Raw genomic sequence first — 144,179 nt, forward strand, 5'->3', positions numbered from 1 at the left:
TTACCATGTGAGATCCATTGATGAGCTCGCGCCAGCACAAGCAACGAACTAGTAGTTATCATACGACAGCGTTTTTATTAACAGTAGATTTTATACCGCCGCCATAACAAGTACATTTATCCGTAGCGAACCAGTTTATGTATTTATCAAGTCAAGTTCTCTACAATGTAGTGTCTCAGTGAAATAAAAAGTTTGTGATTCAAAGTGCATTCCACGAGTGTCATCAATTATTTACAGAAAATTGTTCATTATTATCCCAAATCCATCACTGTGTGTGCAGCAACAGCAGGAAAAAGGGCTATATTACGTGAGTATCAGCGTATTAATGCAACAAGAGGATATAATCGGAGTTAACGCTGAAAATTTCGAACAAACGCCGGATTATACAACTGACAGAAGAAGCCAGGTACTGTGCCACATTAATTATAGTTCAACTCGATGTGGTGGCTTTTCAGTACATTATCAACGTAAAAACTCATTCAGTGTCATTAGATCAAAATGATTCTAAAGTAATGTTTTTAACATTCTTCTAACCATCAGTTCTATAGTGTTCATTGATATTCAGTTAAAGAATTTATTGCCACCACAGTACTCATTGTACCTTCAGTACATGCAAATTCAGTAACATTAAAATCATTACTGATAGTTGGTGTAGATCAATCTAACTTACAGCAAGTTCAAGTGTTTATCATATGTGTGGGTATATTGTGTTACGTAAATGTTGTTCGCCTGCTAGTCGTGATTAACGTACACCAGTTAGTGCATTCTGTTCAGAATTCATTTAACAATCGATTTCTTGTACGCCATCGCCAATATTTATTCAGTAATTCCGTGTAGTAGTCTGAACCACATAGCAAAGTTATTCAGGCTTATTACACGCGATAGCCACTTTCCAGACGTCCGATGCCGCGCTGCTGCTACGGTCGCAGGTTCGAATCCTGCCTCGGGCATGGATGTGTGTGATGTCCTTATGTTAGTTAGGTTTAAGTAGTTCTAAGTCTAGGGGACTGTCGACCGCAGATGTTAAGTCCCATACTGTTCAGAGCCATTTGAACTGAATGGCTCTAGTGAAGACGGAACAGGCTGTAAGCGGCAGAAGAAGTAGATTATGACCACCTTCTATGTCTGTTTCATCGTGTGACGTCCTTAATGAAGTATGCTGCACCCGGTAACTTAGTGATCTGGTGATGAATCCACTTAATGACCCAAGAAAGTTTCCAGAAATAATGCACTTAACTTGTTATGCGAGTGACAGAAGTACAGTACTTCCCGATGCACTGCCTGGGCCCGTCGCCAAAGGGCATGTAGGTGTAGTTGGGCCGCCCCTTGGAGTTGTCCTCGCTGAACCTGTCGGGCATGAAGCGGTGCGGCTGCTGCCAGTACTTGGGGTCGTAGTGCAGGCCCAGCACCGAGACCACCACCCCAGTGTCCTTGGGCAGCACCACGGACGTGCCGGGGATCTGGTAGTCGCGCGTCGAGCGCCGGTCCAGGAAGTTGACCACGGGGTACATGCGGAGGGCCTCTGCGTGCAGCACACGGGAGGGAGTTCATCAGCACAACTGTGGTACAACTCCGTCCAATCCCGCCTTCTTTTCGTAGATATGTTCATATGTAATCTAGCAGACACAGCGTGCTTCAACATACACTACTGGCCATTAAAATTGCTACATCAAGAAGAAATGCAGATGATAAACGGGTATTCATTGGACAAATATATTATACTAAAACTGACATGTGATTACATTTTCACGCAATTTGGGTGCATAGATCCTGAGAATCAGTACCCAGAACAACCACCTCTGGCCGTAATAACGGCCTTGATACGCATGGTCATTGAGTCAAACAGAGTTTGGATGGCGTGTACAGGTACAGCTGCCCATGCAGCTTCAACACGAGACCACAGTTCATCAAGAGTAGTGATTGGCGTCTTCTGACGAGCCAGTTGCTCGGCCACCATTGGCCAGACGTATTTAGTTGGTGAGAGATCTGTTGAATGTGCTGGCCAGGGCAGCAGTCGAACATTTTCTGTATCCAGAAAGGTCCGTACAGGACCTGCAATATGCGGTCGTGCGTTATCCTGCTGAAATGTAGGTTTCGCAGGGATCGAATGAAGGGAGAGCCACGGATTGTAACACATCTGAAATGAAATGTCCACTGTTCAAAGTGCCGTCAATGCGAAAAAGAGGTGACCGAGACGTGTAACCAATGGCACCCCATACCATCACGCCAGGTGATATGCCAGTATGGCGATGACGAATACACGCTTCCACTGTGCGTTCACGGCGATGTCGCCAAACACGGATGCGACCATCACGATGCCGTAAACAGAACCTGGGTTCATCCGAAAAATTGACGTTTTGCCGTTCGTGCACCCAGGTTCGTCGTTGAGTACACCATCGCAGGCGCTTCTGTCTGTGATTCAGCGTCAAGGGTAACCGCAGTCATGGTCTCCGAACTGACAGTCCATGCTGCTGCAAACGTCACGAGAGAGGCAATTCTGACTTTGAAGTTAATAATGGAAGCAAGACTAAAGAAAAATCAAGACACATTCATAGGATTTGTCGACCTAGAAACGGCGTTTGAGAATGTGAAATGGTGCAAGGTGTTCGAAATTCTGAGAAAAATTGGGATAAGCTATAGGGAAAGACGAGTCATATACAATATGCACAACAGCCAAGAGGGAATAATAAGAGTGGACGACCAAGAACGAAGAGCTCGTACTGAAAAGGGTGTGAGACAAGGATGTAGCCTTTCGCCCCTACTGTTCAATCTGTACATCTAGGAATCAATTATGCAAATAAAAGAAAGGTTCAGGAGTGGAACTACAATTCAATGTGAAAGTATATCAATGATACAATTCGCAGATGAGATTGCTATCCTGAGTGAAAGTGAAGAAGGATTACATAATCTGCCGAACAGAATGTACAGTCTGATGAGTGCAGAGTATGGATTGAGAGTAAATCGTAGAAAGACGAAGATAATGAGAACAGCGAGAAACTTAACATCAGGATTGATGGTCACGAAGTAGGTGAAGTTAAAGAATTCTGCTACATAGGCAGTAAAATAACCAATGACGGACGGAACAAGGAGACATCAAAAGCAGACTAGTAATGGCAGAAAGGGGATTCCTGGCCAAGAGAAGACTACTAATATCAAATATCGGCATTAATTTGAGGAAGTAATTTCTGAGAATGTACGTCTGGAGTACAGCATTCTATGGTAGTGAAACATGGACTGTGGGAAAACCGGAACAGAAGATAATCGAAGCGTTTGAGATGTGGTGCTACAGACGAATGTTGAAAATTAAGTGGACTGGTAAGGTAAGGAGTGGCGAGGGTCTGTGCAGAATCGAAGAGGAAAGGAATATGTGTAAAACACTGATAAGGAGAAGGGACAGGATGATAGGACATCTGTTACGACATGAGGGTATGTCTTCTATGGTACTGGTGGGCGACATTCAGGCTGGTATCCCACCACTGTCCATTGCAACTCTGGAGGTGTCTTCGTTTGTCATCTATACTCAGTTCGAAATGGGACTCATCACTCAAGATGGTTCTACTCCAGTCAATGAAATACAAAGTTGAAGACGTGTCCGGGGACACTCGTGACAATTGTGGAAAACGAACATGCCTTTCGCTTGCAATGTGGCCCGATAGCCAGGAGTGATGAAGGTCTGGGGTGTTATTTCTTTTCACCTCTAAGTACAGTTTGTTTTGTCTCAGCACTATGGCATCTACCAGCAGAACAATGCAACACGTCACGCGGCTCGCAATGTACGTGCGTGGTTCGAAGAGCACCAGGATGAGTTTGCCGTACTCCCCTGGCCACCAAACTCCCCGGTTTTAAGCCCTGTCGATCGGGGTGTTCGGCGCTATGGATCCTCAACCCATAAATCTATCACAGCTGGCCACGGCACTCTAGTCGGCATGGCTCCATATCCCTGTCGGTACCTTGCAGAACCTCAATGACTTCCTTCCTGCACGTCTCGCAGTGATCTGCGCTGCAAAACTTTGTTATTCAGTCTTTTGATGGTGTTTGGATTGTCGGGGGATCACCTGTGTGGTTTTCAGCGCCCGTACAAATTGCCAACCTTTGCCCAGTCCAATGTCGCCACTTGCATGAATGATGATGAAATGATGAGGACAACACAAACATCCATTCATCTCTAGGCAGGTGAAAATCCCTGAATTCGCCGGGAATCGAACCCGGACCCCGTGCTCGGGAAGCGAGAACGCGACCGCGAGACCACGAGCTGCGGACCAGGCTTTTGACAGGTGGTCACATTAACGAAACCGGACAGTGTAATTACATAATTACTATGAGCCCAACTTCTTCCATGAAGCTGAGAGTCTAGTTGCATCACAATTTAACATGAATTTTTTCGTTGCGGTCGTGAAAGCATTACGTTATTCAATCTGCAGACGTATCGGAACCCTAACGAAGACCAACTGGTGAGCTATTCCCATGACTGTAATAAGACAATTACTATTAAAAACAGTCTTGATCACGATTTATTTTACAAGGTGACCGGTTTCGACTACTACTGTGGTCATCTTCAGACCATTGAGTAGGAACCCCTTTCTGTTGGAGAATCACAATGCATTCGAAAGTAATGTAATAAGACAGTTTACGGCATTTTGTTGCTTGGTAATATTAGAAAAAATTCGGACCAGGTGAGTCAGACCCTCTTTGTTGAACAGGTCACGATGTTTTGAGACACAGTTGTATGTTACACGGGGTATGTTGCCCAGGAAGTATAAGTTGGTAAAATATGATGGAACATTGGTCTCTTTATGACCATGGAGTTCAACGATTCTGGAATAATCGTAATGAGAGTGATTGAGAAATGGGAAGACATCAGAAAGATAGGGCGCAACAAGGTGATTATCTCTGCTAAAGTTGTCAGATATACAATAATTTTTTGGAGAAGCGGTTAGGAAGCTATGGAATCGCTGCCAGTGAATCGCTGGGATGTTTTCCAATACTACGTTCTGGTGCATGCTCGGCGCCAGTTGTGGCGTTTCTTTAATGTTTATTACCTCTCTGATGTGTTTCTGTGTGTGTGTGTGTGTACCTAGGTAATGAGTCTGGAGAAAGGAATTTGTGGATGGCAAAGGGGTGGGGGGGTGGGGGGGAGGTGAGGATGAGGTATTTTGTAAGATGTGCCATTCTCTTAGTGCTGTTGGAGGAGGAGTAGACAGTACCGGCAATGTGTTTCCCAGAGTTTACCATCCTTCCATTCAATACTCACCTCCACAGGCAGAAGTTGAAACATTCGTCTCAAAACCGTCCATATTATGCAGGTACATATTTCACATAGTTTAAAAGTCTGGATGAAGGCAACACCGAACCACCCTCTTCTTGGACTTCGCCTAAAACTGGAAACGATTCACACCACTCATTGACATTTACTGGATTTTCTTTCGTTTCGGTTATATTCCCTCGCCTTCTTGTACGGGTGAAACACATCTACGCCGTTTCGTGCCGAATGGAGATACCTACAGCAAACAGATTTGAGATCTTCTCAGCAAGACGAAATGTAATCAGTCCAGCAGCCAGAGACAGTTACAATAAAATATATTTGTTTCTGACTTCATTCTCTTTTAGGCCAATGTACGTTATCCAGCATCGTTGATTCCGCACCTGACGTGCTGATTTGGAACATTAGAGAATATCTATAAATTTTTGCCAATATCCTTTCATTTGTTGATGAACATCATATCAGAATGCAGTGTGAATAGAGTTACCAAAGTGGGAGTAATTTTAACACATATGAATAACTACACTCCCCAGTCAGATCAATGTGACCACCTGTCAAAAACGTGAATAATCAACTACTGCAGCGCGTACCACAGCGAGACGTGTAGTAAGAGAGTCAGTGTCGTTCTGGAAGCTAACGGTAGGAATGTGGAGATATGACGACTCAGGGCCGTGGCGGCCTATGTTTGGTTTCTCAGTTAAGGATCCATGGTCCGAACTGCTCGATCGAAACGATCCCACAGATTCTCGACTGGGTTTAAATCCGGGGAGTTTTGTGGCCAGGGGAGTACGGTGAAGTCGTCTTGGTGCTCTTTGAATCACTCTGGTATACAGCGAGCTGTGCGACACGTTGCATTCCGCTGCTGGTAGATGCCATGGTGCCGAGGGAAAACAAACTGCATATACAGGTGAATGTGGTCCCCAAAGATAGGGTGAGACCTGTTCTGGTCCACTGTAGCTTCCAGAATGATGTGAACACCCGCGGAATGCCTCGAGGACATTTCGCAGGCCGTAACGCTCCCTCGTCCTGTCTCGGCTCTACCGACGATGGTTGCAGTGTGCTTGCTTTCAGAGTTTTACGCTGATGGAGCATAAAACATGATTTGTCTAAGAAGGCCATCTGTCCACACTCAGCGGACGTCCACTTCCGGTACTGGCACGGATTCGTGCCGGGCGGGAAGTCGCGTCAGTCCACAGCACGAATCCGCCCGGCGGATTAGTGTCGAGGTCCGGTGTGCCGGCCAGTCTGTGGGTATTTTTAAGGCGGTTTTCCATCTGCCTCGGCGAAAGGGAGCTGGTTCTGCTTGTTCCGCCTCAGATACACTATGTCGGCGATTGCTGTGCAAACATTTTCTCCACGTACGCGCACACCACAATTACTCTACCATGCAAACATTGGGGTTACACTCGTCTGGTGTGAGAAGTTACCGTGTGGGTCCACTGGGGGCCGAAGCGCACAATAACCCTAGGCTCGGTGTGGGGCGGCGGTATGGTGAGTGGAGAGCTGTAGCCTCTTGTGGGGTCGTGAACCACTGTGGGCTATGGCGGAGACGAAGCCTCTCCGTCGTTTCTAGGTCCCCAGTTCCATAGAATACAATACTAGCCATTACGAAAACGCTTCCACCCTTGGCCCAAAAGCCAATGATAGTGCCCTTTTGGGCGTCAGATCAGTCGCTCTGTTTCACCATTGCGTCAACGGCTGCACTGATATGCGAGTCCCCTAGACACCCTTTACATACCCTCTACTGCTAGAACGGTGTCGCGTGTGAGTGGTTATTGCGCACTGATGTCGAAAACAGACCGTGGTCGCATTAATGTGACTGTCCGATCTTAACTTGAAGACGAGCGTTGGTGTAGACGTGGCGCCAGGAACGACTAACAGCAAAGGAACATAAGATTTTTTTGTTTAAAGTTCCTCGAAGTGCGTGTTGTCTGCCATCTCACTTTCGTTTGGAATTTGCTAGGGTGATGCCATGAACTTTACTCTTCCCGCTCGGACACAGAAGACGGCATAACGACCGTGTCTCCAGAGACGCTTGTAGTCTGCGAGATGCAGGAGAACATAGCATGACGGTCTCAACTGCAAACCTGCCGAAGACAGTTGTTTTTACAGTTCTATAGACTGGTCTTCGTATTTCTTGATTACGCTGATAAATTCGCTTGAAACTGCACCCCAAAGAGTCACTTTTGTCGTAATACGAGTATGAAGAGCTTGATTTACTACATCAAAGATAGATGCATGCATACTAGAAAAAGTAGTGACTGAATGTAAAACTTCCAGTGCTTTTGGGAGTATTACTCAATAATACACTCCTGGAAATTGAAATAAGAACACCGTGAATTCATTGTCCCAGGAAGGGGAAACTTTATTGACACATTCCTGGGGTCAGATACATCACATGATCACACTGCAGAACCACAGGCACATAGACACAGGCAACAGAGCATGCACAATGTCGGCACTAGTTCAGTGTATATCCACCTTTCGCAGCAATGCAGGCTGCTATTCTCCCATGGAGACGATCGTAGAGATGCTGGATGTAGTCCTGCGGAACGGCTGGCCGTGCCATTTCCACCTGGCGCCTCAGTTGGACCAGCGTTCGTGCTGGACGTGCAGACCGCGTGAGACGACGCTTCATCCAGTCCCAAACATGCTCAATGGGGGACAGATCTGGAGATCTTGCTGGCCAGGGTAGTTGACTTACACCTTCTAGAGCACGTTGGGTGGCACGGGATACATGCGGACGTGCATTGTCCTGTTGGAACAGCAAGTTCCCTTGCCGGTCTAGGAATGGTAGAACGATGGGTTCGATGACGGTTTGGATGTACCGTGCACTATTCAGTGTCCCCTCGAAGATCACCAGTGGTGTACGGCCAGTGTAGGAGATCGCTCCCCACACCATGATGCCGGGTGTTGGCCCTGTGTGCCTCGGTCGTATGCAGTCCTGATTGTGGAGCTCACCCGCACGTCGCCAAACACGCATACGACCATCATTGGCACCAAGGCATAAGCGACTCTCATCGCTGAAGACGACACGTCTCCATTCGTCCCTCCATTCACGCCTGTCGCGACACCACTGGAGGCGGGCTGCACGATGTTGGGGTGTGAGAGGAAGACGGCCTAACGGTGTGCGGGACCGTAGCCCAGCTTCATGGAGACGGTTGCGAATGGTCCTCGCCGATACCCCAGGAGCAACAGTGTCCCTAATTTGCTGGGAAGTGGCGGTGCGGTCCCCTACGGCACTGCGTAGGATCCTACGGTCTTGGCGTGCATCCGTGCGTCGCTGCGGTCCGGTCCCAGGTCGACGGGCACGTGCACCTTCCGCCGACCACTGGCGACAACATCGATGTACTGTGGAGACCTCACGCCCCACGTGTTGAGCAATTCGGCGGTACGTCCACCCGGCCTCCCGCATGCCCACTATACGCCCTCGCTCAAAGTCCGTCAACTGCACATACGGTTCACGTCCACGCTGTCGCGGCATGCTACCAGTGTTAAAGACTGCGATGGAGCTCCGTATGCCACGGCAAACTGGCTGACACTGACAACGGCGGTGCACAAATGCTGCGCAGCTAGCGCCATTCGACGGCCAACACGGCGGTTCCTGGTGTGTCCGTTGTGCCGTGCGTGTGATCGTTGCTTGTACAGCCCTCTCGCAGTGTCCGGTGCAAGTATGGTGGGTCTGACACACCGGTGTCAATGTGTTCTTTTTTCCATTTCCAGGAGTGTAAATGCCTGTATGTAAATAGTGCATCTGTGTAGAGAGAACAAAGTCTGAACTTCATCTCCAATACAGCGTACCGTATACCACAAGACAGCGCGAATATCATTTCAAAGCAGTTACCAATCCGCAGTTCAACTACGAGGCATGTGCAAAATTTAAAGAAATGTGTCTCATCTGGTGATCTTTCTAGTTAAACTTCTTGGTACTGTATTCTCTCTCCCGAAGGAAATTCGCAGAAATATTTGTGGAATTTCCTACATTTTCAGACGAAATAAAACTCTCCAAATTATACAACAACCTTTCGTGTGACGATATGCAGTAACAATAAAAATTTTAAAATGAGCAACTCTCGAACATGCATGTCACAGGACATTCCCAAAACTCAAATGGAAAAAAAAACAGTTTTAGAAAATTTTTGCAATCATTTTTATGTTTATTTCGCATGATATGTCTTTTGTTGCAGGGACTGATAACAGGGAAGAATTCGCGTGGCACCTTTGTTCATTAATCGAAAGTTCGCATGACATGGCGATTTTATAACAACGGAATCATCGTGACAGGCACCTGTGCGTTAACAACACGTTTGCTGCTTCATGATGATTAACGTAGAACAGCAGTCATTGTTTGACGTGCACGCCAGAGTGCAAAACAAATTTTCGCTGATAACAGTTGTGTTCGGGGAATCGAATTTGACAACAACTGGATCATAGTGAGTCGACACATTTCAGAAGCGTTCCGGCAATCGCCACAAGGGGACTACTCGATAAACCGAGCGTTTCCGATAACCACCAATTGCGTTCAGTTCTTATCACGTTTCTGGCCGAATCAGTCTCTTCTTCTAAGCCGTCTGTTTTTAGCCGATTATGAGACAGCGCAAACGATTCCGTATAGTCTGCCAGGAGAAAGATTACGTAACGGACTTTGGGCCTTTCTGAGGCGTGTCAGATAGATCAGTATTTATTACAAAAGTAATGGAGTATGAACTTCAACCTGCACGTTTGACAGAGCACAGAAAGACCTAAGTCGAAACAAGGCCCCGGGAGTAGACAACATTCCATTAGAACTACTGCTAGCCTTGGGAGAGCCAGCCCTGACAGAATTCTACCATCTGCTGAGCAAGATATATGAGACAGGCGAAATACCCTCCGACTTCAAGAAGAATATAATAATTCCAATTCCAAAGAAAGTAGGTGTTGACAGATGTGAAAATAACCGAATTATCAGTTTAATAAGCCATGGCTGCAAAATACTAACACGAATTCTTTACAGACGAATGGAAAAACTGGTAGAAGCCGACCTCGGGGAAGATCAGTTTGGATTCCGTAGAAATGATGGAATACGTGAGGCAATACTGACCCTACGACTTATCTTAGAAAATAGATTAAGGAAAGGCAAACCTACGTTTCTAGCATTTGTAGACTTAGAAAAAGCTTTTAACAATGTTGACTGGAATACTCTCTTTCAACTTCTGAAGGTGGCAGGGGTAAAATACAGGGAGTGAAAGGCTATTTACAATTTCTACAGAAACCAGATGGTCGTTATAAGAGTCGAGGGGCATGAAAGGGAAGCAGTGGTTGGGAAAGGAGTGAGATGGAGTTGTAGCCTATCCCCGACGTTATTCAATCTCCATATTGAGCAAGAAGTAAAGGAAACAAGAGAAAAATTCGGAGTAGGAATTAAAATCCATGGAGAAGAAATAAAAACTTTGAGTTTCGCCGATGACATTGTAATTCTGTCAGAGACAGCAAAGGATCTGGTAGAGCAGCTGAACGGAATGGACGGTGTCTTGAAAGGAGGATATAAGATGAACGTCAACAAAAGCAAAACGAGGATAATGGAATGTAGTCAAATTAGATCGGGTGATGCGGACAGAATTAGATTAGGAAATGAGACGCTTAGCTGGCCGCTGTGGCCGAGCGGTTCTAGGCGCATCGGTAAGGAGTCGCGCTGCTGCTACGGTCGCAGGTTCGAATCCTGTGTGTGATGTCCTTAGGGTAGTTAGGTTTAAGTAGTTCTAAGTCTAGGGGACTGATGGCGTCAGATGTAAAGTCCCATAGTGCTTAGAGCCATTTGAACCATTATTTTGAGACGCTTAAAGTAGTAAATGAGTTTTGCAATTTGGAGAGCAGAATAACTGATGATGGTCGAAGTAGAGAAGATATAAAATGTAGACTTGTAATGGCAAAAAAAAAGCGTTTCTGAAGAAGACAAATTTGTTAACATCGAGGAAGTCGTTTCTGAAAGTATTTGTACGGAGTGTAGCCATGTATGGAAGTGAAACATGGGCGATAAATGGTTTGGACAAGAAGAGAATAGAAGCTTTGGAAATGTGGTGGTACAGAAGAATGCTGAAGAATAGATGGGTAGATCACATAACTAATGAGGAGGTATTGAACAGAATTGGGGAGAGGAGAAATTTGTGGCACAACTTGACTAGAAGAAGGGATCGCTTGGTAGGACATATTCTGAGGCATCAAAGGATCATCAATTTAGTATTGGAGGGAAGCGTGGAGGGAAAAAATCGTAGAGGGAGACCAAGAGATGAATACACTTAACAGATTCAGAAGGATGTAGGTTGCAGTAGGTACTGGGAGATGAAGAAGCTTGCACAGAATAGAGTAGCATGGAGACCTGCATCAAACCAGTATCTGGACTGAAGACCACAATAACAAACAATAAAACAAGATAAGTAAAGCAGTCATCTATGTGAGGATTCTTCTGTACACCACAATGACTTTCTTCGAATCGTCCTGTTTCAGGTGATACGTCGTAGCTTCCCTCGGACTTTGAACTGACTTATCCAGCCATTTATAGGGAAACCTACATATGGATTCCGAATCAAGCTGCATCACGCCATCTTTCACATTGCGAGAGGTGAAAGGAGAGATATGGAACAGATAGAAATCCTCGGATTGACCGGAGTCGAACGCACGACCTTCGGAGTTGCGGTCTGGCACTCAACCCATTTCTTTATAAGCCAACTACGGACACCTTATAGGACTTTGTGGTCCGTCGCTCAGTCCGAGTGTTAAGACTCCTTTTTCTCAGGAACAGTTGGAGGTATGATGTTGAAATTTCTGCCACGTACTGAGGTTTACGGCCCCTTGAGGATACGAAAAATTTAAGTTTCCAACTCAATGGAATCAGAAAATACGGTCATGTATGTCACACATTTCGATATTCGCAAACTCACACATCAAAATCTACACCATTGGCCATTAAAATTGCTACACCACGAAGATGACGTGTTACAGACGCGAAATTTAACCGACAGGTAGAAGATGCTGTGATATGCAAATTATTAGCTTTTCAGAGCATTCACACAAGTTGGCTCCGGTGGCGACACCTACAACGTGCTGACATGAGGAAAGTTTCCAACCGATTTCTCATACACAAACAACAGTTGACCGTCGTTGCCTGGTGAAACGTTGTTGCGATGCCTCGTGTAAGGAGGAAAAATACGTACCATCACGTTTGCGACGTTGATAAAGGTCGGATTCTAGAATATTGCGATTGCGGTTTATCGTATCGCGACATTGCTGCTCGCGTTGGTCGAGATCCAATGGCTGTTAGCAGAATATGGAATCGGTGGGTTCAGGAGGGTAATACGGAACGCCGTGCTGGATCCCAACGGCCTCGTAACACTAGCAGTGGAGATGACAGGCACCATATCCGCATGGCTGTAACGGATCGTGCAGCCACGTCTCGATCCCTGAGTCAACAGATGGGGACGTTTGCAAGACAACAACCATCTGCACGAACAGTTCGACGACGTTTGCAGCAACATGTACTATCACCTCGGAGACCATGGCTGCGGTTACCCTTGACGCTTCATCACAGACAGGAGCGCCTGCGATGGTGTACTCAATGACGAATCTGGTTGCACGAATGGCAAAACGTCACTTTTTCGGATGAATGCGGGTTCTGCTTACAGCATCATGATGGTCGCATCCGTGTTTGGCGACATCGTGGTGAACGCACATTGGAAGCGTGTATCCGTCATCGCCATACTGGCGTATCACCCGGCGTGATGGTATGGGGTGCCATTGGTTACACGTCTCGGTCACCTCTTGTTCGCATTGACGGCACTTTGAACAGTGGACGTTACAATTCAGATGTGTTATGACCCGTGGCTCTACCCTTCATTCGATCCCTGCGAAGCCCTACATTTCAGCAGGATACTGCACGGGCCTTTCTGGATACAGAAAATGTTCGACTGTTGCCCTGGCCAGCACATTCTCCAGATCTCTCACCAACTGAAAACGTCTGGTCAATGGTGACCGACCAACTGGCTTGTCGCAATACGCCAATCACTACTCTTGATGAACTGAGGTATCTGTTGAAGCTGCATGGGCAGCTGTACCTGTACACGCCATCCATGCTCTGTTTGACTCAATGCCCAGGCGTATCAAGGCCGTTATTACGGCCAGAGGTGGTTGTTCTGGGTACTGATTTCTCAGGATCTATGCACCCAAACTGCGTGAAATTGTAATCACATGTCAGTTCTAGTATAATATATTTGTCCAATGAATACCCGTTTATCATCTGCATTTCTTCTCGGTGTAGCAATTTTAATGGCCAGTAGTGTATAATGTGACATTTCCCATTAAAAAATTTCATTCTCCTTGTGCAAAAGAATTAAAATATTAGAGACGACCTTGTAAAACATTTTGAACGCCCTTTGTACGTATTCAATAATTAATGTCATTTGAAGCCTAAATTGTTATTCACAATTAATTTAAAGACATAAATATGGCGTTCTTTTATGTATGTAGACCGTAGACGAAATGCGACCTGTGAGACAAAGAGAGTTCTAGACCACTTTTGATATAAAATTTATAACAAATTAATTAGGCAAATTAATTAATTGATCAATTAATTACCCAAAACCCCTGGCTTTTCCGCCAGCCGGCACATGTCTCCCCCTCAGAGAACTCACAGCCCCCTCCCCGCTTCCCTCCACTCCTCCCTTCCCACTCACACCGACACCTGGAAATGATGCGAAATTTAAAAATGGCGGGAAATTCAAATTCATTGGTGGGAATTTCAAATTTTGTGTGTTTACCTTGAGTTTCAGAGACCAACTGATCCAGTTCACTAGACCACCACCAGAGGTTGCTGTTTGCCCTCCCCTCATCCGTCATCCCTCCCTCCCTCCCTTCCGCATCCCTCCGGTCCCTACCGCTACCCTCACTTATCTGTAAATTGGTAGGAAAAGGTCCCAGTCCATGGTGGGCTGTTGGATGAGACTGTCGTGAGTGAGGCTCTATTTTGTATGCAGTGTGGTACACTGCTTATTTAAACAATTTGATTTGCCACTGGTCGAGCACTAGACAGTAGCTACGTCCAGTTTCGTCAATAACTGCTGGACGTGGGGTGGATATTTTCGCTATTAGTCTAGTACTAGAGAGTGGCCCCAGACAGTCTAGCCACTAGCCCTATATGGGAAGGATGGGTGGTGGTAATAATAATAGGAACGTAGGCTTTCACTGAAGTACAGGGCAGTGGCCACCTACCGATCTAAAAATGAGCAGCTTCTGCTGCGAGGAACATAAAAAGTGGGTAATAAAATAGTGGAACAGCAATGCACTGTCTCGCTGCGCCCATACCATCCTGCCCCTGTGTACAGGTGTCTACAGCAACATCATATGGGAATATTACACACATGTATCTATTTAGGGCTCTCAAGCCGCATCCTAGCCAACAGAAACATGAGAAATACATCTTTCGATATTTTTTTATGAATGTTCTTTTTAACTTACCTCAACAGGAAAAAGACGAAAAAGAAAACTGACCAGCGACCTCCAGTCTAGTCCAGCGACATGTGCCAAGTGTATTGTTCAGCTGAAGAGCCGGCCAGCCGAGAAACCACGGCACATGGCAGCCTTCTTCAGCTCTAATTCTGGCTGCCAGCTGCGGCACAACGCGGCGAGACCCGGACTGACTGCAGTTCCACTTTCGACGTAGACACTTCAGTCTAAAAATCCCGAACGGGGTTGTTGATTTGTCAACACACCTTGAATTTCTCACGTGAAGTGTAGATTCCTCACATTTATGCGAGTTATTTTCCGAGACAGAAGAAACCAGACCATACATGCGTTTTCACATTACTTGTGAAAATCTTGCACAACACTATGTCAAAGGCTATATTTCCTCTAAGCATTCTCTCAACAGGTCGAAAAATTTGTTCTCATCTGCCACGTTTTGCATCACAGGACAGATTATTAAACTAAATTTTATCTGTTGACAGAGTGCTAAGAGCATTCGTTACCTCTATCACAGGATGCCTCCTGACTTTCAAACTCTCTTAAAGTAAACATACACTATGTGATCAAAAGTATCCGGATACCCCGCAAAACACGTTTTTCATATTAGTTGCACTGTGCTGCCACCTGCTGCCAGGTACTCCATATCAGCGACCTCAGTAGTCATTAGACATCGTGAGAGGGCAGAATGGGGCGCTCCACGGAACTCAACGGACTTCGAACGTGGTCAGCTGATTGGATGTTACTTGTGTTATACGTCTGTAGGCGTGATTACCACACTCCTAAACATCCCTAGATCCACTGTTTCCGATGCGATAGTGAAGTTGAAACGTAAAAGCACACGTATAGCACAAAAGCGTACAGGCCGACCTCGACTGTTGACTGAGACCGGCGACCGCCGCAGTTGAAGAGGGTCGTTATGTGTAATAGGCAGACATTTATCCAGACCGTCACTCAGGAATTCCAAACTGCATCAGGATCCACTACAGGCACTATGACAGTTAGGCGGACGGTGAGAAACTTGGATTTCGTGGCCGAGCGGCTGCTCAAAAGCCACACATCACACCAGTAAGTGCCAAACGACGCCGCGCTTGGCGTAAGGAACGTAAACATTGGACGATTGAACAGTGGAAAAACCTTGTGTGGAGTGACGAATCACGGTACACAATGTGACGATCCGATGGCAGGGTGTGGGTATGGCGAATTCCCGGTGAATGTCAACTGCCAGCGTGTGAAATACCGACAATAAAATCCGGAGGCGGTGTTGTTATGCTACGGTCGTGATTTTCACGGAGGGGGATCGCACCCCGTGTTGTTTTGCGTGGCACTATCACAGCACAGGGCTACACTGATGTTTTCAGCACCCTCTTGCTTCCCCTGTTGAAGAGCAATTCGAAGATGGCGATTGCATCTTTCAACACGATCGAGCACCTGTTTATAATGCACGGCCTCTGGTGGAGTGGTTACACGGCAATAACATCCCTGTAATGGACTAGCCTGCACAGAGTCCTGACCTGAATCCTATAGAACAACTTTGAGATGTTTCGGAACGCCCACTTCGTGCCAAGCCTCTCTGACATCAATACCTCTCCTCAGTGCAACACTCCGTGAAGAATGGACTGCAGTTCCCCAAGAAACCTTCCCGCACCTGACAGAACGTATGCCTGCGAGAGTGGAAACTGTCACCAAGGCTAAAGGTTGGGCCAACACCATGCTGAACTCCAACATTAGCGATGGAGGGCGCCACAAACTTGTAAGTAATTTTCAGCCAGGTGTCCAGATACTTTTGATCATATAGTGTATGTCTCGTCACATACGAAGTCTCTCAAGGTAACAGCAAAGAGAAGTTGTAAACTTCAGGTTTATACTACGTAAAACTTTATAAATTCGATAATATAACTGCTTTTCTTATGATGATCATCTCTCCCTGTGTGGGAGAATGAAATTCCATTAAAAGATTTCGCCGCAACGAAAAAACGTCTGATTACCGCCACAACTCTTGAATCACATCCGTGGTACTCTCGCCCTCGCTTCCATCAACCTGGTGGAACGTTATTGTTATTGAACTGACATTCTTAACTAATTAAATTGATCATGAGAGTCCCTTTGCATGGTGATTTTACTTTCCAGCAGTCGGATTACACTCGCCAGGTAACCGTTACAGGCACTTCCATGACGTCTCCCCTGATACCAAAATGGACGTAACTGTCAAACAGCTGAAGACACCGAACGCTTATTGTCTTGTCATGATGGTGGAAGTAAGTCTGGTATACCGTTGCTGAACTAATCCCGCTGAGACCTGTAGGTCTATGAGACCAGTAGGGCGCTTCACTCTCTTCTCCACCCCCACGACGCGTCCGCCACCGGATTGCATGTCAACAGCTGCCACCGGGTCGCGAACCTCTGCCTCGCGCGTCAGGGCTGTACCGCTCACGGCCGACAACCCACCACTCGCGGCGCTGGACAGCTGTCGATAATTCCAGAGTCGCAAAAGTTGTCATATGCTTCTCCGAAGGACTGGGCGCTTAAATGCTACTGGGGTAAATACCAGGGTGTTGAACAATATGCTTCCCATCATCACTCCTGCAAACTCAAAGGTTTTGAGGTGTGATTCGAGATATCGCTGAATGGCTGATGAGGTGAGCAATAAAAATATACGGATCTACTGACTGCCACGTCCCCAACGTGTACTTGTCTGCAGCCCTAGGTTTCCCTCAGAATACAGCCCTATCGAAGCATTACTATTGGCTCCCGCCATATTAGTGGGCAGATGCTTCGAGAACTCAAGTGGGAATCCCTGGAGGGGAATCTCTGCGCCGACAGCAGGCCACCAGTCGTGCTTCCTGCAGTCGGTAAACAACTGCCTGCCTACGACTGGCCCTGGATTCCAGCAGATGAAACAGTGATGCCACGACGCCAGAGGACAGCATGGGGTAAGATGGGTTAAGTAATAGAACCCAGTACATTGTCCTCGATAGTGAGTGTTCATCGGAGGTGAGGGTATCATCTGGAGTGCACCAGGGAAGTGTGGTAGGTTTGCTGTTGCTTTCTATCTAGATAAATGATCTTTTGGATAGGGTGGATAGCAATGTGCGGCTGTTTGCTGATGATGCTGTGGTGTACGGGAAGGTGTCGTCGTCGAGTGACTGTAGGAGGATACAAGATGACTTGGACAGGATTTGTGATAGGTGTAAAGAATGGCAGCTAACTCTAAATATAGATAAATGTAAATTAATACAGATGAATAGGAAAAAGAATCCTGTAATGTTTGAATACTCCATTAGTAGTGTAGCGCTTGACACAGTCACATCGATTAAATATTTGGGTGTAACATTGCAGAGCGATATGAAGTGGGACAAGCATGTAACGGCAGTTGTGAGGAAGGTGGATGGTCGTCTTCGGTTCATTGGTAGAATTTTGGGAAGATGTGGTTCATCTGTAAAGGAGACCGCTTATAAAACACTGATACGACCTATTCTTAAGTTCTCCTCGAGCGTTTGGGATCCCTATCAGGTCGAATTAAGGGAGGACATAGAATCAATTCAGATTTGTTACTGGTAGATTTGATCATCATGCGAGTGTTACGGAAATGCTTCAGGAACTCGGGTGGGAGTCTCTAGAGGAAAGGAGGCATTCTTTTCGTGAATCGCTATTGAGGAAATTTAGAGAACCAGCATTTGAGGCTGACTGCAGTACAATTTTACTGCCGCCAACTTATATTTCACGGAAATACCACAAAGATAATATAAGAGAGATTAGGGTTCGTACAGAGGCACATAGGCAGTCATTTTTCCCTCGTTCTGTTTGGGAGTGGAACAGGGAAAGAAGATGCTAGTTGTGGTACGAGGTATCCTCCGCCATGCACCGTATGGTGGACTGCGGAGTATGCATGTAGATGTAGATGTAGAAGACGCTAGCTCAAGCCATCAACGCCATACCCGGAATGGAACACATGGAGGAAGAACTCGTGGTTATGTCCCCCAGTCAAAACATAGCAGCCATAGACAAAATACTAAATGAAGTAGGAGTACTTGTGGTGCCACCGCCAGACACCACACTTGCTAGGTGGTAGCCTTTAAATCGGCCGCGGTCCGTTAGTATACGTCGGACCCGCGTGTCGCCACTATCAGCGATTGCAGACCGAGCGCCGCCACACGGCAGGTCTAGAGACACTTCCTAGCACTCGCCCCAGTTGTACAGCCGACTTTGCTAGCGATGGTTCACTGACGAATTACGCTCTTATTTGCCGAGACGATAGTTAGCATAGCCTTCAGCTACGTCATTTGCTACGACCTAGCAAGGCGCCATTAGCAGTTACTATTGATGCTGTAAAACATGTACCGTCAAGAGCGATGTTCACCAATTGCGGATTAAAGTTAAGTATTCCAGCAGCTACGTACGTTCTTTGCTACTATAAAGTCCTTGTCCTGTTCCAGACCTCACGCCAGCCTGCGTGAGCTTAAACGCGTGCCTTTCAGCTTCCTCATAGTGGCTTGGCTGTCTTGCCAAGCCACAACAGTACTTCATTGCTCTGTTAACTGTCATTAGATGGTACCCCATTTAGCTTTCCATATAACTAGCCTTGAAGCTAAAGTGTACCTCGTAAATTATGAAAATAGACTTGCAGAGAGCATCTAATCCAGTTAAGGACTTGCAAATACGAACTCTCCAAGAGAAGGCCGAGAAATTGAAGGATGAAAATAGTGAACTCAGCGTAGCGAACCAAGACTTGCAAAAACAAATTACAGAATTACTTTATAAAGTTACACAACAAGCCCAGACAGAAGCACAGACACTGACGTAGGCTGCCGCCTCAACAATAGAGCCCAAAACCAAAGAGGCGTGCGGAACAGAACTGGCTAAAACAAAACACGCCACAACATCATGTTTCAGATCGAAAGCAAATCAAGACGCCAAAGCTGTGCGACAGATTACCACCAAGAACATGAACCCGAGGAAAGGAAATCTGCATATCAAGTCAATCAGAACCCACCAGACTGCAGTTATAATAGAAACGGCAATACAGAAGGATTGTCGAAAAATAGTACAGAACTCGAAGGACCTGCACACCATTGTCTATGAAGGGCTGCGAAGACACAAGCCACTCGTGGCGGTACATTACTTGCCCAATATACTTACCGACGAGGAATTTCCAGAAAGCCGTTATGAGCAGAATGTTAGTGGTGACATCACGAAAGTTGACTTCGACAGAGAACAAAGGAAGGTTTAAAAAAGGGCCTAATGGATGGGATTTCAATCATCACGTACTGGATGTCAGCCATCACGTGTACAGAGCTCTAACACAAAACCAAAGAGTCTACATAGACTTCGAATCACTGTCTGTGAAAGACTGTACAGTAGTAAATTAGTGTTTTAAGTATTGTGACCTTGGACATACGACTAAAATCTGCAGAAAGGCCTACTTTACGTGTGCAAAGTGTGGCAGCCAAGGAGACAAGTGCACTGAGTACACGTCCACCGAGGCTTGAGTCTGCATACCCTGCAAATACAGAGGCCGTGTCTGCCAAGACAAAAGGAGGTGACTGTCAAACCAATAAACAGTTATATCACATACAACACGTAAATACAAATCACCACCAACAGTACAAAGAAGCTACCAAAGAGCAGTTTCCTGGGGAAGGCAAATGAGTCTTCTGCCAGAGAATTAACACACTCAACGACGTTACAGGATGGCTGTATTAACACGACAGAATATATAGACGACAAGACAGTCGTGGCTCCATCCACTACGAGTTGGCAAGGATATCAGCATACAATTATACTACTGGATAAACTTCCAAATAAAATTAACCCAGAGGACAGATTAGTTGGAAGTTGAACTTACATATATCGCACACAAGAAAATGTACAAACAGAACTGACACACTCGTACACAACTGAAACCAACTGAACTACATCACATCACACATACACAAGACGCACACAAACCGGAATCACCATCACATCGAAAACCATACGACACACACAAATGTGAATAAAACATCAAACCAGTCAAATCTGTCCCCGGAGAAAAGAAACAAGAAATAGATAGATACACAGAGCCTGAATCAATAGAATCCGAAACAACCATACGAAACCCAGAACTACTGAACCCAGAGTTATAATCGTTGACAAATTAGATACAGACAAATTTGAAGGAGACACATGTGAAATTTGGAACGATGTCGACGTGCATCTAGAAACTACCATCACTCCAAACATCAACGAAGACATCATAAGTCATGCAGTCAGTCCAACACAAATCACCACCATCGCTGACACCACACCAGCAAGCACCACCAACATCAGTGAAAAACGTGTGAAGGAAAAAAGTGTTGAAGAAGCGTGTAACCGTGTTACATTCTAAATAGATCTTAGAATCTCGTCCGATGAACGACCAACACCAAACAATAATCCATCTATTAACACCACAGAAACCGCAACAGCAAACAGTACCAACAAGAAGCCAGCTATACATAATTATGATAATTCAGAATTTAATTTACTTTTAAGCAGACTACAAAGAAAAGAGACATTGCGGACAGTGCAGTGGATGCTACTTAAATTGTGCAATCCAAAAAAGGATTCTCTCTGTTTTCCTGTAACAGAGCAGACAGACACAATCATCCTAAGGACAGAGACTATCCCTACAGCAGCAGAGCACTGCTCGAACTCAGGCTCCAGGTCTGCCTGTGCAGGTCAGAATTATTCGGCTTGGGTAAAATATATACAGGTCATGTAAGAACACACAGACGAACATAGTTCTCTTACTCACAGTGAAAGGTACCTGGTACCTGGTACCTGGTACCTGGAGGAAGCAGACGTGTGGTGACAGCTGTAAGGTAGGTCGCACTCGCTGCCCCAGACCAAACCTTAGCACGTAAATGAGAGAAGATGTATAATGATTTCAAATTGGTTTTGTTAGATAATATTCAGAGTTAGGATTTGTATATCCAAAGTTTGACACAGTAAGCATTTGGTAAAATTTTTGCAAGAGTGTTTTCTTGCTACAGTAGGTTTTGTGTATCACTTAAAATTTTAACAACATATATATATATATATATATATATATATATATATATATATATATTGAGATTAACATTGTGCTTCTAACAGCCTGAATCATAATCCAAATCCTTTGCTTAAATTGAATATGAAAATGAGTAGTAGAGTAAAGTTATCCACCAATGAAAGAACCAAGTAAACATCGGGGCTGAAAGTTAATTTTCCAGTACCATCTTAATGCCATTGCACAAACGGCATTATTCTCTTAAATTTTATTGCTGAGTCAAATACATGTTGCATTTCTGGCAAAATGGAGGAGTGCAAGAAACAAGTTCACAGACGCAATCAGATGCAGGTTGCTGAATAATTAATTTAGAACAAGCTTAACAATGATACTTTCAACAGATAGGCAGTAAATATTTTGTATATGTAAAACACACAGATGTGAAATGAATGTATTACAACGTAATACAAAAAATAGTACTGAAGTCAGCGCCGAAATACCGAAAATAGCACAATATTTGCAGGCAGACATCGTATGCTCACAAGAACCTTGAAATAGCGAAGGACAACTCACATGTCTATGAAAACTTGTCATCATATTGACAAGCAGCAATTACTGTAAGGCTGCAATAGTAATTTTCAATAGCACTTATAGTTAAGGTACTGCAGTTATGCAATCAACATTTACTTACCATAGATATAACTAATGGGAATGTTATATGATTTACAGCATCGAATACAGCCATCAAGTACGACCTTACACAGGCCACGTCAGAGACCTAGCAATGTATGCTATAGGCAAAAATTTAGTGACGTCTGCTGACATTAATTCAAGGTCCACCCTCTGGAACTCAGACAGAACACGACACAATCACCGACCTAATGCAAGAAAGACAACTATATGTAATGGACACAGAGGGACCTATACCAACATACGCAGGTTTCGATGGTACAACCAATATTATAGACTTTACGCTAGCAAGAAATGCAGCAATGACATGCATAACAAACTGGACAGTACACATCAATATAACCAGTAGTGACCTCAGTGTCATGACATACATACCAACACAGTCAGAACATAACTACCAAATCAACACCAGACGAGGTATTGTTCCAAAAGTATACGGGAACACAGTAACGGAATTATCCAGTAAAATGATCTAGGAGATATCAGTGGAGGTATCAGAATGAGATTTTCACTCTCCAGCGGAGTGTACGCTGATATGAAACTTCCTGGTAGATTAAAACTGTGTGCCAGACCGAGACTCGAACTCGGGACCTTTGCCTTTCGCGGGCAAGTGCCCTATCAACTGAGCTACCCGAGAACGACACACGCCCCGCCCTCACAGCTTTACTTCTGCCAGTATCTCGTCTCCTACCTTCCAAATTTTACAGAAGCTCTCCTGAGAACCCTGCAGAACTAGCACTCCTGAAAGAAAAGATATTGCGGAGACATGGCTTAGCCACAGCCTGGGGGATGTTTCCATAATGAGATTTTCACTCTGCAGGGTTCGCAGGAGACCTTCTGTAGAGTTTGGAAGGTAGGAGACGAGATACTGGCAGAAGTAAAGCTGTGAGGAGGGGGCGTGAGTCGTTCTCGGGTAGCTCAGTTGGTAGAGCACTTGCCGGCGAAAGGCAAAGGTCCCGAGTTCGAGTCTCGGTCCGGCACACAGTTTTAATCTGCCAGGAAGTTTCAATGGAGGTATCGATTACAGAGCACACAAACTAACACGGGTAATACAACATTCACGAAACACATCAGTACCGAGAGCATAGAACACAAAACGCTCACCAATACCATGGACCAACAAACTGATGACACTCAAACGAGATGCCAAACGCAAATGAAAATTATATTAAAGGGCGATGCTAGATAGAGACGGATGCATAAGGCTTGAAGCATGTGGATGTGCACAAGACAGCTCTGAATGGCCAGAGCTTTATGACCACCTGCCTAATAGCCGGTAAGTCCATCTTTGGCATGGATAACACCGGCGACGTGGCGTGTAGGCAATGAGGCCCTGGTAACTCGCAGGAGGGAGATGTCACTACATCCATACACACAAGTCACAAGCTTCCCAAAAATTTTAGGGGAGGGGGCAATGGGCACTGATGCAATGTTCAATCACATGTACCAACATAATGTAAACAAAATTTTATTTATTTACACGCTGCCTTTGTGTCAGCCAGGGAAATTTGTCCTGTACTTTTATATCTGTTGTTTATTCATATCCTTATGCTTCATTTAGAACGTGTGTTGAAGGAGAACTGATGAGCACGGTGCATGCAGTACATGTTTTCCCAAGTTGTTCCTTGTATTTCTTTAATACTTAGGTTGGAACTTAAATAGTGGCAACACTGCTGTGGGGCCACTACGCAATGGAACCTACTATTGTCGCTGACAGCACACGTTGTTGACATACCTACCTTTCCTCCGAGAAATGGACTCGCCCGTCCCACGTCACCGGGGTGTAAACAGTCGAGGGAAACAGTCACTTGTGAGTGAGCGGTGTAACGTAACGGTGTCACTATTCGAAACAGGAACAACGGAGCTGGATCAAGATTGAACGTGCCAGAGGTCGTATAGAACGACGGTGTCGTCAAGGTCTTCGAGAGGCGTGCGGGGAGTCGGCACTGCCTTACAGAACAGTGGCACGTTGGGTAAAAGCCGTCAACGAAGGTCGGCAAACTGTGGCAGACATGCATCGGACGCTAGTCCCTGAAGAAGTGCATGCTGTTACCGCGTCAGTGGACAGTGATCGACGCCATACGATTCGTGAGGTCGCCCACCAAACCGGATTAGCGCATTCGGCTGTGCTTCGCATCCTGAAGGAACGCCTGGGCATGCGAGAAATTGCATCACAATGGCTTCCGCATGACTTGACGGAAATGCTGAAATGGATGCGTTACGACGCTGCTCAGACGCACTTGGAGCGCTATGAGCGCGAAGGAGAGGCTTTCTTACGCCATATTGTAACACTGGACGAGACATGGACTACATCGTACGAGCCAAAACTGAAACGCCAATCCAACGAATGGCGTCATTAAGGGTCGCCGCGAAAGTCGAAAGTTCGTCAGAGGCCCAGTATGGTAAAAGTTATCGTGATTCTCGTGCACGACTGTGATGGTGTTATCCTAACGCATTACATTCCTCCATGGTAGACCGTCAATGCACAGTATTACTGTTCGTTTTTGGAGCACCACCTGCGACCAGCTTTGCTGCGCAGCCCACCCGTCATTTTGCACGGCAATGGGCGGGCGCATACAGCGCAAGCTGTGGCTGCTCTGTTCGGTCGATGGGACTGGTAAGTACTGTGCCATCCACCATACTCCCCTGACTTAAGTCCTTGTGACTTTGATTTGATTCCGAAGATGAAGTAACCACTTCGTGGCATTCGCTTCAGAACTGTTCCAGAGATTCGATAGCCAGTAGACTGCTCCATTCACGCCATTAACAGAACAGGCTCTGCTAACGGTATATTACGCCTTCCACGTCGCTGACAACGGGTTCTACACAACGCTGGTGACTACTTTGGAGGGCAGTAACAGGCGCAAACATGTAACTCTTCTGCATCGGTTGTGAATAAATAGTTGTCACTATTTAAGTTCCAACCCTCATATTTAAGTGTACCAGACAAAGAATCAGAATTACAATGCGTTGAACAATACACATAAATTTTATAATAAATTGCTTTAATTCAGTTTTCAGTTTTTTCGTTACTCGCATCAAAGAGATTTACAAAAATTATATCATTTATGTGTTAAAAATTACATTATTTTCTTATTTTAATTGTTGTGCTATGACTGAATATAGCTACGTATACAGTACTCCATGTGATTCATAAAAATGCAATTAGTCGATGTAGGTGTGACGTACGAGGTTCCCATTTTGTAACAAGATTCTCCTATGAAAAATATCGGAGCAATGTCTCCAAACCTCTCTACCATCATCAACATTCTGGAGAGTAGACCCGCAGCAAAGGGTTTTCATTCCTTCAAGACAACCTGTTTATAGTAGTTGGCTGATCAAATATAGTTTACAATTTACAAAATTTACATGAGTCTCGCAGAGAGATAAACATAGACAGAAACTTAATTTTAAGCAGTCACATACATACAGAATATAAACCTAGTAGTACTTCACGAGTAAATCAAGTTACCAACACAAAGTTTACGGCATGTGATGGTGCACAAAGAAACGAGTATTTTGTTGTGTCGTTAATACTTTTACTATCTGGTTTAAGAACAGACTTACGTACTCTTAACGGCATTCGAGAGCCCTTGGAAAGCGAAACAGTGCAGTGAAACGGTCTACAGGAAAAAAATGGGAGTTACGTTCAACTTATAATTTTAGACTGTCAGTCTTGTGTAATTTCCGCCCTATAATGTAATGTTTACATAGCAGTGGCAGTGTAACAGAGCTATTCTAGCAACGATTACTAATACTGCGGGATTCCCGCACTATTTACGACATCTTATACATTAAAGAAAGAAGCAAATGAGTACACGACTTACACATACGCATGCACAGCAGAATCAAGTATATTTAAAGATTATACAGATATACTGAAATTATGCTAATGTGGCATGGTTCCTACAGACATTTACCTGTTTCATGAGATATGTGTAACAGGCACAAATAATGTCCTGTGTTGGAAACATTGCCATGACAATAACTTATATAGTTGCAAATGAAGCAGCACCTGTGACTTGCATAACAGTACGTAACTTAGTTCCTGGCTCCCGTGAGACGCATTTCTGGACGTTCCTCGCACTTCTTTGCAACTCTTCCCAGTACACAGCTCTAAAAAAGTCATACATAGAGCGAGCTGAAAAATAAAAAGTAATGCACGACGTGTGAGCTGTAACGGTGGCGGTCCATTTTTGCAGGTGCTGCACGTGGAACACTGGCTACACACGACGTGTCACTGCGCCGTCAGAGGTTGGAAGCTGAGCACCAGCGACCCTTCTGGTCTTCGGATGAAGTTCCTGGGGTCCAGAGGCAGCGGGACTGGCGTGTACGCCGTGGGGCCGACGACGAAGTTGCTGAGGATGTGCGCCAGGCCGAGACGCACCTGCATCTGACCCGCCCTCATCCCTGAAAAAAAAAAAAAAGGTGTGTTTGTAAGACTATGGAGAAATTTACGGTTGGTGTATAAGTTCATGATGATTTTCCACAAGATTAATAAACATAACAGGCGCACATCAGCAACATATTCTCATTCACTGTTTACAACAGTTTGCCACCGCTGGGGTAATTTTCGATTCCCACGACTATAGAAATCACGACTACACTGACATGAACCATTGTGTATTAATGCATTGAAATGATTTTCATCAAACGCCGAAGATCTTTCTGATCATGGAGAGTCTCTAATGTCAAAACGGTTCTACTTTAAAAGGAGAAATCCATTTTCTGTCAGTGCTGTGGCCCCCACAAGAATACGTCGGAAATGGGGGATAATGCCATTGGACAGGGCGTGAAAAGAAAATGATTTTCTCCTTTTAAGGACGATCATTTGATGTTAGCGACTCAATATTGAAGAAGACTTTCGCGGTTTGATGAATATCGTTTAAACGCAATAATCTACAATGATCCACATCGGCGTGCTCGAGATATGGCGAATGTGATGAACTCTCTCCACCTGGCACTCCATTTTCTAGCACCTACAGCTCCACTCACTATCTTCAAGTGATAAAATGACAATCTGTAAGCTAAAATAGTAACAGTCATCTACAAACTGACAATCGGTAAATGAATCTGTACCAACGTCCAAAAGAAAAACCCTACCAACTTATCCAACAAACCTAATATAAGATAATAACGTAAGATAGATGGTGACTTTGCCGAAAGGGAACAAAGTGTATGAAACGATCCTTTAGAGGAAAAGGAGCGAGAAAGGTCATACAGCACTCCTACATGAAGGTACAGATAACAGATCTTTGACAGCGTAGGTTTTAGTGATTCAAATGCCCTTGAGAACATGCTAGGTAAGGGGAATTTTCTGCCTCTACCGTTGTTTTAGCTCCATACTCAAGAGAGCAGTCAGCTGGAGCAGCGTAATATAGCAGCCACATAGTCCTTTGTACCTTCACCGGCACGTCATCCAGCAGGGGAAGCAGTGTCATCTACATCTACATCTACATCCATACTCCGCAAGCCACCTGACGGTGTGCGGCGGAGGGTACCTTGAGTACCTCTATCGGTTCTCCCTTCTATTCTAGTCTCGTATTGTTAGTGGAAAGAAGGATTGCCGGTACGCCTCTGTGTGGGCTCTGATCTCTCTGATTTTATCCTCATGGTCTCTTCGCGAGATATACGTAGGAGGGAGCAATATACTGCTTGACTCCTCGGTGAAGGTATGTTCTCGAAACTTCAACAAAAGCTCGTACCGAGCTACTGAGCGTCTCTCCTGCAGAGTCTTCCACTGGAGTTTATCTATCATCTGCGTAACGCTTTCGCGATTACTAAATGATCCTGTAACGAAGCGCGCTGCTCTCCGTTGGATCTTCTCTATCTCTTCTATCAACCCTATCTGGTACGGATCCCACACTGCTGAGCAGTACTCAAGCAGTGGGCGAACAAGCGTACAGTAACCTACTTCCTTTGTTTTCGGACTGCATTTCCTTAGGATTCTTCCAATGAATCTCAGTCTGGCATCTGCTTTACCGACGATCAACTTTATATGATCATTCCATTTTAAATCACTCCTAATGCGTACTCCAAGATAATTTATGGAATTAACTGCTTCCAGTTGCTGACCTGCTATATTGTAGCTAAATGATATGGGATCTTTCTTTCTATGTATTTGCAACACATTACACTTGTCTACATTGAGATTCAATTACCATTCCCTGCACCATGCGTCAATTCGCTGCAGATCCTCCTGCATTTCAGTACAATTTTCCATTGTTACAACCTCGCGATATACTACAGCATCATCCGCAAAAAGCCTCAGTGAATTTCCGATGCCATCCACAAGGTCATATATGTATATTGTGAATAGCAACGGTCCTACGACACTCCCTTGCGGCACACCTGAAATCACTCGTACTTCGGAAGACTTCTCTTCACTGAGAATGACATGCTGCGTTCTGTTATCTAGGAGCTCTTCAATCCAATCACACAACTGGTATGATAGTCCATATGCTCTTACTTTGTTCATTAAACGACTGTGAGGAACTGTATCGAACGCCTTGCGGAAGTCAAGAAACACGGCACCTACCTGGGAACCCGTGTCTATGGCCCTCTGAGTCTCGTGGACAAATAGCGCGAGCTGGGTTACACCTGATCGTCTTTTTCGAAACCCATACTGATTCCTACAGATTAGATTTCTAGTTTCCAGAAAAGTCATTATACCCGAACATAATACGTGTTCCAAAATTCTACAACTGATCGTCGTTCGAGATATAGGTCTATAGTTGTGCACATCTGTAGGAAGTGCAGACATGCCTCGTCTGTGAGGCGTTGTGGGAGGATAACTGGTCCCACGAGAGGGGGAGGATAATACCACTGGACAGGGCGTAGAAAGAAAATGATTTTCTCGTTTTAAGGAGGATCATTTGACGTTAGTGAGTCTATATTCAAGAAGACCTTCGCGGTTTGATGAAGATCGTTTAAACGCAATAATCTACAACGTTCCATATCGGCGTGCCCGAGATCTGGCGAATGTGATGAACTGGGACCATTCCACCAACGTGCGACAGTTGCGTGCAGTGGGGAAGGTTCGAAAGTCTGGTGTATGGGCACTGCATTCTGTAAGCGAAAATCACAGAAATCAGCGGGAGGCTATATGAGAATCTCTGCTTGCTCGTCATCAATTGGCTAGTGAACAACACAGACCATTCCTATCCCGTATCGTTACCGGTGGCTAGAAATGGTGGCTTTATGCTAACGGAAGGAAAGGAATGGTTGAGCTCCCCCCCCCCCCCCCAAAAAAAACCAACTCTCTGTACAAAGACCTGTACACATCCACAAAAGATAATGTATGCATCTGGTAGGACAGCGACGGTGTGGTGTTCTACGAACTGGTTCCGTCCAAGCTGTAACTTCACTACTGACGTTTATTGCCAACAACTGAGACGCCCTGCAGACGCAGTCCAACAACAACAAAGACCAGCAAAACAGCGGGAAGCCGGCCGAAGTGGCGGAGCGGTTCTAGGCGCTACAGTCTGGAACCGCGCGACCGCTACGGTCGCAGGTTCGAATCCTGCCTCGGGCATGGATGTGTGTGATGTGCTTAGGTTAGTTAGGTTTAAGTAGTTCTAAGTTCTAGGGGACTGATGACAACAGCAATTAAGTTCCATAGTGCTCAGAGCCATTTTTTGAAACAGCGGGAAGTGCTGCTACTCCATGATAACGCCCGCCCGCATTGTAATAGACCGACAGAAAACCGTAGAGAGCAGTTGGGTTGGGAAGTCGTTTCCCACGCCCCTTAGTCAGATGGTTCAAATGGCTCTGAGCACTATGGGACTTAACATCTGAGGTCATCAGTCCCCTAGAACTTAGAACTACTTAAACCTATCTAACCTAAGGACATCACACACATCCATGCCCGTGACAGGATTCGAACCTGCGACCGTAGCGGTCGCGCGGTTTCAGACTGAAGCCCCTAGAACCGCTCGACCACACCGTCTGGCGCCCCTTAGTCACTTCATCTGATACCTATCTGTCGTGTTTATTAAACTTATGGAAAAACGGTACGAACATATGAACAAAACTAGAGTAATGAAGCATAAAATTGATACAGCATAGCAACATAGTGGAGGAAGACAAACTAGTGAAACAAGTAGTCAGTACAACAGGAAAGAGAGATGTAGGACGACTGAGGACTGAATGGCTCTGCTGGCCGCTGTGGCCGAGCGGTTGTAGGCGCTTCAGTCCGGAACCGCGCTGCTGCTACGGTCGCAGGTTCGAATCCTGCCTCGGGCATGGATGTGTGTGATGTCCTTATGTTAGTTAGGTTTAAGTAGTTCTAAGTCTAGGGGACTGTCGACCGCAGATGTTAAATCCCATACTGTTCAGAGCCATCTGAACTGAATGGCTCTAGTGAAGACGGAACAGGCTGTAAGCAGCAGAAGAAGTAGATTATGACGACCTTCTATGTCTGTTTCATCGTGTGACGTCCTTAATGTAGTATGCTGCACCCGGTAACTTAGTGATCTGGTGATGAATCCACTTAATGATCCAAGAAAGTTTCCAGAAATAACTCATATAATGCACGTAACTTGTTATGCGAGTGACGGAAGTACAGTACTTACCGATGCACTGCCTGGGCCCGTCGCCAAAGGGCATGTAGGTGTAGTTGGGCCGCCCCTTGGAGTTCTCCTCGCTGAACCTGTCTGGCATGAAGCGGTGCGGCTGCTGCCAGAACTTGGGGTCGTAGTGCAGGCCCAGCACCGAGACCACCACCCCAGTGTCCTTGGGCAGCACCACGGACGTGCCGGGGATCTGGTAGTCACGCGTCGAGCGCCGGTCCAGGAAGTTGACCACGGGGTACATGCGGAGGGCCTCTGCGAGCAGCACACGTAAGGGAGTCCGTCAGCAGAGCTGTCGTACTATTCTGTCCAATCCTCCGCCATTTTTGTAGATCTGTTCACGTGTAATTTAACAGACACAGTGTGCTTCAACATATAATTGCTTCAAATTATCTTCCTCTTTTCGTATCAGTTATTTCACTTTTAGCGTACCTTGTTAAGTCCTCTAGTGAGATTAAAGTTTTCGCATCGAGTTTCCTTTTTTCGAAATTATCACCAACATTACTAACATTTGTCGGAAGTCACAATCAGCTCTCATTCACAGTGACGTAACAAATTTTTGTGGAGGATAGCTAAAAGCAACTAATACCATCTAACTCGGTACGAAAGCACTGCATAACTTAATTTTTGACACTTTCTTTAAAAAAGGAGCAGTTAGGGTAGCCCAGTCGAAGGAAAAACTTGTTGCATCGTAAAAATTATGTTATATTATTATTATTATTATTATTATACTTTCCTTTCTCAGACATTATGTCTGGTTCAAAATCGAAGGTGACGCGGACCTTGATGAAGCGTGACTTTCTTTTAACTGTACGGTATATGTTACATTGCATTTAGCAACTTTCGGGTAATTGAACATGTGTCAATAATTACAGATTTCTATAGTTGTATATATACGTTTGGATGTAGCTGTATTGCGTTGATGTTCTGGTGGATATTGTGTGGTATGACTCCTGTAGTTGATAGTATAATTGGTATAATGTCAACTTTATCCTGATGCCACATGTCCTTGACTTCCTCAGCCAGTTGGATGTATTTTTCAATTTTTTCTCCTGTTATATTCTGTATATTTGTTATATTGGGTATGGATATTTCGATTAGTTGTGTTAATTTCTTCTTTTTATTGGTGAGTATGATGTCAGGTTTGTTATGTGGCGTTTTTTTTATCTATTGTAGTGGTTCTGTTCCAGTATAATTTGTATTCATCATTCTCCAGTACATTTTGTGGTGCATACTTGTATGTGGGAACGTGTTGTTTTATTAGTTTATATTGTATGGCAAGTTGTTGATGTATTATTTTTGCTACATTGTCATGTCTTCTGGTGTATTCTGTATTTGCTAGTATTGTACATCCGCTTGTGATGTGATCTACTGTTTCTATTTGTTGTCTGCAAAGTCTCCATTTATCTATTGTGCTATTGGGATCTTTAATGATATGCTTGCTGTAATATCTGGTGTTTATTGCTTGATCTTGTATTGCAATCATGAATCCTTATTATTATTATTGTCTTCACTTTCTCAGACGTTAAGTCCGGTTAAAAATGGAGTGACGCGGACCTTGATCAAGCGTCACTTCCTTTTAAATGTACGGTATGTGTTATATTGCATTTAGGAACTTTCGGGTAATTGAACATGTATCAATAATTACGGATTTCTGTAGCTGTATATATATGTTTGGATGTAGCTGTATTGCATTGATGTACTGGTGGATATTGTGTGGTATGACTCCTGTAGTTGATAGTATAATTGGTATGATGTCAACTTTATCCTGATGCCACATGTCTTTGACTTCCTCAGCCAGTTGGATGTATTTTTCAATTTTTTCTCCTGTTTTCTTTTGTATATTTGTTGTATTGGGTATGGATATTTCGATTAGTTGTGTTAATTTCTTCTTTTTATTGGTGAGTATGATGTCAGGTTTGTTATGTGGCGTTGTTTTATCTGTTATAATGGTTCTGTTCCAGTATAATTTGTATTCATCATTCTCCAGTACATTTTGTGGTGTATACTTGTATGTAGGAACGTGTTGTTTTAAAAGTTTATGTTGTAAGGCAAGCTGTTGATGTATTATTTTTGCGACATTGTCATGTCTTCTGGGGTATTCTGTATTTGCTAGTATTGTACATCCGCTTGTGATGTGATCTACTGTTTCTATTTGTTGTTTACAAAGTCTGCATTTATCCGTTGTGGTATTGGGATCTTTAATAATATGCTTGCTGTAATACCTAGTGTTTATTGTTTGATCCTGTATTATTATTATTATTATTATTATTATTATTGGTATAAATATTATTATTATTCACGTTTGGGTGCTACTGGACAACAGGAGCATTACCGAGGGGTTTCCTTTTAGCTTTTCTTCTCTCCTATATTACTGTCATTTTGTCAGAATGTAATCTTTTCCGCTCGCCAGACCAAGCTTTCCGCTCGTCTTAGGTCCTACTGCCAGGCCAACGACCCAAACGTTGAATTTATTCTTGAATTTTTTTTTCTATCTGCTATAGCCAGTTGTGTTGCTTCTGATTGCTTTAGGTTTTCTCTAATTTCACCAAAACTTTATTGTTACAATTTTAGCTTTACTGCAGCTTTTATAGAATTCCACAACCTATCTAGTTAATCTTGTTGGTTCCATTCATTTGATATGCCCCTGCAATTTTAGCCTTTCTTTATATCGAAATTAATGCTGGTATGCTTTTCAATATTTTTATTTGGTCTTGACATGTATGTTCTCTTTTCAGTATAATTTGCACCTAAAATTTCCTTGATTAATATTCTTTCTCTTTTATCGATTTCTTCAATGTTTTCTGTTTAAAACTAGTATTTCAGTCCCACAAAGACACTCTCATTTGATGACTCAGTTTGGCGTATTTTGCGATGCATTTTTTGTTATAGATGTCTTTCGTAACCCTGAAAGTTGTTTACACTAAGTGATCACAAATTTCCTAACCAATCTTTTCCACGTTTCTTTCCAGACTGGTTTCGTCTAAATATTTGAAGTGAGAAATTCTCTCGATTTTTACGTATTTAGTTTTTATATCTATGGTCCCCAGGCAGCTGCATGTACTTTTTTCAGTTGATATTTGGAGTCCTAATATCCGTGCTGTTTATTTCAGAGTTTCTGTTGTTTTTACACTACTTGCACTGACATAGAATCACCAGACAGTCTGCAAAAGCTAAGCGTCCTAATACCAGGTCTTTTATTTTGGTTTGTTCGTCAATTTTAAACTTTTATTTTAGGTTTCGGCACTGTTAGATTACTTTTTCTAACACACTGTTGAAATGTAATGGTAGAGTCCATCACCTACTCTCACTCCTGTTGAACTTTCAAAATTTTCCGAAATTTCTCTCCTGAATTCTAACTTAGTGTTTGAATCATTTAGTGTTTCACTAACAACTGCAACGGTTTTCAGGTTAACACCTTCTTTCTCAGAATTTGGGAGAGAGAGTTACAGGCTATTGTTCCTTCCCAGATTTTACAAAACTTTTGACTCGATCTACTTTCTTATTATAAATACGTTGATGCCAGAGAATTAGTTTCAGAACTAAAGGTTGTTCTAGGCAAAACCTATTTGGTATGAAACCTGCTCGATATTCGCCAATTTTGCAGCCAGGTAGCAGCTATACTCATTCCTGGAGACGTTGACGCAGAATGATGTGCGTGACAGGGAGAATGTAAATCCTCCTATAAATCGTAACATTCATTCTGTCTTCCTCTTCATATAGCAACTATATCAAAGGGGTTCTTCATTCTTCTGGAATTTTCTCAATTTGCCAAATTTCTTTTAAGGAATGCGGGTTATCTGGTTATGGAAGACATGCAACAGTTGTCTTCTGGGTTTTAGGGCTACTTGTGGACTACACCTTTCTGTGGGATGAGGGCAATTGAGAAGTTTCATAAATATAATTGTGAAGTTTCTGTAGTTTTCTTGGCTTGTCCGCTTTCCTTCTTGAAGCAGCGATCTTGGGATGGTATCCAGTTAGCTTTGTTCTAAAAGTTTTTATAAACAGACCTGGTATTGTTTGTTTGGAGGTCTTCTTTCGTTTCACGGAGTTGACTACTCTCATATGTCTTTTTTTTTTTTTTGTCTATTTAACTCTGAAGCTTCTTTTCATCTATCCAGGAGCATGCCATGTTCTGATTTGTTAGTTTTCCATGTTTTGAATTTCTCATGTCACGATTATTACTGCCTGCTCACAATCCCCATTCCAACGAAGGATGCTTTCTTCGCCTTGTAAACGATTTTTTTTTTTTTTTAGTTATTTTGAGTCACGGATTGTCCGTTGCGTGTAAAGATATAAATGGTTCAACTTTCTTTCAGAGCCTTGTTTAAATTTGCGGCAGCTGTCTGAGTCTTTATAACCTCTGGTTATGGCTTCAGCATTAGATGACGAAACGCCAGGCACAGAAATGTGCCCTTAAAATGAAATTCATCAAGGACACTACGTACCCGTCACCAACATCATATGGTGGCATGTGAGGCGTAAAGGTAGATGTACCGCTTAGTTGGAATTAAACTGACGTTGTTCTAAGGGCTGCAGTGGAGGCTGTGCATTGCACGCTGCTGACACGACGTAGATACATTCATGCACTCGCGAAGTATGCTGAAAAAAATATAGTTCCACTTTCTACAAACTGGTGAAAATGTAGCGCTGGAAACAGTCAGAAAAATACGGTGTGGGTGCAGGAAAAGGTGAGGAAGGGTCAAACACATGATAACGGTGGTTCTAGCACGTTTATTAGGATGTGGTTGTAAGTTGTTACATGTGTTCAATATGTTTTCCCGACTCAGCAACATACTGCATCCGTAACATGGCATGGTCGACAGTTGCTCACAGCATTCCAGTGTAATTACAACGATATGTCGTCGTATGCTATCCTTCAGATCAGAAAGAATCCGAATGCATCCCTGATAGAGACGATCTTTCAGGTATTCCAACAACCACTAGTGACGAGGATTTAGGTCGGGGGAATTGGGAGGCCACACGTTTTCAAATCGCCTAGAGATGAGGCGGTCGTCACCAAAAGTTTCTCGAAGCCAATTTTTCACCTAGCAAGAGAAATGAGGTGTCATCCTATCTTGTATGAAAATAATTGTGTGGACACAGTTGCGTTTATGCAAAGCTGGAATCACGTATTGTACAAGGAGGTCCTTATAATGTGCAGATGTCACTGTACACCAAACAGGGACCTGAGATACCTTCTCCTCGAAGAAAAACGGACCCAAAGTGAAGGAGCTTAAGAAACCACGCCACACAGTCACATAACTTTAGTGCACTGGATTCTCCTGCACAACATGCGGGGGAGAAGAACCTCATATGCGACCATTCTGTGCATTCACGTTAGAGTTCAGAGTAAAATGTGCCTCGTCCGTCCAAAGAATTTTCCCCAGCCACGTGACATCCATTTCCATGAGTGCCAAAAAACGAAAGGTGGAGTCTTTGTAGACTGTCTGGGGGCTGCATTTGGCGCACATCCTGAATCCTGTAGTGATATCGGTGTAAAATGCGTCGCAAAATTTTTCGAACAGCTGATTGCTGGAGAGACAATTTCCGTGATGCAGCTTGAGCACTGGCTGCAGAATCTGAGGCATCAACAACTTCATCAACATCTGTCATGGGAATGGGCCGCCTCTCTCTTCCTGCTGCACTACCTAACTCACTTGTTTCTACAGATTTCTTGATCACATTCTTTGGCCCATTTATTGACATGGAGCCTCTTCGCAGCTGTCTCTGTCGGCGATATTCCAGAAATGTAGCGCTGCTATTGCCAGCTTTCTGATTAAACAACTTTACCAGAAGTGCAGTGTCTTTCTTCTCAACAGTCACTGCGTTTTATATAGTAAACCTCAACCTTCCTAACACTTTACACCAACAGTCACTCCACAAAAGAAATCAACACATGTCGCCAAGAGACAAACAGTGTACGGTCTCCAAAACAGGAAAGATTTCACATTTACAGCGCCGTGTTTTCACCTGGTGGCAGGAAGTGGAACTACTATTTCTTCAGCGTACTCTGGCAGTGCATCGATTAACGAGCATACCTACGATGCCTCAAGCATCCTGCGACGTACAGTATACATCCTGCACTGCAGCAGTCGGAACAATGTCAATTTAATTATAATTACCCAGTGGGTGTTGTGTGGTGATTTGTAAGTATTATTTGTAGCTACAGATTTGTGTGTTTCCTTAAAGCTCTAGAGGATAAAAGAATAAATGACGAGACACTCACCGTTGACGGTGTTTATGAGGTCGGTCATCTCCGCGACCGCTTCATACGTGATGCCGCCATGCTTGGCGGCCACCTCCTTCACTTGCTGTCGGATGCGCTGCTGCAGTTCCTGGTTCAGGGCCAACTCGTACAGTGTGAACATCATGGTCGAGGCGGAGGTCTCGAAGGCGGCCGACAGGAAGGTCAGCACTTGCGCCACAACGTCCTTCTGGTCGAATTCTGGTCACAAAAAGAAACAAAGGTTCTACGTCTCCACTGTCTCTCACTGAACAAATTATTTCACCTGCTTCATTTGTAATGACATTTCGTAATGGCCAATAACACTCCTTCATTAACGTCACCGAAACGTCCGACGTGCCGAGCAAAGTGGCACAGCGGTTAGCACACTGGAGTCACATCTGGAAAGATGTCAGTTAAAATCCCCATAGAGCCGCCACAGTTCGTTTTTCCGTGATTTTTCTAAACAAGTCGAGGTAAATGCCAGGGTGGTTCCTTCATAAAGGATGGCCGCCTTCTTTTCTCATCAAGCAGGGTGACACACAGGAGTTAGTATACTTTCATTTGGCTGTTATGAGTTTTTACGTATAGTACACCAATATAACAAATAACCTAAACTAATATTTCGTTGTTTAATCGACATAAACTTCAAAATGTCTACCGACGATCTCCTATATTAATTAATGAGTGAATAAAATTTTCCCACCGTCTCACTGTAACACTTGTTGTCTGTTGAACAGAAGGGCGTGAAGCTAGGACCCCACCATCAAATTCCTCTTCCGAGCTTACAGGGGTTTCGTGTAACAACGGTTTGAAGTAACCCCTCCGTAATACGTAGTGTTGCACAGCTAATGAAGTGGAACGATCACGTAATGTCGATGGTTGGGAAGGTTTATTTGGAGAATTCTAGAAGAGCCAAGGCAGTGTGAAAGCAACAAGATGCTTCATCGTCAATATGTACCGCCTGGTAATGAAATACAGTGACAGGAACATACATGAGTAAATGTTAGCCAGCCACTGTTCCATTCGCCTCGTTGTGAAAAGTAATACTCAGGAAAGCGAAACTGAGATTATCAAAACATCCATTAGAGCTGTTGAACTTCTGAAAGCTTAGTTTGTGGATGAGGGACATTACATATTTTTTGTCCAAGAACTTCACGGTAAGATATTATGTAACTTTTAAAACGTAACTGTCGTCACAGACCAAAGCAGATTATTTATGCGTAAGAAAAAGCAGCTACGAGGTACATTAATTATGTTCTTGCTGCTACCACACCTAATCTATTTGTCTTTCAGCTGACTGAAAATATCACACTGAGGTGCATTATTCCAATTCGTGTAATCGCAACTTGATGTATAAAAGTCTTATATTTAATTATTGTATATAAGATCTCCAGTTTAGAAAGCATAACAAATTTATGATCCCAAATGATTTAGGTATAGTGCTATTAACGGAGGACACCAGATTAAATAACTTGCCAGATTGGGGCTGAAAAATTGTTCAAAGCTATATACCAGCAAACTGATAGGTCACCAAAAGATAAAGAATGGCAAGGTCAACGCATACCTGTACATTAGTTTTCCTACACATTAGAATTTCAAGGCGCTAAACAGGAATTTCCAACATTGTTTTCCGCATATAGCAGAAGTGGCATACTGTGGTGTGTCAGGAGAGTACGTACTGAATTCCTGACCAGTCTCGTCCACCATGCGCTTCGACTCGTCAAGGACGCGCATCAGCAGGTCGATGCTGTCCTCTCGCACAACGCCGTTTTTCTTGCGGTAGTCCATTGTCTGCAAACAGAGACAGAAAAAGCTCAGAAAGCGGACATGGTAACGTCACACCATACAGTGGCTATAAACGAAACAGCACCTGTCTGAAATCTCTCTGCTTTTATCAGTTCACACCTGGGGAGTCAGCTGTTCAAGAAAAGATATATGAAATTTCGATGCGAAGCTAAATTGAAATCGGCAAAATTTTTGGAGCGTTTCAGTTGTTATGCAGTTAAGCTCAAATATGCGTATTAAGAACCCTTTGACACGGTGGGTCTAAATCAGTTCATTTATTAAAAATAACTTTGTGTAAATCGATTTCTACTCCTTTCATTTGATATGAATTGAACAACGTTGTACTTAATTAAGGAAAAGCATAAATGTTAATTTTGTAAAGTTATTTGCAACAGAGTTTTCACTAAATTTTGTAATAGTTATGCACATCTGCGTAAAGTGTATTTCAATAATTTCGAATCTAGTTATCTAAATGCTCAGACTCTTTGCTTATAACTGTAATGTTTCTCTATCTCTTACTTGGCAGGACGAGAAGTTTATCAGTTGTAACAGAAATGTTTTTGCATTTCTAGGAAGTTGTATTAATGTGAAAGTTGGTTAATTACTGTGGAAGAGTTTGCTTGTTTACTGTGGAATAATGCAGAAGGAAAGAGCTTAAAAAATCCCTCGTTATTTAGGAACAGGCGCTACATTTATAAACCAAACTGAACTTTGTAGATTGTCTATATAAAATTACAAAGCCTGTGCCAACAATCATAAGGGGAGGATAACAACAAAGACAAGTACCAGATTTTAGAGTCTACCAATTACACAAAATGACAAACATCTGTATGGTTAATATGTCATTGGAGATACCATCACTATTGAAATAGCATGTCAAACAGTGTAACTATGAAATTCGTATGCTGATTACGTAATACTTTCACTTCAGGCATAACATTATATAATAGAATTTAGATGCTGGGCAATCGAAGACTTGTAATAACTCATTTTTTGAAGTCATACCTCTTGAGTGGTCTTGGAAAGGAAATCCTCGAGTTCCTTATTGAAGACGTTGACGTTCAGTTTCTCGAACAGCTTGGGCGCCAGCAAGCTCATAGACTGGGCCAGACGGCCCACGAGGTCGTCCCGAAAGATCTTGCTTATGCTCTGCCGCATGGGGGCTTCAGGGTCCTGCAGAGCGCCGCCCTTCACACCCAGAATCGTCGAACAAACCACGTCAATGGAGTAGCACACCATCAGGTCCTGCACATCCACGTTGCTGTCTGCAACAACAAGTTTTAATCTTCAGTCTGAAGGCTGGTCTGATGCGGTCTCCACACAATTGTATCCTGTGCAAGCACCTCTGTACAACTACTGCTACCGACAACGACTTGTACCTTCTTACTGTAATCGGCCCTTGGTCTTCGTCACAGTTTTTCTTCACACACTTTCCTTAATTACTGAATTCACTTCTCCTTTACGCCTCAGGATGTGTCCTATCAAATGATACGTTCTTTTAAGTTTTGTTATTTCTTCACATTCGAATCAGTATCTTTTCATTAGTTACTAGAGTTGCACCCTACCTAAATTACGATTCCATTGTTCAGTTACACAACATAAATGACGTAGTGAGTCGTAGGATTACCGGTCGTATTGGTATCATTAGTAGGAAAAGAAATATCAATGTGAATGAACATGTAAAAGAGAAATTGGAAGTCGACGATATCTCTTTGATTTTTGTTTGTTTGGTTGTGTGTTTTGCACAAAATCAGAACCACATCTCATTCATTGTTAGTCTATAGCGTATTTCATACACTTATCGAATATAAATTGCCTTTTACAAGTAACAAAAATTATTTGACCCCCTAACTTCTGCACTTTCACGTAACCAAAGCAATTACTTTTGATGCAAGTACAGTTTACGTTCACTAACATGTATAATTTGTTATTCTATACTCAATAAAACTTTCTTCATCTTGATCAAAGCAGGAGATTGCTCGTATTAATGATAAATGTGAAATATATTTATGAATAACAGGAAGATACATTCGACGAATTATTGAAGCAACGTGTAATATATCTTTGTTTTTCGTATTTTTTTTTTTTTTTTACTTTTATCTTTTTGTTGAGGAAATAGCATTTTCTAGTGCTATATGATAAATCCATGTTGCATTGCTTTCTTTATTTTTACCACAACATCCCTTTGTTTCAACGTACAAAGCAACAGTTTTCGAATGAGACCTGAATTAAACAGCGAATATTTTAGTTTTGTTATAAATACTGTTTACTTTTAAGTAACAGACAGGAGGATGATTATGTAGAACAAAAATGTTTCGCAGATACCTGACCCTTTATACACTCCTGGAAATTGAAATAAGAACACCGTGAATTCATTGTCCCAGGAAGGGGAAACTTTATTGACACATTCCTGGGGTCAGATACATCACATGATCACACTGGCAGAACCACAGGCACATAGACACAGGCAACAGAGCATGCACAATGTCGGCACTAGTACAGCGTATATCCACCTTTCGCAGCAATGCAGGCTGCTATTCTCCCATGGAGACGATCGTAGAGATGCTGGATGTAGTCCTGTGGAACGGCTTGCCATGCCATTTCCACCTGGCGCCTCAGTTGGACCAGCGTTCGTGTTGGGCGTGCAGACCGCGTGAGACGACGCTTCATCCAGTCCCAAACATGCTCAATGGGGGACAGATCCGGAGATCTTGCTGGCCAGGGTAGTTGACTTACACCTTCTAGAGCACGTTGGGTGGCACGGGATACATGCGGACGTGCATTGTCCTGTTGGAACAGCAAGTTCCCTTGCCGGTCTAGGAATGGTAGAACGATGGGTTCGATGACGGTTTGGATGTTCCGTGCACTATTCAGTGTCCCCTCGACGATCACCAGTGGTGTACTGCCAGTGTAGGAGATCGCTCCCCACACCATGATGCCGGGTGTTAGCCCTGTGTGCCTCGGTCGTATGCAGTCCTGATTGTGGTGCTCACCTGCACGGCGCCAAACACGCATACGACCATCATTGGCACCAAGGCAGAAGCGACTCTCATCGCTGAAGACGACACGTCTCCATTCGTCCCTCCATTCACGCCTGTCGCGACACCACTGGAGGCGGGCTGCACGATGTTGGGGCGTGAGCGGAAGACGGCCTAACGGTGTGCGGGACCGTAGAACAGCTTCATGGAGACGGTTGCGAATGGTCCTCGCCGATACCCCAGGAGCAGCAGTGTCCCTAATTTGCTGGGAAGTGGCGGTGCGGTCCCCTACGGCACTGCGTAGGATCCTACGGTCTTGGCGTGCATCCGTGCGTCGCTGCGGTCCGGTCCCAGGTCGACGGGCACGTGCACCTTCCGCCGACCACTGGCGACAACATCGATGTACTGTGGAGACCTCACGCCCCACGTGTTGAGCAATTCGGCGGTACGTCCACCCGGCCTCCCGCATGCCCACTATAAGCCCTCGCTCAAAGTCCGTCAACTGCACATACGGTTCACGTCCACGCTGTCGCGGCATGCTACCAGTGTTAAAGACTGCGATGGAGCTCCGTATGCCACGGCAAACTGGCTGACACTGACGGCGGCGGTGCACAAATGCTGCGCAGCTAGCGCCATTCGACGGCCAACACCGCGGTTCCTGGTGTGTCCGCTGTGGCGTGCGTGTGATCATTGCTTGTACAGCCCTCTCGCAGTGTCCGGAGCAAGTATGGTGGGTCTGACACACCGGTGTCAATGTGTTCTTTTTTCCATTTCCAGGAGTGTATATCTTCACTCCCTTTCTAGACAGTTCACCGCTTTCGGGTTTTAGGGGAATTTAGTAAGACATTGATTCCGCATGCGAAGAAGGCAATCGTTTATGAGGTAACGCCCGATATTTATGCAACACACAGAACGTTCAGGAATTGCGGGTATGATATTTACTGATCAAAGCTACCAGGAACAGGTTGACGCTCCTTTTTTCGTTTTCCTTACGTTTTATTTTCTTATACAGCATTTTGCATCTTTTCACGCTTTCTTTGCGTGTATGCTTCCATTTTACTAAATTTGTCGACATTCGTTTCTTTTAATGTGTGTCAGGGCGCTGATGACCTCGACGTTGAGCGCCCATAAGCCCCAACACACACACACACACACACACACACACACACACACACACGCACACACACGCACACACACACTACGCTTACTAATGATAGCCTACGTTGGCCTACGATAGTTTTACAACTCTATTAGTTACCCTTCTAATCTTCAACTTTCTTCTGTTCTATAACATAATAAATGCTTACTTCTCTTCTTGACTGAACTCTTTCTCATTGCAACAAGATAATAAAGCAATATCCGGTAAGTACACTTCTAAAACGTCAATTCACACGTTCCTCTTGCCACACAATAAGAGTCCGCAGTGTTGCTTAGGCTGCGTAAACTCGCTAGCCCCTCTTCGGTGCTTCAAGTTTTACAGAAGCGAAGACGTTCCATATCTGAGCGTGAAAGTGCGTACGTTGTTACACGAATCCTCCAGATAAAAGCCGAAGCGCTCACTCACAAGTATCCTTTCATACTGGGAATATAATCTGTACGTGAGTTCTTCATAGATTCAGTGCCTCACCGACAAAGTGATTTAAAGGAGAAAAGTCTGGGAAAGGCAACATTGAAAAAACGTTATTCTAAAAATTTGTCATCAGTGTTTAGGAAGGTTCCTTGCTTTTTAAAAAACCTCATTATTAATAGCGAAATCGTGTTCAATCAGAGAATTGCATTACCCACAGGCATAGAAGTTATAAGTATTACGCTGGGGTCTCATGTACGTGCCAGGATGTAATCAACTCGATTGCATAACAACACAATTTCGATAACAATAGACGACATGGTTTTTAATGTGTAAGTATCACATTTTGCAAACATGGGTTCAGTACAAGAAATACACTCTGAGTTAAACTCATAGAATAGCGACATGCACAAATACATATGGCGATAGTATCACGTCCGCAACATATGAAAGGACAGTGCATTGGCGGAGCTCTCATTTCCACTCAGAGGATTCACGCAAAAAGATTTCCGACATGATTATGGCCGCACGACGAGAATTAGCAGACTTTGAATGCGGAATGGTAGATGGAGCCAGACGCACGGGACATTCCATTACGTAAATCGTTGTGGAATCCAGCACCCCGAGATCCACAGTGTCACGCGTGTGCCGAGAATACCAAATTTCAGGCACTGCCTCTTACCACGGACAGCGCAGAAGCCAACAGCCTTCGCTTAACGACCGAGAACCGTGCGTTTGCGTAGAGTTGTCAGTGCTACCGGACATTTTTCGAGCAAAACCTAAATTAATAACCCCAGAAATCGATGTGGGACATACTACTGACGTATCCGTTAGGACAGTGCGGCGAAATGTCGCTTTAATGGGCGATGTCAGTAGACGACCGACGGAAGTGCCTTTGCTAACAGCAAGACATCGCCTACAGCGCCTCTTCCAGGTTGCTGACTATATTGGTTGGACTCTAGACGCCTGGTAATGGTGGCCCGTGTGATGACCTCAACCCACGGGAAAAATAATCATCAAAATCTGAACTGTGAAGTTATCCAAAATTCTAGTTGGAAAACCACACTCTCTGTTATACTTCTCAATTGGTCACGATCCCACTTTGTTTACGAACTGAAAACTCTAATATTTACGAGAAACTGCTCTGAAATTAACCTGAACCAACTAAATTGTGTATATATTCTCTGAAACTTCAAAGACATCTAACACAATATCTGAAAGAAATTAGAAAAAGTGACAAAATTTCGTGAATCACACACAATACTGTTAATAATTGCATGAACACTGGGGGGGTTCACCATACATCTACCCACTTTTGAGTATAACCAGTGTCTCTTAATACTACGACTCCTAGCAATACAATATCAAAAACTTTTATTACTGGGTAAACAGTCCCTACGTGATTTGACAGCTGACATTTATAATTCACGCTCACGTCAGAAAATGCGGTAATAGCAGCTTTTACGTTATTGGTCAGAACGCAAGCAATTATGGCGGTCGCCGTAATTTTCGCGCGAAGCCATATTTCGCGACAAAATACTCTTATTAGTCACTGTCATATATCTAGTCCCACAACAATACATAAAACTACATAAAATAATTACAATAATTTTAACATGCAAGGAGAATTAGTTCTAATGACAGGAATAAGTTTATATTTACTGGTGTTTCAACAATGACTACCAGGCAACTTTTAATTCACTGATTGTAATTTTATTTTCGTTAGCAGAAAGCAAACATAAACTACACAAAGAATTTATTGGAATAGAGTCTGTAATTCTTATACTTTTAATAGAGAAAGGAAGTTTCTAGGTCAGGGGATCGCGTTCGGCGAAATCTCTTTAAGTTTTTGTTGCATACGAAGCGTTGCGTTGGGCAGCACGATGTCGGCGGGTTACGATGATGAGAGAAGGATACAGACAGTTCCGCTCGTTAATCTTCTCCGGCGAAACGCAAATAAAGTAATAAAGTTCCGGCACAGCTGTATCATTAACCCCGTGGTGATTAACAAACCACAAGACGACAGGATACGACCGTTGTTGAAAAGTCCTCTCTTTCAAAGTACATTACGTAGACATCGCTCGTTTTACACTTTATGCCCTGTCCGTGACGCTATCGTCCATAATTACACAGTTCGTCACATTCATATAGTCTTAGCCACGAATACACAGTTCATAGAATTGTTCTTGTGTGTGAAGCACACCGTAAACGATGTCCACTCTGTTCTCGCATTTCAAACTTCGACAACGTCACTGAAAGTCATATATATTGCACAGTTAATTAAAGTCTTCACTTTGACGGCTTGATAGAATGTGATAGACAACAGTTTCACCACCCAAACCAGTACCAGCAAAGTTAATTCGCATAAAAGCACTGTTCGTGTCGCCCACAACAAAGTATCGTTAGCGGCACTTTCACAGTCCGGTTTATTTGCTCTCAAAGTTCGCTGGCGATGGCATTACATGCCGCAGTGGTAATGAGAATTAACAATCTGATAGTTCGGTATCACTGTCCACACCATTGCGTATGCTTTTCATAAAACACAGTACTATTTTTCCGCGCATGCTTCACAGACACACCATGCACCATCCCCTCTAATACTCAACAACCTTTCGACTATCGATATCACTATCGCTGTCCCCTGTCTATAGATGTTATATCGTTATCGTAAATTACGTAGATCATTATAAATGTTATTGACTGCATTTTTCACAATTAATAATATTCCAAAAGAGAACTTTGCAAACTTTACCACAGGTACAAAGCAAGACACATATTTATCCATTGGCAAACGAAATAATCACAATTACATCTTCACATTTAAAAATTACAGAAGAATGTTATAACAATTAGAAATGCCCATATGAACAAAAGAAAAAGAATAGAAATCTAAAGACAATCACGAAAAAAAATTTTATATGCGTAATTAGCAATGCCTTCACATCCGGTCAGACAGTCCCAATTTCAGTTGGTGAGTGCTGATGCTAAAGCTCATGTATGGTGCAGACCTCACAGTGCCACGAATCCAGGTTGTCAGCAAGGCAGTGAGCCAGCTAGTGGTGGCTCCATAAGGACGTGGGCTCCAAGACGCCTCAGTTGTTGACAATAAATGTCAGCAGTGACGCTTAGACCTTTGCAAAGAACTTCGCAGTACACCACACCGTCGCTGCTCCATGAGATATATAAAATTATCTTTCGTGTATACGCGAATGTCTTTGTACAGGAAATTGCTACTTTGTCTGGGCTTAACCATACCCTTCTTTCTCTGATATTAGCATAAAGACACCATTTCTGATAAACAGTAACGATGTGAGATAGTAATGGTCAGTGTTGTTCACGAGCCAATGGACAACGAGCAAGCAGAGACAGGTATAAGGTCACCCGCAGATTTTTGTGATTTTGGTTTAGAGCGCGCGGCACACGCTCTCCCGGTTTTTGAACCTTCCTCATCGCATGCAAATGTCGCACGACAGGAATGATCACAATTCATTACATTTGCCAGTTCTCGAGTACACTCATATCGATCAATGTGGGCTATTACGTCGAAACGTTCTTTGTCAAACTCTAAGGTCTTCCAGAATATGGGGGTCACTAATGTCAAAATGGCAAGGCAAGAAGGCAAGAAAACCATTTTATTGCCGTGTTCTGTCCAGTGGCGTGATCACCATACAAGACGCTAATGTTTCTGGCTGCCTCCTATTGTACTCAAACAGCAGAATGTCTAGGAAATTGTCCGATTTCTCCACTTGGTACTACATTTTCTTGCGCTCACAGTTCCACTGACTATTCCCAAATAACAAAATTACAATATGTGAACCCAGATAGCAAAGGTGAACTACAAATGAAAGATGACAGTCGACAAATAAACCCTTGGCAACCGGAATACCAACATACAAAAGAAAAAAAGTTGTGCTCCAACCTAATAATGACGCCGAAAGAGTGATTACCTAATATATGCATACTACAACGAAGAATAAATCGTTAATGAACCCTCAAATATTCCATGATTGTAAAGGTTTGCAACAGTTACTCATTCACATCATCATGTTTGCGTCGTCCGCCACCGGTAGCTGAGTGGTTAGCTGGCACGGTATCTCATCGTGTTGGGTCAGAGGGTTAGCTGCCCTCCGTAATACAAGAAACTAAGTAAAAGGACCAACAGCGAACTTGAACGGGTGTCATGGGACGTCCGCCCCGAACAAATGCAACGAACAATGTCGAACAAAATGAGATTAAAAAAAAACAGTGGTTAGAGCGACCGAATGTCAATCCTAAGGGCCCGGGTTCGATTCCCGGCTGCGTCGGAGATTTTGTCCGCTCTGGGAGTGGGTGTTGTGTTGCCCTAATAATCATCATTTCATCCCCATCGACGCGCAAGTCGCCGAAGTGGCGTCAAACCGAAAGATTATTTTTATTTCTACGTCTTGAAATCAGTTTGCCTAAACTCACATAGTCTCATTAAACCCTGCAAGTCGTTGAGTAGAAGGCAGTGTGTCCCATGATCTGCTGCTGACTGTGCCTGGTGGGGAAGAAGTCCTTCCACGTTGTCCACCGGAGAAGTGTCGACTCACCTTCTGCCAAGGAAGATATGATCCCTGTTTGTTGTTGTCTTACCTCTGAGACTGCACAACTTCCTGCGAGCCAGTGAAATTGCTTTTTCAATATTCCGACAAGTGGTACAGTAGTAAATAAACGGACAATTTCTGAGTTAGTAACAGCTTTGCAATATTATCCTGCAGAAGAACGCAATTCTTAACAATTCTGTCTGATATCCCTTCTCTGCAGTCGTGTTTGCTCAACAGCCAATGCACTGGACTCCACGTTAGGAACCGAGCGAGGTGGCGCAGTGGTTAGCACACTGGACTCGCATTCGGGAGGACGACGGTTCAATCCCGCGTCCGGCCATCCTGATTTAGGTTTTCCGTGATTTCCCTAAATCGCTCCAGGCAAATGCCGGGATGCTTCCTTTGAAAGGGCACGGCCGACTTCCTTCCCCGTCCTTCCCTAATCCGATGAGACCGATGACCTCGCTGTTTGGTCTCTTCCCCCAAACAACCCATCCACGTTTGGATTTTATGGAAAGTAGCGTTCACAGTCCCTCAGTTAAATGACTACTGTAGATGAAGAGCTGCGCTACCTCGTTTCTCACGGTAGAGCATTGTAACTGCAGTCCCAATCTACTCTCTTATGGGAAGGACTTTCCATCACGAGAACAAAGTTCTTTCGTCAACACCTACGGTCGGCTGGCTCGGCTTGTTAAATCTGCAAGTTGGGCCAAACTTGGGTGTTCGTCACCACGTTATCCGATTTTCTCAAGAAGACGGCCACGCCTCACATAGTGTGAGGTGTACTTAGTGAATTTTTATGCAGCGAGCAGCAGGATGGACGCAAGGCCCAGATATTGCCCTGTCTCCATGGTTAAGCGGTCAGCCACACGGGTTACCTTCTGGTTCCTAAGCGAAAATGGTTCTCGTCCCAACGGACCGTATGAGACCTCAGCCTCGCCGTTCACCTGGGATTCTCTAACTCCAAGAAAATTACAGAACGAATTGCTTGCAGCTTCCACAAGTTTACAGAGAGAGAAGTAAGAAGAATTTACAGCCTAATCGCCAAAATCACAGAGGTTGCTTGCTATAAACATGAGCATAAATCAACTGACATCGCTCGAACTCGAACCAAGTGAACTTAAATAAATTATGGAAATATACATGAGACACGTCAGGCCAACAATTGATTGTTACGTATCAAACGGTTCAAACGGCTCTGAGCACTATGGGACTTAACATCTATGGTCATCAGTCCCCTAGAACTTAGAACTACTTAAACCTAACTAACCTAAGGACATCACACAACACGAGGCAGAGAAAGTCCCTGACCCCACCGGGAATCGAACCCGGGAACCCGGGCGTGGTGTCACGTATCAGCTGATACTATCGTTGGTTTGCACTTTGTATGTAAATCATCCATTTTGGGAAACTACAGCTCACGTTCACATTATATTCCATATCTTTCTGTTGATTCATTTATATCGTAGCAACTTTCCGATATAGTAATATAACAGAAACAACAATTACTATAACAAAACAGCCATACCTTTTTTCGTAGCGGCTGTCAGGTGCTCAACCAGTTCCTGTCCACACTCTTCGACCAGGTGGAACATGCGCTTCATCTTGCCGGAAGTGAAACCTGGCGTCAACACATTACGTAACATCTTCCACCTGTCGGAGGATACACATTTTTACTACACCTTCATACATACCTCACCAGATTTTACTTCTAAACAAATAACAAGGGATAGATGTCGAAGAAATTCGCCAGCTTTCTATCCTAAGTGACGCATATTCATTTCAGTCTTAAAAATTGGGCGGAAACACTACGTGTACTCCTGTTTTTTGCTTACTTCATATAGTAAGGTATATACTGCCTAACAAAAAAAGTGCAGCACCCACCGTGGGTGCCCCATTTTTTTTATGCGTCGATCAGTGTAGGAAACAATCTACTCGAATAATGAGGTCAGGAACATAACGCACATATTATCGTTATTTTTACATAGGATAAACGGGCTATTTCCATTATCTTAGATGTCTTTTGGCCGTGATCAAAATGGCTATGTGGATGGGTCGATGAGGATTAAATCTGGCAATAGTTCAGACTGCAGAAGCACAGATACTATATCAGGAACACAGAGCATCAATGATGTGTTGGAGTTCATCCTAACAGTTCTATCAGAACACAGAAAAAATAAGTACTGTACGCACAAGTTGCACAATTGTAGAGTCTGTAATGTGGACCATAGGCAAAGATGCATAAGTTGTGGAAAAACTTAAAATTACGAGTACGTACTGCTTTTATTTCATTGTTTCAGTAGACTATTTTTAAAACCTGTGGATTTCTATGACCAATATTAAACTGTGTAAATCTAACGATTATCTTTTTACCTTCACACATTTTATTATGTTTGAAACATTTAATTACATTCCCTAACTCTAAGCCGACCTTCCAATATCTACAAAAAGGACAAAATTTACAGTTTCTGATAATTGAAACGGAAGGTCGTTTATGTATGGTAAATCAGAAACAGAATAGGAGGCAAAATATTTAACCTGTGGCACACCATGTCCGATTACTTCTAATTTCGATTTCCCCTTGCTCTGTGATCGACACTTAACCAGTACACACTGAAATGAATACAACGTATATCAAAGCTCTGTTAATAGGTTACGGGGCGAAAATCTGCATGTATTATTTCAATTCTTCTGTACTCCTGTGGCAAATTGGATTTCGAACAGTTTGGAAGCTCGTATGAGCCTAAATGGCATTATCGTATCTCAGCAAAACATTTCAGCATTAGGGTGATATAAGCTTTCTTTATCTTATCTCAACAAAACATTTTAGCGATTGGAGTGATATAACTTTCGGATGACGTAACTTATTCAAGTCACCTTAAGAACAGAGAATTAAAAATTTAGATGAATTTACATTAAAATCGTTCCACTACTGAATTTATCTCAGTGTAAACCGTTTATGGCTACAGATATCCGTACAAAAACAACTAGATTTATGTTTATGCCGGTGTTTAACACTGCAGAAACGTATTGGTCCTTACTTTGTACGTTACTTGTGTCTATTCATCTGGTTGTAAGCACTTCATCAACATGTTTAATGTGATAAAAGATGCTTCCAGAGAAAGTATTATGCGGTAGATGACTTCATGTACGGTGTTTGTTCTAACTTGGGACAACTAAATACCTCGAAACTGGCGCATGGTATGAAAACAATGTTTTACGTGAAAATTCAATATTAGCAAAGGGAACATCAGTCTGTGCTACAACTGGCCACCTCCTAACCACAGCTCGTGCTTGGCGGGCAGGGTCAGCTTTGTATTTTCAAATGGGAACCACCAATTTTTATCGCATATTCGGATTCTGCCTCAAAGTATACGTACGGTTTACTCAGACCGTTGGTTCCCATTTGCGCTAGGTGGAACCGTAATCGACAGATATCAAGTATGCTGATTTTGAAAAAGAGAACCGTTACGTTTAATTCTACATTTCATTTGCGGTGTAAATATAAACGTTTGTGTTACAACGGTTGATATTGATACTCGAAATTTACTTTAGCATCTCAAATGTGATTCTACAGTACAATATGGTTAGTCGTTTCAATGTCTGGTTACAAACTACATTTCCCTTGATCCAGGAACACCGATGTCAATGTAATGGTTTTGTTGCCAGCAGAGTGCTTGATATCCGTGAGACCCCTAGCCTCTCACCGTTGGACTGCTTAATTCTGGCCAGTCCCCTTTCCTCTCACCACTGAATGCTTGAATTTGGTGAGTGCCCTTGCCTATCACCATTGAGGTGACTATCCATGACAGTTGCGCCTGTCACTGAATTTATGGACATTTTACCTTATTACAATGGTTGTTGTTTCATTCCGCCGGTTAGCCGAGCGGTCTAAGGCGCTGCAGTCATGGACTGTGCGGCTAATCCCGGCGGAGGTTCGAGACCTCCCCCGGGTATGGGTGTGTATGTTTGTCCTTAGGATAATTTAGGTTAAGTAGTGTGTAAGCTTAGGGACTGATGACCTTAGCAGTTAAGTCCCATAAGATTTCACACGCATTTGAACATTTTATTCCACCGATAGTCGCATAGCGGCAAGTACAAGAGTTACGGCGTTGGATGGAAACACATACGGAAATCAGTCAATCTGATGGTGGGGTTCGAGGGCGGCCACCGAAATCAAGCATTCCGACGGTTTCGGTAGTCACCACTGTCAACTTCGCAGGGAACAGAAAACTACGTTACCATACATGTAGCTTATTTGCCATAAACGTCAATCTCAGCCCATATTATTAACTACTGTACAATAGCGTTTGTGACACTCAAGTAACGTTTGAACACAAATATCAGCCGTTAGAACACAAAGGTTTACATTTATTAGGTTGGTACACAAGTTCGTAGGTTTCCCATTAGTTAAATACACACAATACATACAAATAACACAGACTTTAGTCGTCAATGATATCTTCTCCTTCACTATTTGCAACAATCTGCCAGTGCTGGGTAACTTTCCGATTCCACTGCTGTAGAAATCACCTGGTTTTGAAGAGAAGAACCTGTCAAGCCATGTTCGGAGCGCCTTTTCGTCCGGAAAGGAAATTCCTTGAAGGCTGCTTGGTAGAGAGCGGAAAAGATGACAATCTGAGATCGCATGATCACGTGGATAACGTGGGTGCGGAATGACTTTCCAACCTACCTCTTCTATAATGTTTATGTCAGTTTAACACAATGTAGGCGGGCGTCACCACAGAGTAGCATCACTTCAGCAGTCTTCCTGGCCGTTGTTCTTGGATTACGTCGCAAGTCGTCTCAATTGTTAAAATGGATGTCAGGGGTGATGATTACACCTTGGGGAAGTTCACTGTGGCTCAAATGGCTCTGAGCACTGTGGAACTTAACGTCTGAGGTCATCAGTCCCCTAGAACTTAGAACTATTTAAACGTAACTAACCTATACACCATTTCTCGTCACCAGTAACGATACAGGGTAGGAATAATAGGTGTTGTTCACGAAGCAATTGATTACGAGTAAGCAGAGATGCACATATGGCCACCCGCCAATTTTTTCTGATTTTGGCTTAGAGCATGCGGTGCCGATTTTTTAATCTTCCTCGTCGCCTGAATATGCCGCACGAAGGTGAAATTGTCACAGTTCATCACATATGCCACTTCTCGAGTACAATGACGTGGGTAATTGTGGACTAAGGCGATGGAACGACCTTCATCAAACGCCCAAGGGCTTCCTGAATGTGTAGAGTTACTAAAGTCAAAACGAACCTCCTAGAAACGAGAAAATCATTTTCTTTCCACGTACTGTCCAATGGCGTTATCCCCACACACGTCGAAAATGTGTCTGGCTGCCTCCATTGCTGTCGCCGAAGAAGATGTCGGAAATGTTCCGATTTATCCACTTGGCATACTATTTTATAGCGTACACAGCCCCCACTCACTATTTCCAAATGATAAAATGACAATATGTAAACTGAAATAGAAGCAGTGACCTACAAATAACAAAGGACAATCGATAAATGAACCCTTAGCAACCGGGATACCAAGATGCAAAACAGAAGCGCTACCAACTTATGCACCAACATAATACGTCGTAAATGAAACGTAGACTCAAATGCCTCGGTTGGCCTGGGTGGCCAAGCGGTTCTAGGCGCTACAGTCTGGAACAGCGCGACTGCTGCGGTCGCAGGTTCGAATCCTGCGTCGGGCATGGATGTGTGTGATGTCCTAGTTAGGTTTAAATAGTTCTAAGTTCTAGGGGACTGATGACCTCAGAAGTTAAGTCCCATAGTGCTCAGAGCCATCTGAACCTCGGTTGTCAATTGCAAAAACAGGCACACTTGATATGTGTCGATTACAGCGGCATCTGCTACGAGTGAGAAATAAAGGGTTGAGTAAGCAATGCATATATTTTGGCGTATAATCTGAATGTGAAGAAAATATGGGCTGTATACCGTTTGAAAATACAAAGTTGACCCCACCCATGCTGGAGGGGCGGTTATGAAGTGGTTGGTTGTAGCACAGACACATGTCTTTAATGCGTATTAGCTTTACACCTAGAATGTTTCTTCAAACCATCTGTCGTTTTCGAGATTTTGGGTTGTCTCAAGTTAAAACAAACTCCCTGTATGCATTTAGGACGAAAATAAATAATCTTTCCTAATTTTAGATTACTAATATACACGTGTAAGTCTTCCATTTAGAATACTCAAGTAGACTGTAATTTTTCCATTTAAAGTATGCTTATAAATAAATAGCATTCTGGGCAAAACTTTTGCTCGGCATCGTTTTGATGCTGTGACTTGTGCAAACTAACTGAAATAATTGTACTTCTTAACTTGGACCGTTGACAGCGAAGATTGACCGCCCGCCCACGGAGTAGTCAGTTTCCGGTATGGTAAAATTCAGCCGGTAGAAGGAGGAAAAATCTGAGGCCAAGACACGGCCCACGAGCTCGGGGTCCTTGACCATCAGGAGCGGCTGATCGAAGGCGAACATTCCCATGAAGGGCTCGTCCCCTGCCCGCAGGTAGCACTCGTATATGGGCTCCCCCATGTGCTGGCGGCCCGTCACGACGCCGCCCATGTTGCCGACGACCAGCGTCGGCTTCATGTAGGGCACCCCGAGCTTCCTCCAGAGAGAGTAGTGGCGCGTCGTGTACCAGTAGAGCAGCGGCAGCAGCACGAGCAGGCCGTCCAGCACCCAGCTCCCAGTCACCAGCGCCATGGTTGTCCCGCGGTCCGGCTGCTGCTGCAGACAAGAGAACGCACACAGTCAGCGCTGTAGGCCGTTACGATGCACAAACCCTCTCCTCCCCTCCCCTCCCCACCCACCCTTCAGGTTGTTGACCACTCCGCTTCTGTAGATACGCCGGCATGCTTTGACACAATAGCGTGTATAGACAAAGAGCAAAACGTACACTACTGGCCATTAAAATTGCAACACCAAGAAGAAATACAGATGATAAACGGGTATTCATTGGACAAATATATTATACTAGAACTGACATGTGATAAATTTTCACGCAATTTGGATACATAGATGCTGAGAAATCAGTACCCAGAACAACCACCTATGGCTGTAATAACGGCCTTGATACACCTGGGCATTGAGTCAAATAGAGCTTGGATGGCGTGTACAGGTACAGCTGCCCGTGCAGCTTCAACACGATGCCACAGTTCATCAATAGTAGTGACTGGCGTATTGTGACGAACCAGTTGCTCGGCCACCATTGACCACACGTTTTCAATTAGTCAGAGATCAGGAGAATGTGCTGGCCAGGGCAAAGTCGAACATTTTCTGTATCCAGAAAGGCCCCTTCAGGACCTGCAACATGCGGTCGTGCATTATCCTGCTGAAATGTAGGGTTTCGCAGGGATCGAATGAAGGGTAGAGCCGCGGGTGGTAACACATCTGAAATGTAACGTCAACAGTTCAAAGTGCCGTCAATGCGAACAAGAGGTGACCGAGACGTGTAACCAATGGCACACAATACCATCACGCCGGGTAATACGCCAGTATGGCGATGACGAATACAAGCTTCCAATGTGCGTTCACAGCGATGTCGCCAAACAAGGATGCGACCATCGTGATGCTGTAATCAGAATCTGGATTCATCCGAAAAAATGTCGTTTTGCCATTCGTACACCCAGGTTCGTCGTTGAGTACACCGTCGCAGGCGCTCCTGTCTGTGATGCAGCGTCAAGGGTAACCGTAGCCACGGTCTCCGAGCTGATAGTCCATGCTGCTGCAAACGTCGTCGAACTGTTCGTGCAGATGGTTGTTGTCTCGACTGCTAGTGATACGATGCCGTTGGGATCCAGCACGGCGTTCCGTAGTACCCTCCTGAAGCCACCGATTCCATATTCTGCTAACAGTCATTGGATCTCGACCAACGCGAGCAGCAATGTCGCGATACGATAAACCGCAATCGCGATAGGCTACAATCCGACCTTTATCAAAGTCGGAAACGTGACATTACGCATTTCTCTTCCTTATACGAGGCATCACAACAACGTTTCACCAGGCAACGTTGTGTATGAGAAATCGGTTGGAAACTGTCCTCATGTCAGCACGTTGTAGGTGTCGCCACCGGCGCCAACCTTGTGTGAATGCTCTGAAAAGCTAATCATTTGCATATCACAGCATCTTCTTCCTGACGGTTTAATTTCGCGTGTGTAGCACGTCGTCTTCGTGGTGTAGCAATTTTAATGGCCAGTAGTGTATAATCACCGTTACATCTCCATCTATATACATACTCCACAAGCCGCTGTACGGTGCATTTCGGAGGTTACCCTGCACCACTACTACTGCACTAAAGTGACCGTCTCGGAAATAGGCACCTCAAGGTCGTCTCACAGTCCTACATCATTGGCAATACACTGCAAAGTTGCGTCGATCTTTATACTACCTCAAGTGTTGCTTAGATTGACCACCCTCTGTAATGCTCGACCATCCCTGTCCATCACTGTATGAGATCTGTCGTGTCGTGGTTTAGCTGTGGCTGTTCCCTCGCGTTTACACTTCACAATTACATCACAAACAGTCGACTTGGGTGGCATCAGAAGGGCTGAAATGCCGCTGTTTGGTTTGTTAATCAGGTGTCATCCAATGGCTGGCCCACATTCCAAGTTCCTGAGTTCTCTTGACAGCTCCACTCTGCTGCCACTGGTTCTTTACTATCAACAGAACACTTCGTACCTCCTTTCGTATTGGCAGACCCGCATCTTGTGATATCTGGTGTTGAATTCGACGGTACACGGGAGTACCGGGATACTTTTGATCAGATAATGTGTGCGTACGGAACTATTTAAAACGGAACGGCCGCGCGGGATTAGCCGAGCGGTCTAGGCGGTGCAGTCATAGACTGTGCGGCTGCTCCCGGCAGAGGTTCGAGTCCTCCCACGGGGATGGGTGTGTGTGTTTGGTTCAAAGGGTTCAAATGGCTCTGAGCACTATGCGACTTAACTTCTGAGGGCATCAGTCGCCTATAACTTAGAACTAATTAAGGACATCACACACATCCATGCCCGAGGCAGGGTGCGAACCTGCGACCGTAGCGGTCACTCGGTTCCAGACTGTAGCGCCTAGAACCGCACGGCCACTCCGGCCGGCGGTGTGTGTGTGTTTGTCCTTAGGCTAATTTAGGTTAAATAGAGTGTAAGCGTAGGCACTGATGACCTTAGCAGTTTAGTCCCATAAGATCTGACACACATTTGATCATTTGAAAACGGAACGACGACAAAAAACAAATCACAGGAAAGCGAGATGCCAGAAGGATATCCGTTAGAAGAATCCTCAGAATTCCACTCGCGAATGACGTAGCATACCAAAACCCTCGCTCTACCGGTACTTGAATAGTGTTCGGTAGTCTGGCACCCATGCCTCAAAGGACTGATAGATGAAATGGAGAAGATCCAAAGAAGAGCAGCACGTTTCGTGACAGGTTCGTTTAGTTTGTGCGAAAGCGTCACAGAGATGCTGATACAACTCTAGTGGAAGACGATACACGAGAAGCGTTGCGGGTGACGCCGTCGTTTACTGTTAATATTTCGAGAGCGAACGTTTCTAGATGAGTCAGTCACTACAGACAAGAGCTCTCACGGATGCTCACCAACAATGGGAAGTGGGGAGGTGATAGCGTTAGGCTAAGTACCCTTCGTCGTATGCCTTAAAGTTCCTAGCGGAGTTAGATGCAGTTTCAGTGAGCCGCTCGTCCGCTTGTCGATATGATTAATCGCGTAAGGCCACAGTTCAAGGTCGGAACACAGTTGCGAATCACCAACCTGCAGTAAATATTAGTCTATGTTAGGTTGGTGCATACGTTCGTGGCCTTTTTGTTTTGCATGTTGGTATTTCGTTTGGTGTGTGTTTATTTATTGAATCCCATTCTTTATTTGTAGTTTACTGTTCCCATTTGAGTACCTATATTGTCATTTTGCCATTTGGAGATAGTGTGTGGAGCCGTGGACGTAGAAAATGGAGTGCCAAGTGTCGGAATATTTCCGAGGCATTCCTCTGATTGAATTCGGTAGAGGGGTAACAGCAGCAGAAGCAACAAGCAGTATTTGCGCCATATATGGTGATAATGCCACTGCACAGAGCACGGCAAGAAAATGGATCTCTTTTTTTAAGGAGGATCGTTTGACAGTAGTGACTCTGCACGACCCTCAGGGCTTGATATCGCTAGACGCATTAGTCCGCAATGATTCACGTCAGTGTACTCCAGGTCTGGCAGATGTGACGAACTGTGATCGTACCACCGTCGTGCGACATTTGCATGCGATGAGGAGGTTTCTAAAACTGTAGTGTGGTTACTGCATGCTCTAAGAGAAAATCACGAAAAACGGTGGGTGGCCATATGTGTGTTCCTGATTGTTCATCATCAATTGGCTTGTGAACAACACCGTTACTGGTGACGAGAAATGGTGTCTTTATGCTAACATAATGGAAATAAAGGAATGAATGAGCCCAAACAAAGCAGCAACTCCCTGTACAAACATCAGAGGGCATCTGGTGAAACTGCGGCGGTGTGGTGTACTACGAAATACTTCCCCGACGTGTAACCACCATCGCTGACATTTATTCTCAACAAGCGAGACGATTTTCAGACGTAATGCAAGAACAACGACCAGGAAGACTGCGTGAAGTTATGCTATTCTACGACAACGCCCGCCCGCATTCTGCTAGACTGATAAACACTACACACGAGATGCTTTGGGAAGTCATTCCGCACCAGCCTTATTCACCTGATCTTGCGCCCTCAGATTTTCACCTTTTCCTCTCTCTACCGAACAGCACTCAAGGAACTTCCTTTCTGTATGAAAATGCCCTCCGAACCTGGCTCGACGACTTCTTCGCCTCAAGACCAGGTGATTTCTACAACAGCGGAATAGGGAAGATACCCCAGCATTGGCACACTGTTGTAAATAGTGAAGGAGAATATATTATTGATGACTAAAGTATCTGAGACGTGTATCTGTTGTGTTTATTAAACTTATGGAAAAACGCTGACTGTGCGACTGGTCTCGGCGGAGGTTCGAGTCCTAAAAAAAAATGGCTCTGAGCACTATGGGACTTAACATCTATGGTCATCAGTCCCCTAGAACTACTTAAACCTAACTAACCTAAGGACAGCACACAACACCCAGTCATCACGAGGCAGAGAAAATCCCTGACCCCGCCGGGAATCGAACCCGGGAACCCGAGCGCGGGAAGCGAGAACGCTACCGCACGACCACGAGCTGCGGACTTCGAGTCCTCCCTCGGGCATGGGTGTTTGTGTTTGTCCTTAGGGTAATTTAGGTTAAGTAGTGTGTAAGCTTAGGGACTGATGACCTTAGCAGTTAAGTCCCATAAGATTTCACACACATTTGAACATTTTTTTTTTTTTTTGAAAAACGCTGCGAAGATATGCACAAACCCAATAATCCCTTAGAAGTGCGCAGTGTCTCACTTTATGGATTGGATTGGATTCGATTGTTTTGGGGGAAGAGACCAAACAGCGAGGTCATCGGTCTCATTGGATTAGGGTAGGACGGGGAAGGAAGTAGGCCGTGTCCTTTTAAAGGAACCATCCCGGCATTTGCCTGGAGCGATTTAGGAAAATCACGGAAAACCTAAATCAGGATGGCCGGACGCGGGATTGAACCGTCGTCCTCCCAAGTCTCACTTTATATCGTGCTGCTGTGTCTTCACATACCGATTAAGCTTGCGCACTGGTAAGACGCTGAACACGTCCGTGATTTTCCTAAATTTCTTAAGCCGAATGCTTGCTGGGTTGCGCCCATTGAAAGTGCATGCTGGATTTTTTTCCCATCCTTCCCGAATCCGACCTTCATCTCGAATGACCCCAACGTCGACGGCACGTTGAAGTTCAATCTTCCGCCCTTTCTCATGTACGTAGCTTCTTATGTAGGTAGCTACCAACCCCTGTCCATCGGGGGCATACAATGTTAAGGAGAAAATTGCACCATAGAAATGAGTGAAAGTAGAGTACCATAACCGGCAACAGATACCACAACAAAAGGGAGTGGGAGAGGCTCGTTTTCTGAGATAGTGGCGCAGACTTAACGTCAGTATTGACTTAACATCAGTATTGGAAGTACGTGAAGTGAAGTGAAGAACATCGTGCGGACAATAGTTGTTCAATCTGAAATTTCTTGTCTAGCAGACTTTACTGGTGAAGACTTTAGAGCTCACAGGGACGTGACAAATTACCTGGAGAGAAAATGCCCAGATTTTTTTGCATACATATACTGACGGATGTAAAACAAACGAGGGAGTTGGTTGTGCATATTATTTCTTTAGGTCACAGATAGCTAAGCAGTTTTTTATTGGCAGCATTTAGTACTATTTATTCACTAGAAGTAACAGCAATAAAAAAAACAGCTAAGTTTCAAACTGGAAAAGTGAACGGAATACTAAATTCGACTGACTCCAAAAGTGCTTTTGAGCAGTTGGAGCGTCGAAAGTGGAAGCCTGGTAACAGCTATGTTTTTGATGTGGTACAATTAATAACAAAGGCCAACAAAGAAAATAAATCTGTTCATCTAATGTGGGTAAAGGGACACTCAGGTATGCGGCATAACGAAATAGTAGATACTCTTGCTAAAAGAAAAGGTATCAAAGAAGGGGACCCGCTGTTTATAAAGCTTCCACACTGTGACTTTGTATATGTGTCAAAGAAAGAGGCATACGAGCAATGGGAGGCCCAGTGGCAGACACTGGAGCAGAAAAATGGTTTTTCGTTCGCTTCAATACAGCGTACTATACTAACGAAACCGTGGAACGCCAAAAAAAATCTCCCAAGAAGATATGTAACATTAGTTATCAGAATAAGGTTGGGACACGAATGTTTCCCTGTTAGAGTCACAGATTCTCCCACTTGTAGTGAACATGCAGAAGCGAAGAAGATCATCATGTAATATTGGGATGTTACAAATATATACCACATCAAATAAACTGCGAGAAAAGCTTCTAAAAATGAAGATGCTCTAACAATACCACAACATGCAAAGTAGGTTAGAAATCAGATTAATAATGTTGCTCACGCAGCATATGTTCGCTTTATCGGGCAACAACAAAGTTATTGACTGTTGATGGTATCGTCAGAATGGAAATAATGGAGTCACTGTAACAAAGTCATTAATTTTGGCACTTATCTTGAATGGATTCCCATGTAGATTTCGTCGATGTTGTTATGGCTCATCTTGTTGATTCTAGGGTGATTCCACTTTGACTGCTAGAAGGTCCATACCTGTATTTTAGCAATATTTGAAGACCTAACAAATGCGTTTTTCAGGAAATTCTTAATGATCAAACAATCCCAGATCAGAACAATGGCACGGTAGAAATAATTTTTGACTTGGTGTTCACGATCCACATTTTTATTTAACTTCTTGTAAATTCACATATACTTCTTCTTAATTGTCACATCATCAAGAAAACAGTTTTGTATCAATCTTCATGTATTTAATTTCCACTTTAACCAAACACAAGACTTGACTGTTCTTTCACAAAGCGAAATAACAACTTAACTTCTGCAAAGTGAAACAAAGACTGCTCTGTGCGCATTCCCACCAAAACGGTTACAAGTAAGTCAAAGATTATGACAGTCTCAAACAAATGAATACATACAAGAACCATATCACTGTAATATATCGATACATCGGAGTACCTATACATTAATAAAACCAAATGTGAATATTGTCACAAAAATATGTCTGTTACATCGCAGAAAAGTAGTACGATATTACTGTTTGGAGCGCCGTAATGGTCACGTAAATAAAGAACCATTACAATGCCAACAAATATTGAAACACTGACGAGTGAGAACAACCTCAAAATTGAGAGTTCAATAGTACGTTATGTACAAGAGGTAGATATAGATCTCGGACATATTAACTGCTGAATTTGTGATCTTTTTGTACAAAATAGTTGTGTTTTTGAAATTTAGTTGTTGTCCCTAACATAAGCAGTTGTAATGGCTGTACTGGTTGCTGTAAAAACCATTGAATTTAATTAATTAATCCTGGGAGGAAGGCTCTTGCAACGACAGACTTTAGAAGGAGTAGCTGAACACTCACTGAATGTTTTCCGTTTTTTTTCATGACGGAACCTGACAGTAATATTAAATACTAAACACTTTCATGATGTTTGTTTGATAACTAACAGTTTCTCAGGTTCTTAGATAATAGTCATTTGACAACTAAACACCCCTACCACAGATAAGAAAATGCAACCTACGCAGATACCACTGATACAGATAAGGAAAAAACTTTTTTTTACTGTTTCCTGTCTGCGTGTTATGGCCTGAAGAGGTTTTGCTAGCCTGGTCAAATATCGGGTTCCCGATGTTGTCGGTTGTTTTACACAAATGTTTTACACCATCAGTTGTTTTACAGCTGTTTGGAAATCAGCTCCTCTGGTTTCTAATTTAGTCAGCACGACGACCATTTCTGATCGATTAAAAATGCTGAGTATAAAGTTTCAACTTCTCCGTCACTGCACAAAAGTAGCTTCATGTAGATCAGCGGACTTTTTTTGAAAAAAACAAGGAGTAACCTGATAAATCGGTCACGTGTCAGAAACGGTTGTGAGTCCATATAAGGGCGAAACTCGACTGTGGAAGAGGAAATCCGGTACCTAGAACCGAAATTCCATTATCGTTATTGTATTTTTTACATGTCTAACCAGAAGTGGTATAGGAAAATCGTTTCATGATGAAGCATTTTGGGAACTACACGTAAACATAGCGACAGAGCATCTGCTAAGGAAAGTGCTACGTCTTATATATGTTATATTTAACAAGAAAATAAACATTTTTGTGTTTTGTGAAAATCGGTACATTTTAACAAAATGTTTTAGATAGAGTTGAATTTATAATCCCAATCTCAAATTTGCATAATAAATTTAATATAATAGAGGGGAAAGACAAAACTGTCTTTTATCATTTAACCCCAAGCTGGCCATTATGTATCACACGTTTTCTGATTTCAAATGTTTTGTAAGAAAAGTATTAACTCATAAGAAACTTTGGGATTAGAATGCATAAAGAAACCACTTTGTGATGTGTGTGAAACGAAAGTTGTGTGGTAAAATAAAACAGCAAGAAGTAGACAATTACAGGAGAAAGCCACAAACGAACTAAAATCATCAGCTACCACAGGACATTGATTTATATCACTGGGACAAATGGGAAATCTGTGCTGAGCTGGGCTTCGAACCTGGTCTCCTGCTTGCTAGACAGTTGCGCAGACCAGTATGCCATCCAGACCCAGTGGTCACCACAACCACAACACGGACTACCCTAGCACACTTCCAGTCAGACCCAAATTCTCGACTTATACCACACACTACTGATATAGTAATCCTGCTCATTAGTCTCTCTACACGCATCATCCCGCAATTACCGTAAGAGTTCTAGCCTGGAGTTCATCTGCACTGAGGGATGTTTGGCTGTAATCTCCTTAATTATGTATGTAATGTATGTTCTTTCAGACACGTTCGAATGAACAGACATCACATACATATAATTACAAGTAACCTCCAGGACGAGACATTTAGCTCCGTTTCACTCTAGCCCTTACTGTTGTTCAATCTGACGTCGCCGTTACAATGCATTGCGCCAGTCCGGCGTGAACACTCACCGTTGTTGTCTACGAGTGGAGTCTGGGCACTGAAGCGATGGACCACTGTGTCTTATGGATGCACAGCTCTCGCCTTATATACTGTAAGAGCGAGCGCGTGCAGATAACCGAGTTCACCATGACGCATCAGTTGTCAGCTGTCCACTATCAGCGACGTAAGTGGCTGGCGGCAGAGCTTGCGTACGTTCCACCACGTGTCGATAACAGGAAATAAGTCCCACATGTTTTACTGTAACACAGCGCTCTAGCTATACCGGCAGAAGGTCCTTGAACTAATTTCGCGATCTATTAAATCCTGGAGGAATCTCGCAAGCGGTAGCTACTGTTTCCTTTGGTTATAAGAGTGCTGCAACAAAATTTGCTGATTTGAAAAGTCAATAAAACAATGCATGTTTATCGTGTTAAATTATTATTTGGTGTTGAAATTTAATATGCAGAGTCCGCCCCGATACCTACGTGGTCTGCGCGACGGAATGCTGTGCAAGGGGGCCATGGTTCGATTCCCGGCTGGATCGGAGATTTTCTCCTCTCAGGGTCTGGGTGTTGTGTTGTCCTCATTATCATTATATGCCCATCGACGAGCAAGTCGCCAACTTGCACCGGGCGACCAACCTACCCAACGGGAGGCCTTAACCACGCGACATTTCGTTTTTTCGTAACAAGCAGCAATATCTGGCAAATGACGCCTCTTATTATCAAGACGGTGATTTCATTCTCCAAGGACTTTCATACGAAAGTGTATGCGGTTGAAATTGGCGATGAATGGTTGTGTATGATACCTTTGCAACGTTTGCTTTTTCGGTCATATGACACCAGCCTGCGAGCAAATATCGCTGCTACATGCTGATAAGCATAGAGACTATCACACACTGCGTTTGCTGTATCGTCTGTTCAATCATTGCATCTTCTCTTATTTGTCTTCACCTCTTATTCTACTATCTGAACAGCAGAAATACTCGTTGTCAACAAAGTAAAGTTCTCTCTGTACCATAATAGTGTAGAACTACATCCATACTCCGCAAGCCACCTGACGATGTGTGGCGGAGGGTACCTTGTGTACCTCTATCGGTTCTCCCTTCTATTCCAGTCTCGTATTGTTCGTGGAAAGAAGGATTGTCGGTATGCTTCTGTGTGGGCTCTAATCTCTCTGATTTTATACTTATGGTCTCTTCGCGAGATATACGTAGGAGGGAGTAATATACAAAGTGTGACAAAGTCTGTGACACCCCATTCTGCATTGTTGCCACATTTATTCAACATTGTGGACCTAAGGTGGCGGCTATAGATAAGGCTATGTCGCAATGACGTCATTGCAGTAAGCTGAAATTTTGGCGGGAAAATAGGTCTATTCGGCTGTCTCCACTAACCTAACCCGCCCATTCCCCTCACCACACCCCTCCCCTGCCCCCTCCCCTCCCCCTCTCACACCCCCCTACCTTCCCCCATCCATCAATTGGCACCAAAAGGGCTCAGTCTGTGCTGGGCTGCTGGATGTATAGACATAAGTATGGAGTGTTTATTTAAACGATTTGAGTTGTCATAGACGTTAGCTCCCTCCAGTGTGTTCACCATGAGGTGCAGAGTCCAACTGACCTGGTTCACAACTACTGAGGGTGCTGTCGGCCTGTGAAACGCAATAGGTCCTGAGTTCGAGTCTTGGCCTGAGACACAGTTTTTATCTGCCAGGAAGTTTCAGGGATGAATTTAATATGTGTATTACAGGCTGAGGGCTGTATCCATAGCCTCTTACACAATGAGTGGAAAGAAAAAGTAATGGACGAGCATGTGGTGAATACTTTTCGACAAATAAAGGCAGTGCAGTGGAATGGTATGATCATGCTTTTCACTACTCATGCAGATAGATGCTTGTGCTGGAACAGCATACCTTTTTTGAAAATGCCTAACACCCCACATCAACTTCGCCCTATTCCACAATGAAACATAGTTGTTCACCTTGAGGTTTGGAGACCAGCTGACCTAGTTCACAACACTGCCACCAGAGTGCACTGTCGATCTTTCATCACTTCCTCCTGTGACAGTCCAAGATGGCGGACCAGAAAAAAGGGTGCGAACCAATAGGAACCCTGAATATGGTCACATGATAGGCTTCAGCCAATAGGATGGCAGTATCTGGTGATGTCATTGTGGGCATATAGGGCAGATTCAGCAGCTCTGTGACCTCTATCTCACTCAGTTAGCCAGCAGCGGCAGAAGAGGAAGAAGAAGAAGAAGAACCATGAAGCATCAGTAACAGTTGTTATCCAGCCCAGCCTTGCAGAACAGGAAGTAATGGAAAAGTAAGTATCCCATATAACATCCTTGTCTACAGTTATTATTATTATTATTATTATTGGTTGTTTTCATGTCTTGGTCCATTTGTAAAGCTTCCTCTTGTTTGTTCGGCAGCAACATTCGACACGTCCAAGCCTGCAGGGGCGAGTGCCAACATATTGATCTCTTCCGTGTCTGGACCTGCAGCAACCTCAGCCACAATCTTGTCGAGACCTGCACTGGCCTCTCTACCTGCGGCAGCAACAACCTCCAGCATGTCTGAACCTGCACCAGCCACCTGGGATCCTATAGCGCACATAGCCCACTTGCTAGAGCAGGACACAGAGCTGTTATTGTCAGTCCCACTAATCTATTTGTATGATGACACACGGTCTGCTCCCAACACATTGAATGCTGCTGGTGGTCCTAAACAACAGCAAGATGAAGGATAATACTGGTCACCGTGTAATGCCACAATGAAGCGTAGCCAAGGCGCAGCTGTTGAATAAGTGAACGCTCATGCCATCTGCTGGATAGTTGCACAAATAAAAGCACAGGTGCGTCTGCCTGGCGGCAGTCAAATGAAATAGCGCTACAAGTGAGACAGTATTTGTCTGCTTGTGTCTGTGTATGTGCAGATGGATATGTGTGTGTGTGCGAGTGTATACCTGTCCTTTTTTCCCCCTAAGGTAAGTCTTTCCGCTCCCGGGATTGGAATGACTCCTTACCGTCTCCCTTAAAACCCACATCCTTTCGTCTTTCCCTCTCCTTCCCTCTTTCCTGACGAAGCAACGGTTGGTTGCGGAAGCTTGAATTTTGTGTGTATGTTTGTGTTTGTTTGTGTGTCTATCGACCTGCCAGCACTTTCGTCTGGTAAGTCGCATCATCTTTGTTTATATATATATATATAATAACTGTAATTGAATATGGTAATGTTATGGTATGTCCATTTCTAAATAGAGAACTTGGCGTAGTGTAAATTAATATTTAAAAATGTGTAAAAGTGAGGGAAATCCCCGAGAACGCGGACAATGCAGGTTGGCGCGTGAATTTGGCAGTAGAGAGCGATGTGTTCTGGAACTGATCAGATGCAGAACAGAGATTATGCGGCGCCAAAGTGACGGTTTAAGTACGGTACGGTAACGTTGCTTATAGACAGTTAAAAGTGAGCTTACAACAAACACGAACTGGATTTATGGTGCGTTGGATAGTCAAATGGACAATAAGGCTTGCAGGATGCAACATTTCGATGGAGACCGCTTGTGAGCGATATAGTTGCTGTTCCCGCTCAAAAAGCACATGGCACGCCTTGTGGAAGTCTGCGTAATTTACGACGGACTGCAGCGACCAGCAGCAAGGTATGAAGTGACCAGTGTCTGCAGCTAATGTTGCAATGTGATCTTACTATCATATGAGATCCATTGATGAGCCCACGCCAGCACAAGCAACGAACTAGTAGTTATCGTACGACAGCGTTTTTATGAACAGTAGATTTTATACCGCCGTCATAACAAGCACATTTATCCGTAGCGAACCAGTTTATGTATTTATCAAGTCAAGTTCTCTACAGTGTAATGTCTGAGTGAATTAATAAGTTCGTGATTCAAAGTGCATTCCACGAGTGTCATCAATTATTTACAGAAAATAGTTCATTATTATCCCAAATCCATCACTGTGTGTGCAGCAATACCAGGAAAAAGGGCTATATTACGTATCAGCGTATTAATGCAACAAGAGGATTTCCAACAAACGCCGGATTATACAACTGACAGAAGACGCCAGGTACTGTGCCACATTAATTATAGTTCAACTCGATGTGGTGGCTTTTCAGTAAATTATCAACTTAAAAACCCATTCAGTGTCATTAGAACAAAATGATTCTAAAGTAATGTTTTTAACATCTCTAGTAACCATCAGTTCTATAGTGTTCATTGATATTCAGTTAAAGAATTTATTGCCACCACAGCACTCATTGTACCTTCAGTACAATGCAAATTCAGTAACATTAAAATCATTACTGATAGTTGGTGTAGATCAATCTAACTACTTACAGCAAGTTCAAGTGTTTATCATATGTGTGGGTATATTGTGTTACGTAAATGTTGTACGCCTGTTAGGCGTGATTAACCTACACCAGTTAGTGCATTCTGTTCAGTCACTTCAAAGAGGTTATTTTTGTTAATGAAAATCAGAATTCGTTTAACAATCGATTTCTGGTACGCCATCGCCAATATTTATTCAGTAATTCCGTGTGGTAGTCTGAACTACATAGCAAAGCTATTCAGGCTTATTACACGCGATAGTCACTTTCCAGACATCCGATGCCGCATGGTCTAAAAATATTACAGTACATTCGGATAGTGGCATCGCAACCGACATACAACCCATCCCAGCAGAACATCCCTGTGCTAGTGCATAGTGCAGGCACAGAATGCGGATGTTGTGGATAAGAAGGTATGAAGTGTAACTGTGCTTTTCAATTCCATATACAATTTAATTCGTAGTGGACTGAAACGTGTGAATGTGGCTATAGAAGCGCACTATGACTGGGGCTTGCAAGTAAGAATAGAAATTGATAAATCGTCGAAGAGGGTTAAAGTGACTATTTATGAGTTCGACTGAAACGAAATATGTCGGGCCGAGCGCTACAGCAATCAGCAGATGACTACAGAGCATTATCCCACTCGTACTCCCCCGGCCCCCGGACATTCGTCCTACTGGTGTGACACTATCTATTCCAACGGCGTATGATAACTCTCCATGTGTGAAATCGGGTTACAAGTGCGTTTATCTATGGTAAGCCTCAGTTATGAATTTATACAATGTGGATACTGTGCCACACCTTGCATTGGAGAGACCGAGTCGTTGGTTGCCGAGTATAGACTCCACAATGATGTAACCTTTCTATGTGTGCATAGTGTACATGTTGAGGATTTGGAGCAGTACCTTTGTTTGCACATGGACACAGAACCAAACGAGAAACAAGTTAAACTCGCCCGTGACACACCCGTGTATTGCGAGGTACCCGTTGGTTTGAAGGGGATGTGCGCGGAGTTTATTGCATATCAAAAAGCTTTGTTTAGGAAATACAGCTGAGGTGCAAAGAAGAAGATAAAGGAATAGTGAAGAATTTTTTAAATACTGCATCCAATGTGTGATATTTAAATAGTAATGTGTGTATATACATTGAACCGCCAAAGAAACTGGTATACGCATGCGTATTCAAATACAGAGATATGTAAACAGGCAGAATACGGCGCTGTGGTCGGCAACGCCTATATGAGACACCAAGTGCCTGGCGCAGTTGTTATATCGGTTACTGCCGCTGCAATGGCAAGTTATCAAGATTTGAGTGAGGTTGAACGTGATATTACAGCCGGCGCACGAGCGATGGGACACAGCATCTCCGAGGTAAAGATGAAGTGGGGACTTTTCCGTACAGACATTTCGAGAGTGTACCGTGAATATCAGGAATCCGGTAAAAGATTAAATCTCCGACATCGCTGCGGCCGGAAAAAGATCCTGCAAGAACGGGATCAACGACGACTGAAGAGAATCGTTCAACGTGGCAAAAGTGCAACCCTTTCGCAAATTGCTGCAGATTTAAATGCTGGGCAATCAAAAAGTGTCAGCGTGTGAATCATTCAACTAAACATCATCGATATGGGCTTTCGGAGCCGAAGGCCCACTCGTGTACCCTTGATGACTGCACGACACAGAGCTTTACGCCTTGCCTGGGCGCATCAACACCGACATTGGACTGTAGAGACAGCAAACATGTTGCCTGGTCGGACGAGTCTCGTTTCAAATTTTATCGAGCGGATGGACGTATACGGGTATGGAGACAACTTCATGAATCCATGGACCCTGCATGTCAGCAGGGGACTGTTCAAGCCGGTGTGCACTTTGTAATGGTGTGGTGCGTGTGCATTTGGAGTGATAAGGGACCCCTGATTGGTACAGATACGACTCTGACAGGTAACACGTACGTAAGCATCCTGTCTGATCACCTGCATCCAATCGTGTCCATTGGGCAATTCCAGCAGGACAATGCGACACCCCACATGACCAGAATTGCTACAGAGCGGCTCTAGGGACACTCTTCTGAGTTCAAACACTTCCGCTGGCCAGTAAACTCCCCAGACATGAAAATTATTGAGCATATCTGGGATGCCTTGCAACGTGCTGTTCAGAAGAGATCTCCACCTCCGCGTACTCTTGCGGATTTATGAACAGCCCTGCAGGGTTCATGGTGTCAGTTTCCTCCAGTACTGGTGCAGAGTCCATGCCGCGTCGTGTTGTGTGTGTTGTGGCATCTCTGCGTGCTCGCGGGGCCCTACACGATATTAGACAGGTGTACCAGTTTCTTTTGCTCTTGAGTGTGTATTCTGACTACCCCAATGAGCTAACAGATCGACTATGGCTGCCCATGGCATCAACTGCTGCAGGTAATACAGAACATTCGAGTGAGATTGTTTCAGTAATCTCTGAGCTAAGGGAAAGAGGTATCATCGAATACGTATGGAGACAGTAGTTCCAGAACTGCACAAACCAGCACGCAAAACACACCTTCGTAGGAACATTATGATTAATGTTTTGGATGACTTATGGCAGGCTGGAGTTATAGATATGACTGAATATTCTCATGAGAATAATGGATTCAAATATATTTGAATGATTATTGACACATATTCTAAATTTTCCTGGGCATTACCTGTTAAAACAAAAACGGGAAGAAATGTTTCGGACGTGTTTGAGCGTTTGCTACAGACAGGGACAAATCGATGCTCAGACAACCCCCAAATCGATCACGGTGGAGAGTTTTACAATAAGTATTTCAAGACCGTGATGCAGCGCTATGGAATACATCACTACTCAATATTCATCCATCTGAAGGCAAGTATCATAGAGCGTCTGAACAGAACAATAAAAGGTCAAATGTGGATGCGTTTTCATCTTCGTGGCCCGTACATATGGACACATATCCTCCCAGAAATAATTGCTCAATATAATCGAACCAAACAAAGCACAATAAAAATGAAACCAATCGAATTTCATGATAATGGACTCATGGATACGGTGTACTATTGCATTAAAATGTTGGATCCACACAAACTGAAATTTAATGTAGGTGGTTTGGTACCTATCTCAAAACACAAGGCAACATTTGAGAAATCAAACCTACCAAACTGGTCAACAGAGATATTTACAGTTTCAGAGGTGCAAAGAACGAATCCTAGAACTTAAATCTTGAAGGACAATGAAGGTGGAGAAATTGCAGGCTGCTTCTAGGCCAAGAAGTCGCAGAAGAGATCAGGCTAGGATGTGTTTCTCGAAGAGAGAATCATAAGACGGCGGGGAAACAGAGCGCTAGTCAAATTTCTTGGTTTTCCTGCAGCACAAAACACTTGGATTGATGCTACGATTTGCTACATAATGGGGTGCGCAGTCCACAACCACCGCAGTAGCAAGACATGCGTGCCAGGAGACGCATTGGCGCAGGTGGTGGTTTGTTGTTGTTGTGGTCTTCAGTCCTGAGACTGGTTTGATGCAGCTCTCCATGCCACTTTATCCTGTGCAAGCTTCTTCATCTCCCAGTACCTACTGCAACCTACATCCTTCTGAATCTGCTTAGTGTATTGATCTCTTGGTCTCCCTCTACGATTTTTACCCTCCACACTGCCCTCCAATGCTAAATTTGTGATCCCTTGATGCCTCAAAACATTTCCTACCAACCGATCCCTTCTTCTAGTCAAGTTGTGCCACAAACTTCTCTTCTCCCCAATCCTATTCAATACCTCCTCATTAGTTACGTGATCTACCCACCTTATCTTCAGCATTCTTCTGTAGCACCACATTTCGAAAGCTTCTATTCTCTTGTCCAAACTGGTTATCGTCCATGTTTCACTTACATACATGGCTACACTCCATACAAATACTTTCAGAAACGACTTCCTGACACTTAAATCTATACTCGATGTTAACAAATTTCTCTTCTTCAGAAACGATTTCCTTGCCATTGCCAGTTTACATTTTATATCCTCTCTACCTCGACCATCATCAGTTATTTTACTCCCTAAATAGCAAAACTCCTTTACTACTTTAAGTGTCTCATTTCCTAATCTAATCCCCTCAGCATCACCCGATTTAATTTGACTACATTCCATTATCCTCGTTTTGCTTTTGTTGATGTTCATCTTATATCCTCCTTTCAAGACACTGTCCATTCCGTTCAACTGCTCTTCCAAGTCGTTTGCTATCTCTGACAGAATTACAATGTCATCGGCGAACCTCAAAGTTTTTACTTCTTCTCCATGAATTTTAATACCTACTCCGAATTTTTCTTTTGTTTCCTTTACTGCTTGCTCAATATACAGATTGAATAACATCGGGGAGAGGCTACAACCCTGTCTCACTCCTTTCCCAACCACTGCTTCCCTTTCCTGCCCCTCGACTCTTATAACTGCCATCTGGTTTCTGTACAAATTGTAAATAGCCTTTCGCTCCCTGTATTTTACCCCTGCCACCTTCAGAATTCGAAAGAGAGTATTCCACTTAACGTTGTCAAAAGCTTTCTCTAAGTCTACAAATGCTAGAAACGTAGGTTTGCCTTTTCTTAAACTTTCTTCTAAGATAAGTAGTAAGGTTAGTATTGCCTCACGTGTTCCAAAATTTCTACGGAATCCAAACTGATCTTCCCCGAGGTCCGCTTCTACCAGTTTTTCCATTCGCCTGTAAAGAATTCGCGTTAGTACTTTGCAGCTGTGACTTATTAAATTGATAGTTTGGTAATTTTCACATCTGTCAACACCTGCTTTCTTTGGGATTGGAATTATTATATTCTTCTTGAAGTCTGAGTGTATTTCGCCTGTCTCATACATCTTGCTCACCAGATGGTAGAGTTTTGTCATGACTGGCTCTCCCAAGGCCATCAGTAGTTCTAATGGAATGTTGTCTACTCCGGGGGCCTTGTTTCGACTCAGGTCTTTCAGCGCTCTGTCAAACTCTTCACGCAGTATGTTATCTCCCATTTCTTCTTCATCTACATCCTCTTCCATTTCCATAATATTGTCCTCAAGTACGTCGCCCTTGTATAAACCCTCTATATACTCCTTCCACCTTTCTGCCTTCCCTTCTTTGCTTAGAACTGGTTTGCCATCTGAGCTCTTGATATTCATACAAGTGGTTCTCTTCTCTCCAAAGGTCTCTTTAATTTTCCTGTAGGCAGTATCTATCTTACCCCTAGTGAGATAAGCCTCTACATCCTACTCTAGACTCTAGACAAATTGCCAGTGGAATTACACATTCCGGGATATAACTACTGTGGACCCAGAACAAAGCTTCACAAAAACTTGGCACGAGGTGCTAAGGGGGTAATCTCCTCGACGAAGCGTGTATGGAATACGACACTGCGTATGCTACAAATAAAGATCTCTCAAGTCGTCACATTGCGGATAGGATTCTAGCTGATAAGGCTAAAGCGATCCGCAGAAGAAATGATATTGGTATAGGTCAATGTATTGCAGCATTTGCAGTTGATGAAACCAAGCGAGGAAAATTAAATTGGGTTAAGGAGTGATGAATTTCAAGGGCGTTATGAATGCTGCACGTTGTGCTCTAAACAAGAAGAAGAAGGAGGAAGGTGAGGAGCAGAGCTGTTTGAAGAACTGAATCCTAACATCTATGTATGCAGTCAAAAACTCTCTGAAGCGGAAAGGTGCTGGAAGAAGAAGAGGAGGGTCAGTTAGAGCACATCGAGTTCTTCGAATACCCAAGACGTCTGGTGGTTTTCTTCCATTTCTTATCCCAGCCCTCTCCGCGCTCTCAGCGACATGATCCCTTGCTGATGGTGCTGCAGTTATTGTTCGAACAGTCAAGTACGCGCAAAACTCCTAAGCGCAGTTAGAAGAGGCAAGGAATCATAACCGCATGATGGAAGCCGCAGCCATCGGAAAAGGACTATACTTGAAACAGTAAAGGAAAGGGGTTGCCTATTCATAAATTTTTAAAAAAGCCCATTAGCAATCCTACCAGATCAATCACTCACAAATATTGATATTCTTAAGTTTGTTAGAAAATGCTAAAACCGTCTATTATTTCGACTCATTTTGTGACCTGCAACCGCCGGAAGAATTACAACAATACTTCACTCGCAGAATACGTGTGTTCTACAATTTTCGGGGCTATCAGGACTTTAATACACACCTCTGCGGACATCTACGCATCATGTTTCTCTTGACGTTCATCAGTTTAGGTTCAGAAGCAATGTCGTAAACTTTGATTTTAAAAGAACGACCATCTGTATTACGTGCAAATTGATTTGAGCATTGGTGAATGGAGTGTTACGTTGACTCTACTGGAGACGTACAACAGCATCCCAAATACGAAGGTTGTCCAGAAAGTAAGTTCCGATCGGTCGCGAAATGGAAACCACTGGGAAAATCCAGTAAAGCTTTTCACATACATGTTGGGCAGTGTCTCCAGTATGCCCGTCCATCGTGACGCGTCGCTGTTTTCAGTTTTGAGTGAATAGTGAGCACGTCAAGATGCGTAGGGAATAGTGTCTCCCGCCAAGTATGAGGGCCTGGCTAGAGATTTCGCCTGTGTCATTCAGCCCACATAACACAACAGTCGGGCAGTTCCTTCTTCAAGCCAATTCTCTGCTGCACACGGCAGGGGCAATGAAGACGCTCCTGCAGCGTTTGAGAAGTGTTTGATCACCCACAATACAGTCCTTAATTGGCTCCCCCTGAGTCTCATCTCTGTTCACAAGAACCGTTGGATATGAAGACAAAATTTTTCCACTGACAACGAGCTGCAGACCAGTGCAGATAACTGGCCGAAAGCACAGGCGGCTGCTTCCTATGACGAGGATATTGGAAAGTTGATACAACACTACGACAACACTCGAAGTCGGAGCGGCGACTATGTAGAGAAGTAGATGGAAGTGTACCTAACTGTTGCAAATAAAACGTTTCTGGTTTTCACTGTGGTTTCCATTTCGCGACCGATCGGAACTTACTTTCTGGACACCCTCGTATCACCGAGACTAACAACAAACTGCATCTGGTTACTAATGGTGAAAAAGGCATTGTGGAAATAGAATCTGCTGCGTACGATATTGACGACTTAAACGAAGTCTTAAAACAGTCTGGAAAAGGTATTGAGCTACATGCAAACGTAAATAAGCTCAAATCTGAAATAAGGACTGTGACTGCAATGATTGACTGTAACCATAAAGATTCAATAGGACGCTTACTGGGTTTCACAAAAGGATAAGTTCTGAAGAGGGATCCTAGTAAGTTTACAAGTCAGAACAGACTGTGGACATACTGCCCATCAGCACAATCCGACTGGAGTGTAACGAACTCCTGTCTCAACGACTGATTCAAACTATTCACGGATTCTTCCCCACAGTTGCAATGGGGTATGAGATTGTTGAGACTCCCGCCAGTGCAACCTACCTCCCAGTGACAGTTCAGACAGTGGACTATTTGGAGTTGAGTATTGTGCGGAGTGAGGAAGTCATTGTCCGATTACATCTAAGGCAAGATGGGCGTATGGTATAAAACCAGTGCACATAATCCGCAGCATGTCACTTCGCTGATGAAGCGCAAAATGATAACACATGTGAACTACGAATTTATTAAATCAGTTGATTTGAAACCTCCCAATGACGTCCTCACTCAGTATAACCAGTCCAGTGGAGTATGATGAGCGAATTGTACGCCAGGAATACTTCTCACATAAACCTTATGCTTCAACCACATTTAACAAGAATGATGAAATTAGAATTGACATCCAGTACCAATATACGCTGATGTTCCCTGCAAGAGTTTCATATATTTGGAGGGATGATTCAACAAAACCGACGGCAGTGTCACAGTGGGATCCAAGCTCACATGTAACGCTTTAGCATTCCTGTTTAAAGAGACACACTTTGAATTCAATGGGTCTGAGATCGACTGTACACGCAATGTCGGCATAATATCAACCATTAAAACATACATCTCTGCATAATCCACGGTGATGGTTTCGAAAATGCGGGATGGTTCATAGACGATCCGGCGGATAGAGCAGGAGAAGAGCACAAGTGCCTTACTGCATGCATACCTCTAAAAATGATAATGGGCGGCAGATTTCTATGAATGCTGAAAAGGAACTCATTCTGGTATGGGGTGTGATGCATTATAGCTTGATCACAATCAGCAAGATAATATGGAAAATGCCTCACGTCAGTGTATCAGACAAGGAGCGTTTGAATCTTTTAAAAGTCCTGAACTCCGGTGCATATCTATCACTAACATTTCGCTCTTCGGAGGTTTGGCCATGTGGAGTGGCCGCACAGTTAGAGGCGCCATGTCACTGACTGTGCAGCCCCTCCCGCCAGAGGTTCGTGTCCTCCCTTGAGCATGGGAGTGAGTGTTGTTCTTAGTATAAGCTAGTTTAAGTAGTGTGTAAGTCCAGGGACCGATGAACTAAGCAGTTTGATCCCTTAGAAATTCACACACATTTGAACATTTTTCTTTGGAGGCTTTCGAGTACCCATTGCCACTGACTGCAAGTAGACTAACATGGGCTATTAGAACCTCTTTGCAGCTAGAGATGCCTAGATTCATCATACTTGCGTTTCAGACTAATAGTAGAGGGAATATAACAAATGATTCCACCGTATCCATCAACTGCAAGTTAACAAATGTCGGAGTCTACCTGAATTCAGAACTCTATCCATATGAAAATTCACAGCTGCAGAAGAATGAAAATGTATACAGTCTAGCATATGACGTGTATGCGAGCTTTCGTGTTTCTTACTAAGAAAGTGCTGAAGAAGAAGGGGAAGGGCGTCTACTCAGTCCATGGAAATGCAAGAACATATACCAATCATCATGATAGACTGCTTGAAACAGAGCGAGATAATTAAGGCTGGACCTGTAGATGTACAAAGTGAATTTGAATCTTCGACAAATTTCCCAGGCTACACTGCAGCTTATGCTCTAGTTCTACATGACTTGTGATCAACTACTGCCCACTCACCGGTGTTCAGCAATGAGCTGTATAAATGAACAGGTGCTGCACCATACCCAGAGCATTCCGCAATGGCATCTCAAGGTGTGAACATCATTACAGACGCTCAGGGTTTCTATGATGATGAGCATATACAGTTCATATTTAAAGATGTCGCATTTGTAGCGTACACAGAAGATGAAGGAGTGATACAGACATTCCCAGCAAACAGCGCATAACCAAGGTCTTTCAAGGATGTGAAGTGCGCTAAGACATGAAATGGTGCAAAGTGGTTAACACATTTCTGCCATGGAATACACTGGGATGATCCATGCATACCCTATAGATGTATGGTGACGTCGCTTCGATTATTCGACCACTCAGATACCATCATCTATGTGAATGGAAAGGAGAAGATCTCATGGATGCTTCAAATCTTTAAGTTTGCTCCTATTCAAGACCCAGAATTCTACGGGTGTCCTGCTCTCCATCGACTCAAGAAGAAGAAGGTGTGTGAAAGTAGTGTTGATGTGTCTGCTTATGAAAATGTAAAATTACTTTTTAGTTGGATGAGATATAAATGAGTTTTTTTAACTCATAATATGTGTATGATTTCTCTTCACCCCGTTCCCACGTTGACTGTGTACAGTTTCGTCCAGATACTATGTCTGTGGTGTTCTTCAAGCACAGGAGATATTATTTTGGATATCTCTGCTATGTATCTTTGGAAGCAGATGGGGTCCCGTGCCTCCTGCTCCCATAAACCGATTCGTGCTGCACGATAGGCGTAATTCTATGCAACCATTTTATATATTTTGTTATTCTCTGTCTTAAACGTCACCTCTTTAAATACCACTCATCTTCAGAAAAACTAATGTCATTTGTGACCTGTACAGCCTATATAAAGCAACTGGGGATAGGTTGTTTTGTAAATAGCAACAAAGACGTATGGTGGCGAACTTTTTCGTCTACTCAGTTCTTTTCTTGAGATTACAATTCAGTTCTTGAAATTAGAGTTCAGTTCTTGAGAATTCAATATAGTTCTTGAGGTACAATTTGACACTGCTATTCCCATGTAGAGATATGTTTAACTTACATGCTACAACAGTAACACTGGCTGAGAATAATTTTTAATTTTTTTTTTATTTCCAGTAGCACTGCATGAGAATGTTTACAATTTTTCCAGATATACATACTAATGTGGAGATACTTTTACTACAACTAAATTCCACAGTTCCAGTAGCGTAGCTTTCATAATAATTGTCATGGACAGTGCACACTTAGAATAGAATTTTAGCAGCCCCAGTAGCAAAAGTTTTTGCAGTAATAATAATTCTGGTGGACTGTGAGTTATTATATATACTGATCTGACTTGGATGGCTAGTGGCAGATGGAAAACTTAAAAACTATTCTATTTACAAGACGCACATGGTGCTTAGATATATATTTACAGAGCACAAATATGTTACGTGTGAATAAATAAATGAATGTAATTTCAACAGACCCAGCTGCAAAAGTTTTAACAAGAATAATAATTCTGACGAAATACGTTACATGTGAATAAATAAATATATAAATGTTTTGGTTGGTTGGTTGGTTTGGGGAAGGAGACCAGACAGCGTGGTCATCGGTCTCATCGGATTAGGGAAGGATGGGGAAGGAAGTCGGCCGTGCCCTTTCAGAGGAACCATCCCGGCATTTGCCTGGAGCGATTTAGGGAAATCACGGAAAACCTAAATCAGGATGGCCGGACGCGGGATTGAACCGTCGTCCTTCCGAATGCGAGTCCAGTGTGTAACCACTGCGCCACCTCGCTCGGTATAAATGTTTTCTGTTCATGGTTTTTTAATAAATACATTTTTTGTTTCCAGTTTTTTAACTTTTTAAACTTTTTTCTTTCACACATATGGTGTGCATATACATATACATACATACATTTTTATCTTTTTTCCACACATGGTCTACGTGTGTATATACACGTGTGCATAGTACACATAAATATTTACACCACACACACACACACACACACACACACAAATTACTTACATTATGATAAAAAGGTCATACTACTACTTTGCAGACTCTCTTTCTCTCTCTCTCTCTCTCTCTCTCTCTCTCTCTCTCATTCACTCACCCGCTCATTCTCTCCCTCTCTTGGACCGAGCGAGGTGGCGCAGTGGTTAGACACTGGACTCGCATTCGGGAGGACGACGGTTCAATCCCGCGTCCAGCCATCCTGATTTAGGTTTTCCGTGATTTCCCTAAATCACTCCAGGTAAATGCCGGGATGGTTCCTCTGAAAGGGCACGGCCGACTTCCTTCCCTAATCCGATGAGACCGATGACCTCGCTGTCTGGTCTCCTTCCCCAAAAACAACCCAACCCTCTCTCCCTCTCACTCAATCAGAGTTCCCCATCCCTCCCCTCGCTTTAAGTGAGTGGTGTGAGTACGGGAAAGTTTCAGTTGCATCATCACAAATGACCCTTTTATCGTCATACTAGCCTGCCTTACCATATGCACCACGAGCGCCGCTATACAGGCACTGCAACTAATCTTCGATAGAGAGGGCTCTCGATGCCATATGACGCACACTCTTAGGCCGCCTCTGGGTGGCACCTTCCAATATGCGATACACATACACTTTTGATCGCAGACCTACAAACTCCACAACCGGCAATCCGTTCACTTCGTCCTTCATAAGGCCAATAACCTTCTTGTTCTGCGGAACAATACCATAAGGGTTATCGGTTGTGTCACATTCGTTACCGTGGTACCTCATTACTTCATATGGATCGTAGTTCGTCACCCAATAGATGAAGCTATCTGTATCCACATAAAGTAATTTAGCATCTGCGAAATTAGTTTTCGCAAAGTCGTAATGAAAGCGGTAGATGTGGAGTTTGGATAGGTCTAGTATGCACGTCCCGGCATAAATAGGTTTTGTAAGCTCTACTGCAGTCTTTGCTATCTCCACAGCAACAAAGTTCTAGTTGAATGTGGTGACCCTCTTAAAATTTGGTCTGGCAAGCATTTCCTTACGCCATAACGCCCATTCCTTTCGGTTCTAATCAAAATTTCACGTCGTTCCCCCAAATTCTCCATTGTTTTACCGAAAATTGAATTATTCATTAATTTATAAAAATCTTTCTCAAAGTCACACCTCACGGAAGATCTCTGTCTCGTATTCAAATCAATACACGCCTTCAACCAAGGGAACTGCATGAAGGAGATAGCCTGGGTGATACTAACTAGCTCCATCCCCAAGATGAGATACTACTGGAGATTACGATAGTGAATAATGTATCTCCGCTTATTCCCCAGCGATGTCATCAGTTTTGGGGTGGAGCATCCTTGCTGAACAAGTTGATCTAGACACAGCGGCAAATCAACATGCACATTACAGAAACTAATAGGGTATGTGAGTTCTGCCTCCACCACACACACTACATCAGATTCAGCTGCCATAACCCTTATGGTTTCGTCTTCAGGCACCCATCACTGTCGGCCGTGACTGCTGCGTGGCGTGCTCGTATAGGTTATTTACATCCCGTTACATTATGTAACTCCAATTAAAACATGACAGCCAACCATGTTATTGTACAAATATTCATTCTCCTTCGATTTGGTCATGGGAACGTTGTCGCTGTGAAGCTTATCAACCTCCCATGGAAGTTTTTCGAGCTCATTGAGCAGCCAAATTGCAGGATTATCCCCGACATAAGATTTGTAGCGGTTAAGACTCGAATCACAAGACTATACAATTTTGTACGCTGCCACATATGGCGGTATGTGAATTCGTGGGGTCACCTACAGAGCGGGTCACAGGAGCGAGAAGGCATTCAGATTCGACGTACACTATAAACAGGCATCGCTCCTAGTGGTGAGCATTTTTAAGCTTTAAGGATTTCTTTTCCTCAGTAGGCATAACAAGTACCGGATCCTTGGAACCGCAATCTTCTAGATGTGCCGCTAATAAATTGTCTGAGAAAAAATAACGCAAGCACCTCAAGCAAATGTGCTTTACGCGATGGTCGGTTGATAGCTGGACTGAAGGAGTTCAAATGGTTCAAATGGCTCTGAGCACTATGGGACTTAACGTCTGCGGTCGTCAGTACCCTAGAACTTAGAACTACTTAAACCTAACTAACCTAAGGACATCACACACATCCATGCCCGAGGCAGGATTCGAACCTGTGGCCGTAGCGACTGCGCGGTTCCAGACTGTAGCGCGTAGAACCGCTCGGCCACTCCGGCCGGCTCGGGACATGTCTTTGATCCAAACATAATTATCATCTTCAGTGAAGAGTAGCATGTTTACATCAAAGTCACGCTCACCGTCAGATTTTGAGAAATGGAGGGTGCCTGCTCATCTGGCTTGCTTTTCTTCTCCAGGCTATAAACATTTACCGATATTCCGGTATTCTGTGCCTGAAATTCAGGTATGTTCTGAATCTTGACTTTGAACTCGTTAGCATCAAAGTTATAACACCCACCAGTACTGTCACTTGTCACCTGCATGGTACATACTGGGACGCTCAGGATGATCTCTGTAATTCTAATTGCTCTCGCGAGCCGAGATTGACCATGCAAAACAAGCCTGATCCTTTCTATTTTCAACATTAATGCATGCCCAATTATTAGCTATATCTTTATGGAGCTTGATCTTTCTAGACCCTCCATTTACCGGCTCATAGACTCGCATATGGATGTCCAGGTGCAGTATTCGTCTGAGTGCTGACCTTCTCACTTCCATCTCGGAAAACCGGGCCAATATAGCACTCATGGTTAATTTACGAAATCACTCGGCGATTGACGTGCTCCGCGTTATCACGCCATCCCCCCCTCTCCCCCCCCCCCCCGCCAAAGATAATAATCCCAGAACCAACTTGGGGAGGTGAAGGGGGGGGAGGGGGAGAATGTGGCAGTTTGACGCAGAGCTCAAATGGCTCTGAGCACTATGGGACTCAACTGCTGTGGTCATTAGTCCCCTAGAACTTAGAACTACTTAAACCTAACTAACCTAAGTACATCACGTAGCAGTCGCATGGTTCCGGACTGCGCGCCTAGAACCGCGAGACCACCGCGGCCGGCCGACGCAGAGCACCGCACTGGATTTAATGGGGGTATACCAAGGATCATTGACTAACTTGAGGAGCTCCTTTTCCACTACAGGAATGCCCGTCCTTAGAAAACCAATAGGATCGCGATACCCTTCTGCCGGATCTCGAACCTCATGAAAGAGATTCGCTCCTCAAAGGCATCTGCAATCACTGAGTATTCTAATTGAGGTATGGTGTCACTGACCTGACGTCCTTCGCTAAAAGTATGGGAGGGGGAACTGCCACTAGCCACAGGTCCTGTGGACGATGGGGTCTGTGAGGTGGTGAGTGGTACCTGCCGTAGCAAACACTCCCTTTTCGAGCTACGATTCTGACGAAGATGAGAAAAAGGATGAGGAAGCGCTACCAGGTCAGACCAGTTGGAGCAACCTGGTTGTGGCGATAGTTCCCAATGCTGATGCTGCTGCACCTGGCCCACGGACGCCACAGTGGCAATGCTGGGGCAGCAGCAGCGGCGGCGGCCTCTCACGCTACGTGTAGCAGCGCTGATGTGTGCCTTAGCGGACACCACTTTGGCGAGAAAGAAGGTTTAGCCACCATCGGTATGCGTGCCACGTTGTGCTGCGGATGTGGACACGCGTCCACTGCAGAATAACGAAAAAAATTAAGTACAACGGTTGCTGTAAGGAAAGAAAGAAAGAAAGCAGCAGCTGGCCGAGACACACGCAGCAACAGGGAAGTAACCGATTTTGAGACTTTTACGAGTCGCTAACCAGGAGCGAATTCTATAATATCATCTGTGTGCCTTAATAGTTTAGTTTCTTGAGTAATTTAATATGTAATAGCCACAGTTCTTGCTTTTTCGTTTGCGTCGGAAAGTAAACCGATTTTGTGACATATTGCAAATTCCAAATCAGGGGCGAATTATTTAGTTTCACCTGAGTGCTTTGGTAGTTAGGTTTTTGAATCTCTGTGTATTAATCTAATTTGTTAGACACAGCTCCCGTGTTTTCGTCAGTGTCTACAGCAGAGTTGCACAGCACGTGCCGATAGTCCATTTATCTGCATAGTTTAGTTTTCCGCGGTCTTTAGTATGGACAAGGACTGCTATTCTTGTGTGCAGATGTGAGCCGAGTTGGTGGCACGTCGCTCTCAGATCCAGGCTGTGACGGCTTCGGTTACATTTCTTGAGGCTGCAGTGGATGGCCACCACCATTGTGGGCTGGCCATGGGGATCCAACGGACGTCCAGCACGTTCGAGTCCTCCGATCTGTCCTCACCAGCGGCCAGCCCAGTTAGTGCTCGCATTGAGGTCGAGTGGGAGGTCGCCCCAGAGCGTAGCAGGCCGCTAAACTCTTCCCAGGGAGCTGCAAGTAAGGCCTCCCCGTTTTGTCTGACAAACAGGTTCCAGGTGCTGTCTGTGGCTGACTCTGTCGCTGAGCCAGATGCTGTCGCCTGTCCCGCTTCAGAGGAAACCTCCCAGCCTGCAAGATCCAGACAACCACAGAGGGTGTGATTATTGATAGTTGGGAGCTCCAACTCTAGGCGTGTTATGGGGCCCCTTAGGGACTTGGCTGCCAAGATGGGAAAGAAAACCAAAACTCAGTGTGCATACCGGGTGGAGTCATTCCAGAAGCGAAACAAGTCCTTCCAGATGCCATGAAGAGCACAGGGTGCAGCCAACTGCAGGTGGTGGCTCACGTCGGTACCAATGATGTGTGTCACTTTGGATCAGAAGAGATTCTCCCTGGTTTCGAGCAGCTGACAGAAGTGGTAAAGGCTGCCAGGCTTGTTCGGAAGATGAAAGCAGAGCTACCCATTTGCAGCATAGTCGTCAGGAACGATTGTGGACCTATGATACAGAGCCTAATGGAGGGTCTGAATGATAGGCTAAGATGGTTCTGCGATCGCTTAGGCCGCAGATTCCTCGATTTGCGTCAAAGGGTGGTTGGGTTTCCCGTTCCACTGAATAGGTCAGGTATCCACTATACGCAGGAGGCAGCTACACGGGTAACAGGGGGTGTGTTGCGTGGACTGGGCGGTTTTTTGGGTTAGAGGGTCTCGGGGAAACACAAGAACGGCTTCAGTCACGATGGGTGCAGGCCGAACACAGGAAAAACGTAGATACAGTAACCATCGGTATAACAGTTGAAATTGTCGTAGTTGTGTTGGAAAAGTACCAGAGCTAAAAGCGCTAATAGAAAGCACTGATGCTCAAATCGTTATAGGCACTTAAAGCTGGCTAAAGCCGAAGATAAGCTCAGCCGAAATTTTTGCGAAGAACCTAACGGTGTTCCGAATGAAGAGGCTAAACACGGTTGGCGATGGCGTGTTTGTTAGAAATGGTTTATCTTGTCGTGAAATTGAACTGGATAGTTCCTGTGAGTTAGTATGGGCACAGGTCATTGTTGGCAACCGGAATAAAATAATAATTGGATCCTTTTACCGACCTCCCAATTCAGATGATACAGTTTCTTAAAGGTTCAAAGACGTACCCGACTCATACGACTATAGTTGCTGGTGACTTTAATTTACCCTCGGTATGTTGGCGAAAATACATGTTTAATACCGGGGGTACGCATAAAACATCATCCGAAATTGAGCTAAGCACATTCTCTGAAAATTATTTCGAGTAGTTAGCTCATGAGCCCACACGAATAGTAAACGTATGTGAAAACACACTTGACCTCTTAGCAGCAAATAATCCTGAGCTAATAACGAGCATCAGAACAGATAAAGGGATTAGTGAAATGGTTCAAATGGCTCTAGGAACTATGGGACTTTACATCTGAGGTCATCAGTCCCCTAGACTTAGAACTACTTAAACCTTACTAACCTAAGGACATCAGACACATCCATGCCCAAGCCAGGATTCGAACCTGCGATCGTAGCAGCAGTGCGATTCTGGACTGAAGCGCCTAGAACCGCTCGGCCACAGCGGTCGGTGGATTAGTGAACACAGGGTTGTCGTAGCGAGACTGAATATTGTAACGCCAAATCCTCCAAAAATAAACGAAAATATACCTATTAAAAAAAATCACTTAACGTCTCCCTGAGAGACATATTGTAACCCCAAATCCTCCAAAAATAAACGAAAATATACCTATTCAAAAAGCTCACTTAACGTCTTCCTGAGAGACAATCACCATTCCTTCCAAATTAATAATGTAAGTGTAGACCAGATGTGGCTTGAATGCAAAGAAATAGTATCGGCAGCAATTGAGAGATTTGTACCAAATAAATTAACAAACGACGGAGATGATCCTCCTTGGTACACAAAACGGGTCAGAACACTGTTTCAGAATAAACGAAACAAACATGACAAATTTAAACAGACGCAAAATCCCCAAGATTGACGATCTTTTACAGAAGCTCGAAATTCAGGGTGTACTTCAATGAGAGATGCTTATAATAGTTTCCATAATGAAACTTTGTCTCGAAACCTGGCAGATAATCCAAAGAGCTTCTGGTCGTATGTGAAGTATGTTAGCGGTAAGAAACAATCAATGCATTCTCTGCGCGATAGCAATGGAGATGCTATCGAAGGCAGTGCTGCCAAAGCAGGATTGCTAAACACAGCCTTCCGAAATGCCTTCATAAAAGAAGACGAAGTAAATATTCCAGAATTCGAATCAAGAACAGCTGCCAATGTGAGTAACGTAGAAGTAAATATCCTCAGAGTAGTGAAGCAACTTAAATCACTTAACAAAAGCAAGTCTTCTGGTCCAGACTGTATACCAATTAGGTTCCTTTCGGAGTACGCTGATGCATTAGCTCCATACTTAACAATCATATACAACCGTTCACTCGACGAAAGATCCATACCCAAAGACTGGAAAGTTGTACAGGTAACACCAATACTCATGAAAGGTAGTAGGAGTAATCCACTAAATTACAGGCCCATATCATTAACGTCGATCTGCAGCAAGATTCTGGAACACCTGTTGTGTTCGAACATTATGAATTACCTCGAAGAAAACGGTCTATTGACACACAGTCAACATGTATTTAGAAAACATAGTTCTTGTGACACACAACTAGCTCTTTTTCCGCATGAAGTGTTTAGTGCTATTGAGAAAGGATTTCAGATTGATTTCGTATTTCTGGATTTCCGAAAGGCTTTTGACGCTGTACCACACAAGGGGCTTGTAGTGAAACCGCGTGCTTATGGACTATCGTCTCAGTTATGTGACTGGATTTGTGATTTCCTGTCAGAGAGGTCAGAGTTAGTAGTAACTGACGGAAAGTCATCGAGTAAAACAGAAGTGATTTCTGGCGTTCCCCAAGGTAGTGTTATAGGCCCTTTGCTGTTCCTTTTCTATATAAACGATTTGGAAGACAATCTGAGCAACCGCGTTAGTTTGTTTGCAGATGAAGCTGTCGTTTATCGACTAATAAAGCCATCAGAAGATAAAAACAAATTGCAAAAGATAATTGGAAGTTGACCCTAAATAACGAAAAGTGTGAGGTCATCCACATGAGTACTAAAAGGAATCCATTAAATTTCACTTACACGATAAATCAGTCAAATCTAAAGGCCGTAAATTCAACTAAATACCCAGGTATTACAATTGCGAACAACTGAAATTGAAAGGAACACATAGAAAATGTTGTGGGGAAGGCTAACCAAAGACTGCTTTTTATTGGCAGGACACTTAGAAAATGCAACAGATCTACTAAGGAGATTGCCAACACTACACTTGTCCGTCCTCTTTTAGAATACTGTTGCGCGGTGTGGGATCCTTACCAGATATGATTGACGGAGTACGGCGAGAAACTTCAAAGGAGGGCAGCACATTTTGTATTATCGCGAAATATAGGAGAGAGTGTCACAGAAATGATACAGGATTTGGGCTGGGCATCATTAAAACAAAGGCGTTTTACGTTGCGACGGAATCTCAGCAACTTTCTCCTCCGAATGCGAAAATATTTTGTTGACCCCGACCTACCTAGGGAGAAACGATCACCATGATAAAATAAGGGAAATCAGAGCTCGTACGTAAAGATATAGGTGTTCGTTCTTTCCACGCTCTATACGAGATTGGAATAACAAAGAATTGTGAACGTGGTGCGATGAACCCTCTGCCAGGCACTTAAATGTGATTTGCAGAGTATCGATGTTGATGTAGATGACTACAGACGATTGCATGGTTCTAAGCGGAGTGAGTGCTTACCTTTCCCACTCTGGGCCTCAGCCTGAGCAACTCATCAACATTGACCGGTATTGTTCAAATGTGTGTGAAATCTCATGGGACTTGACAGCTGAGGTCATCAGTCCCTAAGCTTACACACTACTTAACATAAATTATTCTAAGGACAAACACACACACTCACACTCATGCCCGAGGGAGGACTCGAACCTCCGCCGGGAGTTTGATCGGTATTACTACCACCTCTTCAGGTAAGTCATTCTCCTCAAAAAGGGCCAGGTCACACTGTCTTTGTACCTCTTCGTCTGGAGCCATTTCCCTGACCCAACCAAGTGTTTCATCCTCCTCAGAAGCGATATGCTGCTGATCCATCTCACCTACAACAATAACAAGATATGTATATAAATATACATACTTGTTTTAGTGCTGGAACGCTGTGCCATCTCATCCGGCGCTGGATATATACACTCCTGGAAATTGAAATAAGAACACCGTGAATTCATTGTCCCAGGAAGGGGAAACTTTATTGACACATTCCTGGGGTCAGATACATCACATGATCACACTGACAGAACCACAGGCACATAGACACAGGCAACAGAGCATGCACAATGTCGGCACTAGTACAGTGTATATCCACCTTTCGCAGCAATGCAGGCTGCTATTCTCCCATGGAGACGATCGTAGAGATGCTGGATGTAGTCCTGTGGAACGGCTTGCCATGCCATTTCCACCTGGCGCCTCAGTTGGACCAGCGTTCGTGCTGGACGTGCAGACCGCGTGAGACGACGCTTCATCCAGTCCCAAACATGCTCAATGGGGGACAGATCCGGAGATCTTGCTGGCCAGGGTAGTTGACTTACACCTTCTAGAGCACGTTGGGTGGCACGGGATACATGCGGACGTGCATTGTCCTGTTGGAACAGCAAGTTCCCTTGCCGGTCTAGGAATGGTAGAACGATGGGTTCGATGACGGTTTGGATGTACCGTGTACTATTCAATGTCCCCTCGACGATCACCAGTGGTGTACGGCCAGTGTAGGAGATCGCTCCCCACACCATGATGCCGGGTGTTGGCCCTGTGTGCCTCGGTCGTATGCAGTCCTGATTGTGGCGCTCACCTGCACGGCGCCAAACACGCATACGACCATCATTGGCACCAAGGCAGATGCGACTCTCATCGCTGAAGACGACACGTCTCCATTCGTCCCTCCATTCACGCCTGTCGCGACACCACTGGAGGTGGGCTGCACGATGTCGGGGCGTGAGCGGAAGACGGCCTAACGGTGTGCGGGACCGTAGCCCAGCTTCATGGAGACGGTTGCGAGTGGTCCTTGCCGATACCCCAGGAGCAACAGTGTCCCTAATTTGCTGGGAAGTGGCGGTGCGGTCCCCTACGGCACTGCGTAGGATCCTACGGTCTTGGCGTGCATCCGTGCGTCGCTGCGGTCCGGTCCCAGGTCGACGGGCACGTGCATCTTCCGCCAACCACTGGCGACAACATCGATGTACTGTGGAGACCTCACGCCCCACGTGTTGAGCAATTCGGTGGTACGTCCACCCGGCCACCCGCATGCCCACTATACGCCCTCGCTCAAAGTCCGTCAACTGCACATACGGTTCACGTCCACGCTGTCGCGGCATGCTACCAGTGTTAAAGACTGCGATGGAGCTCCGTATGCCACGGCAAACTGGCTAACACTGACGGCGGCGGTGCACAAATGCTGCGCAGCTAGCGCCATTCGACGGCCAACACCGCGGTTCCTGGTGTGTCCGCTGTGCCGTGCGTGTGATCATTGCTTGTACAGCCCTCTCGCAGTGTCCGGAGCAAGTATGGTGGGTCTGACACACCGGTGTCAATGTGTTCTTTTTTCCATTTCCAGGAGTATATATATATATATATATATATATATATATATATATATATATATATATATATATTGTTAGTCCTCACATGCATGGCTACAGCTAACATACTCCTCCTTCTCCAACGGAAACGTCACATCCACACAGTAAAAAATTACGTCCTTCATGACAGTCCAGCAGTTAGACACAGACTGAATTCTTTTCCCGTCGTGTTTCACCCAGACCGCCATCTTGGATTACGTCACAGGAGGGGAGAGGGGGTGGGCCAACACCACCCTCTGGTCATTGTGTTGTGAACTAGGTCAGCTGGACTTCATGGTGAACACACTGGATGGATCTGCTGTCTATGACAAATTGTTTAAATAAACAATGCATACTTATGTCTATCCTATCTGGTAGCCCAGCACAGACTGAGTCATTTATCTTCCAATTTCCAGATGGGGAGGGGAAGGGAGGAGAGTGTGTTAGGTTAGTGGAAGTAGCCCAGTTGACCTATTTTCCCACCAAAATTTGAACTTCCTGCCATGATGTCACTGCGACATTGCCACATTTATGGCTGCCACCATTTTCAATAAATTTGGCAACAATGCAGAGTGGGGTGACACGAAATTAGTCCCACTACTTGCCATCACATAGCACTGCTATGTTCTCTAAATCACTTTCTACGTCAGGAAATCGACTTTGAAACAATCTTCCTCAAAATATCACAGAAATTAAATTGCTGCCACACTTCAAAAGACTGCTAATGGTCCACCTTCTATCACAATAGCAATCTCTCCTACATTCTATACAGCTCTTTCTCGTCATTCCCCACCTCCCTCCCCCACAACTTTTTCCTACCGCACTACCTCATGTCGGAAGAGTCCTCTATATTCTTTTATTTCCCAACAGCCACTGTCACTGTCATTTCAATCTCCTCCTCTTCCTTTATCCGTTCCACTCCTGATAATACACTACTGGCCATTAAAACTGCTACACCAATAAGAAATGCAGATGATAAACGGGTATTAATTGGACAAAGATATTATAATAGAACTGACATGTGATTACATTTTCAAGCAATTTGGGTGCATAGATCCTGAGAAATCAGTACCCAGAACCAACCACCCCTGGCCGTAATAACGGCCTTGATACGCTTGGACATTGAATCAAACAGAGCTTGGATGGCGTGTACCGGTACAGCGGCCCATGCAGCTTCAACATGATACCACAGTTCATCAAGAGTAGTGACTGGCGTATTGTGACGAGCCAGTTGCTCGGCCACCATTGACCAGGCATTTGCAGTTGATGAGGGATCTGGAGAATGTGGTGGCCAGGGCAGCAGTCGAACACTTTCTGTATCCAGAAAGGTCCGTACAGGACCTGCGACATGCGGTGGTGCATTATCCTTCTAAAATGTAGGGTTTCGCAGGGATCGAATGAAGGGTAGAGCCACGGGTCGTAACACATCTGAAATGTAACGTCCACTGTTCAAAGTGCCATCAATGCGAACAAGAGGTGACCGAGACGTGTAACCAGTGGCACCCCATACCTTCGCGCCGGGTGATACGCCAGTATGTCGATGACGAATACACGATTCCAATGTGCGTTCACCGCGATGTCGCCGAACATGGATGCGACCATCATGATGCTATAAACAGAACCTGGATGCATCCGAAAAAATGACGTTTTGCCATTCGTGCACCCAGGTTCGTCGCTGAGTACACCATCGCACGCGCTCCTGTCTGTGATGCAGCGCAAGGGTAACCGCAGCCACGGTCTCCGAGCTGATAGTCCATGCTGCTCCAAACTTCGTCGAACTGTTCGTGCAGATGGTTGTTGTCTTGCAAACGTTCCCATCTGTTGACTCAGGGATCGAGACGTGGTTGCACGATCCGATACAGCCATGCGTATAAGATGCCTGTCATCTCGACTGCTAGTGATACAAGGTCGTTGGGATCCAGCACGGCATTCGGTATTACCCTCCTGAACCCACCGATTCCGTATTTTGCTAACAGTCATTGAATCTCGACCAACGCGAGCAACAATGTCGCGATACGATAAACCGCAATAGCGATAGGCTACAATCCGATCTTTATCAAAGTCGGAAACGTGATGGTACACATTTTTCCTCCTTACACGAGGCATCACAACAACGTTTCACCAGGCAACGCCGGTCAACTGTTGTTTGTGTATGAGAAATCGGTTGGAAACTGTCCTCATGTCAGCAAATTGTAGGTGTCGCCACCGGCGCCAACCTTGAGTGAATGCTCTGAAAAGCTAATCATTTGCATATCACAGGATCTTCTTCCTCTCGGTTAAATTTCGCGTCTGTAGCACGTCATCTTCGTGGTGTAGCAATTTTAATGGCCAGTAGTGACTTAACACGGCTTCGAATGTACTAAACTAATCTATATCACTTTAGTGCTCTTTATTATTATTACTAGTGTCAGTTATTATTATTATTATTGTCATTAGTACTATTATTTGGAAGGTTTTGTAATGTCTTTGGTATGCGTTGCTCATAATCGTATTTCCTCTTTATGTAATATCTTTTTCGTGAAAAGATGGTCAGATGTAAGAAAGGGCCTTGAGGCCCTAATCTGGTTTGGCTCAATAAGCAACAAATAAATATATTATGCTGGTTTACTCGAATTCTGAAGTTTCATACAGCTCTTTAAAGCATAGATATGGGTATGCAGGCTATTGTTTGGCGAATATTCACCACAAAGCGGGCACCGGTGCTTGGAAAATCAGTGTAAATATTTGATTTTAGATATCCCCCTAAACAAACATTGTCCATGAAAGGTCTCTCACAAAATGCGCATTGCAGTTCACACCTTGTGGGCCATTTTGCTGAAACCACAAACCCTCAATATCACTTTATCTGAGATTAGTCGAAACCAGCGCTTTAAGTCATGTTTGCATAACTATGATAATTCACAATTACTTCAGTCTTGTTTTCTTTAAAGAAGGAAGTATCGACGATCCTTCCTCTCGACAATGCACACAAAATGTGTTACACGATCTGAATTCAGGAGCCTATCAGGGAGTTCTCCTCGATTATTTAGCATTCCAGTGGCTCACGTTTCGATTATTCACACACCCAAATAGATGAAATTCCTCACTAAAGAATCACTAAAGAACACCAGCTCCTCGTGTAACTTTTCAAGCAATTCTTTACATGAACTTCACCAACAAACGACTCGGTGTTCAGTGGGTTCCTGTACCACAGCCAACTAGTATGCGGGCAAACTGAAGTCATCATTAAGATATCGCCTCGTAGCTACGACAAATTCGCAAGGCACCTGCGTGCCCAATCCTAAAGCGCAATAAAGACTGTTCACTATTTCTACATCTACATCTACATTTATACTCCGCAAGCCACCCAACGGTGTGTGGCGGAGAGCACTTTACGTGCCACTGTCATTACCTCCCTTTCCTGTTCCAGTCGCGTATGGTTCGCGGGAAGAACGACTGCCGGAAAGCCTCCGTGCGCGCCCGAATCTCTCTAATTTTACATTCGTGATCTCCTCGGGAGGTATAAGTAGGGGGAAGCAATATATTCGATACCTCATCCAGAAACGCACCCTCTCGAAACCTGGCGAGCAAGCTACACCGCGATGCAGAGCGCCTCTCTTGCAGAGTCTGCCACTTGAGTTTGCTAAACATCTCCGTAACGCTATCACGGTTACCAAATAACCCTGTGACGAAACGCGCCGCTCTTCTTTGGATCTTCTCTATCTCCTCCGTCAACCCGATCTGGAACGGATCCCACACTGATGACCAATACTCAAGTATAGGTCGAACGAGTGTTTTGTAAGCCACCTCCTTTGTTGATGGACTACATTTTCTAAGGACTCTCCCAATGAATCTCAACCTGGTACCCGCTTTACCAACAATTAATTTTATATGATCGTTCCACTTCAAATCGTTCCGCACGCATACTCCCAGATATTTTTCAGAAGTAACTGCTACCAGTGTTTGTTCCGCTATCATATAATCATACAATAAAGGATCCTTGTTTCTATGTATTCGCAATACATCACATTTGTCTATGTTAAGGGTCAGTTGCCACTCCCTGTACCAAGTGCCTATCCGCTGCAGATCTTCCTGCATTTCGCTACAATTTTCTAATGCTGCAACTTCTCTGTATACTACAGCATCATCCGTGAAAAGCCGCATGGAACTTCCGACACTATCTACTAGGTCATTTATATATATTTTGAAAAGCAATGGTCCCATAACACTCCCCTGTGACACGCCAGAGGTTACTTTAACGTCTGTAGACGTCTCTCCATTGATAACAACATGCTGTGTTCTGTTTGCTAAAAACTCTTCAATCCAGCCACACAGCTGGTCTGATATTCCATAGGCTCTTACTTTGTTTATCAGGCGACAGTGCGGAACTGTATCGAACGCCTTCCGGAAGTCAAGAAAAATAGCATCTACCTGGGAGCCTGTATCTAATATTTTCTGGGTCTCATGAACAAATAAAGCGAGTTGGGTCTCACACGATCGCTGTTTCCGGAATCCATGTTGATTCCTACATAGTAGATTCTGGGTTTCCAAAAACGACATGATACTCGACCAAAAAACATGTTCTAAAATTCTACAACAGATCGACGTCAGAGATATAGGTCTATAGTTTTGCGCATCTGCTCGACGACCCTTCTTGAAGACTGGGACTACCTGTGCTCTTTTCCAATCATTTGGATCCTTCCGTTCCTCTAGAGACTTGCGGTACACGGCTGTTAGAAGGGGGGCAAGTTCTTTCGCGTACTCTGTGTAGACTCGAATTGGTATCCCGTCAGGTCCAGTGGGCTTTCCTCTGTTGAGTGATTCCAGTTGCTATTCCTTGGACACTTATTTCTATGTCAGCCATCTTTTCGTTTCTGCGAGGATTTAGAGAAGGAACTGCAGTGCGGTCTTCCTCTGTGAAACAGCTTTGGAAAAAGGTGTTTAGTATTTCAGCTTTACGCGTGTCATCCTCTGTTTCAATGCCATCATCATCCCGGAGTGTCTGGATATGCTGTTTCGAGCCACTTACTGATTTAACGTAAGACCAGAACTTCCTAGAATTTTCTGTCAAGTCGGTACATAGAATTTTACTTTCGAATTCACTGAACGCTTCACGCATAGCCCTCCTTACGCTAACTTTGACATCGTTTTAGCTTCTGTTTGAGAGGTTTTAGCTGCGTTTAAACTTAGAGTGAAGCTCTCTTTGCTTTCGCAGTAGTTTCCTAACTTTGCTGTTGTACCACGGTGGGTTTTTCCCGTCCCTCACAGTTTTACTCGGCACGTACCTGTCTAAAACGCATTTTATGATTGCCTTGAACTTTTTCCATAAACACTCAACATTGTCAGTGTCGGAACAGAAATTTTCGTTTTGATCTGTTAGGTAGTCTGAAATCTGCCTTCTATTACTCTTGCTAAACAGAGAAACCTTCCTCCCTTTTTTTATATTCCTACTAACTTCCATATTCAGGGATGCTGCAACGGCCTTATGATCACTGATTCCCTGTTCTGTACATACAGAGTCGAAAAGTTCGGGTCTGTTTGTTATCAGTAGGTCCAAGATGTTATCTCCACGAGTCGGTTCTCCGTTTAATTGCTCGAGGTAATTTTCGGATGTGCACTCAGTATAATGTCACTCGATGCTCTGTCCCTACCACCCGTCCTAAACATCTGAGTGTCCCAGTCTATATCTGGTAAATTGAAATCTCCACCTAAGACTATAACATGCTGAGAAAATTTATGTGAAATGTATTCCAAATTTTTTCTCAGTTGTTCTGCCACTAATGCTGCTGAGTCGGGAGGTCGGTAAAAGGAGCCAATTATTAACCTAGCTCGGTTGTTGAGTGTAACCTCCACCCATAATAATTCACAGGAACTATCTAATTCTATTTCACTACAGGATAAACTACTACTAACAGCGACGAACACTCCACCACCGGTTGCATGCAATCTATCCTTTCTAAACACCGTCTGTACCTTTGTAAAAATTTCTGCAGAATTTATCTCTGGCTTCAACCAGCTTTCTGTACCTATAACGATTTCGGCTTCGGTGCTTTCTATCAGCGCTTGAAGTTCCGGTACTTTATCAACGCAGCTTCGATAGTTTACAATTACAATACCGATTGCTGCTAGGTCCCCGCATGTTCTGACTTTGCCCTGCACCCGTTGAGGCTGTTGCCCTTTCTGTACTTGCCCAAGGCCATCTAACCTAAAAAACCGACCAGCCCACGCCACACAACCCCTGCTACCCGTGTAGCCGCTTGTTGCGTGTAGTGGACTCCTGACCTATCCAGCGGAACCCGAAACCCCACCACCCTATGGCTCAAGTCGAGGAATCTGCAGCCCACACGGTCGCAGAACCGTCTCAGCCTCTGATTCAGACCCTCCACTCGGCTCTGTACCAAAGGTCCGCAGTCAGTCCTGTCGACGATGCTGCAGATGGTGAGCTCTGCTTTCATCCCGCTAGCGAGACTGGCAGTCTTCACCAAATCAGATAGCCGCCGGAAGCCAGAGAGGATTTCCTCCGATCCATAGCGACACACGTCATTGGTGCCGACATGAGCGACCACCTGCAGATGGGTGCACCCTGTACCCTTCATGGCATCCGGGAGGACCCTTTCCACATCTGGAATGACTCCCCCCGGTATGCACACGGATTGCATATTGGTTTTCTTCCCCTCTCTTGCTGCCATATCCCTAAGGGGCCCCATTACGCGCCTCCTTTGTAGTGACTTCCTGGGCCGTAGTAACTCCATTCTTCTTCTGTGCACATTTCCTGTTAGCTTGAAGTTTTCCAACCACTAAATAAATGATAGCCGGCCAGAAACAGGACTTGGGGCTGGAATATTGAAGCGTGCATGAAATACATGCTGCACTTTAACTGGCTGCTATTATAGAACAGTGGGCCACTAACTAGACCACATGGCAGCAGGATATTTAAAATTCTGTTATGTGAAGTTCAGAAACCAAAATCAATTTCCGAAAGACGTTCCATGCATCTCTCAAAAATTCTCGAGAAAATAGACTGTGTGGTTTTCCGAGTGTCTGTAGTACTCTAAAGTAAGATCACTGTTTCAACAGGCACCGTGGCATTTTGGTAGAATATATGCTATTCAACACATATCTAATTACACTAGTTAACAAATTTAAACTTTTTTTCTGCATCTGGTTAGTAAATGGGTGGATTTACCTAATTTTGGGGTGCTGAATACACTGGCAAAATCAGTTTTCCTCTATGACTTCACATTTCCTAGATACACAGCAGAATAAAAAATGGTAATAGCGAAAATTGACACAATTAAGTCAAACAAAAATACACATTCATAACGTTTGAAGTCAGTATTATTTTTTATGTATGTATGGGCATGATGCCAATAAAAGGTTCAAATTAGTTTTCCGGGAAGAAATGAAGGTGAGAATGTAAAAAGTGAATTTTAAGCGACATTCTGCACCCCATGTTCTTAGAGCTGTCCAACAGATAATTCACAGTGGTAACATAGTTTTCGTCTTTTCCCTTACCCAAAAGGCCCGTCACAATTGCTTTAAAAGAAGACCAAGCAGCTAATTGGATATCTGTGAGTTTAGTATCAAAGGCTGGATCTTTCAGCAATTTTCTTGTTTGTGGTCCAACAAATATAGCCACTTTCAGCTTTGCCTCACTTAATTTGGGAAACTTTTCTTTTAAGTGATTGAAGGCCTCACCTTCTTTATCCAGAGTTCTTACAAAGTTCTTGATAAGGCCCAATTTGATATGAAGGGGAGGCAAAATTATTTTATCGGGTTCAATCAGTGGGGAATTGTTCACATTTACGTTTCCAGGAACATATGACATCCTTATAGGCCATTCCTTGACTGTATAGTGGTTCTTGGTGTCACGGCTTGTAACCTCCCCCTCACTTATCGACCTCAATGACAGTGAAAAATTAAACCGCGTGTACCTAATGGAAATTTGGGAAAAAGCAATCGTCACCGAAGTCAATTTGTCGGTAAAGAGGGAGGAAAGGATTACGTCTAAATGAAATGAAAAATGCAAATGAAACTGGTGGAAATTAATTTTGAAAAGGGGTAAAGTTAATAAAGAAAGTAAATGTGCGGCCGTTACGTTAACAATTAACTAGCGGTAATTAGATATTTGTGATTTGGGGGAAATTACGGTCGCCAGTCCTAAGGACAATTACTGTAGTAACTGAAAAAGAAAGGTTATTACACATATAATTAGCACTAGAAGCGTGGCAACTGAAGTTTGACACGTGTAGTGTGAAAACTGAAAGTTTGCCAGAAGTAATAAATTTCGCTACACTCTGACTTAATTTAGCAAAAGAATTAATAAAACCGGAAAATCTAAAGTTAATTTAGTGACTGAAGTTAATAGTGAGCTTTCTTTCTGAAGCACATCGAAATTCAGTAAAATACGGTTAGTCTTGGACTACCTCAACAATCAATTCAAAAGCTACCTGAATCCACGCAATTTAGAAATAAGAGATTTAACTTTGAACTTGAATTAAATGATTCTGAACAATTAACAATAGTAAAATTTAGTACGTACCAAGCTGAGCTGCAGTCACAGGTAAGCTAAAATACGGTAACAAAACTCGCACTCTTAATTTGTGCTTGTGTAATCTAAATATTGTAGCCAGCTATGAATACCTTAACTGAACTTTGAAATTAAAGCAGTGAAATCGAATGATGCTGGCGTTTGAATTTCAACGACACTCGGGTTCATTCCGGAAAAGGAAGGGACCCTGCTTGGTAATGCAATTGGGACAATGGGCAACAAAGGTTCATGCTAAGTTGCTGTAATTTTGTGATGCAACAATTTTAAAAGTTTGAAAAGTTGAGGTCTGCCATACAGTTCTAAAACTTTATGTGTTTCCAGTCTTCCTCGTTGGTTGATTGAAGGTTTGAAGCCGTCGATCGAGGAGGTGGCGACAGTCACTCATTGTTGGCCGTCGCTGTTGCAGAAGCTGGATGTTGGCGCGCCTTCTTCTCGACACGGTCACCAGACGAAACGGGCTCTTGATGTGTGCCAGCTAATGCTTCCCGTCCGCGACACCATGTCAGAAACTATCATCGCAAGTCGAGCGCAATTACATGCTGCCAAACCCCAAAAGCGCAGCAACTCGCGGGAGCTTCACACAACACACCTGCTCCACTGCACCACCCCAGCCAGACTCCCCCTCTGTCCGCGCTCCACGCGACAGAGTTAACACTACCAAAGATCCTAAACACTTTGGTTCTCCACACGACCTATCAATGTATTCGTTCGATAGCATAGTTTTCTCTAGGCAAAACCCAGCGAAAAATACAAATAATATTTACAAAACAACCAATTATGTATCGACATAAATGCATAAATATATATACATATACAAATAGTAAAACAATTACAATATATAAAGACACAGAAATGTCATATCTTGAGGTAACAAAACAAGGAAAAAAAATTATAGTGCAATAGATGGAAATACCCCGAGGGGGAACCTGTTCCCCTACCGGGCGCGTTCCCAGGTGGCGGATAGGGGAAAGCTCTACAGATATGTAGGGTAGGTGGGAAATAAAATACCACCCGTGGACCAACACAGGACCAGAAATCCAAAGGCGACTGTCTCACATTGGGCGGTCTTTGGTCAGCGTCTGTTCCCCAGGTTAGGGGCGGCTGGGAAAAACCTCCAGGGCTAACAACCGTGGTTGTAAATTTGTGGCTCGAAGAGTCACCCCTTACATAATACTATCAATCATGGAAGAGTGTAATGTGAAACAAATTACCCCAGGTGGACAATCCACCGCACCAAGGTGCGCAAGCAGACTATCGGATTCTGGGGAGTCTGCAGCATTGCACAGAGATGAATCGGGACATGATAAGACATCAAGCAAATTGAAATGTGAAAAAACAAGTTACATAGCTACTTTCAATGTAAACTCTCTTTTAAAAACAGGAAAATTAAAACATCTTACAGATACCCTCAAACATCATAGAATACTCATAACATCACTACAAGAAACTCGATACATAGATGAAAACAATTTTGATTCCGGAGGTTTCAGAATATACAAAGGAAAGGTAGGCAAAAGAATAATGAAAAACACACCCCACCTCGGAACGGGCTTTATAATAGATAAAAGTATTTTAGACTCCATTATCAGCTTTCAATCACAATCGGAAAGACTCTCCACACTCACTTTTAAATCTGCTAATAGAGTATACACAATTGTGAATGCACATGCCCCCATAAATGAAGACAATAGGAAAAATAAGGAAAAGGTGGAACGTTTTTGGGAACAACTAGATGACGTGGTGCAAAAGATCCCAGACAAACACAACATCATACTTACGGGGGGACTTCAATGCTCAAGTAGGAAAAGAGAAGAAATACAAAAATATTGTTGGAAACTACCCAGCGCACAATAGAACTAACCAAAATGGAGTCAGATTAGTAGAACTCTGCCAAGCGCATGGCTTGATCCTGAAATCCACAGCCTTTAAGAGACTACCCAGAAAACAGAAGACATGGACCTCACCAAACCCACACTTGGGTGAATTTCAACTTGATCATGTGGCGATAAAATGGAAACACCATACAGAAATACAAAATGTCAAAGTACTCAGAGGAGCAAACTTGGATTCTGATCACTATCTTTCTAAAATAAAACTCAAAATTATCCCCAAAAGGAAAGATAGAAACAGTAAACCCAAAAGCAGAAGATACGATCCAGAAAAGATAATGAATTCGAAGGAGTTTCCCCTCGCGACTCAAGATATAAGGAACCAAAATTGGGATCAAATGAAGGAAAGCCTACTAACCAAAGCTGAACAAATAGCACCTATAACCAAAATCAAAAAACACGCATGGTGGACAGAGGAATGTGACAAACTTATTGAGCAAAGAAAGAAAGCATGGCAACAGATGCAATCTCAGAAAAATGAATATAATAGGCAAAATTTCCTGAGTGTAAGAAAACTAGTGAGTAAAAACCTCAAAAGAATTAAAAAAGCACAAGAAGATCAACTCCTTTTGCAGATTAACGAAGACTTCAACAAAAACAAGACTAGGAGCTTTTACAGAACTTTTAAACAAAAAATAACCAAGTACAGCCCACCGACACTCCAATTACAAGATAAAAATGGTAATATTGCACACAACAACAGGGATAATTGCAAAATTTTGAGGGAATATTTCAGAAACCTTCTCAACTGTAAAGAACCAATTGAAAAAATGGATTTCAGCAACTCAACTTCAACAAGTCCTAACTCAGAACCACCCACCGTCGAGGAACTACAATCAATCATTTTGAATCTCAAAAACTATAAGGCTTCGGGAGAGAACCAAATTACAGCTGAACTGTGGAAAAATGTCAATAGAAATGCCATAGAATCTCTCCAAAACATATTTGAAGAAATATGGAAAACAGAAAGAATTCCGGATGAATGGAAGATGGCCCTCATTCACCCAATTCATAAGAGGGGATCCAGAACAGACCCCAACAATTACAGAGGGATTTCGCTCCTTGACGTAACATACAAAATACTGTCTAAAGTCCTTTTGAACAGAGCAGAACCCCAGCTAGATTGTCAACTTGGAGAACACCAGGCAGGCTTCAGGAAGGGAAGATCCTGCCCAGAACAAATTCTAAACCTCAAAAATCTTATGGCCCACCAAAAATCGAGAGCAAAAGCGTATGTCATCACATTCATTGACTTTCAAAAGGCGTACGACTCCATAGACAGGGAATCTCTAATCTCCATATTAAAAGAATTGAACCTAGACAATAAAACTACAAACCTAATTAGAGAAACCATCACCAACACATACTCCAAAATTAAATTTATGGGAGAACTCTCAGACCTATTTGAGATAAAAACTGGAGTACGACAAGGTGATGGACTCTCTCCATTGTTATTTAACTGTGCCATAGAAAAAATAGTAAGAGAATGGAACAAGAAAATCAATAGTGGAATCCGACTAGGAACAAAAAACAAAGGCATCAAGGTTAATTGCCTAGCATTTGCAGATGATACGGCCCTACTAGCTGAAACATGGGAAGAAGCCAAAGAACAGATCCTCGAATTACAGAAACAAGCAGAGAAAATAGGCCTTAAAATTTCTTTTGAAAAAACCAAAATAATCACAAATATAAAAAAGCCAATGAAATATCTTAAAGTAAGAGACCAAAAGATCGAAATTGTTAAAGAATTCAAATATCTTGGTGAATGGATTAGCTGGAACGCCCTTGAGAAAAAAGCAATAGAATTAAGAAGAAACAAAGTTGAACTAGCCTTTCAGCTTACTAAAAATACTTATAACAAAAAGTCCCTCTCATGGAATTCAAAAATAAAACATTACAACACTGTCATTAAACCAGAAGCACTATACGCAGCTGAGACATTATCTATCACCAACCATGGCCCAATTGAAAGGCTAGAGATCAAAGAAAGAAAAATATTGAGAAAAATTTTAGGCCCCAAATTTAATAACGACAAACTAATTCATACCAAAAATGAAACACTCTACAAAACCACAGAAAAACTTTCGGATACAATGAGGAAAAGAAGAATTGAGTTTTATGGGCACATTCTCAGAATGAACCCAAATAGACTTACAAAAAGAATGTTTGACTACTTCAGGAATAAAAAATCCAAACCAAATTGGTTTATCCAAACAGAGAAAGACTTAAGAGAACTACACATCACAGAAAAAATGCTCACAGACAGGACCGCAAAAATGATAAGCAAAGACAGAAAAGAGGGATTCCAGCTCCAAAATAGAAAGAAAAGAACGATTGTCATCTCTGATGAGGAAAGAAAAGCAAGATCAGAAAGAATGAAGCAGTACTGGGCGAAAAGAAAGGCACAGAACACACAGAAGTGATTGATTCAACGTACCCCAAAGTTGGGTGAAACGAAGAAGAAGAAGAAGATGGAAATACGAGGATATGCATTTCCGGCGTTACAGGCTGTCCCAAAGGCACAAAAAGCAGCAGTATTTCGTGAATCAGCCTGTAAACCTGTAAGAAGTGTAAGAAATTTTAAATCACAGAAAAGTTGGCATTCATGATTCTTATACGTATTTGATTGCCTCTAGCAGCAAAACCATGGTTTCGTAAGTTTCTTTCATGTCTGCTGCATAAGCCAAAGGTACCGATGAAAATGAATTGCCATTATGCAGTAGTAGTGCTTTCAAGCTGGTTTTACTGGAGTCAATAAATAGTCGCCACTCCCGTGGATTATGTTGTACACCTAGCTGCATCATCAGACCATTGACATCTCTACACACACACATTGAATTCTGCAAATGAAATATTGAGCGAAGGAAGCACCTCTTGATCTGAACAAGAAATTTTTGTTCCTGGAGCTAGAAGGTTCCGTTGTTGCAGTCTCGACCCCAAGAGTTCAGCTTGCTTTTTCGGAAGTTTTAGATAGCGAATCAAATCGTTCAGTTCCTTTTGATTAAAGAGCTGAGGCTAAGTGTGCTGATATAGAGGGCAGTCGTCTTCTGTATGTTCAATACGTTGTGATTCACTTGACATGGTGTCTGGTTCCGTAGCTTTCAAGTTACAGACAGGAACAGGCAACCCCTCATCATGGGGCACAGACAAATGCGCTAAAGACCCATTTGGATACTTTATTTATGTCTAGTTTTGCTTGAATGTCCCGAAATATTTGTAAGACAGAAGTAACAAAAAAAAATGGTTCAAATAGCTCTGAGCACTATGGGACTTAACTGCTGAGGTCATTAGTCCCCTAGAACTTAGAACTAGTTAAACCCAACTAACCTAAGGACATCACAAACATCCATGCCCGAGGCAGGATTCGAACCTGCGACCGTAGTGGTCTTGCGGTTCCAGACTGCAGCGCCTGTAACCGCACGGCCACTTCGGCCGGCCACAGAAGTAACAGTTTGAATAAAGGTCATTAGGCTCACACCACAAGATCGGAATAGCGAATGGCATGATTTGGCGTTTTCCTTTCAACGACTCGGTTAAGGTTGTACTGCAGTTATGCAGACAATATGAAGTGCAAAATTTTTATCTTGATCACCACCACGACAATCAAAATACTATTTATATGTCTTCTTAACCAAATCAGTGTTTGGTTTTCTTTGGGCTTTTGGGGTGAATTTCCCACACACATAACAAAAGTTATCGGGGTGGTTTAGACAGCAATGAGATTTAATAGTTGCCATTTTTGTTGGTGTAAGTTTTAAACACAAAACGTTTGCACTATCTTTCACAAGAGACACTCACTGAGGATCTCTTCCACACCACTGGATTGCCACAGCAACTGTTTACTGACGGATTTGTAGAACTTCTAGCTCTCCTCTGCAAATCAAAAACAAACAATTAAACATTGAAACAGAAAAACAGCAAAAAGCGAAATACTGAATATGAAAAATAAAAAGTCTTTAAAAACTCAAAAATGATACGTGCTGGAACATTTTGAAAGGTATATTCGGATTCTATACACCAAAATACGTACTAGTTGATGTATCACATCTCAGATTCAACATGACTGTTGACTAGTGTTATTTTTATAAAAAAATGCACATCTTATTCTGAATTGGCTAATGATAACACCAGTTCCTGTCAGATCAATGAAATTAAGCGCTCTTGGGTTTGCTGTTGGCAAGCGGGGTGCACTCAATGTTTGCGAGGCCAACTGAGCAACTACTTGATTGGGAAGTAGTGACTCCAGTCACGAAAGTCGACAATGGCCGGGAGAGTGGTCTCCTGAGGACTTGTCCCTCCACAATCGCATCAAGTGACGTCTAGGCTGCCGTGCGGTTAGAGGCGCCATTTTACTGATTGCGCGGCCGTTCCCGCCAGAGGTCGAGTCCTCCGTCGGGCGTGGGTGTGTGTGTCGTTCTTAGCATAAGTTAGTTTAAGTAGTGTGTAAGTCTAGGGGCCGATGACCTCAACAGTTTGGTCCCTTGGGAGTTCACACACATTTGAACATTTGAACGTCTAGACAACCGACTGACACGGCTGTCAGTCGGTTCTACCATTACTGTTCAGAAGGAGGCATTATTTCTAATTACATACGGCATTAAAAAATCTAGTTTCCACTATAAATATAAACTCTTAATTACTGATCTTTTATAAAAAATTGTTAATAAATAATGTTTCACTTAAGAAAACATTACAAATTAGACTCTTCCCGTCTTTATGTATTTTACGCTTCACGGAAGCAATGAGTGTTCTACGGAAAGTACCCTTTCTGAATTATTCAACACTAAATGTACATCCACTTTTGCAGTTCTTGGGTATATACAGGGTGAGTCACCTAACGTTACCGCTGGATATATTTCGTAAACCACATCAAATACTGACGAATCGATTCCACAGGCCGAACGTGAGGAGAGGGGCTAGTGTAAGTGGTTAATACAAACCATAAAAAAATGCACGGAAGTATGTTTTTTAACACAAACCTACGTTTTTTTAAATGGAACCCCGTTAGTTTTGTTAGCACATCTGAACATATAAACAAATACGTAATCAGTGCCGTTTGTTGCATTGTAAAATGTTAATTACATCCGGAGATATTGTAACCTAAAGTTGACGCTTGAGTACCACTTCTCCGCTGTTCGATCGTGTGTATCGGAGAGCACCGAATTACGTAGGGATCCAAAGGGAACGGTGATGGACCTTAGGTACAGAAGAGACTGGAACAGCACATTACGTCCACATGCTAAAACCTTTTTATTGGTCTTTTTCACTGACGCACATGCACATTACCATGAGGGGTGAGGTACACGTACACACGCGCTTTCCGTTTTCAATTACGGAGTGGGATAGAGTGTGTCTCGACATATCAGGCCAATAGATGTTCAATGTGGTGGCCATCATTTGCTGCACACAATTGCAATCTCTGGCGTAATGAATGTCGTACACGCCGCAGTACATCTGGTGTAATGTCGCCGCAGGCTGCCACAATACGTTGTTTCATATCCTCTGGGGTTGTAGGCACATCACGGTACACATTCTCCTTCAACGTACCCCACAGAAAGAAGTCCAGAGGTGTAAGATCAGGAGAACGGGCTGGCCAATTTATGCGTCCTCCACGTCCTATGAAAAGCCTGTCGAACGTGTACCTCACCCCTCATGGTAATGTGCATGTGCGTCACTGAAAAAGACCAATAAAAAGGTGTTAGCATGTGGACGTAATGTGCTGTTCCAGTCTCTTCTGTATCTAAGGTCCATCACCGTTCCCTTTGGATCCCTACGTAATTCGGTGCTCTCCGATACACACGATCGAACAGCGGAGGAGTGGTACTCAAGCGTCAACTTTAGGTTACAATATCTCCGGCTGTAATTAACGTTTTACAATGCAACAAACGGCACTGATTACGTATTTGTTTATATGTTCAGATGTGCTAACAAAACTAACGGGGTTCCATTTAAAAAAACGTAGGTTTGTGTTAAAAAACATACTTCCGTGCATTTTTTTATGGTTTGTATTAACCAATTACACTAGCCCCTCTCCTCACGTTAGGTCTGTGGAATCTATTCGTCAGTATTTGATGTAGTTTACGAAATATATCCAGCGGTAATGTTAGGTGACTCACCCTATATAATTCCTGTTTTTGTGATGTGATGATTATTACTTATTTTGAGGGTATATATGAAGAATAAGACACCACCATTTAAAATAAGCAATCCTAAGTTAGAAATGTACCTATGGCACATATCAAACTTTAGGGCGTTATTACTGTATCTCACCCTAAATGTTTGAGGAACAGTCACTATTTCATACATAATTGTGGCTTGTGCAATCATCTTTAGCAGCTATATGTGTTCCGGGAGGGAAGGGGAAGTAACTGGAGATGTGATACCGTCACTATGTTCTTCCCTCTTTTCTGCAGTCATCTCAGCTTAGAACTGTCAGTTCTGTTGTCAAATGTGAAAGAATTGGAGAGTTGCAGATGGTATTACTTCAAAAGTAGCTTGACAAGAACCAGAAATGGAAGGAAGGACTAAATTGGTTAAAAAAAGAGCATAGAGCTCAAAATTTGGATGAGAAAATAAAAATTAAAACAAACTATTTCAGAATAAAAATATATTAATCCATATACATTTGTTTATTTTATTTTTATTTAATTACATCAGAGGACTGAAATAATTTAAATAGCTGTCTTTTGTGCGTGTAGTCCAGTGTCATACACATCATTTCTAATAATCCTACTGACTGTCACATTCCGAATGCCAAATGCCAATGAAGTTTCTAATGGACAGAAGGAAATCATCAGAGGCAAAATATCTGAGTGCCCGTAGTAGCTAGTTCACTGATGGAACAGAGTCATTTCTGAAAGAAAGCAAAGAATGACAGGAGACACTTCAAGAGAAATTTAAAAACATAACTTACGAGCCACTTCTTCCACTGCTATGATTATATAGATTCAATAACTAAAGATTCCTGTCAGCTGAATGACAAGTTCCTATGTTGTTACAACACAAAGATAACAATTACTTTTTGACAAATAAGGATGTGGTTACGTGGATGATACTAATAAGTGAGAAAAACAGTAGCCATCTCCTATAGCTTTCTTTAAAAAACTGAGTTTACCGTTAGTTTTGCTGTGTTAAACTTACCTTGGGCAAACAAAAATTATTTATATGTTTATGGGAATAACGCTAGTTCGTGTTACTCTGAAGCATTCACTAAACGATAGAAAGTCGTTATCCCAGTGGGAGATAAGCACAAACAATATTTTCTGCCACAGATGTGACTCAGTGAACTCGGGACATTAGTGTATTACCAAACTTTACGTTACATTAAAAAATCATAATAAGCCATTAGTTACAGAAAAAGGGTACTTCACACAAGTACAATATGACATATTGCAATTTAAGTTACCTTCATCTAGCTACAGTTTGACATAAAGGAGGAACAGAAAATAACTTTATATTCAAGTCAAGTCAAAAACATAGCTTCACAAGCGTGCTACAACTATGCAGATTCTAAAATTAGATTCCTGTTCTGCTCTCATAACATCCACATCTACGCTCTGCAAACCACCATGAGGTGCATGGCACAGGGTAAATCCGATTCTACTATTTATTAGAGTTTATTCTCGTTCCATTCACTTAAGGAGGATGAGAAGAATGAATGTTTGAAAGCCCCTATACGTGCAGTAATTATTCTGATCTTATTCTCACAAACCCTACGTGAGCAATATGTAGGGGGTTGTAGTATATCCCTAGAGTCACCATTTAAAGTCGGTTTTCGAAACTTCATTGGTGAACTTCCTCGGGGTAGTTTATGTCTATCTACAAGAAGCTGCCATTTTAGTTCTTTCATCATCTCAGTGACGCTCTCCAACGGGTCAAATAAACCTTTGACCATTATCTGTACACATTTAATATCCCCCGTTAGTCCTATTTGGTACAAGTCCCACACACTTGAGCAATATTCTAGAACCTGTCGCTCGAGTCACTTCTAAGCACTGACTGCACCTCCTCAGTATCCTACCAGTGAACCGAAGTCTGCCACCTGCTTTAGCCACAACTGAGCCTAACTGATCGTTCCATTTCAACATACATACATGCATATACATATATTATTGTATGATAAATATGGTTGGGCTTATGTGGATAATACTAATAACTATGCTTCCCCAGCTATGCTCTATAGCTGGGGAAGCATCACACTTTTAACAAAATGCTAGCTTTCCTCTTAATCTTAACGTGTTAAACTTAGCCTGAACAAGCACAAATAATTCGCAGGCTTCGATAAATGATGACAGGTGAGAGACAATGTTGTTGCTCTGGAAAATTAATGGTCTTGTGATCATAATATTTTCACTAAAAAAGCGGAAAGTTGTTCTGACACTGTGTTTAAACAGTTTCACTAAAAGACAGAAATTTGTTTTGACACTATGTTTACACAAAAGGGGCTTTCCTGATAGCAAACAGAGTGTACCAACATTTTCTGCTATTGACATAATGTGTCTGAGCGAAAAAGCAAGACTACTGCTTTATCAAAACGTTTTGCAACATGAAAAATCAATGTTTTGTCTAAAACAGAAAGAAGATGTTATACAAATAGATCACGTAACTGGTGTGGCTTTTCCATATGTCTATTATGGTGCTGTCTACTGAATAAAAAGAAACAGTCCTTTCCACTATTGCAGCAGTGGTAAGACATGCCAGATAGACAAGGCTACTTTTGCGTGACTCACCATTTTAATGTGCCAAATTTACATAAGTTGGCGTAATTCACGAATTATTTATGAAAACAGGAAAATAGTGTCACCTGATCGTCCTATGCTCCAGTTTCGCGCGTGCAAGATTGAAAAGATGAATGAAATTACAATGAAATCCAGACCATTAGCTGCTTACAGGTGTTGATAAATATCAACGAGGACAGTTGAAAATGTACGCCCAGTCCAGGACTCGAACCCAGGATCTCCTGATTACATAGCAGATGCTCTGTCCGACTCAGCCTTCTTTTTAGGAAATGGGTACAAATGATAATTCTAGAAACTTAAAACTTTGAACATAGCTGCTAAGGTTCAGTGACTGTGTCAGAATTATATTGTAACAAATAAGCCCTCGGTCACAAATATTAAGTCAAAATATATTAATATATTAATATATTTTATAATTTATATACTAAAACATTAGGTATATAGTACATTAATAAAATTTTATTAATGTACTATATACCTAATGTTTTAGTACAGTTAGTCTAATTCTGAAGACGATGCTCATAGTAGCGTCGAAACCAGGTCAATTTTTGACCTAATATTTGTGACCGAGGGCTTATTTGTTACAATATAATTCTAGAAACTGAATGTTACGACAACAAAGGTGGCATTGAAAGAATAAACAAAAAAATAAAAAATGTAAATCACTAATGCAATTCCAGCGAAAAAAAGTTCTTCAATAAACGTAAACGGTTCCATTTGGTACATCGCCATCGGTATCTGATATCTTCAACAGCGCCTTTGAAGGGTATCTGCAACGGAGGCATTCTGCTTTGCTAGTGCCTCGAGGAAAACAGCAATCCATGAATTAGCTCGTCTCGTTCTTCTCGCATTGCTGACAAAGCAGGACGTTCAGCCGTAAGTGTGATGCGGCACAGAACATTAACCGCAGCGTGGCACTCCCCAGCTGACAGGGGGTTAACGAAAACACTGCGTAAATAATTTGCGAATAGCGTACGGTATCTCGGTGTGCGATCGAGGGCATTGTGAGCATTTTGCAGGAACCACCAATAATCAAGCTGCTCTCTCTCTCAGTCGCTAAAGATATAGGCTACGGTAAGTCCTTTGAACCATGTAAGCGGATGATATTTTGCGAAAGGAAAGTAAGATGTATCTGGACAGAGCAGGGTCTGAGGGCCAATTACATCAGGCGTGGCCCGGAGGTAACAAGTTGGTATCTACTGTGTTAGTCGTCAAACTCCGCACGACGACGCACATGTAAGACGATGTTCGTCGGTATCCAAGAGGTGACAATCTGGGCAATAAGGGGAGTCTGTTAGTCCAATAGCGTGAAGCCGCTGTCGTGTCGCATTTTTTTGTTGGCGATCTGTAACCACTTCTAACGCACCGTGGATGACAGAAAGTTGTGATGTATCGTTTTCCACACTCTTGGCCAATGAACCGTAGGGTACTTGTTTTCCACCATGTTATGGGGAACAGCCCACAGAAGGTTGGTATAAAAATCTTTCGCCTTTCGTGGACGTGAGGCGGGGAGATTCGCGCTGACATAGCTGTAATCAAGAATGAAGGTCGACACATGGGAGACCTGTGGTACGACGTGCGCAACCGACACCGGTGGGACGTAAGAGACTGGCATCAGAACCTGTAGTAAACGACCCGTGAGAGAGGTATGTTGACTTTTCCATCTTTTCCTCATGTTTCTCATGAAAAGGGCAGCTGCTCTCGCCCTGACGTTGACCAATCTCAGCCCCCCTTTGTGCGCTGGGAGGGTAAGAGTGTCGCATCGTACTTTAAATATATGACCTGCGGAAACGTAGTAACTGAAGGCCGCCTGAAGCCGGCGACCTATCTGCAGCGGTAGTGGGAGGACCTGTGCCACGTGGTTGAGTTTTGATGCAACGTAGAGGTTCAAGTATTCAACACGTTGTAGTTGATTCAAGTACCGGAGCAGGTTTGGTGCACCATCGCGCGAACGATCTGTAATAACCGTCGATAGTTTGCTGTAGGTGCTGCGTACATCCTTTGTGAACGTGATTCCGAAATATCGCAGATCAGAAACCGGTGGGAGGGGAGCGAGAACTTCCGATCCGAGACCACGTCCAATATCCAACGTCGCTGACTTGTTGATGTTCAAAAGACTACCTGCGGCCTGCCCGTATCGCTCGATCCAGGTTAGTACGCTTTGACCTTCATCACAGGAACTAACCAGCAGTAGCAGGTCGTCAGCGTATGCCCTGTAGCGAAAGGTGACATCCTGCAACATGACGCCTGATAGCCTGTGGTTAAGGCCCCCCAGGAGTGGCTCGAGTGCGATTGCATAAAGGTAGGTAGAAAGGGGACAACCCTGTCGTAGAGACCTCTTAATGGTTACTGGTCCACCAGTCCTTCCATTGACCTGGACGTGGGAGTTGGCTGCGGTCCAAAGCGCTGGAGGGTGTCAATGAGGGCCGGGGGAAATCCCATACGGTCCGTCACTCATACCAGGTAGTTTGGTGCACTCCATCAAAAGCGCGATTGAAATCAATGGAGACGATCGCCGCTCTCAGACTCCACGCAGAGGCGATCGCTATTAAGTCCCTGCAGTCACCGGTGGCCATGTGTATGTTGGCTTCTCCCCCCTGCGACATCTATTCTGGGGCGAGAATCATCGGCAAAGTCGTCTTAATACGGCCCACCATAAGCCTGGCGAAAATCTTGTAGCCGGCTTTCAGTATTGTGAATGGCCAATAGTCGTTAATTGATCGCCCTCCACCTGCCTTGTATACTGATACGAGAAGTCCTACTACAAACGTTGGCGGCACAACACAGTCTGCGGACATAAGTTCGCGGAACATTATAACCCAGCGAGGCATCTTGACGGCACGGAAGGTCCGGTGGAATTCGATGGGCAATCCATCAGGCCCAGGAGACTTATTGGTCGCACCTTTGTCCAGGGCGTCTTCGATTTCTTCGAGTGAGAATTCCTCCGTTGGTTCATTCACTGTAGCCTCATCGATAGTACGTGTTACCTGCTGTAACACTTCTGTAGTAGCCGCATTCGGGAGGACGACGGTTCAATCCCGCGTCCGGCCATCCTGATTTAGGTTTTCCGTGATTTCCCTAAATCACTCCAGGCAAATGCCGGGATGGTTCCTTTCAAAGGGCATGGTCGACTTCCTTCCCCGTCCGTACCTAATCCGATGAGACCGATGACCATGCAGTCTGGTCTCCTTCAGCAAACAACCCAACCCCCAACTTCTGTAGTAGCCTCGTCATCTACGGTTCTTTCCTGGTAAAGATGACGAAAATGATCCTCCACCGCCTTTACTATGGTTGCTTGGGTCGTACAGAAGCGACCGTCTTGTGTCCTGAGTTGTGTGATTAAGTGTTTGCGATGCCGGCGCATATGCGCCACAACGTGATGCATAGTGGGCTCCACTGCGGCCGTTCGGTCGTGTCGTCGCGAGCGGACTACGGCACCTTCTAGTCGGCGCTTCGTCGATGATAGTATGTGACCCTTGATTCTGCTTTGGTCATCTTGTCTCCCTGGCGAAGGGGGTAAGATATGAAAGACCCTGAGTGCCACGTAATAAAAATCTAGGGTCTGCCGATGCCACGCAGCCACATCTTTGCCAAACTTCATAAGTGTCCTGCGGATCGCTGGTTTGGCACAGAGGAGCCACCACTCCAGAGTCAAGGTGTATCGGGGGTGACGGCGTTCACAGTCAGTCTACGTTGCTTCAACTTGCCGACGGCGATCCAGATCCTGGAGGTGAGTTATATTAAGCTTCAAAAAGTTATTGCTGCGCCAGACTTGTTGGGGGAGGAGATGTATAGAACAGATATAGGCACTATGATCGGAAAGCGCCTGACGCCATTGTTCGGCGGCCACCACTCCTTGTGTGAGGCCTTGCGACACATACACTCCTGGAAATTGAAATAAGAACACCGTGAATTCATTGTCCCAGGAAGGGGAAACTTTATTGACACATTCCTGGGGTCAGATACATCACATGATCACACTGACAGAACCACAGGCACATAGACACAGGCAACAGAGCATGCACAATGTCGGCACTAGTACAGTGTATATCCACCTTTCGCAGCAATGCAGGCTGCTATTCTCCCATGGCGACGATCGTAGAGATGCTGGATGTAGTCCTGTGGAACGGCTTGCCATGCCATTTCCACCTGGCGCCTCAGTTGGACCAGCGTTCGTGTTGGACGTGCAGACCGCGTGAGACGACGCTTCATCCAGTCCCAAACATGCTCAATGGGGGACAGATCCGGAGATCTTGCTGGCCAGGGTAGTTGACTTACACCTTCTAGAGCACGTTGAGTGGCACGGGATACATGCGGACGTGCATTGTCCTGTTGGAACAGCAAGTTCCCTTGCCGGTCTAGGAATGGTAGAACGATGGGTTCGATGACGGTTTGGATGTACCGTGCACTATTCAGTGTCCCCTCGACGATCACCAGTGGTATACGGCCAGTGTAGGAGATCGCTCCCCACACCATGATGCCGGGTGTTGGCCCTGTGTGCCTCGGTCGTATGCAGTCCTGATTGTGGCGCTCACCTGCACGGCGCCAAACACGCATACGACCATCATTGGCAGAAGCGACTCTCATTGCTGAAGACGACACGTCTCCATTCGTCCCTCCATTCACGCCTGTCGCGACACCACTGGAGGCAGGCTGCACGATGTTGGGGCGTGAGCGGAAGACAGCCAAACGGTGTGCGAGACCGTAGCCCAGCTACATGGAGACGGTTGCGAATGGTCCTCGCCGATACCCCAGGAACAACAGTGTCCCTAATTTGCTGGGAAGTGGCGGTGCGGTCCCCTACGGCACTGCGTAGGATCCTACGGTCTTGGCGTGCATCCGTGCGTCGCTGCGGTCCGGTCCCAGGTCGACGGGCACGTGCACCTTCCGCCGACCACTGGCGACAACATCGATGTACTGTGGAGACCTCACGCCCCACGTGTTGAACAATTCGGCGGTACGTCCACCCGGCCTCCCGCATGCCCACTATACGCCCTCGCTCAAAGTCCGTCAACTGCACATACGGTTCACGTCCACGCTGTCGCGGCATGCTACCAGTGTTAAAGACTGCGATGGAGCTCCGTATGCCACGGCAAACTGGCTGACACTGACGGCGGCGGTGCACAAATGCTGCGCAGCTAGCGCCATTCGACGGCCAACACCGCGGTTCCTGGTGTGTCCGCTGTGCCGTGCGTGTGATCATTGCTTGTACAGCCCTCTCGCAGTGTCCGGAGCAAGTATGGTGGGTCTGACACACCGGTGTCAATGTGTTCTTTTTTCCATTTCCGGGAGTGTATATGCGATCTAGTCGGCTGGCCGAATGACTGGTAAGATGAGTGAGACCAGAGCGATTACCGTGGAATTTTTTCCCACGTGTCGCACAAGTGAAGTTCTTGGATTATCGAACACAATTCCGGACAGGGCATGTAGTGGGGGATTTGATCCTTGGGGATGAAGTACGCAAATAAAATCGCCGGCGAGGACGCTGTTTTCGTACCATCCGAGGAAAAGGGGGGCGACATCCGTGGAGTAGAATCTGGCGCGGCCGTGATTTCTGCTTTTACCCGACGGCGCGTAAACATTAATGAATCGGTAAGTGCTATTCCTCAAGCAGATGGAAGATATGTGACGTCAGTAACTTTAATACCATCACGCACTAATATTGCCACTACGGTGTCTGCAGGGCCACCGGACATCACATATGTTGCGTAACCAGAAAGGTTCGGGTGTGCGGTCGTTTTCACTTCTTGCAGGAAAGCAAAATCAACTCCAGTGGCTCGTATTGTTTCTTTTAAAAGTTGTATCTTGACAGGAGAACTTATCATGTTGATATTCATTGTCGCCAGGCGACGCGTTGGTTGGGCGAGGTTATCCTTGTCGATGTTGGAGAGAAGCGAACATCGGAAGTGATGTCACCCCCCGCCGAACGCGGTCCTCCTTGTGCTGCTTATGCTGCATGATCCGGCGGTGCCTCAGCTGGCCGCGGATCGGGATCTGGTGTCTCGACGTCCTCGGCCCACGGAGCGGGCGCGGATGTCTGTTCATGTTCCATAGGATCGGTTTGATAGGAAGGGACCGAGCGACTTCGCTGTCTGCACTGGTACCTTCCTGTTGCTCACTGTTTATTTCAAGAGGCTGGCAGTCAAACGCTGCATGTATATCCGTCTGTCCGTCTGTTCTGCAAGGTTGGAGTAAGTGGAAACGGTGTCAGGATCGCGGTTGGCTTCTTGAGTGGTCAGTTGTTCTTCCCCGGGCGAATGGGAACCGCCGTGTTCCGACACCGTCCTACGACGGCGCTTTCGGCATTTCGGTGATCGCTGTTTCCGTACGTGGCCTTCGTTGTCAGAAGACACGGCACTGACTCACGCCTCGCCGGGACAAATACTTCGGTCGGGTCGATCAGTGAATCAATAGCCATCTTGCTGTCGTCAATGTCTGTCGCGTTCGGTAGCTCCGGCGTCTTCGTACTATTTTGCACCACTGGCCAGGCAGGTTGATCATCCAGGTTTCTGTCCGTGGAAGGTGATTCCTGTACCGCTAAATCAGTCTGCTGTGTGTGTTTTGTTGAGAACGTCGAGAGCGCTGCCCCATAGGTCACGGGGAGAATAGTTCAAATGGTTCTGATCACTATGGGACTTAACATCTGAAGTCATCAGTCCCCTAGAACTTAGAACTACTTAAACCTAACTAACCTATTCTCTGCCTCGTGATGACTGGGTGTTGTGTGATGTCCTTAGGTTAGTTAGGTTTAAGTAGTTCTAAGTTCTAGGGGACTGATGACCATAGATATTAAGTCCCATAGTGCTCAGAGCCGAGCCTAACTAACCTAAGGACATCACCCACATCCATGCCGGAGGCAGGATTCGAACCTGCGACCATAGCAGTCTCGCGGTTCCAGACTGAAGCGCCTAGAACCGCTCGGCCACCGCGGTCGGCTGGGAGAATAGTCTTCGTTGGTGGAAGTGCAACGTCCGTCGGTGGGAGTTGTGTGATCCGACGCTGGAGGCACTCGGAACGTAGGTGAGCTTCCTTGCCGCATCCGGAACACGTTTTCGGCTGGCCGTCATAAAGGTAACTATGGCCCGGCACTCTCCTATCTGTAGGCAAGACGGTACGTGTCGTTGGAGGTCAATGAGCAGTTAGCGTACTCCATTGAGCACTGGATACGTCTTAAACTGGGTAAATTTTTCAGCCACGGGTTCGTGTACCATGCCGTAGGGGTGGAGCGCCGCCACAACGCCTGCCGCAGGGAGTTCAAATGGTAATTCGAATATGCGGGTAGTCTGCAATCCCAGTGCGACATGGCCGACCTCGACGTTGCAAACATTTCCGTCTGCGTGGCAGAAACGGAGTTATAGTATGAAGGTTTTCACGACCGGATAACATATCTTCTGGTAAACCTTCCGGGACGTAAGGTCGTGGTCCATGAAACTCTTCAGCTCCTAACGTTTCGTCCAGAGCTGCGCTGGACATCTTCAGAGGGGTGTTTCTCCTCTGGTGAGTCTTGCCGACTGACGGGTCGGACGTCTGAGAGCAACTTATATATCGTAGAAAGTGGGCGTGGCCAGAGTTACACGTGATATGCAGAGATAATCTTTGCCAGAGATAAAACTTAACTATCGATCGTAATCTCGTTACGGATAAAACTGTCTAGCAATTCTGTAGTGCTACTGTCCAAATATAGTTTCATGGTCTCTTCTTTCCGATTAGGAGCTGAAGAGTTTCATGGACCACGACCTTACATCCCGGAAGGTTTACCAGAAGATATGTCATCCGGTCGTGAAAGCCTTCATACTACGATCAGGAGACTCTACGGGGAGCAATTCTCAAAATCAGTCAGACGCCTGGAAATTTTGCGTAAGAAGAGATCGCATTTAATTTGTACTTTAACTTTCTTATTGCGTTGTAGGGATTCGTCTACCATACCGAATTTTCTAAAGTTGAAGAGGATGTTCCAGACAGCCCGTGTTCATCGGATATTTAATTATACAGAAGCAGCGCTACTTCGAGAGAGGATACATTATACAAGATGAGAGATGGATTCTGTTGACCGTAAGTTGCTGCAGCTACATTTATTCCTTGCTAGTAAGATACAGATAGACCTATGGAATAAAATATATTGCCCTACATTTCGATCTATGGAAACCATGATGGAAACGACTATTAGAAGGCATAAGAAGAAGTTCGAAAAGTTACAAGCTTATACAGAATCTACAAATAATACAGTGAAGTCCGAAACTGTTATTAACATGTCAGACAGAGTTTTCTCTCAAGACGAAATTTCAGTTCTTGCAAAAGGAGGAAACTACGCTATAACACCTCCGAAAGTTCCTGTTGAGGATATTATTGCAGATGTAGAAGCAGGTACACATACTCTCCCCAAAGAAACTGCAAATGCAATCCGGATCGAAACCACCAGAGTATTATGCCGCAATAAACCTCTGGAAAGTAATTTAACCAATGGCGAAAGAAAGGCTCTGAGAGATTTAAATGCAGATGAAGACATAGTGATTGTTCCTGCTGATAAAGGGAATGCTACTGTCGTTTTAAATACAGAAGATTATCAAAGCAAAATTTTGAATCTTTTAACGTCAGGACAATACAAAAAACTTAAGAAAGATCCTACAGCCAGCGTACTACGGAAAACAAATAATCTGATAAAATCGACCACTTCTATTCAAGAAGAAGAAAAAAGAGCTTTATTGAAGACTGAAGCTATGTGTCCTAGACTCTATGGCCTACCCAAGGTACATAAGAGGGACCTTCCTCTGAGACCGATTGTTAGTGCTATCAATTCTCCTACGTATGAAATATCAAGATATTTAGCAACTCGTTTACAACCATATATTGGAAAAACTGACTCATATATAAAAGACTCACGTCATTTTATAGAGAAAATTGAAGGTTTAATTCTGACTCCTGAAGATATTTTAGTAAGTTTTGATATAGTATCTTTATTTACTATGATTCCAGTTAACGAAGTTATGGATTTAATAACGGATATTTTTCCAGAAGATCTGACTGCTCTTTTCAGACATTGCCTTACTTCCAGTCAGTTCCAGTGGAATAACGAATTTTATGAGCAACTTAATGGCGTAGCAATGGGTAACCCATTGGGTCCTGCAGTAGCTAATTTCTACATGGAGAAATTCGAACAGTCAGCCTTGGAAAAAGCAGATAAGAAACCATCTCGCTCGTATCGGTATGTAGACGATACATTTGTGGTTTGCCCACATGGTAGAGAAGCCTTAGACGAATTTTTTGATTACCTTAATAATATAAATCCAAGAATCCAGTTTACCATGGAGAGAGAAAATTACAACAAAATACCGTTTTTGGATGTTTTAGTTATGAGACAGACAGATGGAAGATTGAAACAACAGATTTTTAGAAAAATAACGCACACAGCAGATACTTACATAAAAACTCTAACCACCATCCACAACAAAAGAGAGGTGTGATTAAAAGTCTCGTTGACAGAGCCAGACGGATTTGCACGCCGGAGTATCTAGACGCCGAATTAAAACATCTGAAGCACGCTTTTGAGAAAAATGGCTACTCAAAGAAAGAAGTAAGCAGAATTCTGCACCCAAACAACAAAAAGCCTAAGGAAAAGCCCGAAAAACGATGGAAGAATACAGTCTTTCTCCCTTTTATAAAGAAAGTAACGGATCAGATTGGAAAGATTTTAAGTAAACATGATATTAGACATGTTTTTAGACCAACTAAGAAAATTTGTTATGTTCTCCGGTCTGTAAAAGATAAACGCGCTCCTCTATCAGCCAGTGGCATATATAAAATTCCGTGTACATGTGGTAAAGTTTACATTAAAACAACGAAAAGAAGCGTAAATACACGGTTAAAAGAACACAGAAGTCTTTGCCGACTAGGGAAAACAGATAAATCGGCTGTAGCAGAACACACTTTTCAGTCAGGAAATCATCAAGTGAAGTTTTCCGAAACAAAAATTTTATCTACGACGACGAACTATTACCCACGGCTTTGTAGAGAAGCAATTGAAATATATAAACATAGGGATAATTTTAATAGGAAAGAAGAGACCATGAAACTTAGTGATATTTGGACAGTAGCATTACAGAACTGCTAGACAGTTTTATCCGTGACGAGGTTACGATCGATAGTTAAGTTTTATCTCTGACAAAGATTATCTCTGCATATCACGTGTAACTCTGGCCACGCCCACTTCTACGATATATAAGTCGCTCTCAGACGTCCGACGCGGGCATCAGAGGGTTGGATCCCCTCATTCGAAGGCGTCAGATTGCAAAGCCTGGGCTACTCTCAGGTTGGAATCTCTGTCTTCGAAGATAGTGTCCGTCGTCTGTCTGTCTGTCTGCGCGCCGCTTCCTGCTGTAGCTGTTCGTCCGTCCGTCCGTCCGTCCGTCCGTCCGCCTGCCTGCTCGCTGTCCGTCACCGCTGCTGCCTGCCGTCCGTCCGTCTGTTCGCCGCCGCCGCCGCCGCCGCCGCCGTCGCCGTCCGTCCCTGGTCGCCGCCGCCGTCGCCAACCGTCCCTGGTCGCCGCCGCCGTCGCCAACCGTCCCTGGTCGCCGCCGCCTTCGCCAACAGTCCCTGGTCGCCGCCGCCGTCGCCGTCCGTCCCTGGTCTTTAGCCGTCTTCTTCTTCCTCCGTCCTCGTCCTCCTCCGTCTTTGTCTTCGTCTGTCCCCTGTTTGTGTCCTTTCCTTTTCGTTCTGTGCGTTATTGTTTCTCCCTGACCTCATGTCCACCCCCAACACCACCACCACCACCGCTACCACCACCGCCATAGTTTACACTTCCCTTCCGCCGCCTCCACCACTGTAACGTGGTGTGCCCAGTCCCACCCCCCCTCCTTCCATCCCACCTCTTCTCACTCTCCCTTCGCCCTCGCTCTTTGTCGCCCCCTCTCCAGCTTCTTCCTCCCGCTCCTCTCGCTCTGATCCTTTCCCCCCATTCCCCCAGCCTGTCACTGCAGCTTCGGCTAGGGTGGTGGCCCGTCGGGCCACTGTCCATGCCCAGCTCTCGCCATCGCCGTCACCGTCTCCGTCTTCGGCGCCGACTGCTGCGTCCACGCCGGGACCTGTCCCTTCCCACCACCTCCCTATAGCTCCCGTCCCTCTTGTCACCTCCCGCCCTTCTGCCGCCGTTAAGCGCCCTAGTGGCACCACCACCTCCTCCGCCGCCAGAAAGGCCCCGCCCCGTCCTCCTTCCCCCCCCCCAGGGTGCCATGGGTGTCTCACCACCTGGCCCTGCTCCCCCCGCCTCTTCCTCCTCCTCCTCCCCCCTCTCTTTCTACAAATACCTCCTCTCCCATCCCGATCCTTCCCTTCTTGAGGCCCGGAATCTCTCCCTCCTCCTCCGCCAACACTTCCCTGGTGCACCTATCTCTCTCCTCACTCCCAGACGGGATTCCATTCTCATCTCCTCCCCCAGCCCCACCCTCCATACTGACATCCTCTCCCGCCTCCCCATCACCCGTTTTGGCCCCAACGCCTCCCTCACCCCTGCTCCTTCCCCATCTCCTACCTGCCAACCCCACCCCCCGCGTCAACCGCCGACCCTCACCGCCGTGATCACTCGGCTCAGTCCGTCGCTCACGGAGGAGGAGGTGTTGGCGGAGCTCAAGGCGCATCCCATGCTGGAGGTGCGAGCGGTCCGCCGCATTTTCAACTCGGCTGGCCCCACCCGCCTTATGCGGGTCTTCTCTGAGCACGCCCGCTCCATTGACCGTCTCCTGAAGGAGGGTACCCGCCTCTTCAACCAGCGTTACAGGGTCGACCCCTCCCGTTCCCCTCCTCAATCCCTGCACTGCCAGAGGTGTCTGCACCATAATGCGCACCCCACCGCTGAGTGCCGCGAGGCCCCACCTGCCCGCATTGTAGACAAGCGCACTTCCTCAGGCAGTGCCCTAACCTCCAGTCCCCTCCTTCCCGTAATACCTGCCATCTTCCCCATCCCACCTACTCCCAAAAGTGTAAAGCCCGACCCCCTCTGACCACTCCTGAACTCACCGTCCCTGTCTGTCCTCTGGACGCCCCCACAGCTCCTGGAAATTCCCTTCGTCCCCCCCCCCCCACCGCTGAGGACATCATCTGGTTCCTCACCATCGTCCTCCAGAATCTCCATCCCTTTCAGCGCCCCCACACCCTCCAGCAGATCTCCCTCGCCGCCCATTCCATCTTCCAACTCAAGATGTACGCCACCTACTCCAACAACCAGGCCCATTTCACCTTCTCCCGCCTTGACACCATCGTCTAAATCCCTTGATGGCGCGACAGCAACGTATCCTTTTCAACAACATCCGCTCCCTTCCCGCCAACAAGAACCTCTTCCTGCACACCCTTGCCACCCACTGCGTGGATGCCTTCCTCATTAATGAAACCTTCCTCCAACCCCACCACACCATCCACACTTCGCCCTATCTCCTCCACCACTCCGATAATCCCCTCCCAATTGCGCGTGGCGGAGTTGCTATTGGTCACCACTGCCAGATCCCCGTTCGGCTCCAACCTCTCCTTCCCGACCCCACCGAACACCTGATCCTTAGTCTCTTCTTCCCCGGCCTTACCGTTACCTGCGCCACCATCTATGTCCGCCCCAACGCTCCTCTTCCCTTCGACTTCCTCTCCCACGTCAACTGTACCTTCTCCTCCTACGTGATCGCCGCTGACCTCAACATCCATAGTCGTTCTGCTGCCCAGTTACGGCGGTGGCATCGGTTCCTCTCCACCCTTCAAGGCGACCTCGTCCCCATCCCCCAGCACACCCGTCCCGAATTCAACTCCACTCCTGATGTTATTCTCTCCTCCCCCAACCTCCTTGGTCGCATAACAGTGGATGTCCTGGAGCCTATTGGTAGTGACCATCTCCCTGTCATCATCACCATTTCAGATGGACGTCGCCACCGACCCGACCCTCGTAATGACCCTCCCCCTAAGTACGTCCATGACTATTCCCGTACCAACTGGAATGCCTACTGGGATACCCTCTCCACCCAGGTCGATAGCCACCCTTTCACCTACCACCACCCCGATGATGTCACCCATGCTGCCTCCTTTCTCCAGCAGACCTTGTCTGAGGCCGTGGAGGCCCACGTCCCTACTGTCGCCATCCACCCCCACCGTCCTACCTTACCCCCACAGGCCGTCCTCCTCCTCCGTGAATCCCGCCGTCTCTACCGTGTCTTCCTCCACACGCGTGACCCGGACACACTACGACGCCACCGGCAACTCCAACGACACATTCGTAATTTGCTCGCGGCTAAGAAACGCCGGGACTGGCGACAGACATGCACCCATTTAAATGCTACCCTACCAATCAACTCGTCCAATTTCTGGTCAGCCTTCCATCACCTTACCGGAACTAAACCCTCCCCCTATATCCTCTTCTCCATGATGATCACCCCTTCCCTGACACCCTTAGTAAGGCCAACCACTTTGCCTCCTACCTCTCCGATGTATTTTCCATCCCCGATGATCCCCAGTTCGATTACTCCCTCTTCCCGGATATTCGCAATCGAACTGACACCTCTGTCCCTCCCCTCGCTCCTGGTTTCCAGTACTTGGACAACATTACACACACAGAACTCAATGCCCCTATCACTACACAGGATCTCATTGATACACTCCGCACAAAACGCAACACCGCTCCTGGTCACGATCGTGTCACCTACCGTCACCTTCGTGAAGCTCCTGTCTCTTTCCTCTCCACTCTGGCCAGGCTCTACAATGTAGTCCTGTCCACTGGTTACTATCTCGACCTGTGGAAAACCTCCCGTATCCTCATGTTCCTTAAACCTGGCAAACTGCCATCCGCCATCTCATCCTACCGTCCCATCAGCCTTACCTCGGTCTTCAGCAAGGTCCTGAAATCTATCCTCACCCAACGCATCCACCAGCATCTCCGCCTGCACCACCTCCTTCCCGTTACCCAGTGTGGCTTTCGGCCGTCCTTCTCTTCTGACGACCTTCTCCTTCACCTCACTCATCTCCTTTCCGAACAGCTTAATTCCCGTCGCTCCACAATCTTCCTCTCCCTGGACCTCGAACGTGCCTATGACCGCATATGGCATTCCGGTCTCCTCTTCAAGCTCCAGACCTTCGCCCTTCCCATTAACTACGTCCGTCTGATCGGCTCCTTTCTCTCCCACCGTCCTTCCTATGCCCCAAGGCTCCGTCCTCTCCCCCCTTCTGTACCTTCTGTACACGGTGGACACGGCGGACCCCCTGTCCACCTTCTCCAGTTTGCCGATGACACCGCCTTCCTTGCCCTTGCCCCCACCCTGCAGCGCTCCCAACACTGTCTCCAATCCCATCTTGACCGGTTCACCGCTTGGTGCAACCAGTGGCTGCTCAAGGTCAATCCCTCCAAAACCCAGGCGATCATTGTAGACAAAACCACCCCTTCCTTCCGCTTCCTTGATTTCTATCTCACCATCTATGGCCGTCCTATCGCCCTCACTCCCACCCTTAAGTACCTTGGCGTCACCCTTGACCATTGCCTCTCCTGGACTCCCCACCTCCGGACAATCCAAGCCAAGGCATACTCCCGACTCAGTCTCCTCAAGCTCCTCTCCGGCCGTACGTGGGGTCTGGACGCCTCCACCATCCTCCACACCTATAAATCCCTCATCCGCCCTATCCTCTGTTACGCCCATCCATCTTGGATCTCCGCCCCCCATACCTTTTATAAATCCCTCCAAATCCCTGAACGCCATGCTCCCCGCCTCGCCTATCACATCCGTCTCCCCTCTCCCACGCGGATCCTGTACGATCTCATCCCCTTCCCCCACCTCCACCTTTTCCTTGAAAGGATACGGATCCCGTACACCTCCCGCCACCTCGATCCTCCTCACCTGCTAGTCTCCCCGATCCTCTCCCATCCCTGCCCGCTGCCGGGCCTGTATTCCCACGTCCCACCTGGTCTCCATCTCTCCACCCTCCTTACCCTCTCCCAAGGTGGCTTCCGCCAGCTCCCTCTCCCTGCTGATGCCCTCCTTCCCTCCATCTACCCCTCCTACCAACTTTGATCCTCCCACCCTCCTCCTGTGTTTGCTCCTCTGGGCACCCTCCCTCCCTCCTCTCCCTCTTCCCTCCCTCCACTATTTCTCCCCACTCCTCCCCTGGGCTTCCCCTCCGTTGTCCCTCTCCTCCTGTCCTCATCTCCTCAGCCATTGGCATCCTTGTTCTCCCCTCTCCTCCACCTCACCCTTGTTCCCCCCCTTGGCAGGTCCCCGGACTCGCACACACTAAGCGGACGTTCGCACGCCGGAGATCATCGCCATCAGTGTCTCGTGTGTGCCGTCGTGTTTAGTGTTCAGTGTTCACCGTCACACTCCATCGTTCACCAGCGCTATCGTCATCTTCAGTGTTTGTGCTTCGTGTCAACAGTTTGTAGTGTGGATTGTCATCGAGTGTGAACGGCTTCATGTTTTTTTATGTTGATGTGTCTACTGTTTTATCCCGCCGTTTTTCCAAGTGATGTATCAAAATGGTTCAAATGGCTCTGAGCACTATGGGACTAAACTGCTGAGGTCATTAGTCCCCTAGAACTTAGAACTAGTTAAACCTAACTAACCTAAGGACATCACAAACATCCATGCCCGATGTAGGATTCGAACCTGCGACCGTAGCGGTCTTGCGGTTCCAGACTGCAGTGCCTTTAACCGCACGGCCACTTCGGCCGGCAAGTGATGTATCTTCTCTGTTTATATCATTGTACTCTCTTCGGCTGAAGAGTGGCGTATTGTGCTGCTGCCAGCCTACCTGTTCTACAGGTTTTAAAATCACAATAAAGAAAAAAAAAAAAAGTCCGACCCGTCAGTCGACAAGACTCATCGGAGGAGAAACATCCCTCTGGAGTTCTTGTTTCATCTCACGAAGCACCTTGGCGCATGTAGCTTCGTTTATGAGTTTTACATAAACCGTGCTACTGACGATCGAAGGGTGGATGCTCACAATGTCAGCAGCCAGGATCTTGGCTTCCTCTTTTAAAAAGCGTTCTACTACTAGCGTCTCTGGTCTGGTAAAGTCGTTCCGAAAGGAGAATTTCAAGGTTGATCTTCTGTATTGGGTTGTCATGATCTTGTAGCGCTACGGCGTCGCGTAGTGACGGCCGAAGGAAGTAAACAAGGTGCGCGGGCCTGCACAGCTGGCGGAAAGAACACACAGCACGTCTGCGTCGCTCGTCTGCGAGAGCTGGACTGACCAATGAGGACACAGATGATATTGCGACTGCAGGGAATTATCTCTGGTACGCTCCCCATGAGACCTATGCTTCCAACTTACTGTCTACACACTACATTTGGAGTGCCTCTGCCCACCACACTCATTACTCCCGGCAGTCAATCTACCGATTCCCGTAAGAGTTTGAGCAATGTGAGTGCATTTGCACTAAAGATCATTGGCCAGTAAACCGTATCTATATGAATATGTTTTCTGTTCCTTTGGACATGTCCAAAAGAAGTTCGACAGTAAGTTGGAAGTGTGGGTCTCACGGGGAGCATGCCAGAGATAATTCCCTGCAGTCGCACTATCCTCTGTGTCTTCGATGGCTCAGTCAGATAGAGCATCTGCCATGTAAGCAGGACATTCTGGGTTCGAGTCCCGGGTGGGGCACACATTTTCAACTGTTCCTGTAGATATTTATCAACACCTGTAAGCAGCTAATGGTCTGGATTTCATTGTCCGAAAGAACAGATACCCTCTTCACATATGAAAAGATGAAGTACAGCTTCCTTTGATAAGCGCAATCTGGATGTAAATTCTGTAGCGAGTACGGCAGGACGCAAATCGTCGTTGTAGTACTGTACAATTCGTAGCTCAACGCATAGAACCGCAACATCAAGATGAGTATGTGGAACTTTTGCCTTTGTGCTGCAACTTGGGGCTCATGAAGGCTTTAAGGGTCGATAAGTCTCATGTTTAATTATAACAAATCATACGACGAATGTCGTGTTCTTATAAAAGTAATAATTAAACATCACTCAACATTGACCTTTCTTTCAGTTTTTGACACATCTACTTGGGAAGCGAATGTAGCTAGGGCGTGCTAGGGATAGCAGGCAATCTATACAATTAAAAAAATAAAATGGCGAATTAAAACACCTTCACATTTTAAATTTACAGCTGGTATTTTATTTGAGCAACCTATTTATGCCCCACATACCCCATCTTCAGGTCCCCTGAGTGACGTGCAGGGAGACCCTCACCTCTGGTTCAGTCGAAATATGGGTCATCGCTCAGTGACTGGTATCCGTAGGTTATCGAAATAGCGATCTCTACGATCATCACGCGCCGACAAGATGGCACTATGCTGCTCCGAAATTGGCTGCTCAAATAAAGTAACAACTGGAAATTTAGACGGCCAAACGTGTTCTGATTCGACATTTTATATTGAACGGCCGAGGTCCTGCAACCATCTGTATAAAGATGCACTTAAAGAGAAGAGACATTTTAATGTTCACTATATACCATATGTTTGCTGTCACAGAGGATAATATTTCTGTAAAGTGCTCTTGCACTACTGTTCTAACCATATAATCGAATTTTTGGAACATAGGATGGCCTAGAGATGGTACTGTGTTCTGAAACCGGTAGCCAGTAGGTAAAACAAGTAAATAGGGACTACAGACTAAAACATTTACTTTTTAACTGAATCAACTGTGCGTTCTTGTTGAATCATTGTAAATTAACTAAACATACACTGTTTTTTGCCCTTTTTCGCAAATTTTATTATTAGTGTTACTGCACAACCTAGGTCTCGGGTTAGAAGCCCATTTCCAAGTACATTACTGATTCCCAAACATGATAATGCACAGATAAATATGATGATAAGGCAAAGATAGTCGTCTCTACTTCTTAATATTGTAAAGGATGAGCCAGACAATAAGGGATTTTATTTTATTATACGAGCCTCCAAACGGTAACTTCATTTTTCCATTGCGGCCAAGCTACGGCCGGCAGTGTTAGCTGCCTGTAAATTCTTTCATCCCACGGTCTAGTAACAGGAAGTCAGCATCGAGGAAGGGCACCTTGAACACGCGCCTCTCTCCTTTGCTGACGAGGTAACGCCGCCCCAGGCGTCGCTTAGCAGGCAACGCTCTGGAAAGTTCCATGCCGCCCGCACGGTTTTCTCGGTCCTGACCAATCAGGCCGGAGGAAGCCGCGTGGTGCGTCGAATATACCCGGCCGCCCGTCGCCGGGCTCGCCCTCTTGTATTCTTGCTCACCCGCGACTCGGATGCGCACCCTGTAACAGTGAACATCTCCCGCTTCTCCCGGTGCTGCGGCACTGTGGACTTACACTCCTGGAAATGGAAAAAAGAGCCCATTGGCACCGGTGTGTCAGACCCACCATACTTGCTCCGGACACTGCGAGAGGGCTGTACAAGCAATGATCACACGCACGGCACAGCGGACACACCAGGAACCGCGGTGTTGGCCGTCAAATGGCGCTAGCTGCGCAGCATTTGTGCACCACCGCCGTCAGTGTCAGCCAGTTTGCCGTGGCATACGGAGCTCCATCGCAGTCTTTAACACTGGTAGCATGCCGCGACAGCGTGGACGTGAACCGTATGTGCAGTTGACGGACTTTGAGCGAGGGCGTATAGTGGGCATGCGGGAGGCCGGGTGGACGTACCGCCGAATTGCTCAACACGTGGGGCGTGAGGTCTCCACAGTACATCGATGTTGTCGCCAGTGGTCGGCGGAAGGTGCATGTGCCCGTCGACCTGGGACCGGACCGCAGCGACGCACGGATGCACGCCAAGACCGTAGGATCCTACACAGTGCCGTAGGGGACCGCACCGCTACCTCCCAGCAAATTATGGACAATGTTGCTCCTGGGGTATCGGCGAGGACCATTCGCAACCGTCTCCATGAAGCTGGGCTACGGTCCCGCACACCGTTAGGCCGTCTTCCGCTCACGCCGCAACATCGTGCAGCCCGCCTCCAGTGGTGTCGCGACAGGCGTGAATGGAGGGACGAATGGAGACGTGTCGTCTTCAGCGATGAGAGTCGCTTCTGCCATGGTGCCAATGATGGTCGTATGCGTGTTTGGCGCCGTGCAGGTGAGCGCCACAATCAGGACTGCATACGACCGAGGCACACAGGGCCAACACCCGGCATCATGGTGTGGGGAGCGATCTCCTACACTGGCCGTACACCACTGGTGATCGTCGAGGGGACACTGAATAGTGCACGGTGCATCCAAACCGTCATCGAACCCATCGTTCTACCATTCCTAGACCGGCAAGGGAACTTGCTGTTCCAACAGGACAATGCACGTCCGCATGTATCCCATGCCACCCAACGTGCTCTAGAAGGTGTAAGTCAACTACCCTGGCCATCAAGATCTCCGGATCTGTCCCCCATTCAGCATGTTTGGGACTGGATGAAGCGTCGTCTCACGCGGTCTGCACGTCCACCACGAACGCTGGTCCAACTGAGGCGCCAGGTGGAAATGGCATCGCAAGCCGTTCCACAGGACTACATCCAGCATCTCTACGATCGTCTCCATGGGAGAATAGCAACCTGCATTGCTGCGAAAGGTGGATATACACTGTACTAGTGCCGACATTGTGCATGTTCTGTTGCCTGTGTCTATGTGCCTGTGGTTCTGTCAGTGTGATCATGTGATGTATCTGACCCCAGGAATGTGTCAATAAAGTTTCCCCTTCCTGGGACAATGAATTCACGGTGTTCTTATTTCAATTTCCAGGAGTGTATAAGTTGGCACAGTGGATAGGCCTTGTAAAACTGAACACAGATCGATCGAGAAAACAGGAAGAAATTTGTGTAACTATGAAATAAATAAGCAAAATATACAAACTGAGTAGTCCATGTGTAAGATATGCAACATCAAGGACACTGTAGACTCAGGAGCGTCGTGATCCCATGGTTAGCGTGAGCAGCTCCAACACGGTTCGAGTCTTCCCTCGAGTGAAAAATTTTTTTTTCGCAAAGTTATGATCTGTCCATTCGTTCATTGACGTTTCTGTTCAGTGTAATAAGTTTCGTGTCTGTGTTTTGCAACCGCACCGCAAAACCGTGCGATTAGTAGACGGAACGACGTGCCTCTCCAATGGGAATCGAAAACATTTGATCGCAATGTCATAGGTCAACCGACTCCTCGACAGGAAAACACGTCTGATATATTCTATACGACACTGGTGACGGCATGTGCGTCACATGACAGGAATATGTTGTCGACCCATCTAACTTGTACACTTGCGAACGGGTAAAAAGACTCTTCTACCTTGCCCGATTTAGGTTTTCTTGTGGATGTGATAATCACTCCCAAAAAAATAATGAAAACATAAGAATGTGTCACATAAACTGCAACAAATGAATGCAACAGTTTCACAGTCGCACAGTTTTCCCCGTGCTCTGTCAAAATATATGTTTTTAACGGTTTCAAATTTTTCCTTGTGTAGACCGTCAAATCCTGCATATGTCCAAGCAAATCTGAACATGTCCTGAAATTTTGGAGAGCGAAGTTGAATATGTGTGAGCGCCTGAACTTTGATAATTGTCTGAAAATAAAAAAATTAAACTTTTCACTCGAGGGAAGACTTGAACCAAGGACCTCTCACTCCGTAGCTGTTCACGCTAACGACAGGACCACGGCGCTCCTGAGCTCACATTTGTCCTAGATGTTGCCTATGTTGGGCATGGACTACTCATTTTGTATATTTTGCTTATTTTTTTCATAGTTCCACACAACTTCTTCCTGTTTTCTCGGTTGATCTGTGTTCAGTTTTTCAAGGCCTATCCACTGTACCAACTTATAACTAAATCTGAGGGGGGTGCGATGGGGAGGTTCCCTTGTAAGTGTCAGAACGCCATTCTCGTGAGAGGAGGCGACAATACGTCGGGAATATTTGAGCTTATGATGATGATGGTGATGGATGTGGGGTGTTCAACAGCATGGTAATCAGCGTCCTTACTAAGTGTCAGAACGCCATTCTCGTGAGAGGAGGCGGAAGGGGGGGGGGGGGACGAAGAGCGCTGTCCCCATAGGCAGAGTTGCTTATAATGCATTACACTCCACCTATCAATTGTAAAAACTCCGCCGTCATGATACACTAAACTATGACATTGAAAATCATTAAGAGAAATTTTAAACTGTGTTGGTAAGCTATCTATTCAAAGTACGGTGGCCATCTCTCCCCAGCACTTTATGGATGACGCCCTCTGCCAGGCACTTAAATATGATTTGCAGTGAATCCATTTAGAGTATCCATGTAGACAATCCACAAAATTTCAAAACCTGCATTACACTTCTGTCAGCGCCGGTGAGGTTGTTGGAAAAATCTCCAGGCAAACCAGAGGTTGCACTTACGAGACAAAAGAATGGTCCACATGTACTGCGCAGAAGAACCGTACGTTGTCACTAAAAAGTGTTTGCTAGGCTTCATACTTGTTAGTGAGTAAAAGGTGATAAAATACAATACCTAACATGTAGGACTGCTTTGTTGAAATAAAGAACACAAAACATTAGATATAAAATTTCATTACACTCTTATTAAACGCATTACTCTTTTGTTATACAAATCTGATAAAACTTAATAAATCATTGGTAAATATCAACAGAGGGACGCATCATCTTCGGCTGGTGATTTTTTTCCGTAATAGTCAGCTGAGTCGTGAAACATGGCAGCAAAAGAAAGATGGGCGCACCAGAGCACAGGTACATGCCTTGTGGACTGGGCGGCTTCCTGAAACAGAGGCCCATCGTGAATTTTAAAATACGCGTTGGTAATGAATTCGTTTCATCCTTTCATCAACTTCCTGTTTTTTGTTTGGATTTGTAATTTCTTAAATGTGTCCAAATGTCTCTTTTATGAGGTGTGTGAGCTTTTTAAATCTTTATCGATGTTTCTAATGCCACATTTTTCAGTTCGTAATTGCAAATTGAACTTTGTTGTTACCATATGCTCGATCTTTGCCGTGTGACAAGGAAAACATAACTTTTTTTTCGTGTAAGAGATGGCCGTTTGAGCCGACCTTAATCGGTTATCTTAAAAATTTGAATGTGTCGGAAAACAAAAACCGTTTTAATAAAGATGAATACCAGTATAAAACATCGGTCTCATCGTGAATTTTTAACTAAGGAAGCGTTGTCGTAGAAACAGCACTACATAGTAAAAATAAGAAACTATTTTTTGCCGGAAAGAAATCAAGCGTCCAGAAGGAATAGTGACATACTGTGGCCATTTCAATCAATCACATGATGCGATTTTATATGCAGCGCTATGGCAACACCTCAGTGTTGTCGCAGCTCAATAAGTGACTACTGTTTTCTCCTGCAGTCGTTTGCGATTTGCAGTCAAAAGGTGGCAACAGCGCTGTCACCTACCAGGGATCTTCCTTCGCAGATACTGTAGCGTTCATACAAATGTGTTCAAGAATTAAAAATCTATCGCGAATGGCTTGAATATTTGAAAAAAATGAAATTCTTTGGATCAAAACGGAATTAAAGAAAGCTGTCAAGATGAAGGACTTTCATATGTCATCTAGTCATTTCACTATTTCCATTACAATATGAAAATTGTGACGATTAATCGATAAACAGAGAAAGAAAGAAAATCAAATTGCTTGTCCTACACATGAGAGTAAATACATTGGCCTAAGTCTAGCATCTACGAAAAATTTTTTATGAAAAACTAGAAAACATGGTGGAAATGACATTAGAGGAAGATTAAGTGTTACTTAGAAAAGGTGTTCAGTACCATTAAACTTAAATACGTTCTCAAAATGTCCAGAGAATAACCATTGGAGAGAGCAAATGACGTATAAAAAATCATTAATGTCTCGAATTCATCAAAAATATTTGTAGAATGTGGGTAGACGCTAGTGTAGAAAGAGCAGAAGAAAATACGAAGATACAAAAAGTGAAAGATAAGAAAATACTAATCACAAACCTGACGAAAATACTGTAGTAATTCTAATTATAAAAACTGTAAGCTTGTTTGCTAATGGTACCATTAAAGAAGCATATACCCAACCAGTTTTCAATACGATTTCAAGAAAAAGTTAGTCTAAAGTTCTTATGCTCACATCGTGGAAATACACTTCAAGATAATGAAGCCAAGCACACGAGAACTATGTGGAAAGTAAAAATACACAAAGAAAACTAAACAGTCGGAGCAAACATCTATAATATCAACATCAACACCGCAATACACGGAATTAACGAAGAATTGAGGCCGACTTGTAAAGTGTTATCATTAATACCAAATCGCATTATTCTGGACATTATAAATACGCATATTTCTACTCTGTTATAAAGAGTGCTGTTTATGTCGCTGATGATTATGGAAACTGCCAAAGAGCCACAAATGCTAACACGAATAGTGGACGAAATGTCTTTAATTAACACACAGTTTTGCAAATCTGTAATAAACTGAAACACAAAACCAAGCTTGCAACACGTAACAGTACTAACGACAAAATAAAATAAACTAGTATAAACTGTTATGGAATTTCATCTACTAATACTGAATGTTCAGGGTGGGTCAAAAAGGACTTTACAACTTTGGATTGGTTTAGAAATTTAATCAGATAATTTACAGAATCGGTAGATGCGTCATTCTACAGCTAACAGTCTCTAGTTTGATTCACATAGTACCCCATTCTACCACAGGAGTGCCATTGTACTGCACAGTTAAATGGCTACTCTCACTGGTGTGAATCGTGATCACTTTATGTTCTGCTTTCATGAAACGAACTCTGCAACAGCTGTTAGGAGTAAAGTTCGCACCGAATATACAAAAGAACCTTCAAGCAGGCCTCCAATTTACTCTTGACAGAAGAATTTTGTTGAGACGGGTTGTTCACTGCGACATGATAAATAACCTGGTCGCCCATGTGTTGATGATAGAGAAAACAGGTGTCACTGCTATTGTGTATCTGGATGTACTTGAAAAATCTGAAATTCCACAGATCGATAAAGATAACCGAGATGAGATGGTTTACTACCAGCAAGACGGTCCGCCACCTCATTTCCTCACAGAAGTTCAAGATTTGTTCGATAATCGCTTCCCAAGTCGATGGATTGGCTGTGAATGGGCAGTTGCATGGCCACCTAGCTCCTCAGACTTGACATCACTGGATTTCTATCTTTGGGGTCTCATTAAAAACCGTTTGTCTGTTCCTCCTCTACCAAACTGTCTAGCCAACCTGAAAAATTGAATTTACACTACCATTGCACAAGTTATGCCCAATTTACTGCAACGTGTGTCGGACGAAATTAATTACCGGTGGGATGTTTGCTGCATCCAAATGGCAGTCATACTGGACCAGAATGATGATTGACACTTTTATATGAAACTTGAGGTTATTTGCTACAAAATGATATATCTACCGATTTTATACGTTATTTCAATAAATTCCTATATCATTCCAAAATTTTAAGGTCCTTTTTGATTCACAGTGTATATTTTTGTAAAAAATATAAAAAAAAGGCTTTATGATTGCGTTCAAAACCAGACCATTTAAACTTACGTATCGGATATGACATCAAGACTACAAGTAACAAAATTTTGAATTCTGTCCTTTACAATACTTCAAACACATTACATAACCCAGTGGGAACAAATATTCTGCAATGCTACAAAGACCATATATATTCTAGTGACAAGATAGCACTGGGTTTGCACTTACACAACGCAAAACAACATTATAAACAACGATAATATCTAACAATATGGCATTCATCCAATAAAGAACATATTTTTGACACGTTGGAGGAATTGGAAATCTACTCGACAAACACAAAGGAGCTGTATATGTGGCTGAGAGGAAAAAATGAATTAATTATGAAAGTATATTACTACATATAGAAACATCTCCTGCTCTAAGAATTTGGCCAGTTCACAACATGAACCCGTGTTCTAGTGTTGATGTTTTCCTGCTCATGACACCTATGAGGCTTTATTGACTCACCATCATTAGAAGAATATAAGAGAATCTACCAACATGTGGATCTTGGCCAATTCTGCATCAAATATTTGTGTTTGTGTATGTATGTGTGTGTGTGTGTGTGTGTGTGTGTGTGTGTGTGTGTGTGTGTGTGTCAGAGAGAGAGAGAGAGAGAGAGAGAGAGATCCACATCTCCTCCTAAACCACTGAATGTGCTCAACCAAATTTTGTACACATATTACTTATTCTCTGAGAAGAAGTAGTGTGAGGGTAAGACGTATCTAGCTCTCACAGGGGTGGAAATGGGAATGAAAAAGGTAACCCACAACCTCTCGGCTTTCCTGCACAACAGCCATTTTATCAGAAGCTATCCAAGGGGGTATGCATGGGCACAGTTCAGCAGACGAGGTAAGGAGGAGATGGACAGTCAAAGGGGGAGAAGGGCATGAGACAAGCTAATTAAGGAGTAAAATAAATAAGTTAATTACCTTAGGAAAAGCATATGTTTTGAAAACATAAAACTAAAAGTTTTAACTCTTCTACTGACTTTTCTCAAAAATTTCACTTAATAAATAAAATAAATAAAATCTTTAAATCAATAAAGAAAATAAAAAAATTCAAACACAAGGGTAAAAAACTCTCTCAAGACCCAGAAACTAACTCTCCAATTCTAGTATTCTAATGTAAAATCCCATTCATTGTACTAATTAGGCAATACAAGTAAACAACACTGAAGGTAGGTATTTGTCGGTCATGTAATGACAGTGTTGCCAAATTGCCTTTCTTTGATTTCTATTTTCTAGCGAAAATACGGAAGTTTCGAAATTTTGATGTATACATTTTTGTACTATTAGTATGCAAGGACTGCGTTGTGCTGTCCGACTGCGTCTAACCGAAAAATGAAATCACACGTTACATATACACTCCTGGAAATTGAAATAAGAACACCGTGAATTCATTGTCCCAGGAAGGGGAAACTTTATTGACACATTCCTGGGATCAGATACTTCACATGATCACACTGACAGAACCACAGGCACATAGACACAGGCAACAGAGCATGCACAATGTCGGCACTAGTACAGTGTATATCCACCTTTCGCAGCAATGCAAGCTGCTATTCTCCCATGGAGACGATCGTAGAGATGCTGGATGTAGTCCTGTGGAACGGCTTGCCATGCCATTTCCACCTGGCGCCTCAGTTGGACCAGCGTTCGTGCTAGACGTGCAGACCGTGTGAGACGATGCTTCATCCAGTCCCAAACATGCTCAATGGGGGACAGATCCGGAGATCTTGCTGGCCAGGGTAGTTGACTTACACCTTCTAGAGCACGTTGGGTGGCATGGGATACATGCGGACGTGCATTGTCCTGTTGGAACAGCAAGTTCCCTTGCCGGTCTAGGAATGGTAGAACGATGGGTTCGATGACGGTTTGGATGCACTGTGCACTATTCAGTGTCCCCTCGACGATCACCAGTGGTGTACGGCCAGTGTAGGAGATCGCTCCCCACACCATGATGCCGGGTGCTGGCCCGGTGTGCCTCGGTCGTATGCAGTCCTGATTGTGCGCTCACCTGCACGGCGCCAAACACGCATACGACCATCATTGGCACCAAGGCAGAAGCGACTCTCATCGCTGAAGACGACACGTCTCCATTCGTCCCTCCATTCACGCCTGTCGCGACACCACTGGAGGCGGGCTGCACGATGTTGGGGCGTGAGCGGAAGACGGCCTAACGGTGTGCGGGACCGTAGCCCAGCTTCATGGAGACGGTTGCGAATGGTCCTCGCCGATACCCCAGGAGCAACAGTGTCCCTAATTTCCTGGGAAGTGGCGGTGCGATCCCCTACGGCACTGCGTATGATCCTACGGTCTTGGCGTGCATCCGTGCGTCGCTGCGGTCCGGTCCCAGGTCGACGGGCACGTGCACCTTCCGCCGACCACTGGCGACAACATCGATGTACTGTGGAGACCTCACGCCCCACGTGTTGAGCAATTCGGCGGTACGTCCACCCGGCCTCCCGCATGCCCACTATACGCCCTCGCTCAAAGTCCGTCAACTGCACATACGGTTCACGTCCACGCTGTCGCGGCATGCTACCAGTGTTAAAGACTGCGATGGAGCTCCGTATGCCACGGCAAACTGGCTGACACTGACGGCGGCGGTGCACAAATGCTGCGCAGCTAGCGCCATTCGACGGCCAACACCGCGGTTCCTGGTGTGTCCGCTGTGCCGTGCGTGTGATCATTGCTTGTACAACCCTCTCGTAGTGTCCGGAGCAAGTATGGTGGGTCTGACACACCGGTGTCAATGTGTTCTTTTTTCCATTTCCAGGAGTGTATCTCAGAAAAGGAACGTTTTCTAGTCACTCTATGATTTATAGCTACCGCTGAGCTACGAATAAAATAGGCATTTCATTTATTTATGTGAAACATACAACCAAAAAAAGTTTGAATTTTGAAATCTTTTCTTTGTAGGAGACTCATACAAGTCCCTAATGTACTTGTTTCATATTCCCGTCAGCACGATTTGTCTGATCGTACCCCATGTATGTAGAGCCATTTTTAACGTCTTGAAAAGGGAAAATTATTTGTAGGTATGTGAAAACACAACAACGAAATTAAATTTTTATTGAAATAAACTGCATTTTACAGAATGATATGCTTATAAAAATGTTTTTTTAATGCTCATAAAATGGAAAGTGACAAGCTAAGTAAATAGAAACCATAATAATTACACATCGTCTTTTTCTAGACTCCTAAAACAACAAGCGAGTGGATGCAGGTGGCAGAGGGGTTGTGTCTTCAAGTTATGCTACTCTCTATGTACTTCTTTTATAGATGAGTCGAATGTCGACGAGATTTCATTTAATGTGCTCATCTTCTTCACTCTATCCTTAAAGTATCTGTTATGCACGTCCCGTATTTCGGGGTAGCTCTCCACGGCTTTAATAAAATGTTCTGTATCCTGCTTCATCCATTCCCGTTTCTCCTCCATTTCTGAACTTTGTTCGCATAAATACGTAAGATCGTTGCATAAAATTAAGTCACCACATTCAGTAAAATGTTAAATATGAGTGTTATGCAGACGACATACTTACTATAACTTGCGCTTCCTACTTGCAGGAAATAGAAATAAATCCTAAAAGCTGCAAGTTACTTGCAGATACTTCTTGCGTGGTGTTCACACTGGAAGCGGAAAACGTCCAGCAAGTCACTTCCGCAATAAATTGCTACAGTCGCAAGTCGACTTGGCGATATGTTTACACTCGCAAATCGCGCGGCAAGTTCCTCGGCGCAAGTAAATTGCTGCAATAACTTGCTAGTGTAAACCGAGCATAAGACTGTAAACTGTTCCCCTACGGCCGTGGTTAAAGTATACCGTGTATGGAAAATGGCGCTACCTACCCGTGAAACCTAGCGCAGCTCGCCACGGCACCGGAGTCGGTATGGCTTCACATGCGAGTCGGTACTTCCAGAACCTCACTCTCCCTCTTCCTGCACACCTCGCAGTGGTCTGCGCTGCAAAATTTTGTTATTCAAGCTTTCGACAGTCGATCACATTAATGTGACCGGACAGTGTAATTACGTAGTTACTATGAGCTCAACGTCTTCCGTGAAGCTGAGAGTCTTCTTCCAGCACAATTTAACATGTAGCAATGAGGTGAATATTGCCTCAATCACTTCGCAAGAGTCAGTGTTGTGCGCTACAGATAAATGCGACGGTTCAGGTGGCTGCACATCCCAAGGAAAACGATGTGCAGGAGGCCACAACCCGTCTGTGGATAGAGGGTGAGAGCTGTCTTGTGGTTCTCAGCACTATGGGACTCAATATCTGTGGTCATCAGTCCCCTAGAACTTAGAACTACGGAAACTGTGGTGTCACCACCAGACACCACACTTGCTAGGTGGTGGCTTAAATCGGCCGCGGTCCATTTAGTACATGTCGGACCCGCGTGTCGCCACTGTGTGATCGCAGACCGAGCGCCACCACAAGGCAGGTCTCGAGATACGGACAAGCACTCGCCCCAGTTGTACGGACGACATTGCTAGCGACTACACGGACGAGGCATCGCTCATTAGCCGAGCAGATAGTTAGAATAGCCTTCCGCTAAGTCAATGGCTACGACCTAGCAAGGCGCCATTTGTAACATTGCATGTACCTCAAGATAGAGTCTCACTTGTATCACCAAGAACGTTGTAAACCAATGAAGATATAAAAATTAAGTGTTCTAGTAGCTACATACTTTTCTTTATAACATTAATAAGTATCCTGTTTCAGACCTCTATCAAGCCTACTTAAGATTACGCGTGCCTTTCGGCTACTTCAGTGTGGCGTAGCTGTCTTGTTACGCCACAACAGTTGGCGACGAGACAACGGAAAGGGTCTTGATCTTTCTAATTGCTTACATTTATTTGTGTCGTGGCTTCGCCAGATGTACTGTCCGAATTTTATCGCTTGCAGAATCAGCAGACGCAGGCGTTATTGGATGCCCTTGGCGCGGCTGCAAACCGATGCGGCCGCCGCCGCTTCACCGCTACCGCAGCCACATCATGCAGTTGCACCGCAGTTTCGCAATTTTGACGCGACGCACGAGACATGGACTGAACGGTCACGCCAGTTTGGATTTCATATCGCCGCCTACAGAATTCAAGGTAACGAGCGGCAGCCTCATTTATTGTCTTGTGCAGGGGTGCAAACGTACCGTGTGATAGTGAAATTGTTTCCCCGACGCGACATAGCAACTCTGTCCTACGAAGAAATTTTGTCGGCATTGGACGCCTATTTCAACGAAACAGTCAATGTAGTTGCAAAAAGGTATACGTTCTTTCATACAAAACGTACGGCCGGTCAAACTAATAGGGAGTGGGTTGCGACATTGCAAGGCCTTACGCGGGATTGTGCATTCGAATGTGAATGTGTACTCCCTTATTCAGATACAATGGTACGTGATGCAATTGCACAGAACGTTTCAGATGTTCGTATATGCGAGCAGATTTTGAAACTAGTTAATCCCTCCCTTCAACAAGTGATAGACATATTAGATAGGCAAGACACACTTGACTGTGCTCAGGACTCATTTGCAACTTCGCCAGCCGTGTGTAACATTAACCGGCCTGCCGGGCGCGCTGCACGGCCCGGTCAACTGCCCTCGCGCACATCAACGCAGCTGCCGCCACGCTCTAAACCGGTGTGCCGCGCCAGCACACAAATGCAGTGAAATCATGCCCGCAGTGTGCTACTAGACATTCGCGTGAAAATTGCCCGTCACGCCAAGCTATTTGCTTTTTCTGTAATAAGAAAGGACATGTTCAAAGTGTTTGCCAGAAAAAGCTCAGATCAGACACTCTTAATCATTCCAGGCCCTTTGCTTCGCGCCGAAATCAAACAAAGAATACTCAGGCTCGTGGACCTTCGCCCATGGACATTCATGTAGTTAATTCCACTTCGCCCAGTGCCACTCTTTCTAACAGTGACTGTGTTCGTCCCACACAAAGTGTGCGTCGACGTCGCCGGAAATCACGTCAATTAGGAAGTGATTCTGTACCCGTGTCTGTTCAAATTGCACAAAACAGTCGCTCTTGTCGTCAGCAGGACAATAAACTTTTTGTAGATTTGGACTTTAATGGCAAGGTCATTCCATTCCAGCTCGATACCGGAGCTGCAGTTTCATTGCTCAATCACGACACGTCCAAACAACTGGGCAAACCTCCATTGCGTGCTGCAAATGTTCAGCTCAGTACATATTCAGGACAGAAAATTCCTGTGTTAGGACAGTGCAGCCTTCTTGCAACATACAAGGGACAAACAAAACTTGTGTCATATTACGTTCTTCGTTCTTCTACTGCAGTGAACTTGTTTGGCTTAGATTTATTTCAGTTGTTTAACATGTCTATAGTAAATCAGGACCTATCAGTGAATCAGACTGTGCCTTCAGACAGTGTTGCTCGGTTATGTGAAGAATTTGCAGACATTTTTGCACCGGGCCTAGGTTGCACTAAAAACTATGAAGCACATTTGGAACTGAAAAGAAACGCGCAACCGAAATTTTTCAGAGCGCGCAATGTTCCTCACGCATTGCGTGATGAGGTCGCAAGAACATTACACGATTTAGAATCACAAGGTGTAATTGAACGTGTGCAAGCTTCTCTCTGGGCCTCGCCCTTAGTAATTTTGCCAAAACCTTCTGGAAAACTGAGACTTTGTGTGGACTTCAAGGCAACAGTGAATCCACAACTCGTGATTGCAACTTCTCCCTTACCCCGCCCGGAAGATCTTTTTGATAAACTGTGCCCGGGTAAATACTTTTCCAAGTTGGACCTAGCAGATGCGTACTTGCAAATCCCAGTGGACGCCGAATCCCAGCGCGTCTTGGTGGTTAACACGCATCTTGGTTTGTACCGCTTCAAAAGACAGCCATTCGGGTGTGCATCCGCCCCTGCATTGTTTCAGCAATATTTACAAACTATTTGTGCGTCGGTCCCTACTGCTGCGAACTATCTGGACGATATTGTGATCTCCGGAAAGACGGCAGACGAGCATTTAGCACACCTACGAACATTATTTCAGGTATTGCGCCAACATGGTCTTCGCTTGCGGAAGGACAAATGTGTGTTTTTTGCTCGTGACTTACCGTACCTGGGCCATGTCATCAATGCCCAAGGCATACATTTGAGTCCAGAGCACCTCCGTGCCATACAAGATTTGCCTTCGCCACAAAATCTGAAACAGCTACAGAGTGTGTTGGGTAAAATTAACTATTATCATCGCTTTCTGCGCAATGTCTCTTCTATTTCAGCTCCGCTTCATAGCTTACGCCGTAAGGGTGTTCCGTTCGTCTGGACGACGGAATGCGAACGCGCCTTTCGCCAGTTGAAATCGGCGTTGGTTTCAAATACTTGCCTTACGCCATTCGATCCCCAGAAACCCCTTCTGTTAATGGTAGATGCATCGGATTTCGGGATCGGTGCTGTGCTTGCGCACAAAGTTGGCTCGCATGATCGCCCTATTGCCTTTGCGTCCAAATTGCTCTCATCTGCGCAAAGAAGTTATTCACAGATAGAGAAAGAAGCTTTGGCTCTCGTGTTTGGTGTTACTAAGTTCCATGATTTCTTGTATGGTCGTCACTTTACCATCATCACAGACCACAAACCTTTGACGTCGCTTTTTCATCCGCACAAGCCTGTACCTCCGCGTACAGCGCAGAAATTCATTCGCTGGTCTCTTTTCCTCTCGCAGTACCGCTACGATATCTTGTATCAGTCCACTGCTAAGCACGGAAACGCCTATGCGTTGTCCCGTTTGCCTGTTGCTGCAGATAAAGCATTCGATTCTTCCGAACTTGCTTGCATGTTCATTGATTCGGAAACAGATGAAGTGGTCAAATCGTTTCCTATTGATTTTCGTCGTGTAGCTACAGCCACAGCTGCTGACCCTGTCCTTGCTACCGTTTTGCGTTTTGTTGCTACGCAATGGCCTTTGTCAAAGTCTCGGATCGAGGATCCGTTGGTTCGCAGATTTTTTGCTCACAAGGAGAGACTTTTTGTTCGACGTGGTGTTTTGTTGTTGCGTTCTGATAATGATCAGTCCAGAGTCGTGGTCCCACGTTCGTTACAGTCCTGTGTTTTACGGCTTCTTCACCAAGGACATTGGGGTATAGTGTGAACGAAACAACTTGCTCGTCAGCACTGTACTTGGTTCGGAATCGATGCTGCGATTACGAATATGTGTTCTTCTTGCATGGCGTGTGCCGAACAACATTCCGCACCGCCGCGGAAAGTGTTTGCATGGCCAAAAGCCACTTCCCCTTGGCAACGCTTGCACATCGATTTTGCTGGTCCATTCTGGAATGCTCGATGGTTGGTTCTGGTAGATGCCTTCAGTAATTTTCCTTTTGATGTCCGGATGTCTTCCACGACGTCAACTGCCACCATCCAAGCGTTGTCTGCTATCTTTTGCATTGAAGGTCTTCCGCAGACTATTGTTTCCGATAATGGCCCACAATTCATGTCCGCAGAATTTCAGTCATTCTGCCAGGCCAATGGTATTCAACATCTGACATCTGCGCCGTTTTCGCCTCAGTCAAACGGTGCCGCTGAACGATTGGTCCGGACTTTCAAGTCACAGACGTTGAAGTTGAAAGAGTCGCATTCTCGGGAGGACGCGTTGTTGCCCTTTTTGTCATCGTATCGCTCTCAGCCCCGAGATGGTCGCTCGCCGGTTGAGTTGCTCCACGGTCGTCCTCATCGAACCTTGATGTCTTTGCTGCATCCGCCGCATCAGGTTCCTGTGCAGCGGCAGACTTCTGCTTTTGCTCCAGGCGACGTTGTATTTTATCGCAACTATCGAGGTTCACGGCGTTGGCTCGCAGGGCGCATTCTTCGCTGCCTCGGCCGCGCGATGTATTTGGTTTTGAGGGCCTCTGGTGAGGTGCGTCGGCATCTCAATCAGATGCGCCTCTGTCGCCGCACGGGTTCTGCCGCTCCCCGTCTGCTTTCAGCGACGGTGCCGTCCGGTCAGCGCCCTGGGGACCCATCTACTGGCTCGCCTCATCCCCAGGTGTTACCGACGATGCCTTCCGTTTTGCCCCATGGCGACGCGCCGCCGCAGCCGTCGCAGCCGCCGCCGCCGCCGCCGCCTGTTCTCCCGCCGGCGCCGCCCGCATTCGACGCTTCGCTGCCGCCACCAAGCGCCTCCCTGGGTCACGCGCCGCCGATCGCTACCCGTGACCAGCTGTCCTCCGCCATGGAACTCTTGCCCGCTCCGGACCATATGACGTCATCGCGCGTCGGGTACCCCGACGCAATGGAGGTCGACCCTTCGGCCCCTCCTGTTTCTTTATGGGCGCATACACCGCATGTTGACGTGCACCCTGGACTAGGTTTTCAGGCGTTTCCTAGCTCCCCTCGGACCGAATGGCCGGGTGCGGGTGGCACAGCCTCGCCTGTTGTTAGGCTCCCCACCTCATCGCATACGTCAACATGGGGTCCTCCCCACGGCGGGCGGAAGCCTTATACCACGACCGTTCGCCGATTTGCGGGGGAGGAATGTGGTGTCACCGCCAGACACCACACTTGCTAGGTGGTAGCTTAAATCGGCCGCGGTCCATTTAGTACATGTCGGACCCGCGTGTCGCCACTGTGTGATCGCAGACCGAGCGCCACCACAAGGCAGGTCTCGAGATACGGACGAGCACTCGCCCCAGTTGTACGGACGACATTGCTAGCGACTACACGGACGAAGCATCGCTCATTAGCCGAGCAGATAGTTAGAATAGCCTTCCGCTAAGTCAATGGCTACGACCTAGCAAGGCGCCATTTGTAACATTGCATGTACCTCAAGATAGAGTCTCACTTGTATCACCAAGAACGTTGTAAACCAATGAAGATATAAAAGTTAAGTGTTCTAGTAGCTACATACTTTTCTTTATAACATTAATAAGTATCCTGTTTCAGACCTCTATCAAGCCTACTTAAGATTACGCGTGCCTTTCGGCTACTTCAGTGTGGCGTAGCTGTCTTGTTACGCCACAACAGAAACCTAACTAACCTAAGGACATCACACACATCCATGCCCGAGGCAGGATTCTAACCTGCGACCGTAGCGGTCACGCGGTTCCAGACTGAAGCGCCTAGAACCGCACGGCCACACCGCCCTGCAGCTGTCTTGTGTGGGCCGCAGAAGGAACTCAACGGGACCAATTCTTCACGGAGAATGGACGTTGTTACAGTAATAACTTTTTCATTCCTACCGTGAAAGTGTTACGTTATTGAATCTGGAGCCATACCGGAACCATTAAGAAGACCAGTTGCTGAACTATTGTCATGGCCATAATGATAATACGGCTTATGGCATTTTATAGGTTGGTAACACTAGAAAAATAAATTGGATCAGCTGAGTCAAACCCTCTTTGTTCAACAGAGTGACAATGTTTTCAGAAACAGTTGTGTGTTACATGTGGTATGTTGCAGAAGTAGTAGAACTTGAGAAAATAGGATGAGACACTGGTATCTTTACGTTCATGGAGTTTAAGGATTTTGAAGCAATCGTAATGAGAGTCTTTGGGAATTGCGAAGACATCAGAAAGATAGAGTGCAACAAGGTGATTATCTTTTCTAAAGTTGTCAGGTATGCCACAGTTTCTTGGAGAAACTTCAAATAGCTCTAAACACTAAGGGACTTAACATCGGAGGTTTTCAGTCACGTACACTTGGAACTACTTAAACCTAACTAACCTAAGGACATCACACACATCCATACCCGAGACAGGATTCGAACCTGCGACCGCAGCAATAGCGCGGTTCCCGACTGAAGCGCCTAGAACCGCTTGGCCACAACGACCGGCTTGGAGAAACTGATAGGAGGCTGTGGAATTGCCGCCGTGAATTGCTGATAGTTTTCCAACATTTAGTCGTGGTCCATTCTCGGCTCCAGTTACGGCCTTTTTTTAGCGTTTAGTGCCTCTCTGATATGTTTCTGTATTTTCCGGTGGTGTCTGAGTGTACCTAGGTCATGAGTCTCGAGAAAGGGGTTTGTGAGGGGCAAAGAGGGAGGAGGCAAGGCTCAGCTGTTTCCTGGGAGGCGCCCATAGGATTATTGCTATTGGGCAGGAGTAGACAGTGCTGGCAATGTGTTTCACAGTGTTTCATTCAGTGCCCGCCTCTATCAACAGAAGATGAAACATTCACCTCAAAACCGTCCACAAGATGTGGGTTCACAATTCACGCAGCTCAAAAGCCCAGATGAAGGCAACACCAGACCACCCTCTTCTTGGACCTCGCCTAAAACCGGACACCATTCACACCACTTATTGACATTTGTTGGTGTCTGTCATGTTCCCCCACCTGCACTAGCAGAAAGCAATCGCTCTTGATAGTGAAGTGGTTTGCCCTCCTTCTTGTCAGGGCGAAACACATCTACTCCCTTTCGCA

At 44.7% G+C, this 144,179-nt stretch overlaps 1 protein-coding gene across 2 annotated transcripts; it reads right to left on the minus strand.

Moving 5' to 3' along the window:
* Nucleotides 1–25,443: 25,443 nt before the first annotated feature.
* On the minus strand, nucleotides 25,444–63,871 carry LOC124711649 (cytochrome P450 6j1-like). 2 transcript variants are annotated; one of them, XM_047241836.1, is made up of 8 exons: nucleotides 63,798–63,871; nucleotides 54,485–54,894; nucleotides 49,671–49,795; nucleotides 40,038–40,297; nucleotides 38,927–39,038; nucleotides 37,248–37,466; nucleotides 31,022–31,273; nucleotides 25,444–26,858 (listed from the first exon to the last, which is right to left on the minus strand). In XM_047241836.1, the coding sequence occupies exons 2-8, from the start codon at nucleotides 54,871–54,873 to the stop codon at nucleotides 26,686–26,688; spliced, it is 1,530 nt and encodes a 509-aa protein (XP_047097792.1). In that variant the 5' UTR covers nucleotides 54,874–54,894; nucleotides 63,798–63,871; the 3' UTR covers nucleotides 25,444–26,685. The 2 variants fall into 2 exon arrangements, with proteins under 2 accessions (XP_047097792.1, XP_047097791.1); XM_047241835.1 differs by having other exon boundaries at nucleotides 25,445–26,858; nucleotides 54,485–54,897; nucleotides 63,798–63,864.
* Nucleotides 63,872–144,179: the final 80,308 nt, after the last annotated feature.

Source organism: Schistocerca piceifrons, chromosome 8 (genome assembly GCF_021461385.2).
Source record: "Schistocerca piceifrons isolate TAMUIC-IGC-003096 chromosome 8, iqSchPice1.1, whole genome shotgun sequence".
NCBI classification, from domain to species: domain Eukaryota; kingdom Metazoa; phylum Arthropoda; class Insecta; order Orthoptera; family Acrididae; genus Schistocerca; species Schistocerca piceifrons.

Coding starts and splice junctions, on each gene's coding strand:
- LOC124711649 (XM_047241836.1), bottom strand. CDS start 54,873: ATGGCGCTGGTGACTGGGAGCTGGGTGCTGGACGGCCTGCTCGTGCTG. Junction 40,298..49,670: donor GACAGCCGCTACGAAAAAAG/GTATGGCTGTTT, acceptor TTGTTGTTGCAG/ACAGCAACGTGGATGTGCAG. Junction 39,039..40,037: donor TTTCCAAGACCACTCAAGAG/GTATGACTTCAA, acceptor CTCTGTTTGCAG/ACAATGGACTACCGCAAGAA.